Source organism: Manacus vitellinus, unplaced genomic scaffold (assembly GCF_001715985.3).
Source record: "Manacus vitellinus isolate BGI_N305 unplaced genomic scaffold, ASM171598v3 scaffold_3_pilon, whole genome shotgun sequence".
NCBI classification, from domain to species: Eukaryota; Metazoa; Chordata; class Aves; order Passeriformes; family Pipridae; genus Manacus; species Manacus vitellinus.
Genome location: NW_021940535.1, coordinates 39454195 through 39598373, shown reverse-complemented (window position 1 = coordinate 39598373; position 144179 = coordinate 39454195). Strand labels below are relative to the sequence as shown.

The following is a 144179-nucleotide window of genomic DNA, read 5'->3' as shown; positions in this document are numbered from 1 at the left end:
CAGTGTTATGGCAAACGAGGGGCCAGGAGACGGGAGGACATGGGTACCCGAGACCGGGCGGAGCGCGGCGCGTCCGGAGAAGCCTGGTCTGCCCACCTGCCCGTCCCGTCATGACGAGGGAGGGCTCCGGCCGCGCCCTTGACTGAAAACCGCGCGTTGCTTCCGCGGCTCGGGGGTGCAGAGGGCGGCTCTCCAGTCCTCTCCGTTCCTCTTTTTTTCCTCTACCACTCCGCTCCCTCTCTTCTCCTCCGGCGCCGGCAGAGGCCGACACCCGGCGGCCCCCGGCGTGGACGCGCCCGCGGCGAGGGAGCGGCCGCCGGCAGCCCGTGGCCCCGCCTCGGCCATGGCGGGCCGGGGACCCCGTCGGAGCGTGCTCCTGCCGCAACACCGACTGCCTGAGGCGGCCGCTGCGGCGGCTCTCTCGAAGGGCTGAGCGAGCGCGTGGCGCTGCCCTTGGGCCCCCCCCCTTCGTGCTGGTGCCGCTGCTGCTGTCGGGCGGGCTGGGCGCCGCTTTCTCTTCCTGCCCCAGCGGCAGCGCGAACGACATCGAGGAGCAGTTCACGCCGACGGGGGGGCCCGCCAAGGCCGAGCGCGACTTGGTGCGGCGGCACTTCCCCACCAACGACTCGCAGCGCTTCTCCGCCCCCCGCCTGCCCACCGAGGGCGCCTACGCCGCCCTCATCGCCGTGGCGACCAACGGCACCTCGGTGCTGGACCCGACGGCGTGGGAAGAGGTGCTGCGGCTGGACAAGACCGTGCGCGACCCCGACTACGAGCGGCTCTGCGCCCGCAGCGACGGCAGCTGCGCCACCCCCAACCCGCTGCTGTCGCCGAGGGTCGATGAGCGACCGCCCGTCTCGGGGAGCCTCCAGTTCCCCGTCAACGGCAGCGTCTTCCTGGGGGCCGCGCTGGGCGGCGTGGACGCGGACGGCGGGCGGCTGCTGTCGGCGCGGGCCCTGAAGCTGGTGTATTACCTGCGGGAGGACGGCCCCGAGGCGGAGGACAGCCGGCAGTGGCTGCGCAGCTTCCTGCGGAACATCTCGTCGAAGCTGAGGGAGTTGCACCTCAGCTCCATTCAGGTAACGCAGGGGCGGGTACGGCCGTGCGGAGCCGCCGAGCCCCGAAATGTCCGGGCAGCCCCGTCCTGGAAAGGAAAGGAGACGGTGCGGGGAGCAGGCGGGTGACCTGCGGCTTGCGAGGGCCACGGCAATGCTTTAGTGCCAACGTGATGTTTAGCCTTGCCTGTGCGTGTGTGCAAAGACCAAAGAGAAAAAAATGTGCTTCATCGTTTCTTTCCTTGTTCTTTTAATGGCAGGTGACTTACTTTACGTCGCTGTCCAGACAACAGGAGTTTGAAGGAAATACCAAGAGCGTGATCCCGCTCTTCTCCGTAACCTATTTCTTGACAATAAACTTTGCAATCTTCTCTTGCTTAAGGTAAAATGCCTTCGAAGCTATGGCTCAATGAGCAGTGACTTCTGCTCTTCTTTACCTGCCTCGGTTTCTGCTCTGGTTTCTGCTTCTGGTCCAGTGAAAGCGTTCTTGAAGCTGCAGACTGTGACATTTCATAACAGGCAAAATGTATTTCTTTGCTCTTTCTTGTCTACCTGGGCATGTTTCCCAACTGCTTAGATGGGGTTCATGATAAGTAGCAGATGAAGACCTGAACAAGCATTCAGAGCTTAGTTAAGGTTCAGGTGGATGAGCACTAGCCTCATTGATTACTGCAAATCTGGGTACAACTCTAAGTGTTCTGCTTGATAGTAGAGTCAGAGCCTTATCTGCTGTCCACAGAGAACTTCACCTGCCCTTTCTTTGTGGTGTTGGAAGGTGAGCTGTACAGCAGTGTTTGTGTACTGTATTGTGAAAAAATGTTCTGCTTGCAGGGTGGGCTGCCTGGTTTAGCACTTGCATCAAGCATTATGCCCATTAGAACATTTCTTGGGGAATCCTTGAGCCAGCCCTCAGGGGTGTCTTGGCAAAAAGCTGGTAGCCAGTCTGCCTGCAGAGAAAGTTTCTCTGTGTGGCATTACTGCCTGGGAGGTGCTTCTGTATTACACTGATGTGATACACCAAGAACCCACGTAAAAGCAAAGAGCTTCTAAAAATTCATCATTTTTTTGGGTCACCCTAAGTCTAGCCTCACTGGTAGAACTATTGTACCTTCATTTTGCATCTCTGTTGTTATTGATGCAAAGATCAGTACACATCTTTACTCTTCTGAATATAGCTGGCCAGTGGTAATAATGCATATAGCACCTCCTAGAGAAATTAACCTCCAATGCTGACACCTGGGAGCCCTCCTAGCAACTTTTGTAAGGAGTTCTCTTCAGACAGGGTATCATTGGTACCTGTGCACTTGTCATGCCAAACACCTTGGTGAAATATTTGACATGTAATGAAGATATTCCTTGAAATATTTTCAGACTCAGCTGTATAAGAAATAATGTCTGGCTTGCCTGCTGTGGAGTGGTTTCTGCCGGCTTAGCTGTGTTAAGCAGCTTTGGATTGATGCTCTTCTGTGGAGCGCCGTTTGTGGTCACTGTAGCAAACGCACCATTCCTGATTCTGGGTAAGTAGAAAAGTGAGTCTGAATCAAAGACTAAAGCAAAGTTAAAACAACCTAATGGTGTCAGTCTTTTATGATGTGAGCATCAAATCATACAACATTCTGTGCTGCAGCGAGGGGAGCAGATACCTGGAGGTGCAGCCTCCTTAGAGCTCCTACAGGCAGGTGAGGCCCTCAGCTCAGCTCAGCTGTGTTCTGGAGCAAGAGCAGCTTTTCCCAGAAAACAATGCCTGCTCTAGTTCCACTGCTATGGTGTGAAAATGAGAGAGTGGTAAGGTTAATACTTCTGGCACTGTTCTAGTGTCCCTGTAGCCATGATGATTAATCCTCTGCAGTATAATGACTGTGTACTAACCGGTCTCATTCAGCTACACAACTGAAGTGATGCACCATTTGTGCAAGCAGCTCCCCACAAAAACCCAAGAAAATTGGCATCATTACATCACTGTTGCACAGACTGCTTGACAGGCAGTGCTGAACTTTCCAAATGCCCTTTGATAATGTTGCTGCAAATAAATTACTTCTTTTAAAATCCTTATCTGCTCTCCTATGGGATAAATTCATGTGAGGTTTTCTTGGGCTTGGTCTCATGCTGAGGAAAGCTCGTGGAATTTCCAGATTGATAGAGGCTGTGCATCATCTTAGCTGTCTAATGCAGATGCTCCTTAGGGCACGCATCATTTCTTTGTTTCCTGCATAATTCCAATGCATTTTGTATTTGTTTTTGTTTGCTCATCAATTGCAACAGCTCTGAATAGGGTCAGAAAAACCCTTTTGTATACCTGGGAAAGGGCTGAAGCCCTTCAGGTCCTCAGAAATAACATGCAGACTTTTGTCCTCCTTGCATTAAAGCAGACAACTTCTCAGTACATCAGATGATTTGCTTTGTACTTGCCTGCTTTCTGGAAGCAGCATGGCTCACTGCCATCCACTAGTACCTTTTGACGTGCTGCTTACTTCACCTTTGCTTGTCTACTGGCAGCTGCCTGTTCAGGCAGCAGGGAGTGGTTTCATCTATTCTCTTACGCTTGGCTAAATCATTTGTGCTCCCTCCTCTACTCACCCAGTCTTGCTTTCCCTTTTTGTGTGGTTAATTTTTGGGGAATAGAAGAGCCCTTGACAACATTGGCAAAATATTGAAAGGTGTGTGATTAAAATCTTGAGAGTTGGCAGAGCTGAGAGAGGCACATTGGCTCTTCCTTTTCAAATTTCAGCTCACTTCCTCTGGTATCTTAGCAAACCCCCAAGCCCAGTATCCAGTCTTTCTGGCGGAGTTTAGGAGGATTCTGGTGGGTAATATTTTTGGGTGCATCAGTATAAATTTGAAGACAAATTAATAATAAATCATGAATAAGTGCTGAAAGATAAACTGGAGAGAAGTGGAGGGCAAAGAGCATAAAAAAGTGAGCCACTGGAAAACAGGGATTGCAACTGTTCTCCCTTTGCGCTGATGGCAGAGCAAGAAATTATTGGTCTAAGTTGCTGCAGTGATGAAGGAGATTCCAGGGATAATGGAGGACACTTCCAGTGGTAAGGATAGCTGAACTTCAGAATACATAATGCTTTGGGATGTGTGTTGTCTGCATCAGTGGACATGTGGACAGCAGATACAAGAACTTTTCAGAGATGGAGTAGGTGTGCTCAGGCTTTCAGCAGAGAAGGGTAAGGGATCAACAACCCATCAGGTCACCAGGAGTTTCTGAAAGGTACTACATTTAGCTACAGGATCTGTTTAGCACACAGGATCTGTTTTCCTGATTCTCTTGTAACTTGTATCACCACTAAAGCAATATTAATAGCCCAACTTTCTTTTTCAAAATTTTGTGCAGACTTAGATGTGATTAATGTTGTAGTTTTGTTGGGTGTTAGTGGAAGCTGCCATTTGCAATGCAGAGTTAACCTTTTCTCCTCTTGCAGGGGTTGGCGTTGATGACATGTTCATCATGATCGCTTCCTGGGAACAAAGTTCAAGGAAAAAAGAGAAATCCAATGTTAAAGCTCTGCTGGCTGAGACTTACTCAGAGGCAGCACTTTCTGTGACCATCACCACTCTCACGGATGTTTTGGCCTTCTTCATTGGCACCTGGACTGCTTTTCCATCCGTGAGAGCTTTCTGCCTCTATACAGGCACTGCTTTTGTCTTCTGCTATGTATATACCCTGACCTTCTTTGGGGCAGTTCTTGTATTAAATCATAAAAGGGAGCAAGGAAACCGACACTGGCTGACTTGTATGCGTGTGGGAGTAGATAAAGATCAGGCTGAGAACTCCTGCTTGTACAACGCTTGCTGTGTCGGCAGCTGTTCCAGGCAGTCCTCTGAGCCAGAAGGGGAACATCCAATGAGCATATTCTTTAAAGAGTATTACGGGCCTTTTTTTACAAACAAATGGGTCAAGCTACTCGTGGTGTTGCTGTACGGAGCGTATTTGGGTGGCAGTGTTTATGGGTGTACTCAGATCAGGGAAGGCATCGATCTTCGAAATCTGGCTAATGATGACTCTTACGTCATTCCATACTATGATGATGATGACAAATACTTCTCGACATATGGACCCAGGGTCATGGTTGTCATTCCTGAAAGGGTAGATTACTGGAATGAGGCGGTTCGTCGTGGCATTGAGAGCTGTGCACAGAATTTGGAGAACATTTCCTACGTTGATAAGAACCTCTCAGAGTCCTGGCTGAGAGTATACACAGTACTCGCTGAAAGCAGTTCGATAAATATAAACTATAAGACTCAGTTCTTTAATAACTTACCTGTACTGTTCAGCATTCGTTCCAGTTTTGCGTGGGACTTAAACAAGACTGGGGATGAAATAGAAGCTTCACGTTTCTTCCTCCAGACAGTGAACGTGACCTCAGCCGTTGATGAGAAGAATCTTCTCAATCAGTTAAGAGAGACAGCCAGGCAGTGCAGTATTCCACTGAAGGTGTATCACCCGGCATTCATCTACTACGACCAGTACCTGGTAATAGTGCAGAACACCGTTCAGAACGTTGTCGTTGCTGCCGGGGCAATGCTCGTTGTCTCCCTTCTGCTCATTCCCAACCCGTTGTGCTGCCTGTGGGTGACTTTTGCAATAGCTTCTGTTATAGTTGGTGTTGCGGGTTTCATGTCCTTCTGGAACGTCAATCTCGATTCCATATCCATGATCAACCTGGTCATTTGTATAGGGTTTTCGGTAGATTTTTCTGCTCATATTTCCTATGCCTTTGTTACGAGTGGAGAGTCATCAGCCAATAAAAGGGCAATTGAAGCGCTGTCCCTGCTCGGTTACCCGGTATTACAAGGTGCAGTTTCTACTATATTAGGAGTTGTTGTCCTGGCTGCAGCAAAAACCTACATCTTTAGGACCTTTTTCAAGATCATGTTTCTTGTCATTTTGTTTGGCGCTCTTCATGGTCTTGTTTTCATTCCAGTGTTTTTAACATTTTTTGGAAAATTTGTCGCATTACCTCACAATACCAAATCCAACAACAGATCACCTCACAATACCATGTCTGAAAAGCTAGAGAATAGGTTTAGAAATGATAAAGACTGTCCGTGAATAAATTAGACATAAAATATTATATATTTATTATATGCAAGTTCAAATGCAGTGACTGTCAGGGAATATATGACATGAAGAAAATAAAGGAGAGAAAAATAAATACATCAGGAAAAAAAAGGCTTCAGAAAAGCCAGGCAAGAAAAATAACAGAAGAAAATGCACAGGATGGATTTGCATTTTCTTATCTTTGTGTGTTCTTGACTACCACCTTAATGTTGTTAATTTTCTTTTTTGTGTTACTTGTTTAGTGAATGTATTAAAATTATTATAAACACTGACCAATGCATCAGCTTAATGGACTACATTACATGTTTGTCAGGATATGTTGACAGCAGGGAAGAGTAACTCCTACTGGTTTTCGTTGCCTGTCTGTTTCCCTTGAGGCTGTAACTCAGCCCAACACTGAACCAGAAGACAATTTTTGCCCTAGAGGCTCAAATCTGGATGTATTCCAGCAAAATTACAAGAGGTCACAACTGTCTCAGACTGCAGTGACCCCTAAGCCTTCAGGAGACAAAGTCTGCTTGGGCTCCTAATGCAGCACAAGAAACCCTTGGGGAAGACAAACTGGCTCACATTTTCTGTTCAAAGCCTTCTTTTCTTGGTGTCCTGTTTTCTAGCTAAGATTGAACATCTGGTACCTTTAAGAAGATTGTGTGTAGCTTCTGTTGGCTGCAGTTTGAAAAGGGATGTTCTGTAGGTTATTGAAGTTGTATGGATCTCCTGAGTAACCACCATGGAAGATGCTGTGCCGTGGCATGACAGGACAAGGGTTCACTAGGGAGAATCACGCCCTGATTCAAGGCAAAGTGAAAAAGCAATTCAGGTTTAAACAGGTCAGTCCTAAAACTGTAAACCTGTAAATTCCACCATATTCATCAGTGACAGCCCATCCTGTGACATGTTGATAGAGCAGAGGAGCTTTCACTGAATAATATGAGGTGGTCTTCTAATCGGTAGGTACAAGACAGTGGGTTAAAAGTTAATTCATAATTTGTTGCCAATATAAGGAACGACCAGTTGGAAATCAAATGAATGATGGTAACTGATGTTTGTAATTTTGGAAAAATTGGTCTAGTCCGAATCTGTTGCTGTGGAGATATTTTTTCTTAGAGATTGAACAAGTGGGATAAAGCCAGGGTCTACCTCTGTCCCCTGTGGATTTCTGGTCAGTTGCATGAGACCAGTAGACAGGGCAGGATCCTTCTATTTCATAGAGTCACAGAATAGTTTTGAGTTGGAAAGGACCTTTTAAAGGTCATCTAGTCCAACCCCCTGTGATGAGCAGGGACATCTTCAACTTGATCAGGTTGCTCAGATCCCCATCCAACCTGACCACTAACGTTTCCAGGGATGGGGTATCTACCAGCTCTCTGGCAACCTGTTCCAGGCTTTTACCACTCTAATTGTGAAAGTTCTTCCTTGTATTTAATCTGAATAAACTGTCTTTAATTTACAATCATTATGACTTGTCCTATTGCAACAGGCCCTGCTAAAACATTTGTCCCCATTACTCTTACTAGTCCCTTTCTCCCCAGAGTCATTTCTTCTCCAGACTGAACAACTCCATCTCTCACCATCTGTCTTCATAGGAGAGGTACTCAGCCCTCTGATCATCTTTGTGGCCCTCCTCTAGACTCACTGCAGCAGGTCCACATTCTTCCTATACTGGGGGTCCCAGAGCTGGGTGCAGTACTCCAGGTGGGGTCTCACAAGAGCAGAGGGGCAGAAATCCCCTCTCTCAGCCTGCTGGCTGCAATTGTTTTGATGCAGCCCACGACACAGTTGGCTTTCTGGGCTGCAAGCACACATTGCCAGCTCATGTCCAGCCTCTCATCCACCAGTACCCCCAAGCTGTTCTCAGCAGGGCTGCTCTCAGCCCTTCATCCTCCAGCCTGTATTGGTACCAGCGGTTGCCCCAACCCATGTGCAGGACTTCGCACTTGACCTTGTTGAACCTCATGAGGTTCCCACTTCTTGTGCTTGTCCAGCTCCTTCTGGATGGCAATCCCATCCCTCAGGCATGTCACCCACACCACTCAGCTTGGTCATCTGCAAACTCGACAAGGGTGCACTCAGTCCCTTTCTCTGTGTCATTGATGTGTCTGTGTCATTAAATAGCTCTGACCCCAGTATGAACCACTTATCACCATGGATGCAACCAATTCCTCATCCACCTAGTAGTCCACACATTAAACCCATCTCTCTGTAATTTAGAGAGAAGGATGCTTTGGGGGACAATGTCAAAGGCCTTGCAGAAGTCCAGATGATATCTGAAGCCCTTCCCATGTCCACTGATGTCATCACTCCATCGTAGAAGACCGCTAGGTTGGTCAGGCAGGACTTGTCCTTGGTGAAGCTGTGCTGGCTATCCCAAATCACCTCCCTGTCCTCCATAGGAGGATCCTCCTCTAGGAGGATCAGTTCCATGATATCTCAGGCACAGAGGTGAGGCTGACAGGTCGGTGCTTCCCAGGGTCCTCCTTTCTGCCCTTTTTAAAGATGGGGTGCAACGTTTTCCTTTTTCCAGCCACTTGGGACTTCACCTGACTGCCATGACTTTTCAAATGGCTGGAGAGTGGCTTGGCAACTACATCAACCAATTTCTTCAGGACTCTGGGATGTATCTCATCAGGTCCCATAGATAAATGTATGCTCAAGTTCCTCCGGTGGTCGTGAACCTGTTCTTCTCATACTGTGGCTCCCACAGTCCCCATCTTGCAGTCCACCCACTCAGGAGGTGTGGGAAAAGAGGTTGCCATTGAAGACTAGGCAAAAAGGTAGTTGAGTATCTCAGCCTTCTCATTGTCCATTGTTACCAGTTTGCCAGCCTTGCTTATCAGGGCAGGTACAGTTTTTTTGACCTTCCTTTTCTGGCTAAGATATCTGTAGAAGTCCTTCTTGTTATTCTTTGCATCCCTTGCCAAGTTCAGCTCCAGCTGTGCTTTCACTTTTCTGAACCCATCCCTACACAACCAGACTGCATCCCTATACTCTTCGCAGGATACCTGTCACTGCTTCCACTGCATTTGCTTTTTGCCCTTTATTTTGACCAGCAAGTCCCAACTCAGCCATGCCAGTCTCTTGCCTTCCTTACCTGATTTCTTTCACCTGGGGATCACTAGCTTTTGCAGGTATGATAGACATCCTTAAAGACCTGTCATCTCTGTTCTTCTCCCTTGTCCCTGAGGGCAGTTTCCTGGGAGGTCCTATTGACTAACTCCTTGAAGAGTTTGCTTTCCTGAAGTTCAGGGTCCTGACTTTACTCTTTGCCTGACTGATATCCCTCAGGACTGCAAACTCCACCCATGCATGATCACTGCAGCCCAGGTTGCTTATTACCTCACTTGGATTGGTAACCATCAGATCCAGTATTGCATCCCCTCTGATAGAGCTATCTATTGGCTGGCTCAAGAGATTATCCTCTATGTATTCCAGGAGTCTCCTGGATTGCTTACAGATCACCGTGCTACTTTCCCATCAGACATAGGGGTGGTCAAAGTGTCCCAGCAGAACAAGAGCCTGTGAGCACAATGCCTCCTGTAGCTGGAGCAAGAAGGTTTTTTTCATAGGCTCCCCTTGATCAAGTGGCCTGGAGTAGGCACCAGCCAGGAGGTTCCTTTTGTTACCTCAGTCTCTGATTCTTGTCCACAGACTTTCAACCTGCTCACGGCTGTTTTTCAGAGACAGCTCTTCACACTCAATCCAACTCTTGATGTTGAGGGCAACCCCTTCACCCCTCCTTCCTCTCCTGTCCCTTCTGAACAGTCTGTAGCCGTCGAAAGCGGCACTCTAGTCATAGGATTTGGCCCACCATGTTTCAATAATGGCAACTGGGTTGCTGCTTTCTAGCAGCACAGTGGCTGCCAGCTCCTCCTGTCAGTTGCCCACGCTGTGTGCAGTGGTCTAGAGGCACTTCATCTGGGCTGTTGGCCATGTCACCTTCTCAGAGGAGCACCCCTTAATTCCTTTGAGATGCTTCCCTGGTGGCATCTATTACCTCGGGAGCCCCTGGTTCATCTCCGTAAGATTTCAAGTGTGCTCCAGTGCGGTCAGCGCATCTCAGAGCCACCGCAGAGCTCCCTCACTAGCATCCCGTCCCTCTAGCCTGGGCATGTCATCCCACAGCTTGTCCAAGGGCAAGCCTGACATCGTCCCCCTCTGGTTTAGAGCTCCATCCATGAGGTCCCGAGCAGGGAACGCGGCGGGGTCCGCCCGGCCCGGCCCCAGCCTCTGCTGGCCCCGCGCAGCCACTGCCCCGCGGGGACCCGGCGGGACCCGCACAACCCACCACCGGCAGCGGCGAGGGCTGCGCGGGGTCCCGGAGACGGGATGGGGCTAAGGGCACCTGGGGAAGGGGATGGGAATGAAGGAGTCTTGGGAAAAAACAGGAGTGAAAGATAACACGGAAAGGTGAAGGAAGACAGAGACTTCTGGCCATGCAGCTGAGACACCAGCGCACAGATCTTTCCAGGCAATGGGCTGGTAGTTGGAAATGGCTTTAGCTGTGTTTAACGTGGCTCATAGTGCAAGCTGTTCTACTCATCCGTCTCTCTCCTCCTCTCTTACAGACCTGCTCTTCTATTGCATTCTGAACATTTCATTCTGCAAGGTTTGTCCTTTACAAAGAAAAGTCAGCCAAATACATTTTAGACAGATAACCAACAGATTTAAGCTTCAGACACAAATCAGGTTTTAAGAATTTGCTTTTCCTTACATGACAGTCCAGAACCATGCAAGAAGTAAAATCTTACTGTGCCACAGGGAATATGTGAGTTCCAGGGCTTCCAGAGACATTTTCCCTGGGTTTTTATGGGTGGTTCTACTGAGGACAGCTCAGCAGAAAATAGTTCACCAGCTGGTGTTCAGGAGAACAGCAGAAGCCTACAGAATTTCCCAGAGGTGGAAGGGAAAATGTGCATGGTTGAGTGCATCACATTATGCTCCTTTTATATTCAGTGAAAAGAAAGAAGAGTTTTCGTTTCAAGTCCTCTGCCTATCTGTGTACTTGGACTGGACTTTATGTGTGGGTGGTTGTTGTAGAAGTTGTTATCCCTCCCGTGCCCTGAAGGGAATCTGGAAGCTTGTTCCAGATGCAGTTCTTGGTCAAATGAGCCCTTCAGGCCCACGCAAAGCTTACTTTCGAATGAGAACAGTGGAGAGTAGGGAGGGGAGGGGGCACACAGGCTTTGGCTTAGAAACTTGTAAGGCAAGAAGCTTGGAAGAACTGCTGGCTGTGGTCGTGTCATGGACTAGAGTCGTGTCACTGTGCATGACTGCCTTTGTCAGACTGGCCTGTAGAAACCCTGAAGGGTTTCTTTATTACTTGTCACCAAGTAGTGAGTTAAGAATTAAGCTGCATGACTAAACAAGTTTATCTGAGGAGTTTGTCTTTGCCTCCTGCAGCCCATTGCTCAGCTCCCATGGAGAAAGAAAGAAAGAACAGCTGGGAAGAGTTAGGGGACAGGGTAAGCTTGAGGGCACTCATGGGGCCAAGGCTGAAGACTTTGAGGGTTCGAAGACTTTGAGCCACTGCAGTACTGCATGGACCTCCTGTGGTCAATGGAAACAAGACACTGTGCTCAGCCCTGGAGACAGAGCAGGATGGGCAGAGGGCTTCCTACAGTGCTTTGCCCTGCCCAGCTGCCCAGCACAGGGGTGTCAACCTTGGGTGCGGGAGGTACCATTTCTGAGAAATGGCTCTGGTACTGGGGGTTCCCCACTGAAAGGAATGGGGAAGCTTGATGCCTTTAGAGTACAAGCAAAACCACTTCCTTGTCCCACCCTTCTACAGAAATGTCACAAATAAAGATACAGGTCACAACTTGTTGTATGAACTGGAAGAGAAGTGATACTTCTATTGCTTTCAGCTTTGGTCCTGCATACAGCCCTATGCCATGACTAGCAAAGCTGGTCCCTCACAGTGCAAACCCTGGCACATGAAGTTAGCCCTTGGCCTAACTGGTTTGATTCTTGTCAGCCCTTTTTCATATTGTCATGTTTATCTGGTCTAGTTGCATTGTTATGTGAACACTATAAAAATTGCAGGGGGAAATAAAATTTTCAAGAGACAAATGTAGGTGATGCTACAATTACTGGCAGTAGGCACTGCTTTCAGGTTTCTGCTCTGTTCCATAAAAGCATCTCTAACTGTTTAATAAGTTTTATTTCAATGCTCAGCAGTTGGGCTGCTTTTGGCATGGATAGAGTTCATTTTCTTCACAGTAGCTGCACCTGTTTTTTCTCTTTGTTTGACAAATATAGTAATGGAATTTAAGTTGAGAAAAATGCCAGGTTTTATTTAGCTTTTGTATTCTTGTCGCTGCAGCCTCTGCCTTTGAAGTCCAGAACTAGCAATGAAAGAGCCTTTGACAGTTCTAGATTCAGAACTTCTCAGCAGCAGATATGTCCAGACAGGCCACGAGTTTCTTGTGATCACATGGGTACTGTGGAACGGGCTCTGGGACACTCAGATAAATGATTCAGGGAAAGAGCAAATGATGCACAGAGGGGCTGCCAGTCTGGATTACATCCCAGGTCAGACAGGCTTGTGATATCCAGTGTTAGTGTGCCAAGTGTCTACATATCACTTAACCTCTCTTTGAGGACCTGTTTCTGCAAATTCTTGAGTTTTTTTCTGCAATTTCTGTGCTATTTCTTGCCTAAAAACACACAACCTCAAGTTTATTGTTCATTGCTCATTGGTCTCCCCAGAAGCAGCAATCCCAGGCAGTGTTGAAGCCACTTCTGTTGGTTTAAATTCAATACTATTTTTCCTTGGTTTCTACCAGTGGATTTAAGATGTGAAACACAACTGGGACATTTAAAAGATGAAGATAGACATTCCTTCTTTTGTGTGCTGGTCCTGGTTTTGACTGAGATAGAGGTAATTTTCTTCTTAGTAGCTGGTACAGTTTTGGATGTGGTATGAGAATAGTTGATAACAAACTGATGGTTTTGTTGTTGCTTCTGGTCCTTACTCTAAATCAAGGGCTTGTCAGTTCCCCATGCTCTGCCAGTGAGCAGGTGCACAAGAAGATCATGGCCAGGAGAGCTGACCTGAAATAGTCAAAAGATTGTTCCATACCCTAGAATATGATGCTCAGTATACAAACTGGGAGGATTGGCCTGGAGCCACTGATTGCTGCTCAGGGATGGGACAGGTCAGAGAGTGGTGAGGAACTGTATTGTGTGTGACTTGCTTTTCTTGGATTTTATTCCTCTCTCTCTCTCTCCTCTTTTCATTACTATTAATTATATTATTATTACTATTACTATATTTTACTGTATTTCAATTATTAAACTCTTTTTATCTCAACGCATGAATTTTACCTTTTTCTGACTCTCATCCTCATCCCACCAAGGAAGTGGGGAGGATTTAGCAAGTGGCTATCTGGTAGTGGCCAGCTGGAGTTAAACCATGACAGTGCTAAAATCAATCATTTCTGAAAAGCACCAGCAAAGCTGACATTTCATGGGCAGGTAACGTGGCAAGTCCAGAGAGAGCAACTGACTTCTTTTATTCAGCTGCTCAGCTGTGTTTTCTATGGACAGTTTGAGGTATTCATTTCAAGTGGAGAAAAGAGGTGTAATTCCAGTCCTCCTCTACAGGGAGGAGCAGTCTGTATTTGCATAAGTCATTAGAGACTTTGTTTCTCCTAAACCTATCCCTCCTCTGCCCCATATGTTCCCAAATTCACCAGGTGCTTCTCATTTCCATAGAGATGATAAAAACAGGAGGTTTCACTTCTTCATAATTCTGCATATATTTAAGGAGCACAGATATCGAACAGTCTCTTTGCTGATGTGATGTAAACATCCTCTGAAGCAAATTTAATTAACCCCAATTGATTTTTAACCAAGTCAGTCTTCTGAGTAAGCATTCGTGAAGACTGCTCAACTGATGAATGATCAGCTTGGTAAATAGACCAAAAAACTGAGCTGGGTTTGCAACCAAAGTATGGACTATCTGTTCTGATTTACCACACTAGTATTTATAGCATATAATCTATGAAATATAGCCATAGTACTCACTCATAAATGTCAACAAGAGTTATCAAAACTGTTCCTATCATGGTACCTTTAACTCTAGTGTTCAGTAACTCTAGTGTTTCCATGTATTTTAAGTCCTTCTGTCTACCTGAGGAGATACATGTCTCAAGTTATGACAAACCGCTGTCCCTCACCCTGAGACTACTGACTTTATGACCCCCAAAATATTTGGATATGTGTGTTCTGCCCCCTTGTCACGAATTCCAAATGTGTTGTGGCTACATGAGAAAAATACACGACTTCCACAGTATCTTCTTCCCACCAGAGAGTGCCCTGGGAATTGCTGCATATTCATTTCTAGTATAAACACCAGCTAATGAGGAGCTTACCATTAAGCTCCTCCCTTTTTAAATCCCCCTTTTAAATCCCCTTCTTAAAAACATAACCTCATATTTGAAGACCTGAGCTATTTTATTTGCTGTTGTGCTGCTGTGAAAAAAATACCTTGTTGCTAATCACAGGCCATCTCTTGAGTTTTTAAACCTTGGGAGCTGTCCAGGGGAGTTTTCATTCACACCATTAGCTGTGAGTAAAAATCTTAGCTTCAGCAGGTCTAACCAGTTTAATTAAGGCCTTCAATTTGCTGGAATGCAGCTTCATGCAGCAAACTGTAAACAGGTTTTTCTCTAAATAACCTTTAAGGCAAGTGAAGTCCTTATTCATTGAAATTGTTGGGAACAAATTTTTTGGCAAAAAATATTTCTCATACACGTTCTAGTCCTATCTTGAAAACTTGTCTTTTCTCAAATAGGTCTCCCTTAAAACCATGCTGACACAGCAACTATGGTGCTGCTTAGTGGGTAGTGTCTTCATTTGGAAGTTCCACGTGGATTTGAGCAGTTTCCAAAGAAGCAGATTCATTCTGCTGAATTTGCTCAGTGTGATCTTGGCTACAAAGAGATTCCACACTGTCCCCATAACCACATCCAGCCTCAGTAGCCACTGCAGGAGGTGAAGGCACAGATAATGTTGCCCTGTACCCTTCTGCCTTTGTAGCAGAGCCTTTTATCAAATAACAGTTGACAGCTAAAGAACTGCTAATCCGAAAATGACAGTAAAAATAGACGAGGAAAGTTTCTACATGCAAACTTTACACGTGATTACATGGAAATAAAATCTAGTCATCACCACTGCTACCTATGGCACTTCCAGGATATAGAACCAAGAAGCTTTACAAGGCAAAACATGGGGTAAATTCCTGGAAACCAAAGGAACACCTGCATGCTCACTGGGCAGGCTTCCACAACTTACGAAAATCAATGTTATTTACTTCATGGAGAACAGGATTAGAATCTCCATGCTAGAAGTCTGATTTAAAGTTTCAGATTGCAGTAACATACTTACTCAACAGAAAGACTGCTCAGACTGTGCACCTTTTTCCCTGTATACATAATATTTTTATATCAAATCTTTCCAATAGTGTTTCCATCATATTAATTTTGTCCATTCCCAGAAATTATCAGTTCCACCACCTATTGGCTTCATTACTTAAAAAGCAGAAAATACAACTATTTCCTCCTCACTTCACCTATGGAAATAAAGGTACATTATGTCAATATGAAACATTGCATTCTCTGGCTTTCCTAATGGTTTGGCAATAAATTGTATCAATAACAAGAAATTGCATTTCTGCCCAGGAGCCTCTTCTTCATGTTCTGAGTATTGAAAAGAAACCCATCACCTGGATGAAGTCCTCCTTTACTCTTGTATTAAAGATGCAAGGGTGTATTTCTAAACCATCACTGTGGCTCAGGTGGTTTCTTCAGTTGTCATCTGTGGCACAAGCATAGACAAGCTACTCTTCTGCTGTGGCCTGATACTTATAGACTTGATGTAACACCATAATGAATTTTGTCTGACATTTCCCATACTCAGCCCTGTGTCCTGTGGCACAGACATCTGCCAAATACAGACCAGAAGGATACAAATTTTCCATCCATGCCTATGCAGATTGAATTGCTATGAATATTCAACAAAATCAGTTTGGTTGTCTCCAAGAGAGCATGATGTGAGCCAACTACCCTGGATTCCTCCTGCTGCCAGTGGTAAAGCAGGTATTTTAGAGAGGGGAGTCATCAGGCCTCATTCAAATTTATTGAATCTTTGTTTCTTGGATGGGATTTTTTTGTGTGTATGTGTGTGTGTGTGGAGTGTGTGTAATTAACTTTGCATTGAGGATGTCACACTCTACTAAATCCATCCTTGAAAATGATAGAAGAAAAAGTCAACTGCTTTCTTACTGTTTCACATGCTGTTATCAAAATAGTAAAACTAACACTGCAGCTGTAAAGAGCAGCCTGTCTGCTCTGTGAGGTATATCAGCTATTGTCATCTCTGCTAGGGATTTAATATAAAGTACTATTCTCACCCTAGACTAATCTATAATGATTTGATCTGAGCTGAAGAAACTAACTGAAGAGGGTCTGTGTTTGAAGTCGTAAAAAAGACGGTCATCTCCTAATGAACTCCAGGTGGTATATAAAGTCACAGGTAATGACTGCATGCATGGAAACTGTATTCTGTGTTTAACTGATGCATAGGATTCACTCTAAGTTTGCAATAGAAAATGCTTTCTTAAAAGTATAAAATGATGTCTTACACTCAGATGTGAAACTGAATATGATGTTCTCACTTTTAACCAAGATACTTTTAAAAGTACTCTGGAATTTCCAGAATTGCCTTTCTTATACATAAGTATCATTAAATTTGTCTCTCTGGGCACTTCTGTCAAAAGTTTAGGGTAGGTCTTCCCTTAGAGCATAAAGGGTGGTCAAAAGGAGTGTACAGGGGAAAGAGGGAGATAAGTCACAGGCTTCTGAACTGATCTTTTTTTTTTCCCAAGGCTCTATGCAATGTGGTGGTGTCAAACGTTGTCCAAGATTTGAACTGATGGAAATGGTCAAATCCATCTGCCAGTGGATCTCACAGAATCACAGCAGGCTGGGAGAGACCTCCAGGGGGCATCTGGACTAACTCCCTGCACAAGCCAGGACACTGAGTATCTGTTGCCCAGGACCATGTCCAAAGGGCTTTTGAATATCTCCAAGGATGGAGACTCCACAACCTCCCAGGGCAAACTGTGCCAATGCTTGGTCAACCTTATGATAAGGAAGTCTTTCCTGGCATTCAGAGGGAACCTCCCATGTTTCAGGCTGTGCCTGTTACCTCTGGTTTTGTCAATAGGCACCATAGAAAAGAGACTGGATCTGCCCCCTTTGCACCCTCCCCTCATGTATTTATATCCATTAATAAGATACCCCTGAGCCTTCTCTTCTCCAGGTTGAACAGTTCCCAGCTGCCTCAGCTTTCCTCATATGTGAGATGCTCCAGCCCCTTCATCATCCAAACAGCCTGAGGGGTCTGAAGAATGTTGCTGTAGCTTCCGAAGGATCCTGCAAAATGTATGTCTTGTTTTGTTATTAATGTCACCATTTCTTATAACTGCCTCTGAGATCACAGATGCAAACACGGAGCGGAGTCAGGACTAAATTCCACCAACACCACGGGAATACCCTATTAAGATGTGATTTAATCTGTTGACCACAGTAATTAAAACATTTACATGTATCGATTTAAGATACAGCATTTTTACTTTGCAGTGATAATCAATGTTTATAAGGTATGACTGAGGGAAGCCTTTATCAGCAACATTGACACTATCAACTGAATACCTACTTCTCTGGGATATTATCTAAAGAAGACAACAACTGTCTTCATAGGATCCTGCGATTTGGCTGCCTGGGCTCAAGACCAAGGTAACTCAGCTGGGACCATGGGGAGAGACTCCCAGAGGCACTGCAGGGAGGCCATGGCCACAGCCAACCCTGGTCTTGGGGAAATCACCTGGCCCCTGCCAGAGCTACGGCTACCACCGTGTCATGGTCCAGCCACAGGCTGCCTTTGGCCCCTGACCCGGGTGCAGAACACACCTGCGGGCAGACGTGGATGTTATCAGGCATTATGTGATCCAGGCAAAACAAGAAACAGGCATTGGTTTACTTGCAGGAAAGTGAATTTATTAGTTCAGCCTACAAGCTCCTATTATGCAACAGGAGGATGTTTTCATGAAGTGCCTGAGGAAAAAATCCATCCATGAGCACATTTAGCAAACAAACATTACAGCTCTTTGCCATTAATTCTGTATTTATGTTGCTTCTGTTTGGAACATATCTGACTAATTGCATTTATGATTGTACTCAGAGAAGAAGAGACAGGTGTTTTAGCAGTTTGTCTAAATGTTATATCACTTCAGGCTCTGACTGGAAAAATTAATAGTTTTCCAAGTCCTGTGCCAGAGTCATGACTATCTGATTAGTGAAAATGCATCCTGCTAATGGGATGCTTCCTCTGATAACAGTATTGAGAATTTGGAGCCTGAGGGCACAGAATCATTAAAAATATCCCTGTGTAGTTAACTATCTAAGATTAATTGCAAAGACCAAACATTGTCACTAAAAGCCTTCTGTAAAACACAGATATGGATTTTTTTTTACAAGTAATTTATCTAATTACAATTCAGATTTTGAGCAGAACATCATTTTTCAGAAGGCAATGACAGCTACAGCTCTCTTCAATCATGTTTGATAGCAGCTGATGAAGGAAGAAACACTTTTAAAACCACTTAAACTAAACTGGCTGAACACCAGATCCCAGAGGGTTGCATTCAGTGGCACAGGGTATAGTTGGAGGCCTGTCACTAGTGCTGTCCTCCAGGGTTCAATACAGGGCCCAGTATTTTTTAACTTATTCATCAATGACTTGGATGAAAGGGGCAGAGGCCTCCTCAGCAAGTTCTCTGAGCACACAAAGCTGGGAGGAGTGGCTGATACCCCAGAGTGCTGTGCAGTCCTTCAGAAGGACCCTGACAGGTTGGAGAGACAGGCAGAGAAGAACTTTCTGAAATTCAACAAGAGCAAATGCAGGGTCCTGCACCTGGGGAGGAATCACCCCATGCACTAGGACAGGCTGAGGGCCAACCTGCTGGAAAACTTTGTGGAATAGGACCTGGGGGTCCTGGTAGACAACAAGCTATCCAGGAGTCATCTGTATGCCCTTGTGGCCAGGAAGGCCAGCGGAATCCTGGGGAACATTAGGAGGAGCATTGCCAGCAGTTTGAGGGAGATGATCCTGTCCCCCTACTGAGCCCTGGTGAGGCCACATCTGGAGTGCTGTCCAGTTCCTGGCTCCACAGTACAAGAGTGACATGGAGCTCCTGGAGCAGGTCCAGCAGAGAGTGACAAAGATGATTAAGGGACTGGAGCATCTCTTACAAGGAAAGGCTGAGGGAATTGGGCTGTTCAACCTCAAGAAGAGTGAGAGGGGCCCTCATCAATGTCTATAAGTATCTGAAGGTGGGGTGCCAAGAGGATGGAGCCAGGCTCTTCTCAGTGGTGCCAAGCAATAGGACAAGAGATAATGGGCAGAAACTGATGCACAGGAAGTTCCACCTGAACATGAGGAAGAACTTCTCTACTGTGTAGGTGACCAAAAACTGGAAGAGGTTGCCCAGAGAGGTTGTGGACTCTCCCTCACTGGAGAGATTCTGGACACAATCCTGTGCCATGTGCTCTAGGATGACCCTGCTTGGGCAGGGAGGTTGGACCAGATGACCTACTGTGGCCCCTTCCAACCTGACCCATTCTGTGAGTCTGTGAAATCAGAGGCATAAGTAAGACCATAAGCAAGGTCCTGTTTATCTGTTCCATTTATGATGTTTGGTAGTACAGAATGGCATTCAGGACTTTGTCACTGCTCCTACAGCACTACATGTTGCTTCCATGTTTTTGCAGTCCATTCTGTTGCTTGTGGGTAACTTTACCTTCTCCTGCTGGTTGCTGCTTTCAGGATGTCAAGCATATCTCTGAGCTATTGTGTCATCTATGTATATTTTCCAGGCTATTTTTCTGGTCATATCTCCCATGTGTTTGTCAGACACAAATGAAAGAGTAGTCAGTGCTCTACCTTACCCTGCATTACAAACTGCTGCTGTCAGAACAGTCAATTCTAATTGCCTTTGGTGTAGATGAAAATCACTTTGCAGAGCATTTTTGAAGATCAGGTTTCTCACTATATTTCTGGGGAATGGCAATGATCTTGGTTTTGTTCAAATATTCTGACCTTTGGAACATTTATGGCAGATTCACAGAAGCAGTCCAAAGCAAAACACATAGAAGAGAGAAGGTCCTTCAGCAATACCTCAGAATACAAGTGGTTTCACAGTACTGGCTGAACAGGGATTGCTTTGGTAAGAGAAAGCCAAAAAGCAGCACTGGCTGCAGCCAGCCAAAATTGGTGCTTCAGTCTCACAGAATCAGACCCGTCTTTATCAAGACTAAAATCAATAGGTTCAGTCACTGCTGCGCAGTGTGGAGATGTATGAGAGATTCTCATACATGTAACATACATCTAACATACCTTTAATCTACTCCTGCTGTGCAAAGCAGCCCCATTATGCTACTGCTTTCCCCTTGACATCAGTGCTGCAAAGTTCCTGTGTTTTTGAACAGGGAACAGCACAGGCAACAAGGACAACAAATGTGTTTCTCTGCTTTGTGATTTGCCTGGCTATTGGTCAGGTTCTGCCACACCAGAACCACTCTGGATTTAAAATCCTCCCCGTGCCTTTCCACATATGTATATATGTATGTGTGTATATGTATACGTACACTGCTGCTTCTCACTTCATTACCATGCTTTCCTCCAAAATGTTTAGGCAAGGTCACAAGGATCTCTGCCCATACAAAACCATAAACTCAGAACAACTCAGGTAGTTGGGGACATGACTGAAGAAGTGGTTGGGGACCACCAGCATGGACTTTGCACAGACATATGCTGCCTGACCAGCCTGATTACTTTGAAGAATGAAAAGACTGAGACAAGAAAAAGAGAATTGTTATGCACCTTGATTCCATCAAGGCTTTCAGCACAGTGTCCCAGTGCATCATTGTAGCCAAATTGAAGCTACATAGATTGAAAAAGAGGACTATAAATTGGGTGAAGTATTCATGGGACTGAGAGGCCTAAAGGGTAATATTGGCAGTGCAAGTCCTTCTGGCAACAAGTCACTAGAAGCATCCCACAAGCTTTTTATTAACAGTCTAACCAACATCAGGTTAGGTGAGAGCATTTGACACATTGAAAGGGAGGGCCACTATTTGGAGCAACAAATACTCTACAGAATCTTCATTGTTTTCAACCATGGTGAATACAAGGCTTTGCACCTGGGGTGGATTAGCCCCCGCACTTGTTTGGCACATGAGACAGACTAAGCCCCAGCATTACAGGCTGAGGAATGACTAGTTGCAGGGCAGCCTGGATGAAAAAGACAGGGGGGTCCTGATGAGCAGTGTACTAAGCACGAGTTGACTGTGCACGCTGACCACGATGAAGGGTCACAGCCAGCTGGGCTGTATCAGCAGGAGCATAGCCCATAGATTGAAGGAACTCGTTGCATGTCTCTGGCGTAAGGTAAATCACCAGTACACACACCTTGTTCCCATATTAAGAAAATATAAACAAAATTTCCTTCAGTGTGTTTGAGGAAAAGTCTCCATTTTCTCACTGGAGCAAAAGCAGGGCAGATATTAGGGTTAGGAAAATTTAAACTAGGACAGAATATGAGGGACCGAAAATTAAAATAAGATAAAGACACACTTTAGGTTTGGATTTTTAAATTTTTTTAATATTCTTTTTTATTTGGGCTTTAATAAAAATCAGTTAATTCATAAAGAAAAACATTTGCTTTACTATATGCTTTGCATCTGGTAAATTGTTAATATTTTTGAAGACTTGAAGAAAACATTAGGTTTTTGAAACTCATAACATCATAAGTCTTTCAAAAACATGCTGTATTTATAAACATTTGATAATACTAAAAAAAGTGAAACGTTAAGAACACAGAATGACAAAAATGTTGATAATTTTATGCTGTTTTACTTGTATAGTCACCACGTAGAGATACAAACATACAAATATAATCATAACTTGAATAGTTTAAAAAATGCAATGTGCATTAAACATACGAATTCACCAAATGAAAATATGTAGCTATTACTCTACTTATTTCCAGCTAAAACTATTGAAAATCAAGGTTAAAAAAAATACTAAACATAACAAGGCAAACAATTGACTGAGATTAATACAGCTGGCACGATGACAGAAGAACCTGGTGTGGAGTCTCCTGAATCATTGTAAAAGAGTACATTCAGCATCACCAGATGTTCTACCCCATCTGCAACGATGTATTCTGAGATGCTACAAAAGTCTGGGTATCTTCAAAGTTACACAATTCCTGGAGGACAAGATTCCTACAGCCGGCTCTCATTTTCTACACTTTCGATCGCACCGTTCTTCTTCTCAACTACTCCATTTGCATTGCTTGTTTCTTCTAAAACAACTACTAAACTTGACAGAGTTGTGTGAGGATCAAGCAGTTTCAGAAGAGGTATGTCCACCTTTCTCTCTTGAAACACACGGTTCTGAATTGTCATAGCTAACATAGAGTCTATGCCCAAAGATGAAAGTGGTGTATTCATGGTTAGTTCCTTGGGGTTCAATCCAGTGAGGTCACTCACCAGGGAGGTGATGTAGTCTTCCGATTTGAGAAAGGCAGTATCTGGGACTTGAGTTTCCTCAGGGGTTTCAAGCTTGTTCCTGAAATCTTCTGACATAAGTGATATGAAGCGAGTTTTGAGTGAACTTATTCGAGTAAAAACATGATGATATAAAGCTTGAAAGTTCAATTTGACAACAGCTTGCTGTGGGTTATTCGTAAGTAAGCTTTTCCTGAGATACTCATGAATTTCATGCACTTGCAGAATGTCTATACCCTTGGATCTCAGAATGCTCTGGATGTGGTTCTGATTGAGCAGAATGCCAAGGTTCAAAGCACCCCAGTTAATGGATTGGCCTGAAAGCCCACGGTTCCTCCTGTAGAGGCAGAAGAGATCCAGGAAAGAGTTTGCAGCTGCATAGTTTGTCTGGGTCGCATTGCCCAGAAAGGAAGCAACAGAGGAGTAGCACACAAAGTAGTCAAGCTCCTGGCCTCTGGTAGCCCAATGAAGATTTAGAGTCCCTGCTACTTTTGGACTCAGCACTTTCTGAAAGTCAGCCAAGGTCAGAACTTCAAGGTGGCCATCGTGTAAAGCAACAGCACCTTGAAATACACCTTTGATCGGACTCCCCACAAAGGTGTTTGCAATGGACTTGAAAGCTTTCTCAACATCCCCGGTCAAAGTCACGTCACACTGCACAAACACTACTTTGCTCCCTTTGTACTGCTGCTGCAAAGCCTTCATCTCTTCTTGCTTCTCATTGCTCAGAATTCTCCTGGAGAGTATTGCAATACACCCTCCTCCATTCTCGGCTATGAATTTCACCGTTTCAAAGCCGAGTCCAGTGAGCCCTCCCACTACTACATAAACAGCATTCTGCTTAAACAGCTGCTTCTGGGGTTCGTACAACGGTATGTCTGATAGCATGCTGATGTCCTTCTGCCTTCTCAGTACAGCAAGGGGGACAGAAGTGCACGTGAAATAGGACATCACAGAGTTTAGCCTTTCAAAGTTCTCCGTCTGCTGAAAAACGGAACCTGAGAGACGTCTAAACCGTTTCATATCCATGGAACTGACCCAGACATGTACAGTCTTCTGCAATTCCTTCAGAGGTGCTTTCTGGAAAACGCTGGCAAGGGTAAGGATGTGGAAGCTGATGTTTTCATGACCAATTTCACTGACATTCTGGATACATTCAGACTGTCGATTGCCACACACGATCACCACATCTTTAAGAAAGTACATGTGGGCCAGATCCTCCCAAGACAGTCTGTTGACAGGAGGAAGAACAACAAGAGCATTGCACAGGTTTATATACTGGAACCTATCAGGGGTGGGCCTCGCAAGGACTGTTCTCCAACCCATCTCTTCTGCTGCTGCACAAAGAACATGGCACAAAACCGATAATGGCTCTGTAGTAATAATTCCCAATGTTCTGCCATGTTTCCCCTTGGGTAATCTCTGAGTGAAGATTTCCCAGGCAATGATGAAGTAGGACACACAAGGGACATTCTGGAACAATGGGAATTTCTTTACATTGAAACAAACTATTCCTGGAATCCGAACCCTGGATGATGCAGCAGTGGGATAACATGAAACCACGTGATCTCCCACTTTCACTTTTTTCACATCAGTTCCTGTTGCTGTTACTGTGCCACTGAAATCAAGAGCTAAAAGTCTGTGTTTGTCTCCTGCTTGCGAGTTCCAATACAGTGTATTACCAAAGTTGCAACTAGAAACACTAATGGGAAAATAATCTTCTGAGTGGACACAAATTTTATCCACTTGAATTTCAACACTCTGTTTGTCAAGCTGAGTAGCAGTGCTGGTGGATAGTTCACCAGACAAGTCTTTCGCTGTGTACGGATCAGACGTGTACAAAGTGAACGTCTGCGACTTCTGGAGAGATCTTACAGGTTGGATGTAATCTGCATCTATAAAAGGTGTGTGTCTGATTTCAGACACATAAATTCTTCCTTGGCTGATGCAAACTTCTGGATAATCCCCACCTCTGCATTTGACAAGGACATCTGCTAGCACTGAGATGTCCAGGGAACTGCAAGAGCTGAGGTCAATCAACTGAAATGTGATTTCTGGAACTTCAACAACACAAGTTCTGGTCATGCCATACAGTACAAACCCACAGTTAACGTGGTCTACGTATCTTTCTGTTGTTCTGTAAGTGATCACTCTGACTGAACAGGGGGACGTTTTCTCTCTTAATGCCACCACTACTTGGCGATAGGCTTCACAACACTTTGCCAACTGATCTACCACTTTGCTTGGGAAATCTTCATTTAACTTTTGAATTCCCCACAGGAAGAGAATTTCATCATAATCCTCAACCTCTGCTCTCATTTTATTCATTGTGCAGCCTTCCAAGAGCGCTTCCCAATCTTCATACATAACATATCTTGAAGCAGGATGCAAGTACTTTTTGAGCTGCTCGGCTATCCCAAATTTGTCTGCAAACACTAGGACTCTGGGCTTAACCCCCAGATGTCCAATTGTCTGTGAAAGAGAGACTTCCTTCCACTTGTTTTCAAACAGGAACTCGTTGTCTCTGGAAGATGCTTCTTTCATGAAAGTGATGGCAACGCGTTTGAGCTCAGCCAAAACAGAGCCATGTTTGTCCAAAAAGCATCCACAGACCTCTAGGCAGTTCCCAGTGGACTTGCTTGTTCTCATATATATCATCATTTCTTCCTCCAGCGGCCGGAGCACCACCAGGCTGCCTATCCCTGAAGGAAAACCTGCTCTGGACTGGAATGTCCTTGAGGTCAAGACAGCAGTCATCTGCAGAAAACAGTCCAGCAGCACTGGGTGGATACAGTAGCTGTACATCTCTCTGACAGTCTCCTTGTTCACCTTTACGCTTGTTATAGCTTCCTTTAGTTCCTGGCAATAATGCACATCACTGAGCTGCCTGAATATGGAGCCATACTGAAAGCCAACCTGAGACAGTGCTTCATAAACCTCCTCTCTGCTAATCACTGATCTGCACCTTTGATAGATGTCTTGGAAGGAGATGGTGCTTTCTTCCACCACAGCTTCAGGTCCTTTTGCCACTTGGCCGGCAGCATAAACTGCATTGGAGGAAGAGAGAATCTCAAAGGCTGTCACATCTTTTTGCAGACTCAGCTTGATACTCAACACTTGGGAACTCTGAGTGAGAACACAGGGGGCAGAAAAAACAATACTCAGCTGGCAAGTACTCAGAGGTACTTTAGGCCTTGAGCTGCTCATCACAGAGGCCAGACCAAGCTCTGCATAAAAAGCACCGGGGACTAAGGCCACCCCATTGTTCTTGTGCTCGTATAAGTATGGTGTTGTGTCCTGAGATAGCAGGCAGCCATACTCCATGTTGTCACTGTTTATGCCATAAATCAAAGGATGACTGGCGTTGACACCCCTTTGGTTTGCTTGTTGATGGGCATTCAGAAAAGCCATGAGTTTTTGGCGATCAAATTGATAGCGTGGAATGGCCACTGGAACACTTTGATACCCATTATAGAAGTGCTGCCACTTGGGATTATATCCCAGTTCAAACAGATTTCCTACCAGGGTGAGGAGCGTCTGATATTCTGCGTCAGTTTCCAAAGAGGAGAACACCTTTGTGCCTTTTCCTAGAGTTTCCTTTATGCTTCGCTGCAATGCTCGGTGAGGACTTATTTCCACAAACACCACGTTTTCCCTGTCTCTAGCTGCACTTTGGATGGCTTGACTGAAAGCAACAGGCTCACGAGTATGCCGGGCCCAGAATTTGCCACAAGCAAAGTCATTTTCAGATGCAGCCACCCCTGTCAGCGTTGAAATCACTTCAATTTCCCCCTTCTGCTTTCCTAAAGGCTCTATCTTCTCCTCCAGCTCCTCAAGTATCATATCCATGCTGGGGCTGTGGTACGCAGCTGGGACATTTAAAACATGAAGGAAGATGTTTCTCTGTCTGAAAGCTTGAGCTAACTCTCTCTGGACAGTTTCCACTGAGTCTACATTCCCAGACAAGGTGCAGGAAACTGGGCTGTTGAAAGCAGCAATGCAGACCTTTCCCGAGTAGGGATGCACACGTTCAGCAATCTCTTGAACGGGGATGTTTCCAACCACCAACATTCTGCCACTGGCAGTCTTTGCCTGCAGCCTGCTCCGGTGATAAATCACTTGGACTGCATCTGCCAGGGACAGGTACCCAGCAATATGAGCAGCGGCAACTTCCCCCACCGAGTGGCCAACAACAGCAACAGGCTTAATGCCCCAGTACTTCAGGAGGGAAGCTACGGCAACCTGCAGGGTAAAAAGCAAGGGCTGGGAGAGCTCTGGATTCAACAAATCCTGTGGGCTATGATCCCTTGCTGACAGGACGCTGACGGCAGTGTGTTGCCGAAAAAGGTCTTCTATTTCCTTACACTTGCCTCTGAACACTGGCTCTGAGCTCAGCAGAGCCTCGCTGAACTCCTTCAGCGTTACGCCGTTGCCACAGAACACGAACACCAGCTGTGGTTCCACCTTGGACATGGCAGGTTCAGTGCTGGCTGACTTAAGCTCTTGCTGCAAGTGTTGGAGGGAATTTGTGACAAACGCTTTCCGGTACCTATAGTTGGCATGGCTTCTTCTGCAGGCAGAGGTATAGGCCAGGCTTGGGAGAGTCACAGAGTTTCTTGTGCTCAGCTGCTCAGCTGTGTCAGCCATTGTCATCTGAAGGGACTTACTTGATGCTGCTGACAGCAGAAATAATTCAAGGGGCCTCTTAAACGCAGGAAGAGGCTCTGGCTGCTTGACCTGTCTGACTACAATGTGAGCATTGGTTCCTCCAAACCCAAAGCAGTTGATGCCAGCTACTCTTCCATACTCGCTGGATTCTTCCCAGGGCTCTACAGCTGTGGCAACAGCAAAGTTTAGTTTCTCTGTATCGATGCTGCTCATCTCCTTTGAGTAATGCAAGGATGGAACAATCTTTCCATGATGCATCATCAGAAGCACTTTGATTAACCCGGCTGCTCCGGCAGCTGATTCGGTGTGCCCAATATTTCCTTTCACTGAACCAATTTTCAGAATGGAAGCTTGGGAAGACCTGTTTTTACCAATGACACTTCCTAAGCTTTCAGCCTCAATAGGATCTCCAGCAGCAGTTCCTGTACCGTGCGCTTCAATGTACTGCACAACTGAGGGATCGACACGACTTCCGTAAATGCTGCGCAGTAACTTCTCTTGCTCTGTTGGAGACGGTCTTGTGATCGGAGTCGTGGACCTACCGTTCTGATTTACTGCACTGATGTTTATCACACCCCAGATTTTGCTGTAGTCTTCCTTTGCCTGTTTCATAAAAATTAAATTATTTTTAATTAACTCATGCTCTCTCTGTATAGGACAGAACAAAACAACACAACAAATCCAAGAACTGACAGAGTATGATGCTGACTTCTAACTGTGTGACCCCTGTCCCATGGTAGGGGAAGAACATAAATATTTAATGCTCAAGAAACCCTTCATTAATCTTAAACATGAATTGGAAAATCTTCTCTGGAAAAGTAATTATTAGAGCTGAAGATACAAGATAAAGGCAAGCAAACAGTCTTATTTTAGGCTGCTTCACAAGAAAGCTTACCTTTTTCAGTGGTTTGAGGAAAACAACACCGCAGCCTTCTCCCCTTCCATAGCCATCTGCTTTTTTGGAGAAGGGTTTGCTTATTCCCTCTGGAGAGATCATCTTTGCTTTACTGAGAGATACAAAGGTGCGGGGATCTATTATGCAGTTCACCCCACCACAGATTGCTGCCTCACAGTCTCCTGCAGTAAAACAGAAACATACTCATGTTGAGATGGCCCAGGTGATAGACAGAAACAGTAGCAATCCTAATTTCATTGTCCAGCATCTCTTCAGTCCCAGTACCTGATTTAATGGCTCGCAAGGCGTAGTGCAGAGCAAAAAGAAAAGATGAACAGGCAGTGTCAATAGTCAGGGACGGTCCAGTCAGATTAAATGTGAATGACACCCTGTTAGCAGCAATGCTCATGGCTGTTCCCGTACCATCATAATGATTTATTGCACTCACTGCTCTGCTTGTTACGATTTCATAGTCTCGATTCATAAGTCCTGTAAAATATAAGATATGTGTCAAGTTAACCCAGGCCAACAACAGGGACGTACAGCTCTAAACCTGATGGTGTGTTTTGGTTTTCAGTTTTAATAGTAAACCATGTGGCATCAGTGCTCCTGTGATGAACCTTTGCTTCAACACAAGTCAAAGGCAAAATTATACTGGAAAACAGTATATTGGAAAAAAGTGTAGGCCTGTGCAGAAGCCCAGAAGATAAGGGGCTAATATGTTCATCTCAAACACCGATAGCCAGAGAGCCATGGAGCCAAACAGGGACTGCTGGTAATAACCAAGAACTGTCGAAAGAACAAGATGTGACTGGAGAAGGGGGCCAGAAGGGGACAGAGGTAGAGCAGCACTTTTCTAGGATAAACATCCTTGTTCTAGTCTGTTGAGACACAGTCACAGATTCACAAAATCACTGAATCAATTAGGTTGGAAAAGACCTCTGAGATCATCAAGTCCAGCCTATGACCGAATACCACCACATCAACTAGACCGTAGCACTTAAGTGCCATGTCCAGTCTTTCCTTAAACATCTCCAGGGATGGTGACTCCACCACCTCTCCAGCCCATTCCAATATCCAATCACCTTTTTTGTGAAGAATTTCTTCTTAATGTCCAACCTAAACTTCCCCTGGTGCAGCTTAGGACTATGTCCTCTTGTTTTGTCTCTAGTTGCCTGGGAAAAGAGACCAACCCCCACCAGGCTAAACCCTCCTTTCAGGGTGTTGTAGAGAGCGATAAGATCACCCCTGAACCTCCTCTTCTTGAGACTAAACAACCTCAGCTCCCTCAGCCTCTCCTCATAGGACATGCCCTCGAGACCCTTCACCAGCTTTGCTGCCCTTCTCTGGATCTGCCTCAATGTACTTCCTGAATTGAGGGGCCCAGAACTGGACACAGTACTCAAGGTGTGGCCTCACCAGTGCCAAGTATAGGAGAAGAATCACTTTCCTAGTCCTGCTGGCCACACTATTGTTGATACAGGCCAGGATGCCATTGGCCTTCTTGGTCACCTGGACACAGCTGCTTCATGTTCAGCAACTTTGACCAGCACCTCCAAGGGCCTTTTCCACTGGGCCACTTTCCAACCACTCTGTCCCCATTAACAAACAAAAGACAGCATCAGCACAGAAGCGGGCACGAACTGTCGACCAAAGGTCAATCTAGTGCAGGGGGGGATCAAGACCACCCAAGACTCACAAACCCTCCAACCCATTTCCAGAAAGGTCTCAAAGAACGGACTGCTCATGATAACTACTTCACATGGAAAGCAAGAAACCTGTCTTCAGGGTGGGGAAACCTGTCTATAAAAAGGTACCCCCACCAAGCCTGGGGGGCACTCCCAGGAATCCGGATGCTGGAACCACGACTGGTGATCTCTTCATCTTTTCTTTTCTTTCTTTCTTTCTTTCTTTCTTTCTTTCTTTCTTTCTTTCTTTCTTTCTTCCTTTCTTTCTTCCTTCCTTTCATTCTTTCTTTCTTTTTCTCTCTTTCTCTCTCTCTTTCTCTCCCTCTTTCTCTCTTCCCCTCTTTAACTCATCTCTTCCTTTCTCTCTTCACTTTCACCCTACCCCTTTAACCAAAACCACTGCCATGTGCTTATATAGTAGGTCAGGGACTGACATACCAATTGCCATGCCAGCTTTGTAATTTACTAATAAAACTGTGATTTTTTGCAGACTGGAGCATTTATGAATCTTGGGTGTTCCCTTCCCCTTAAGGGTGGGACATCACAGCCTGGCTTGGGAGTATCATTCTTGGGAAGGGTTGGGGAGGCAGTTTAATTGTTTCCTGCTTGCACTTCAGTACTTGAAGACAAGAAGAGGAGCACCTAAAAGAGATACAGGAATTGTATCATGAACTTCTAGAGCCTAGTAATTCTCTCCAAAGATAACCAGGAGTACCATAGCACAGTAGCCTTAGATCTCCAGTGCTGGACATATCTGGAAAGTTTATGAAGGAGTGCTCCAGTCTTTGGGAGGCTCCAACACACTTTCTTTGACATGAAATTTTCATCTTACCAACAAAAACACCTGTTTTGGTGCCACTGACAGCTTCTACAGGGACTCCTGCATCCTCCAGGGCTTTGTATGTGCATTCTATCAGTAACTTCTGCTGAGGATCCATGCGTTCAGCTTCCATGTTATTAATCCCAAACAGGTGGTTGTCAAAGGAATTAAATCTAAAATGCACAGACCAGAAAATAGTACAATATATGTTTACTTCTAGACTCACAGTACACATTTTTCGCAATTTCACAAAAAGCAAAGCAACAACTGTTGTTTAGGCCACAATCCCCATTTATGAAATTTAGGAAAAAATGTGTCTAGGCCAAGGATGTTTGATGTCCCACCACAGAAGATGTGTTTTTATCAATGATTATGCATTGCAGAGGTAAGAGCCCACTCCTAGACATTTTTATTTGCATGGTTATTCCACTAGTACCAACAGGACTGCTCAGATTATGAAATGTGCAGAATGAGTCTCCCTCTCCTGTAATGTGGTCTTAGCCAAGGAGTTATAAACAAATATTGTCTTCTACCTTATTTTAAGCCAATACAGACCCATGCTTTACAGTTTACAACCAATAGCTAGAGCATCAGCTCAAGTGTTTCCAAGAGATACCCCTACTTCTCTAACAGCAAATTCCAAATACTTTGTGTGTATGTGTTTCTTTACAAACATCTTCAGAGTAGGCCCACGCTTACAAAAGACCAAGTCCAACCTTAATCTTGTACCCCAAGATCACATTTGTGTGGCCTTCTATCATCCCTTGATTTCAGTGCAGAATTCAATATCTAACATGGGACTAATCACTGAAGGAATTCTGTGCCCTACAATTCAACCCTACCGAGTGTTAATCCCAGAAGCCAATAAGATTTTTTTTGGGCATGTCAACTTCTCATTTCATTAAAGGTCTGCAGCCTGAGCATTTAATTTGAATGTAGAATTCAAATAAAAGACAAATCTGTTGACCATAATAATTTGCTATTCTTCACATCAGTCACAGCCTCCGAACAGCTGTACCCATAGTCTAAGTACAACAAAAATCAGTGGCACAGGGCAGCAGCAGACTCACTCATCGAGAAGAGCAGCTCGCGTTGTACATATTTTTCCTGGCTTGTTATCATCTGGATCATACCACTCTTTGGCATTAAATCTCTCAGGGGGGATTTCCACTGTGCAGTTTTTGCCTTCCTCCAGCACTTTCCAGAAACTATCAATTCCATCTCCTGTTGTACAAAGTTTTTAAAATAGATTAAATTATGGGCTCCCCCTCCCTCGCAGACTCAGAAATGCACAATCAGCTACAAGGAACTCCCACAGGTAAATCTGGTTGCTTACATAGAATTGCCAGAGAAAGAACAGATCATTCTTTAGTGAGAGGAAATTGAAAAGCATGACTGGTCCCTTCACTGTTTGTCTAAAAGCAAAGGAACCCCACAAAATCCTTAACCACCTTCTCTTCCCCATTTCCCTACTGTCTCACTGCACCCACAGTACATACTGCAACAAAGCAGGAAGTTTTCTTTTAGGAAAACCCAACCTATCCATATTACAGGCACAGCTGGTGATACTGTCTGGCCCTCGATCTGTCCTGTCCCTATGGATGCAGAGTCCTGCACCAATGCACAGGCCCCCAGACAGTGCCCCTGCAGAAAGTTCAAATCATCCCAGACCCATCCAGTTCCTTTGTAGGAGTTTTGTGTGCAGCTCAATGCCCCGCCCACTGCCAGCACTGCACATCGGTCGGTCGGTCTGTCTGTCTGTCTGTCAGCAGACTAATTTGAACCAACTAGTTTCCACCACAGCACGACCTTTTAAAAACATCCTACAAGTAGAAAAGCAACACATTCTACTAAGGGAGGAACATGTTGTTTTCCTCCATTTCAACACTAATAAATAACTCTGCTTTTCCATGTTCACTCACAGCCAGCTTTGCTTTTACCCCAAACTTACCTCCAGGAAAGTTGCATCCTATTCCAACAATAGCAACTTCGTCTGCAGTCTCAATCTCCATCTTCTGCGCTGCACAATATAGGTGCAGTGTCAGTCAGATCAAACAATTATGCATTTCCCATTACATAAATCTTAGCTTAAAAGGTGAACTTCTCACAAACACATATACCACTTACACTTGTTCAAAGCTTCATTCATCTTGAATGAGCTACTGTTGGTTGTGATGACAACGACACTCCCCACAGGGGTCCGGAGCTGTGCTGTATTTTTCTTGCTGTCCCTCCCCTCAGAGGAAAATCCCCGTTTAATTCCCCAAACTCCCTCATTGACAGACACTTCCTTTTTACTGTTTAACCTCTGCTACTCCTGCCAGTTGATCTGCTCTTGAGCCTTTCCTTAGATTAGTTCTGCATTTCTTCTTCTCTACAGAAGTGGACAGTGCATTGGCCAAGTCAGACTTTCAGCTCTATGGTCTCTATCCTATTCACAAAGCACATCTCCCACACAGACTCTGCAAATTACCACTTTAAACCAGACCATGTAAACAGGCAACCAACACCAAGCTGCTGAAGGAACAAAAGGTGCATCTTCCACGCTCCAGAAAAGTGCCTGGAAAGCAACACCTCATTCCCTGGATCCCAAGGTTGCCTAGCTTTTGTCTAAAGCAGCTTCATCTGCAGGCACAGGTTGACCCCCACAGACCACAGTGAGAGCCACATGATCTCACTGTTCCTGACAATGCACAGTCTCCAGGTAGCCTCACTACAGCCATACAAGTAACTGGCTTTCAGCTCATTTGCAGCTCCACAGGGAAAGATTTTTGTTGCAAAACGACTCACAATAATACATGAATTTTTTCAACCAATTAGATGGCAAAAAAAAATAATTCTTTGGGATCAAATTAAATACCTCAGTGTAGAATTGACAGATGATTATTTTTCCTTAATTCTGGGAAAGGAACTTGTCAGATAAAAATCAGCTCAACTGAACCAATTAGAACTCACTAGGATGCCCACCTCAGATGATACAAGTTTTCCTGGAGTTGCTTCAACTCACAAAGAGGAGAAGATGCCTTTTGAAAGGTTTTGGGGGGGATTCTTGGCAGTGGGATAGATTCTCACCTCAGTCATACCACAGAACATCCCAAAGAGCCCTTCTCAGTCACTGACTGACAGCAATGAAGCAAAGATGAGACTGTTTGACAGCCCCACGTATTATTCAGTTATCATTTCTTAGAGGTTTGTTTTGAAAGGTGAAATTAAGAATAACTGCTCAGATTCACACTTTGAAAAATTTACTTCCCAGATCCATTAACTAAGACTGAAAAAGACACCTAGCAAGAATAAGGAGACCAGAATCTGGTTCTCTAGGAGTAAATTCTATTTTACCAATAATACAAATTCTGAAATGCTATAACAATTGTTTCCTTTTGGTTCTTTCAAAATTGTCTATGATTTCTATGATTCTATTATTTCTTATTTTAATGTAATTGATAAGCTAAAGCTGCAAAGCCCAACAAAGATGCTTTTATCACAAAGGTACTTTTAAGCACTGTTCTTAAGTTAGCACTCAAATAGCAAATAATAGAAAAATAAGGACTTTCCAATCATAACATAAAACATGTCTTTGGCATCTAGAGAGTTATCCAGTGAGCCATGGAGCTCTTACCTTATAACATCCCAGCAGGGTGGAGTAATAGGCTGAGTCTCTGGAAGTAGTTTATATAGGATTCTGTGTGGTTTCTTATCCAAACATACATGCTAAATCATGACGAAATTGCTAACGCCTTTTAAAGAAATGAAAGCAAATGCGACTAGTCAGTGACCCTGACTAACGTTCAAAACTACTTCCCTGAAGCAATAAATTTGTAGGTTATCAGGTTTACACGAGGTCAGGAGTAATATCTCTGTCTTATCTAATGTTGTACAGTTAGTGCAACAATTACTTTGAGATACCTTGTTATGAACTATAGAATCACAGAACGGTTTGCAACCGTTTCCGTTGGAAAGAATCTTAAATATCTTTTAACTCCAAACCCCCTGCCATGGGTGAGGCACATTCCACTAGACCAGTTTGCTCAAAGCCCCATGCAGCCTTGAACACTTGAACATGCATCCCCATGCATCCCTTGAACACTTCCAGGGATAGGGCATCCACAGCTTCTCTGGGCAACTTGTAAAGAATTTCTTCTTAATACCTAATCTAAACCTACTCTGTTTGTGTTTAAAGCCATTGCCTCTTGTCCTATCACCCATGACCTTCCGAAAAGTCCCTCTCCAGCTTTCTTTTATACCTCCTTAGGTACTGGCAGGTTGCTATAAGATCTCTCCAGAGCCTTCTTTTTCCAGGCTGAATACCCACAGATTTCTCAACCAGTCTTCACAGGAGAGGTCCTCCAGCCCTCTGATCATCATCAAATAGCCCAGTAAAATTTTATGATCTTAAGAATATGATTTAAAAACTCTGTCTTTAAAATAACAACCAATATGGTTTGCTCTTAATATCAACAAATCTGAACTAATGTTTAAAGTTCATCTATTTGTTGGAGGCATCGTTTCTGAAAATTGAGCACAAACTCTCTTACAACCTGAGTTTCATGTTTGATTCCACAGCTGTATTCTTTCATCAAACAGGAGCATTTAAGTGTGCAAGCACAAAAAGCCTTGTCAAAAGACAAAAAGTCCCCAAAACATTTCTGACTACATCAGGACATTAAAAGCAATATTGAGCTTTCTTCCTAAAAATTGCCATCTTCTTAAAGGCCAGAGAAACAGTGGAATGTCCAAAAGTAACCTCTGAAAGGATCAAGTCCCGTAGTCTCTACTAGATGCCTTTTTCACTCTCCCTCATCTGATGTCACCTCAAACTCACCAAACTCATCTTTCCCTTCTTCTGACTTTGTTATGGAAACACAGTGTTGCATTCATATATGGTTAACGTTTTCCCTGGAGAGTAGCTTAGCAATTACATCTCCCAGCTCCCTCAGCACCCCTGAGTGCATCCCGTCAGGGCTCATGGATTTACGGGTGTTAAGTACATGATACATCAAAGGGATTTGAAATACTTCTTGTCAATTTGTCTCTCCCTAAAAACTTGTCCCTATAATCCTGTAACCTTAGAATGAGCCAGAAGAATCTGGACAGCTGAACTTTTGCTTTACTGTCAGAGAAGTCCCTTAGAACACAGTATTCTTCTAAACAGACTTTATGGAAATGGCAGATAGGCATGTGAACCACGAGAAGGGAGTTTGCTGTAGATTTAAGTACTAAATCTAGCATGCATAAATTGAAATCCCTTCAACTAGAACTGCCCACCCACACTAGATGGTGACAGTATAAGCATTTGCTTCCATGGCAGATGGGTGTCTAAGATCCTTTAACAGTTTATGAAGGTCTGGTCAACAAAGGCAATGGAGCACTGCAGAGAGCTGGCCAGTGCAGGTGGTCACTGTACTCCCACTCCAAGTGAAAGCAATGAACATTTGAGGAATGGCCTGGGAAAGGAAGGAAAAAGATTTTCAGTTAGAGGATAATTCCTATCCAAGAAAGCAAAATGGAAAGGAAGGCAGCCAGGATTACATTTGAATTTTACTGAAAGGGAGTGATTTCCCTGCACAATATTCCAGCAGGTGACCAGTGAGGAAAATGGAAAGGGTGAAGAAAGATGAAGGTACCAGAGGAAGACCAAGGTGGGATCAGGATGCACTCTGGTTCATTTATGAGGAACAATATCTAACATGGCTGTCAATACTCAAGGATCAACAAGGCCTTTTCCCAAGGACATGCAGTCTCTGTATGACATGCCAGCCTTCTACGGAATGCACTCCCAAGATGACAGGAATCCAAGAAGCTGAAATTCTCCACAGGTTTCTGGTATATTTTATGTAAAGCAGGTTACCCAGGTACTGACATCTCTGCAAACATTCTGGCTCCCCAAAAAAAGGTTGAAAGACGCATTTCAATAAAAATACATAGGCACAGATAGGGTCAGACAAGCAGACTTACATGCTTGCAGCAGCAACAGAAGATAATACTCTGATAGGTACATCCATAATAAACATAGATAAATGCCAGGAGAGCCTGGATTTCCTAAGAAGGAGATAACTTTTCTGATATCTTGTTGGCACAGAAACACCGGAGTAGACGGGCAATGATTACATGAGTTGGAAGAAAATTTCCCTCTCAAGGAAGTATAAGCCTCAACATGAATAAATATCTGCTAGTTCCGGGTCCTGGTGCCAGAACAGCTTCTGGGTTTTCTTTGGAAAACCCTGTTTTCTTCTAAACAGACAAGTCAACCTAGAGGAAACCAGGAATTCACCTCCCATCGGGCTGCCCTCATCACCACCTCACCCTCATTATTCCTTTGTGGACATTTTCCTGAAGGCCCCAGGTAACATGACTCTTTCTTGCACACCTGTTACTGAAGGCACACATATCTCACACCTGATAGCCCCCAGCTTCACAATTAGACTGCTCTCTTTGCATTCAGGGGTTTGAGGCACTGCATCTGCCAAGTCATCTGCAGTCAGGTAACCTCAGGGCCACCGGCTGTCACTGCCTCGCACAGGTAACAAGGTCCTATTGTTTCAGCCAGGCATGCAAACACAGGCAGTAGCTAAGCAGCCCACAGAGTACTCCTGCCTCATCCAAATACAGGAAAGAATAGGGTAGGATAGGATAGGATAGGATCAGAGACAACTTCCCTATCATTGTCAGGTACTATGATGGGCACTGTAAAGATCACGTTAGTCAAATTTCCTTCAGACATGGCACAGGCATACCCAATGCTGCATTATGGTGGAAAAAATGGGATAAAAGACTTCTTGATGCCACGGGTTTTTTTATTCCAGGGTCCACTGCATCTCACACAATTGACATAGCACTTTCCATGGGCAACCTGGATACAGAAATGCCCCTCTGTCCTGGCATTCCAAAGAGTGAGGCAGAAATGAGCCATCTTAGCTCTGACCGAGAACTTGAAAGTACAAGTATCCTTGTCCTGGGAAAGGATAAGGACCAACTGTCACAAATTGTAGCAAGAGAAATTCCAGGAAGATACTATCACAGACAAAACTTGTTTAGTCCTTCAGAGAATTTCCATGACTTTAATTTATTTGCCGATTAACAATCTCTTAGTTACAGATTCTGGTATCAAGGGAGACTGAAAAAGCCAACCAACCCTCAAGAAAAAAAAAATCTACTTCCCTTTCGACACCTCTTCCCCCCACTAACCTTTTTGCTCCTCAGTCCCCTCACCCCCAGGCCATGCTCAGCCCCTTTGCTGAGGCGGTGGCCAGTGCAAGAGACTGGGGACAGCACACGAGTGCTGGTTCCTTCACTGGCAGCAGCTCCTCCAGGCTGCATCTCTCAGCTCCTGCTCCAGCAGCACCTTGGCTCCAGCCCCTGCCCAGGTGTTCCCTTCTCTCTTCTCTCCTTCTGCTCCAGTGTGCACTTTTCCCATCCTTCTCTTCCCACCCTGGTCTTGTTTCTCCTTTTTCTTGGTGTTTACCACCCTCACTGGTTTATGTGGGCTTGAGTTGGACAGTGTACTTGTGCTACACACGTTCTGACACCACCTAGAGATGAGGCCACTGGGGATATTAGAAATTAATTGATTGTATTGCTGGGTCCCCACACAGCTTGCAAAGATGCAAGTACAACCTAGTAGCTATCCCTCGCAGCTCTCTTCTAGGCATGTCAGGTATATACCAGCTTTTCTTGTCACCATTTCTTTAGCATTGGGAAACACAAAATGTGCCACTCAACCTAAAGGCATTGACCTGTGTCCCATGTATTGGGTACCCTGACTGGGTAGCTCCTGCCTCTAGGACAGTTTTTGCCTGCTGACTATTACCAGAGCTTGTCTCCAGCTCCAGAGGAGCCAGAAAGAAACTGGATAGGACAAGTGGTCAGATTTTACTTCCTGCTCTTGTTGAGCTTAAAGAAGTTAATAACCCTTTATGAGAAGCCAGGAACCCTTTATTGCTGTTTTTTACAGTGAAAGCTTTTAACTGGACACCATCTCTTCATGTCTGCTGCAATGTCAGTGAATCATCCACAACATGATCCACTGCCAGGTTATCCTACAAGTCGTCTTGCTATGTGTGGCTATGGGGATAGGGCTGCCTCTATAGTTTATTCCCAGACACAGGTCTATTCTTCTCTGCAATTATCTCTATGTAAGAGAGGCTATCTTTTCCAGCTGGGCAAATCCTTGACACTAATACATCAAAGGTCTACATGGCATCAAGTAACTTACCCCTTTTTTCTGTTGACAGATTCCTCCTCTGTGAACAGCTCTTATCCTAACACGGTGCCAATCCACTCGAGGAAACTCAGACCTGAGCATGGGAGAATCTATTACTTTGGAGTCACACTAATTAAAACTTAGGTTTCAACAACTTAGAAGCTACAGGAAATAGCTTCTAAGGGCCCATCTCCCACACAGAAACTCAGAACTGACATACCTGTTGCAGAATACCTGTGCATGGAAAAGGGACTCACCAGGATCCAACCTGCCCTAAATGCTGAGCACAGTAGGAGACATATAATGCTGCTCAGAGCCTGGCTGGCTGCTTTATGCCCACAGCTGCCAAGCTTGTCTGCTCAGGTTGCAAGAGAAGAAATACCTACAAGTTTTCTTTACAAGTACTGGCAGGGAAGGAGAAAGTTCCTTCTTTCAAAGAAAGGCAAGGAGAAGAAGGGCCTGCCTGGGAGATATTAGCTCACTGGCTGGACACCTCTCCAGCACTCTCACATCTGAGCTTAATGTTCTTCTCAGCCAGAAGCCACTCAAATCAGTCACTTACCAGTGTCAAGAACTGAATTGGGAAGAATTATTCCTAAACCATGACACCAGTCTTCTCATATGTCTGAGGTCTGGGACTCCAGAGGGCCATCATCCGCAGTAAAGACTGAGGCAAAGAAGGCATTCAGTCTGCCTTCCCTATGTCCTCCAATACCAGGACAGCCATCTGATTCAGCACCAACCCAACATTTTTCCTTATCTCCCTTTTGCTGCTGCTGTACTTGTAGAACCCCTTCTCTTCTAGAGCCCTAACCCAGAGGATTCTTCCTCTAAGTAGGTCTTTGAAGAGGCCAAAGTTAGCTCTCTGAAAGTTTAGGGTTCTGCTTTGTGTCCTTCACACTGGTTTGTTAGTAAAAGGTCCAGCAACATATGTTCCTGATCAATTTAGGTCATCTGTCCCAGCTGTGTCCCATCCCTGCCTCTTGCCCACCCTGACACCACTCTGAAGGGTAGAGAGAGCAACACGAAGACCTGACTCTCTGAAAGCCTTGCTCAGTAATAACCAAGTCCAGTACAGCCTGACAGTGACATGCACCAGCACCCCACAGAGGTCTGCCACAGAGCATAAGGACTTCAGGACAGAAGCAAGATGGGTAAGTAAAAGCCTGCATGCAGCTTTGAGATAAACAGTGAAGGGGAAGATCCAGGTGCCTCCCTTTTGTTCATGTAGCTCAGCAGTCACCCTGAAGGAAGTGGTCAAGGGGTCTCAGGCAAAAGATGCAGCAATTCTGCAAGTTTGACTTTTGGCATTGCTTGTAACCATGAATCCTCTTACAGCTCAGATGTCATCTGATACCTGTACACTGGTTTTACTATACAATACACTACATAAAACAAAAGAGCCTATGGCTTCCCACAGTGTCAAAAGTTCACTGACTTATTTTCTCTCCCAGTCTGTGGAGGGGGCTTTTCTGGAGCAAGGCACGTTCATGGGTGTGACAGAGGCTGGGCTGAGGACTGAGGACAAGGACTCCCCCTGCTGCATTCAAAAATCACTAAGAAATCACATTATGATGCCTTGGAGATCTGGGCCTGCCCTATGTAAAAAAGTTTTTCCTTGAACGTAAAATACAAACATTCCTAACATTCAGTTGTGAATACACAGTTCATTTTAAAGTGAAAAATATTATAAACTCAAAACTGCCCATGACCATAACTACAGACTTTAGACTGGAAAGAGATAAAATAAAACTGCTTCCTGAAAAAATAATTGGTTAGTGCTTCCTTATGATATTGAAATATTGAGCAAAGTTCAAATGATTTATCATTTCTTCTGAAAGCTGTAGAAAAGCTTCAAAGTGTCAAGTGAAATGGCATTTTGTTACACCCTATGTCATGGAAAATTAACCTACAAGGAATCATAATCTAATCTTTGACACATGCATATTTTTCTGCATGATCTAAAAAAACACCAACAAAAAACCCAAGGAGAATCAGAACCACCCCTTAGAACCTTCAAAATCACAGAGAAAATCCCATTCAGAGACAGATATCATGTTGCTTCAAAAGAAAGCACAAAGAAGATGAGACACACTTGACGCAATATGCTCCTAAGGGAGAATTACCTCACTTATCCTTCAGCAGGGCACTCCCCACCATGGTTATGATATCTCACATGACAAGAACTCTCTGAGAGGGGAATCACAAAACAGAGAAAGGGAGACAGGTAATTACAGATGTTCAAGAAGACTTTGTGATAGAAACAGCAATATACTGCTGTAAACGTCTTCTGCACAGTTGGTCTGCCTGCCTTTTGAGGTTCTGTTCCACATCAAATAACAGTCCTCACTATTCACGAAGAATGGGTTGGTTTGTTGTTCTTCTGCTTATTGGCTCTTTTTTTTTTTTCAAACTTTGCCCATTCACAATAATACATGATACATCAAAGGGATTTGAAATACTTCTTGTCAATTTGTCTCTCCCTAAAAACTTGTCCCTATAATCCTGTAACCTTAGAATGAGCCAGAAGAATCTGGACAGCTGAACTTTTGCTTTACTGTCAGAGAAGTCCCTTAGAACACAGTATTCTTCTAAACAGACTTTATGGAAATGGCAGATAGGCATGTGAACCACGAGAAGGGAGTTTGCTGTAGATTTAAGTACTAAATCTAGCATGCATAAATTGAAATCCCTTCAACTAGAACTGCCCACCCACACTAGATGGTGACAGTATAAGCATTTGCTTCCATGGCAGATGAGTGTCTAAGATCCTTTAACAGTTTATGAAGGTCAACAAAAGTAATGGAGCACTGCAGAGAGCTGACCAGTGCAGGTGGTCACTGTACTCCCACTCCAAGTGAAAGCAATGAACATTTGAGGAATGGCCTGGGAAAGGAAGGAAAAAGACTTTCAGTTAGAGGATAATTCCTATCCAAGAAAGCAAAATGGAAAGGAAGGCAGCCAGGATTACATTTGAATTTTACTGAAAGGGAGTGATTTCCCTGCACAATATTCCAGCAGGTGACCAGTGAGGAAAATGGAAAGGGTGAAGAAAGATGAAGGTACCAGAGGAAGACCAAGGTGGGATCAGGATGCACTCTGGTTCCTCTATGAGGAGCAATATCTAACATGGCTGTAAATACTCAAGGATCAACAAGGCCTTTTCCCAAGGACATGCAGTCTCTGTATGACATGCCAGCCTTCAGGGAATGCACTCCCAAGATGACAGGAATCCAAGAAGCTGAAATTCTCCACAGGTTTCTGGTATATTTTATGTAAAGCAGGTTACCCAGGTACTGACATCTCTGCAAACATTCTGGCTCCCCAAAAAAAGGTTGAAAGACGCATTTCAATAAAAATACATAGGAACAGATAGGGCCAGACAAGCAGACTTACATGTTTGTAGCAGCAACAAAAGATAATACTCTGATAGGTACATCCATAATAAACATAGATAAATGCCAGGAGAGCCTGGATTTCCTAAGAAGGAGATAACTTTTCTGATATCTTGTTGGCACAGAAACACCGGAGTAGATGGGCAATGATTACATGAGTTGGAAGAAAATTTCCTTCTCAAGGAAGTATAAAATTTACCTTTCAGTAAATGAAATTAAAGGAAATGTCAAAGGTCATCCCTTCCACGGATAACTGAATAAATGCTTGCATTAATCCCTGCAAGATCCTTCTTGTGTATTTGAGCTCTAACAAATCAAAGTTCAGTTTGCGCTCAGATCAGTATTCTCTGACATGTAAATATTCAAAACAATAAGGTAGTGTTTAAAATAAGAACTAAAAAACCCACTATGAACAAAGCTCAAAACAGACATCGGCTGATCAAAGCAGGAGTGAGAGATAGATACTGTAGTTTTACTCTGTGGTTTTTCTCCATAAATAACGTGCACTTACAGTTCCTGAAGATTGTCGAGACCTGACTGACCAATTTATGAGGCAGCTTATAAACATGTACAGAGGAAATAAGCAGCCTATAAAGATAACAGACTCCCTATTAATATCACACTGATTAAAGAGGTAAACTTTTTGTGGTTCTATGGAAGTCAGTGGGGAAATCATTTATGTACCTTAAAGAAAGTGAAATGTTATGGACACTTTGGAAGGATGTACAAGTACAAAACTGATTAGGTTCTCCAGCAGCTTCACATTACATCAGAATCATTGCATTCCAGGGTATTATGTAGTCCTCATGGAAAACCTCATGGTTCTGAAATCACGGTGGAGACAGGAATTTTTCTTTACATCAGCTTGGAAAGAAATATTCCTGGAGCTAAAGTAACAAAAACTGACAGCTCACCTTCCCTTTCTACACGTATCCTACACTGATAAGATGAAACTCTGTCCATCGCAATAATGTACAGCCAGTTTCTATCCACAGTATCACCCAGACAGTGAAAAGACTTGGGCAACTTCATTCTTCCTAAAAATGAAAAAAATGAAAAATCAAATGAACACAGACACCAGGCTCATCATGCAGCAGAGAAGCAGCAGCCACTCATCCTGCCAGCACTGAGAAGGTGGCAGTTTCAGTGTCACTGTGTGCTCCCAAACAAAGGGAAAGCAGGCCCTCAACATGAATAAACATCTGCTAGTTCCGGGTCCTGGTGCCAGAACAGCTTCTGGGTTTTCTTTAGAATCTTATATTCTAAACAGACAAGTCAACCTAGAGGAAACCAGGAATTCACCTCCCATCGGGCTGCCCTCATCACCACCTCACCCTCATTATTCCTTTGTGGACATTTTCCTGAAGGCCCCAGGTAACATGACTCTTTCTTGCACACCTGTTACTGAAGGCACAGAGGGCACATATCTCACACCTGATAGCCCCCAGCTTCACAATTAGACTGCTCTCTTTGCATTCAGGGGTTTGAGGCACTGCATCTGCCAAGTCATCTGCAGTCAGGTAACCTCAGGGCCACCGGCTGTCACTGCCTCGCACAGGTAACAAGGTCCTATTGTTTCAGCCAGGCATGCAAACACAGGCAGTAGCTAAGCAGCCCACAGAGTACTCCTGCCTCATCCAAATACAGGAAAGAATAGGGTAGGATAGGATAGGATAGGATCAGAGACAACTTCCCTATCATTGTCAGGTACTATGATGGGCACTGTAAAGATCACGTTAGTCAAATTTCCTTCAGACATGGCACAGGCATACCCAATACTGCATTATGGTGGAAAAAAATGGGATAAAAGACTTCTTGATGCCACGGGTTTTTTTATTCCAGGGTCCACTGCATCTCACACAATTGACATAGCACTTTCCATGGGCAACCTGGATACAGAAATGCCCCTCTGTCCTGGCATTCCAAAGAGTGAGGCAGAAATGAGCCATCTTAGCTCTGACCGAGAACTTGAAAGTACAAGTATCCTTGTCCTGGGAAAGGATAAGGACCAACTGTCACAAATTGTAGCAAGAGAAATTCCAGGAAGATACTATCACAGACAAAACTTGTTTAGTCCTTCAGAGAATTTCCATGACTTTAATTTATTTGCCGATTAACAATCTCTTAGTTACAGATTCTGGTATCGAGGGAGACTGAAAAAGCCAACCAACCCTCAAGAAAAAAAATCTACTTCCCTTCGGACACCTCTTCCTCCCACTGACCTTTTTGCTCCTCAGTCCCCTTACCCCCAGGCCATGCTCAGCCCCTTTGCTGAGGCGGTGGCCAGTGCAAGAGACTGGGGACAGCACACGAGTGCTGGTTCCTTCACTGGCAGCAGCTCCTCCAGGCTGCATCTCTCAGCTCCTGCTCCAGCAGCACCTTGGCTCCAGCCCCTGCCCAGGTGTTCCCTTCTCTCTTCTCTCCTTCTGCTCCAGTGTGCACTTTTCCCATCCTTCTCTTCCCACCCTGGCCTTGTTTCTCCTTTTTCTTGGTGTTTACCACCCTCACTGGTTTATGTGGGCTTGAGTTGGACAGTGTACTTGTGCTACACACGTTCTGACACCACCTAGAGATGAGGCCACTGGGGATATTAGAAATTAATTGATTGTATTGCTGGGTCCCCACACAGCTTGCAAAGATGCAAGTACAACCTAGTAGCTATCCCTCGCAGCTCTCTTCTAGGCATGTCAGGTATATACCAGCTTTTCTTGTCACCATTTCTTTAGCATTGGGAAACACAAAATGTGCCACTCAACCTAAAGGCATTGACCTGTGTCCCATGTATTGGGTACCCTGACTGGGTAGCTCCTGCCTCTAGGACAGTTTTTGCCTGCTGACTATTACCAGAGCTTGTCTCCAGCTCCAGAGGAGCCAGAAAGAAACTGGATAGGACAAGTGGTCAGATTTTACTTCCTGCTCTTGTTGAGCTTAAAGAAGTTAATAACCCCTTATGAGAAGCCAGGAACCCTTTATTGCTGTTTTTTACAGTGAAAGCTTTTAACTGGACACCATCTCTTCATGTCTGCTGCAATGTCAGTGAATCATCCACAACATGATCCACTGCCAGGTTATCCTACAAGTCTTCTTGCTATGTGTGACTATGGGGATAGGGCTGCCTCTATAGTTTATTCCCAGACACAGGTCTATTCTTCTCTGCAATTATCTCTATGTAAGAGAGGCTATCTTTTCCAGCTGGGCAAATCCTTGACACTAATACATCAAAGGTCTACATGGCATCAAGTAACTTACCCCTTTTTTCTGTTGACAGATTCCTCCTCTGTGAACAGCTCTTATCCTAACACGGTGCCAATCCATTCGAGGAAACTCAGACCTGAGCATGGGAGAATCTATTACTTTGGAGTCACACTAATTAAAACTTAGGTTTCAACAACTTAGAAGCTACAGGAAATAGCTTCTAAGGGCCCATCTCCCACACAGAAACTCAGAACTGACATACCTGTCGCAGAACACCTGTGCATGGAAAAGGGACTCACCAGGATCCAACCTGCCCTAAATGCTGAGCACAGTAGGAGACATATAACGCTGCTCAGAGCCTGGCTGGCTGCTTTATGCCCACAGCTGCCAAGCTTGTCTGATCAGGTTGCAAGAGAAGAAATACCTACAAGTTTTCTTTGCAAGTACTGGCAGGGAAGGAGAAAGTTCCTTCTTTCAAAGAAAGGCAAGGAGAAGAAGGGCCTGCCTGGGACGTATTAGCTCACTGGCTGGACACCTCTCCAGCACTCCCACATCTGAGCTTAATGTTCTTCTCAGCCAGAAGCCACTCAAATCACTGTCACCAGTGTCAAGAACACCAGGCTGCAGGGTATTTTCTGGACTTGGAAGTATCCTTTCTATCATTGCTACTGCACAAAGCTCTGGTGTATCACACCAGTGATATTCTTGTGACTTGCCAATGGTAATCACTAACCCTTGTTTCAAAGTCTTTTAGTCCTTCAGCTCTCACTCCCCTGTTTTGTAAACCTGTTTACCAAGAGAGGAAACATGGCATGATGTACATCACCAATGTCTGTGTATTGCTCTTTGATGGAAGAACAGTCCTTAGTGGTGAAGTAATGACTGAAGGAGATTCGGGGGAGACAAGAAACAGAAGCCTAGGTTTTCTGATTGCTGGTACCAAGTGGAAGCTGCCTTGCAGGCTTCTCTGGTACCATAGGCTGGCTGAGGCTATCCTGTGGGCACAGACCGGTGTGAGGGCCACCGGTGCTGGGCACACAGTACAGCACACCTTCACTGCCATGTGATCTCCTTAACTCTTCAATGTGCAATGGTCTCCTGCTCAGGATCACTACCTACACCTCATCTCTCACCTTTTAATTCTGCAGCCTGTTTCTTACAACATTGAAGCTAGTTCTGTACTTAATACAGTAACATCAGTCTAATTAATTCCATTATATACTGTGGAAGTCCCTTCCCTAGGCCTTTCTCTGTTCATAAACCCAAGGATCACATTAATCCTGTTTATTATAGGGAGTTCAAGGCACTAGATCCCAAGAGGTAGCTCCAAATTTACTTGTAATCCCAGCTCTCCACTACTTGTGAGCTTTCATGAAACAACCGTGCATGACACAGCCTTGATGCCAGCTGCGTTCTATCCTCCTGCCGTAACTCACTCTTCCCCTTGCAACAAGCTCAACACTCACCTGACTCCCCAGAGTTTGTTCAGCTCATTATACACAGAAAATCACTTTCTTTTTGCAAGATTACAGTGTTATGGCAAACGAGGGGCCAGGAGACGGGAGGACATGGGTACCCGAGACCGGGCGGAGCGCGGCGCGTCCGGAGAAGCCTGGTCTGCCCACCTGCCCGTCCCGTCATGACGAGGGAGGGCTCCGGCCGCGCCCTTGACTGAAAACCGCGCGTTGCTTCCGCGGCTCGGGGGTGCAGAGGGCGGCTCTCCAGTCCTCTCCGTTCCTCTTTTTTTCCTCTACCACTCCGCTCCCTCTCTTCTCCTCCGGCGCCGGCAGAGCCCGCACCGGCGGCCCCCGGGTGGGACGCGCCCGCGGCGAGGAGCTGCGCCGGCAGCCCGTGCCCCCGCCTCGGCCATGGCGGGGCCGGGGGACCCCGCGGAGCGTGCTCCTGCCCGCAACACCGACTGCTGGAGCGGCCGCTGCGGCGGCTCTTCGAAGGGCTGGCGAGCGGCGTGGCCGCCTGCCCCTGGCCCTTCGTGCTGGTGCCCGCTGCTGCTGTCGGGCGGGCTGGGGCGCCGGCTTTTCTCTCCGCGCAGCGGCAGGCGAACGACATCGAGGAGCAGTTCACGCCGACGGGGGGGCCCGCCAAGGCCGAGCGCGACTTGGTGCGGCGGCACTTCCCCACCAACGACTCGCAGCGCTTCTCCGCCCCCCGCCTGCCCACCGAGGGCGCCTACGCCGCCCTCATCGCCGTGGCGACCAACGGCACCTCGGTGCTGGACCCGACGGCGTGGGAAGAGGTGCTGCGGCTGGACAAGACCGTGCGCGACCCCGACTACGAGCGGCTCTGCGCCCGCAGCGACGGCAGCTGCGCCACCCCCAACCCGCTGCTGTCGCCGAGGGTCGATGAGCGACCGCCCGTCTCGGGGAGCCTCCAGTTCCCCGTCAACGGCAGCGTCTTCCTGGGGGCCGCGCTGGGCGGCGTGGACGCGGACGGCGGGCGGCTGCTGTCGGCGCGGGCCCTGAAGCTGGTGTATTACCTGCGGGAGGACGGCCCCGAGGCGGAGGACAGCCGGCAGTGGCTGCGCAGCTTCCTGCGGAACATCTCGTCGAAGCTGAGGGAGTTGCACCTCAGCTCCATTCAGGTAACGCAGGGGCGGGTACGGCCGTGCGGAGCCGCCGAGCCCCGAAATGTCCGGGCAGCCCCGTCGTGGAAAGGAAAGGAGATGGTGCGGGGAGAAGGCGGGTGGCCTGCGGCTTGCGAGGGCCACGGCAATGCTTTAGTGCCAACGTGATGTTTAGCCTTGCCTGTGCGTGTGTACAAAGACCAAAGAGAAAAAAATGTGCTTCATCGTTTCTTTCCTTGTTCTTTTAATGGCAGGTGACTTACTTTACGTCGCTGTCCAGACAACAGGAGTTTGAAGGAAATACCAAGAGCGTGATCCCGCTCTTCTCCGTAACCTATTTCTTGACAATAAACTTTGCAATCTTCTCTTGCTTAAGGTAAAATGCCTTCGAAGCTATGGCTCAATGAGCAGTGACTTCTGCTCTTCTTTACCTGCCTCGGTTTCTGCTCTGGTTTCTGCTTCTGGTCCAGTGAAAGCGTTCTTGAAGCTGCAGACTGTGACATTTCATAACAGGCAAAATGTATTTCTTTGCTCTTTCTTGTCTACCTGGGCATGTTTCCCAACTGCTTAGATGGGGTTCATGATAAGTAGCAGATGAAGACCTGAACAAGCATTCAGAGCTTAGTTAAGGTTCAGGTGGATGAGCACTAGCCTCATTGATTACTGCAAATCTGGGTACAACTCTAAGTGTTCTGCTTGATAGTAGAGTCAGAGCTTTATCTGCTGTCCACAGAGAACTTCACCTGCCCTTTCTTTGTGGTGTTGGAAGGTGAGCTGTACAGCAGTGTTTGTGTACTGTATTGTGAAAAAATGTTCTGCTTGCAGGGTGGGCTGCCTGGTTTAGCACTTGCATCAAGCATTATGCCCATTAGAACATTTCTTGGGGAATCCTTGAGCCAGCCCTCAGGGGTGTCTTGGCAAAAAGCTGGTAGCCAGTCTGCCTGCAGAGAAAGTTTCTCTGTGTGGCATTACTGCCTGGGAGGTGCTTCTGTATTACACTGATGTGATACACCAAGAACCCACGTAAAAGCAAAGAGCTTCTAAAAATTCATCATTTTTTTGGGTCACCCTAAGTCTAGCCTCACTGGTAGAACTATTGTACCTTCATTTTGCATCTCTGTTGTTATTGATGCAAAGATCAGTACACATCTTTACTCTTCTGAATATAGCTGGCCAGTGGTAACAATGCATATAGCACCTCCTAGAGAAATTAACCTCCAATGCTGACACCTGGGAGCCCTCCTAGCAACTTTTGTAAGGAGTTCTCTTCAGACAGGGTATCATTGGTACCTGTGCACTTGTCATGCCAAACACCTTGGTGAAATATTTGACATGTAATGAAGATATTCCTTGAAATATTTTCAGACTCAGCTGTATAAGAAATAATGTCTGGCTTGCCTGCTGTGGAGTGGTTTCTGCCGGCTTAGCTGTGTTAAGCAGCTTTGGATTGATGCTCTTCTGTGGAGCGCCGTTTGTGGTCACTGTAGCAAACGCACCATTCCTGATTCTGGGTAAGTAGAAAAGTGAGTCTGAATCAAAGACTAAAGCAAAGTTAAAACAACCTAATGGTGTCAGTCTTTTATGATGTGAGCATCAAATCATACAACATTCTGTGCTGCAGCGAGGGGAGCAGATACCTGGAGGTGCAGCCTCCTTAGAGCTCCTACAGGCAGGTGAGGCCCTCAGCTCAGCTCAGCTGTGTTCTGGAGCAAGAGCAGCTTTTCCCAGAAAACAATGCCTGCTCTAGTTCCACTGCTATGGTGTGAAAATGAGAGAGTGGTAAGGTTAATACTTCTGGCACTGTTCTAGTGTCCCTGTAGCCATGATGATTAATCCTCTGCAGTATAATGACTGTGTACTAACCGGTCTCATTCAGCTACACAACTGAAGTGATGCACCATTTGTGCAAGCAGCTCCCCACAAAAACCCAAGAAAATTGGCATCATTACATCACTGTTGCACAGACTGCTTGACAGGCAGTGCTGAACTTTCCAAATGCCCTTTGATAATGTTGCTGCAAATAAATTACTTCTTTTAAAATCCTTATCTGCTCTCCTATGGGATAAATTCATGTGAGGTTTTCTTGGGCTTGGTCTCATGCTGAGGAAAGCTCGTGGAATTTCCAGATTGATAGAGGCTGTGCATCATCTTAGCTGTCTAATGCAGATGCTCCTTAGGGCACGCATCATTTCTTTGTTTCCTGCATAATTCCAATGCATTTTGTATTTGTTTTTGTTTGCTCATCAATTGCAACAGCTCTGAATAGGGTCAGAAAAACCCTTTTGTATACCTGGGAAAGGGCTGAAGCCCTTCAGGTCCTCAGAAATAACATGCAGACTTTTGTCCTCCTTGCATTAAAGCAGACAACTTCTCAGTACATCAGATGATTTGCTTTGTACTTGCCTGCTTTCTGGAAGCAGCATGGCTCACTGCCATCCACTAGTACCTTTTGACGTGCTGCTTACTTCACCTTTGCTTGTCTACTGGCAGCTGCCTGTTCAGGCAGCAGGGAGTGGTTTCATCTATTCTCTTACGCTTGGCTAAATCATTTGTGCTCCCTCCTCTACTCACCCAGTCTTGCTTTCCCTTTTTGTGTGGTTAATTTTTGGGGAATAGAAGAGCCCTTGACAACATTGGCAAAATATTGAAAGGTGTGTGATTAAAATCTTGAGAGTTGGCAGAGCTGAGAGAGGCACATTGGCTCTTCCTTTTCAAATTTCAGCTCACTTCCTCTGGTATCTTAGCAAACCCCCAAGCCCAGTATCCAGTCTTTCTGGCGGAGTTTAGGAGGATTCTGGTGGGTAATATTTTTGGGTGCATCAGTATAAATTTGAAGACAAATTAATAATAAATCATGAATAAGTGCTGAAAGATAAACTGGAGAGAAGTGGAGGGCAAAGAGCATAAAAAAGTGAGCCACTGGAAAACAGGGATTGCAACTGTTCTCCCTTTGCGCTGATGGCAGAGCAAGAAATTATTGGTCTAAGTTGCTGCAGTGATGAAGGAGATTCCAGGGATAATGGAGGACACTTCCAGTGGTAAGGATAGCTGAACTTCAGAATACATAATGCTTTGGGATGTGTGTTGTCTGCATCAGTGGACATGTGGACAGCAGATACAAGAACTTTTCAGAGATGGAGTAGGTGTGCTCAGGCTTTCAGCAGAGAAGGGTAAGGGATCAACAACCCATCAGGTCACCAGGAGTTTCTGAAAGGTACTACATTTAGCTACAGGATCTGTTTAGCACACAGGATCTGTTTTCCTGATTCTCTTGTAACTTGTATCACCACTAAAGCAATATTAATAGCCCAACTTTCTTTTTCAAAATTTTGTGCAGACTTAGATGTGATTAATGTTGTAGTTTTGTTGGGTGTTAGTGGAAGCTGCCATTTGCAATGCAGAGTTAACCTTTTCTCCTCTTGCAGGGGTTGGCGTTGATGACATGTTCATCATGATCGCTTCCTGGGAACAAAGTTCAAGGAAAAAAGAGAAATCCAATGTTAAAGCTCTGCTGGCTGAGACTTACTCAGAGGCAGCACTTTCTGTGACCATCACCACTCTCACGGATGTTTTGGCCTTCTTCATTGGCACCTGGACTGCTTTTCCATCCGTGAGAGCTTTCTGCCTCTATACAGGCACTGCTTTTGTCTTCTGCTATGTGTATACCCTGACCTTCTTTGGGGCAGTTCTTGTATTAAATCATAAAAGGGAGCAAGGAAACCGACACTGGCTGACTTGTATGCGTGTGGGAGTAGATAAAGATCAGGCTGAGAACTCCTGCTTGTACAACGCTTGCTGTGTCGGCAGCTGTTCCAGGCAGTCCTCTGAGCCAGAAGGGGAACATCCAATGAGCATATTCTTTAAAGAGTATTACGGGCCTTTTTTTACAAACAAATGGGTCAAGCTACTCGTGGTGTTGCTGTACGGAGCGTATTTGGGTGGCAGTGTTTATGGGTGTACTCAGATCAGGGAAGGCATCGATCTTCGAAATCTGGCTAATGATGACTCTTACGTCATTCCATACTATGATGATGATGACAAATACTTCTCAACATATGGACCCAGGGTCATGGTTGTCATTCCTGAAAGGGTAGATTACTGGAATGAGGCGGTTCGTCGTGGCATTGAGAGCTGTGCACAGAATTTGGAGAACATTTCCTACGTTGATAAGAACCTCTCAGAGTCCTGGCTGAGAGTATACACAGTACTCGCTGAAAGCAGTTCAATAAATATAAACGATAAGACTCAGTTCTTTAATAACTTACCTGTACTGTTCAGCATTCGTTCCAGTTTTGCGTGGGACTTAAACAAGACTGGGGATGAAATAGAAGCTTCACGTTTCTTCCTCCAGACAGTGAACGTGACCTCAGCCGTTGATGAGAAGAATCTTCTCAATCAGTTAAGAGAGACAGCCAGGCAGTGCAGTATTCCACTGAAGGTGTATCACCCGGCATTCATCTACTACGACCAGTACCTGGTAATAGTGCAGAACACCGTTCAGAACGTTGTCGTTGCTGCCGGGGCAATGCTCGTTGTCTCCCTTCTGCTCATTCCCAACCCGTTGTGCTGCCTGTGGGTGACTTTTGCAATAGCTTCTGTTATAGTTGGTGTTGCGGGTTTCATGTCCTTCTGGAACGTCAATCTCGATTCCATATCCATGATCAACCTGGTCATTTGTATAGGGTTTTCGGTAGATTTTTCTGCTCATATTTCCTATGCCTTTGTTACGAGTGGAGAGTCATCAGCCAATAAAAGGGCAATCGAAGCGCTGTCCCTGCTCGGTTACCCGGTATTACAAGGTGCAGTTTCTACTATATTAGGAGTTGTTGTCCTGGCTGCAGCAAAAACCTACATCTTTAGGACTTTTTTCAAGATCATGTTTCTTGTCATTTTGTTTGGCGCTCTTCATGGTCTTGTTTTCATTCCAGTGTTTTTAACATTTTTTGGGAAATTTGGCACATCACCCCACAATACCACATCTGAAAATCCAGAGCTTAGCTTAAGAAATTATAAAGATAGCTCATGACTACATTAAATGTATTCTGTTTTATATATATTATATATTGATTGAAATGCAGTGACTTTCAGGGAATGTAAGAAATGAAAAAAATGAAGGACAGAAAAATAAGTACATCAGGGAAGGAAGGCTTCAAAAAAGCCATGCAAGAAAAACAACAGAAGAAATGAAAACTTAGAGAGTGCATTTGCATTTCTCATTTTTGTGTGTGCTTGATTCAACATCTTAATGTTGTTAAATATTTTTTGTGTTTACTGAATCTATTAAAATGACTCCTAAGCCTGCAGGAGACAAAGTCTGCTTAGGCTCCTAATGCAGCACAAGAAACCGTTGGTAAAGACAAATGGACTCACATTTTCTGTTCAAAGCCTTATTGTCTTGGTGATCTGTTTTCTAGCTAAGATTAAACATTTGGTACCTTTAAGAAGATTGTGTGTAGCTTCTGTTGGCTGCAGTTTGCAAAGGGATGTGCTGTAGGTTATTGAAGTTATATGGATCTCCTGAGTAACCACCATGGAAGATGCTGTGCCATGGCATGACAGGACAAGGATTCACTAGGGAGAATCATGTCCTGATTGAGAGCAAAGTGGAAAAACAACTCAAGTTTGAGCAGGTCAGTCCTAAAACTGTAAACCCATAAATTCCACCGTGTTCACCAGTGACAGCCCATCCTTTGACATGTCAATAGAGCAGAGGAGCTCCCACTGAATAAGAGCTAAGAGTATATGAGGTCGTCTTCTGACCTGTAGGGACAAGACAATGGGTGAGAAGTCAATTCATAATTTGTTGCCAATATAAGGAGCAACCCATTGGAAATCAAATGATGGTAACTGATGTTTGTAATTTTTGGAAAAACTGGTATAGGACATACCATTCAGTCCAAATCTGCTGCTGTGGAGGGTTTCTGCTGAGAGATCAAGCAAGTGTGACAAAGCCAGGGTCTGCCCCTGTCCCTATGAGACCCAGTAAACAAGGCAGAATCCTATTTCTTTCATGATATCTCTGTTTATGGGGACCACAGGCTTGAAATCCAGTCATTCACAAACAGGACAAACAGGACAAAGAGGAAGTACTGATACTAATTTTCAGAGCAGTGAATCATAATCTACAGGTATTTCCATTTTGAGTCGCTATGAAAGCTACATAACAAAGCTGAAGATAAATCACTGACAGCCAAGAAAAAAATTGTGGGACCAGTTACTCAATATTCACTCTGGATCCCTTTCCCCCCCATGGCGTGGGGCGGCCCAGTTCTAGTTCCATTTCCATCTGAGGAACCATTTCCGACGGCTTAAGGTGGACGGGGAGGGGACTCCAGCGCCAGGGGTTTCTTCAAGTCCTGAGCCTGGAGGGGAGAGGTGCTCTCCCCTCCTCCCCCCACCCACGTGGTCCCATGGCAGGCACAGAGAGAGTTCATTGTTGGGGGGGTTACATTTATAGGGTTAGGAAGATTCACAGAGTAACGAATTACAGGTTGCAGGAAGGGGTTAACAACCAATAAGAAGGGGTTAAAAGGGGCCAATGAGAACACCTCAGGATATCTTCTCAGGACATTCCTGCATGGGATAACACTTGTCGTGGGGGGGGGTGTGGGGAAGAAGAAGTATGTGTTTGCAAAGAGACCACAAAAAGCCATTTTAAGACATGTTTAAACAACAGTTTTCCCACATAATGCAGGTTTACTGCTACAATTCACTAAATCTGGAATGCAACATGAAAGCATACCGGCAACTTTCTGTCCAAAAACCATTACTAACCAAGTTCCTATAGAAAAGGAAAGTAAAAATCAAATACTCACCACCTCCTCAAAATTTTTTGATCCTGTGCACACCTTCTCAAATTGGAAAAAAGTGCAGAGACCACGTGAAGTTTACTTGAAACTAATTTTATGTTAGTTGCTCAAATTTAGAGAGATACTGGTGAGGCCACACCTCAAATCCTGTGTTTGGTCTTGGACCCCTCACTGCAAAAAAGACATTGAAGTGCTGGAGCATGTCCAAAGAGCAATGAACCCAGTAAAGGGATTAGATCAAAAATCTTACGAGAAGCAGCTGAGGGAGCTGAGGCTGTTTAGCCTGGAGAAAAGGAGGCTCAGGGAAGACCTTATTGCTCTCTACAACTGGCTGAAAGGAGGTTGTAGGGAGGTGGGAGTCAGTCTCTTCTCCCAAGGAACAAGTGACACGACAAGAGGAAATGACCTCAAGCTGTGCCAGTGAAAGTTAGGTTGGATATTAGGAAAAATTTCTTCACTGAAAGGTGGTCAAGCATTGGAATAGGCTGCCCAAGGAAGTGGTAGAATCACCATCCCTGGAGATGTTAAAAAAAAAAAACGTGGATGTGGCACTTAGGAATGTGGGTTAGTGGTGAACATGGGGATGCCGGGTTAATGGTTGGACTTGATGCTCTTGGAGGTTTTTTCCAACCTTAATAATTCTATGGTCTGAAGAGTAATGATTACACTTATCATTAAGACATGTCCTAGATCACTTTCTAAAAGCAAAAATAAATTAAGCACAAAGCAGTTTTTTGGGGGAGTACTTAACATGCATGAAACCAGAAGTGCATTTCAGCTGATGCATCTTTCCAGGTCTACCTTTATCCCTAGGTGCTAGAGCTTTTTGGAGATTGATTTGGCTTTTTTGCTTTTTGGAAATTGACACAAATAAAACCACCAATCGCCCTACCACATCTCCCCTCTACCTATGACAGCCTGAGAATTTTTATACTAAATTCTTTATAAAAGGTATCCTGAACTTCACTGCCACTTTTCTTTACCTTCCCCCTACAGCGGCAAGGGGAGGGGCTGGGACAGGAAATGGGTACAGTCAGTTCATCACACATCTCTGCCACTCTTCCTTCCTCAGGGGGAGGAGGACTCACTCCTCTTCTGCTCCAGTATGGGGTCCCTCCCATGGGAGACAGTCCTCCACAAAATTCTCCAACGTGGATCCTTCCTACAGGCAGCAGGTCTTCACAAACTGCTCCAGCATGGGTCCCTTCCACAGGGTGCAGTCCTTCAGGAACAGCCTGCTCCAGCACGGGTCACAAGTCCTGCAGGCGAACCTGCTCCAGTGGGCTACTCTCCAGTGGTCCACAGGTCCTGCCAGGAGCCTGCTCCAGTGCACAGCCTCCTTTGGGCATCCACCTGCTCTGGTGTGGGGCCCTCCACAGGCTCCAGGTGGAGCTCCATGGGCTGCAAGGGGAGAGCTGCCTCACCGTGGTGTTCACTGCCAGCTGCAGGGGAATCTCTGCTCCAGTGCCTGGAGCTTCTCCTCCCCCTCCTCCTTCACAGACCTTGGTGGCTGCAGAGTTGTTTTTCTCTCATGTTCTCACTTTTCTCTCCTCTGGCTGCATTTGCTCTTGCACAGTAACTTCTTCCCCTTCTTAAGTGTGTTATCCCAAAGGCATTACCACTGTGGCTGATGGGCTCAGCCTTGGCCAGTCGTGGGTCCCTCTTGGAGCCTCTGGCTGTGCTCTATCAAACAGAGGGAAGCTTCTGGCATCTTCTCACAGATGCCCTCCATGTAGCATCCTCACTACAAAAACCCTGCCACACAAACCCAATCCAGTGGTCTCCTACCTCTGCCCAATGATTATGTGAGGAGAAATTCCAGCTCCTAGATGCACCCAAAGAACACCAGAGGTCAAACCCAATGCCTAAACAGGTAAGTTTCTTTGAAACTCCACAGATGTCACATGCACACAACCAACCAAGAATGTCAATAAACTCTTTAGTAATATTTGTGCTGTTAAGTTGGTCAGAAAGTAAAAGATCCCTTTCACACTTTATGGCTAATCTTGTAAAAATCTTTCATGATCCAATGAAATACCACTTCTCTACTTCTATGCATATAGCAAGAAGCTTTTGAATGAGAAGAAGATAAGTTGGACTTAAAGGACTTAACTCTCAAACAAGATCACTGAATATAGATTTTAGTGACTTCAAAAAAAAGTTTTTTTGCTTTTATTTCTAAGTGCAGATTCACATTATTTAGCAGGAAAAGTTCCCTTTCAAGTCCCACTACAGAAGCAGTAAAAAGGTCTGAATTTCTAGGGAGAACATTCCCTAGAAATCTCATTAGAGAGAGTGCAATTTTGCCATAATTCTCAAAATTTATTTACAACTTTAAATGTTATATACACCTCAATTTACATAGTAGGGAACTTGGTATTACATTTTATAGCAATTTACAATGAATAAAAAGAAAACCAATATGCATAATTAAAATTAACCTTTATTACTCCAAAACCAGATGCCAAATATGCAGTATATTTCTGTTTCTGTTGGCATATTTCTAAAATACATGTACAACTCTAACTAGTCAGCCTAGACATTTTGTATACTGTTTTATAACATTTGGAAGTTCTCCCACACAGAGATGGGATGTCACTATAGTAAGCTGACAAAAACAGGCAAAAAGAAAGTTACTCTGGTTTTGAAAGGAAAAAAAATGCATGTGCTCCTACTAAAAAACTAAGTTATAATCAAGCATTACTCAGAAAATTCTAAAATACTGTTACTTATAGTTTTAGGTGTAGCTACCAGTTTCCACTCACACTTATTGGCACCAGCCCAACTATTTTAATGTCCAAGTACGGTAACCTTCAACATTAATATGCTAAAACAGGCCCTCTCTGCAACACAAGCTTATAGTCCCACAAGGTTACAACTGATTGTGCAGAAAGATTATTATCAAGATGTGTTATTCATAAAAGCCAGTTCCATGAGATCAAAAGATTACTGGCATTTAATTGTTAGCAATCACTTCCACTTGATTGGAAACTGCTTTTGTTTTTGAAACTTTTTTCTTATTTTCTTAGAATTTCCAGAGGTTTCTGTACGGGTTGAAAGAAAAAGTTTTATTTCTTTACTTCTACTGTACAACAGAACTGGGAATGTTATTTGAAACAACACATGCTTCAAACATTTTCTGAACTACTCTTTAGTAAGCAACATTGCCTTCTTTGAAGAAATTATCTGTTGGATTATCAAACACCCATACATAGTATTAGTAGAAACTAATTCTGTAGAATCTTCAGCAGTGTAAAAGCACTGTCATCAAAGCACTGTCATCCATTTACTACAGTTATAAAAATTTTAAGAATCTTGTCAGCAGCACATCAGAGATCACAGGTATTTCTCTTATCCCTGCCATGGTTCTGCCCCAAACGTCGTCCAAAGAGGCTTAGACACATTTAGCCTGTTGGTTTTGCATTAAAATTTCTCTCCCAGCCATACACGTGTGTATTTTAATCCCAAGAGTACTGGAAACATGACCACTGATGTTTTTGCCTAACATGGAGCTCCCACAATGTAGCTACTTCATTCGTAGAGATGTCTTGTTACATTTCTAAATAAGAAGTCTTTAATAGTGGTCGCTAGCCTCAAATAGAGTATGAGCATTAGTTACACTACACACTACTGTTTTACATCTCTGTCATTCTCCATAACACATTCCATAGCACACACTGTGAGGTATCACTTCAAATGCACACATAGCAGCATGGCCCAGGATGCTGTGCCAAGACACACCAGTGTATCTGCACACTTTTCTTCTCAGCTTCAACACATTTGATTGAACCAAAATGCTGAATTCAACCCTGAGATTTAGCCGCCTGAATAACTTCTTGTGCGAAGAGTATAGGGAACAGAGGATGAGAAACTAGCTTTATTTTGTGTCTTTTTCTGATGAGACACAACAAATAGATGAGTTAACAGAAGCTCACAAGAGACAGACTAATATTAAGTGACACTAATGCCATACACACATCAGGAAGAGAAAAAAAGGCTATGTTGCGTAAGACTACTGCATTGCTAGATGTACATTCTTCAAATTATCAGTTACATATCCCAGAAGTTATCATCTTACTTCTAGTTTTTTCCCCTCTAGAACAATTTGGATTTCTTTGGCATCCAAAGTCTCATATTTCAATAAAGCTTCTGCTAAATTCTTGTGTTCTTTTGCATGAGTCTTCAGGATGTTCTTTGCTCGCTCATATGAGTCCTAATATTAAAAACAGGTAGAAGGAGATTTTAAGATTTTAGAACAAAAACAACAGCAAGATTGCACTTTAAAAACTGTTTCCAGGAAATACAGCTTGAAACAAACATTTAGAGTTGTGCCTTATATTTCATAGCTAGCACAGGTCCTGACTCATGAAGATTTAAAACTCAGTTGGCATAATTTTAATGAAAAACCACCAAAACACTTTATTTTGCATAAGTAGGACTAAAAATAAAATCCTGAGACAAACCTTAGTATTTTTATATATGACTTAGAAAAGACTTACTACATTTGAAAATTTCCTGATTTTTATAACAAGTATATTTAGTTTTGCATTATGAGTAGAGCTACAGCATTCACAGATTATTCCTTAAAGGCTAATAAAACTCTATTATTTTGCATTTTTAAAAAGCTGAAAGCTACCAGCTACTGAAAGTTACCAGTTGCTGCAGTAGATGCACGTTGCCAGCATTACCAGCTTCAACCTGTAGTCCTGCATCAGTAGTTCTCACATGACCAAGTCAGTTCAAAAACAACTACAGCAGAAGTTTGATCATTTAAATGTTACGATATAAGTAATTTTCCTACTTGTACCAAACTATTTCATAGTCAATTTATAGTCATACTTTTTTCCTTATTAATTGAATAGGCAAAATACAAATCCTGACCAAATGTAAGAGGAAGTGTTCAAGAGTGTACTAAAGGACCCAACACCACCAACTCGATTCACACTACTTGTGCATGGCAATCACCAAGTTTTGACATGCACAGATTCAACGTTGCAGCTACATTAAATACTTCGGAATACTTTCATCCACCTGTATCTTTTCACCAGTATACATCATAAAAATGAACAAGCAAGCAAGCAGATATTCAACACATCTCAAACTAAACGTATCAGAGTGGAGGGGGAGAGACTTACCCGTAGAAGCGTCCTTACTTCCTGTTCAATTGCAGACTGGGTTTCAGGGCTGACTTTCCCTGTATCAGTGTAGGTCATAACACCAAGCTAAACAACAACAAACACGTCTTTATCTTGCCACTGTTGCAAGATCCTGATTAAGCATTTTCTTCCAGAAAAACCAAACCAAAATCCCTAGACTACTAACACTTGATGGGTAATAAACATGACTAAAGGAGCTTCTAAAGAAAATTCAATGTTGTTACCGTCCTCACCCTCCCAAACCCAAGATTACCCTCAATTCCAAAATGTTTGGCTTTATAACTATTTCCTGAAGACATTAGTAACTTTCAAGGCCATTTTGAGGTGAAAATCCTGTAAGGTAGTTTTTAAACTGTCAAGTACATCAGTTTTCTAGTTGAGCTTTCTATAGCAGGTCAAAAGGTTTACTCTTTTTGTCAAAACTACTTACACTAGTCTCAGTGATCACTGACACCCACATAAGCTTTAATTATAATTGTCTTTGTTCCATATAAATATTAAAGGATTGATAACACTACCTTCTCACTCATTCCGAATCTAGTCACCATCAGTTTTGCAATTTTAGTAGCATTGTCAAAATCACTGGAAGCACCTAGAGAGCAAACAGATCTAAGTCACATTACTGAAACCAACTTAAACATGCCAATTCACACCCTTGATCCAAAACCTTTTTAAATACCAATCAGCTGACCTGTCGTGATGTGATCAGTTCCAAATATGAGCTCTTCTGCTACTCTTCCTCCCATACAGACATCCATCTGTGCAAGCAACTGGGATCTAGTTTCACTCCATCTGTCATTTTCCGGGAGCAAAGACACCTGTAAGATACAGAACTGTGGTCAGGTAACAAAAAAACCTGAAGAAATACTGATATAATCTCAAAAATATTCTGGTTTATATCCAAAGCAGATATAAAGGCTTTTACGCAACACTAAATGCTCTGGGCCTCCTCCATGTCTGTGCACTCATCAGGTTTGCTTGGAGGTTTTTAGTTTAACCACTGAAATAACTTCCAACAGACCATGAGCACCACATCAAATTGAGCAACTTACACCTATCACCAAAAAAACCCAAAACAATCTGTTCTCTTTATTACCTACACTGAGAACAAATCAGCTTGCCCAGAGGATTCAGGCCAATGGTTTTCATTAACTGAACACATCAACTTGGAAAAAGCTCAACAGAAATAGATACAATAGAAATATTTTTCTGTACAAATGCTTGGCAGCTAAGGGCAAAATAGAAAAACTTAGGGTTCTATGCTAGAAACAAGACAGGTAACCAGTTAAATTTAGAAAAGCCACACTGGACAAAGAGCAACTTGATAAAGGATGTTTGTGTTAGAAGTAAAGTTCAGCTGTGCTTCTACTTACCAGTCTTTTAGACATTCTTCAAAGTTTTGCTGTTGGGTGCTATTTTAACTACAGCAGAATCAAACTTATATTTCTTTCCTTGTACGTTTGAGTTGTTACACTAGTGTATGCCAATTTACTTTTAAATGAAGGAAGAAAGCTTTCTATCACACAGAAAAGATGACCAGTGGGTTTTCCAAGAAATTGCTCATAACTGAGTATTTCAACAGATTACAATATACAATAACATAAACACAACAAACAGCATTGTTGGCAAATTCCTCAACGCCACCAAACCAACAGAAAAATAAAACTAAAGAAATACTAATAAATAAAATAAATACTAATAGAACTAGATAGATTAAACACTCACGTGTCCCAGTGTTGTTCCTCGTGTCATGATTGTGGCCTTGTTGATTGGCATTGCATCCTTAGTATAATATGCAATGATGGCATGTCCAGACTCATGGTAAGCAGTGATGGTTTTGTTTTTCTCATCAATTTCTACACTTCTACGTTCGGGTCCTTAAACAGAGGAAAATTAAATTAACTTTTTTGTACAGTTGAACCTCCACAACCCACCCATTGCATATACTCAAACAGAACACAAAGTAGCTGAGGTACAGCATGCAAACAAAGGGAACTGACACTCATTAACTGCAAAATATTTACGAGTCAGATTTTAATGTCTAAAAATGGACCTGAACATACTCTACAAACAAGCTGCTTTTAAAGGAATAGATTTAAGATGCAATCTAAGTAACTGAAAAAATTCCATGTCTTTTCTCAAGCAGGAACAGATCAGATTGTTAGTTTTTATGTCTCAGATGTTTAAGCTTTGTGCTATCACAGGACGAGTTAGTTAAACAGAAGTTCCAGGTTTCTGGTCATTTATTTGCTCCTTTCCTTTACGAGTAAGTAGGGGAAGGATAAGAAATCAAGCCTGTGTCTCCCTCTGAGTTGAAGTACAAGATGCATTTTTGATTTTAAAAATAGTATCAAGTTTTAAAGAGTTTTACATATTGCTCTCTGGTCCCAAAAGCTTCTATACAGAAGTAACTAATAGAGATTTATTTGTTAAAAAAAAAACCAAAAAACCAAAACCAACAACAACAAAACAAAACCAAAAGAAAACAAAAAAAAAACCAAAACAAAAAAACAAACAAAAAAAACCAAAACCAAAAACCAAAACCAAAACAAAAAACAAAACAACCAAAACCAAACCCCCCCAAAAAACCATAATAAAAAACAAAAACCAAAAGAAAAAAACAAGAGAAAACAAAACAAAACAAAAACAAAACCAAAAGAAAAACAAAAACAAAACAAAAACCAAAATGAAAAACAAAAGAAAAAAAAACAAAACCAAAAACAAAATAAAAAAGGAAAACAAAACAAAAAACCAAAAACCAAACCAAAACAAACAAAACAAAAAACAAACAAAAAAACCAAAAATAAAATAAAATTAAAAAAAAACAAAGCAAAAAACCAAAGCCAACCCCAAAAAACAAAGCAACCTAATTCAAAAAGATAAAAGCAACCAAAAAAACCCCCGCAAAAAAATCAATCCAACAATCCAAAAAACAAGAGCATAAAAATTTCTGTCTTTCCCTATAAAAGTCTTAATCACACAAGAAAACCTCTGTGTACTGTAATATACATGTATGTCTTTTGTATAAATCCTACCCATTAGAATTTTGTCCTTGGAGAATTCTAGTTCCTTCATGGTTACCATATCTTTTCCATCAACAGCTGCCTTCAGGGCAGCTTGATTTACAAGATTTTCAAGCTCTGCTCCTGAAAATCCTACTGTGCCTCGTGCAATTATTTCTGGATCAACAGCTGTGGGGGAAAAAACAAACAAACAAACAAATTTGTCATTAAGAGTCCATATTGCTCCCGCAACTGTAAGCAAGAATCATGTTCTATTAAAACATATGCATTAAACAAAGAATTTTCAGTATTAGAAGAAATGAAGCCTAATTGTCAAGACACTTGGAACTGTTAGGGACTAGAAAGAAACACTGCCTCAGAAAATCGTTACAACACTACATATTAGGCAATTTTTGTGTTCTTTATTAAAGACACGTGGTAAAGCCGTAATTGCCAATGTAATAAAGGGCAAACACGAGGGGGCTGATACAGTATAAAAACCGTTACATAAAAAGACACTGTAGTATTTACTTACATGGATCATACTTGATTTTATTAAGGTACCACTTCAGAATTTCTGTACGACCTCTCACATCAGGCTTGGGAACAGTAACTTGCATATCAAAGCGACCAGGACGTATTAGAGCACTAAAGGAAATGGCAATTTAGTACACTGCCTGAAAAATGCTGCAGTAAACTTACTAACATATCAAGGAACAAAAATTCATTGCTATTTCTAAAAACACCTACAAAGATTATGTCTCATGCACAGATGCAAAGAATATGTTTTTCTTATCCGCTTATAAAAAGACCGATGAAAGATGTTTATTGACAACGTGTTTTAAAGGGCTTTTTGCATTTGAAAATTTTGCATTGTGAACAAGGAATTCAGCCAGTCAAATTTTAAATGCTAAGAAGCACATTACTTATTTCTTCAGTAACTCTGCAACATATTAAATACCAAAAACTGGTCATACACATCCTTTTTAAGAGGGAAAAACCCGAGCCGTAACACTGTAATACCTGAAGATTATCACAAGCAACTTTGTTGTTGTTGCAGGTGTTTTTTGTTTGCTTTTTAATATATGCTCTGTAAAAATGATCAATGCATTATACTCACTTATCTAATGCTTCAGGGAAGTTTGTTGCACCAATAATAACAACACCTTCATTCGGTTTAAATCTGTGTGGATAAAAGGTGAGAATTTTTTTTTGGATACAGAAATTACAATTTTGTCCATAAATATTTCTGTTACTTAGTTCAGTGACTTCACTGTCAAGTCAAAAACGACGTTGAACCCAACAACTGTTTAAAAACATGCTCTGATCTGACTTGAACTTCATCCTTTAGATATATAATCAGGCTAAAAAAATTGCAGCTACTGTGTGACTACAAGTCAGAAGCTTCTATATTCTTTACAACAAGACCATTAATGCAACTGCTGGCAGTACTAGAAAGTAGTCATAAAAGCATTTTAAATTTATATCCTTAAAATCGTTACAAAAACTTACGTAAAACTTCAAAGCTGTCAAGGAGAAAAAGTTCATCCAAACGTCCAGAATACCAGTTAGTCAAACACCTTCTGTGCCCTCAGAATCCATACACTTACCCATCCATTTCAGCCAGAAGTTGATTAATGGTCTGTCTTGAATAGGGGTGCATTGGAGATTCAATTCTCTTCCCACCAACAGAGTCCAATTCATCAATAAATATAACACAAGGTGCATTTGCTTTTGCTTCCCCTGACAAAAGGAAAATAGCAGAAGGGCGTTGAACACCACAAAGGAGCAAACAGTGTATCATGTAATTTAAGATTCTAGTATTTCTATTACTCTTGGGTTATAAAGTGTTCTATTAGAAATCATCAGAATTGTCTTGATTTTAGCTTTAAAAAAAAGGAAATGTATTTTTGAAATGGAGAGACACAAAGAGAAGCAAGGTTTTTAATCTCTTCATCAGTTATTCTTGTCATGCTACAAGAAATCACCAGTAAAATAGATTAGGAAATTGTTGTATTTTGTATGAACTCCCTACAACAGTTTCTTTCATAGGCTTGGGTAGAGAACATTTGCCTATTAAATAAAAACAATATGATATGTGATGATTCTCAACACTAACTTATTTTAATAGAACCTGCTTGTTATTTAACTGTGAAGGGCTCACACTCAAGTTTACAGGTATTAAAAACACAAAATAAAACTGCAGCCATAAACTTGGAAACCACTGGTTGGTACATGCATGCCAAGATGCAACTTATTCACCCAGCCAGACATATCTGTAATGCTATCAGTGTACAAGTCAGTCATCTAAACTTCTAAAGTCAACAGAAGGAAATGCATTTTTAAGGTACTACACATATTACATTTTGCATCCCTTCCACATGAAGCAAGTCATGTTTCTTCTACAAATGCAAACTACTTTGTACATTGCACATATTTGACACTACCAATTATCCATTTAAGTGAGAAGCTGGATATCCCCCTCCCCAATAATATTTGCATACTTAAAACAGAAAGCCTCTTTTGTGAAAGCTATAAACCTAACCATTAATTTTGAAAGTTTCATTATAATGCCCTTTATTTTGAGCCTGTTGATGGGTGTGAGAAAGGAAATGTCAGCTTATTGCTGTGCTGTGATACCATAAAGCTCTAATTCAGATTAACAAAAAATAAAAATATGAGGGAAGTAATTAAGAAGGTTAACACTATTTTTAACCTTAAATTTACAATTCAAAATTTACAAGAATTTATGTGTGACTAAGTTTATAATTTCAAATATTTCATTTAGTTTATAGGACATTTCATTTCTAATTAAATTACTTTTTCTTTCTTGGACTGTTACAACATCAGTTATAATCTTTGCTATAATTTCATCTGATGACTAGGAAGTTAAACAATGCTCACAGAATTCTAACATTTACCTACAGAAGTAAGCTTTATTTACTAGCCTTGTGCACTTTTACTTTCCAGTAACCAGAACTGGAACTAATCAAACCATATAAACACCACTGAATACTTAATCTCCCACATGAAAAGATTTCAAACCCACAAATATTTAACTTACTGAACAGGCTTCGGATGCGACTCGCTCCTACACCGACAAACATCTCATCAAACTCTGATCCAGACGCATAATAAAATGGAACATCAGCTTCACCAGCTACAGCTCGTGCAAGAAGCGTTTTACCGGTACCAGGTGGTCCAACTAACAGAATACCTAAAAGACAAACAAAAAACCCAAACAACAAACCCACCAAATCCACACAGTCTTATTATACCGGTAGTTTCTTTCGTAGATTAGAAGAAATAATTTACACTTGGCTTCAAAAAGCTGTTAACATCCCATTTCAGATACTGCTCATTGCATGCAGCCTGAAGGAGCTTCCTGTAACAAATCTAGATGCAATCTGATGCACATTTAAACGACACAAAGACAAATAGAAACAGAAACCTAAAGTATTCTACAAAATTACTACTGAGTTTAGCAGCTGAATCCCTAAGTGTTTTCTTCAAACTGACATTTTCCTGGCTGTTTCTGTGGAACTTTTTTTTTTTAATTAAATCATTCCAAGTAATTGTCTTTAAACAGGATAGAGCACTAACAAGAAACAGACTTATCAGGTTTATGTATTTCAGATTCACTTAGGACTTCCAATATGATCAATCTTAATCATCCTTTTAAATGAAAACATTTGTTTCTGAGCTGTCTAAGCAGTTAACGAGCACTAAAGGTGCTGCAAGCCATAAGGAAGAAATAAAGGCCTTTTAAGAGTTCAGTTACATAAATCCCCAGGGCACTGTTTATTAGTTTAATAAATAAAGAAGGCACAGTAAATTTTGTCTAACTCCAAAATTTTCATTTGCATACTACATGAAAAAAACAGTAAGAAACTAGGCTGTAAATAAGTCACTCAGTATAGAACAAGCTACACAGCCATGGCTAAATAGGTCTTTCACTTCTGCTGAGCAATGGTTCTTACCTTTTGGAAGTTTACCTCCTAATACAGTAAATTTATGTGGGTTTTTCAGAAATTCCACAACTTCTTGCAATTCCTGTTTTGCTTCTTCAACCTACACATTAAAAACATGACATAAATATAACTAAGCATTTATAAAATACTGCACGTTTTCTGTATACAAGTTTTGTAGTAGAGATTAAGTCCCTAATTGCGTATTGATCAAAAATACAAACAGAAAACAATAAAAGTGTACCACAAGATCTGTGTGGATACCAACTGTCCATGCATTTAATTCAACCTATCCTAGAACTGCTCACAGGAATAAGTAAACATTAAACTTAGTAACAATGAAGGAAAAACCCAACAGTTCAAGACCAGATCTGAACAACAACATAAATACAAAATCAAAGTTCTACATCAAGATATTAGTCTAATTAATTCATAAGATTCTATTTGTCCGAGGAGAAGGAAAGGGGAGGTCCTCATTTTGCCACTAACAGTCAAAGAACAACTGAACAGAAAAAATAAAGCTATCCCATAAGCAGTGACATGCCCACTTTTTTCTGGGATTCTCCGTATCTCCTGTCCTAATATCAGAAAGAGATGGCACTAAGAGAGAAAACAATCAAATGGCCTTATCATCTTCTTGTACCAATCAACTTCTGCATATAATAGATTAACATGGCTATTTATGGCCTGCCTTTTGCTATTCTAGCCTTTAAAAATGTCACTCAATAAGTAGAGAGTGCACCTTTTATAAGCTACTAAATGCCACAAAAATACAGAGTAGAACAAGAGTGGTTTAAGCCTTCCTTCATCTTGGAGTGGCCAACAAATACAAAGCTTCAGTTCATACAAAGAAATTTCTTGAACAGAGTAAGACATTCTTCAGACTCACAATGATTAGTTAAACAATCTTACCCCTTTCACATGTTCGAAGGTGACATTTTTCAACTGGATTGGATCAACTGCTGCATCAAAGATACTTGATGTTCGAAAGCGTACTAAGAGCAAACAGCAGATGACGAACAACAAATTTACACATAAAGTCACTTCATTCCAAGACTGGATTTTGCACTTGAACTCATAACAGTAAGACACCGACTTGACACCCACCCTTTTAAAAGGGCACATGTCCATTTACAAGTGTCCAGCAAGAATAAGATAAATTTTTTAAAAAATTCCTTAAAATATTGGCAATTCATTCAGTGATGTGCTTTTTAGTCATGTGTAGTACAGAAAACTCTGCATTCAGAAGCACGTACACAGCCAGAGCTTCTCCCCTCAGTGTTTCTGCATATACTCTTGACTTTCTTAACACCCAGGCGATACTTTAGCATCAAGCTGAATATCTCCAGTTAAATTAGCTCAGCCTTTGATCGTTCCACTGTTTCCAATGGATTTCTTGAGATGACAATTTGACAATGCAAGTTCCTAGTTGCTATAAACTAGGTTGTGATTGCAAATTCAAAAATCAAACCATTTTGCCTATAGCTGATCCAGGTAACACCATCTAAACTGAAAGACAAATACAAAATTGGTAAACAGGCTGACTTCCCAGGTTCCATATAACTGCTTCACCAAAAAAATAAAGCAATTATACCAACACACAACTTTTTTGTCTTCATAAACGCTTTGTCACATTGTCATCTGAAAGGCTGTAGCCAGAAGCAATAAATAACTCTTTCATTAGTACACTGAAACATTATCCTAAAACAATCATAATGTCAAAATATACTTCATTTATGCTAAACCTGCTGGAAGAAACAACACAAGTGCAACAGCATGGAAAAAAAGTTAACTAACCAGCATCGGAAAAGGAACCTTTCCCAGGTAAAAATGACGAGTATATAGCAAGATAAAAACAAAGAACAAAGAGAAAGAAAGAAAGCAAACGTGATCTTCTTAAGGAATCTGTAAAAGAAAAAAAAAAAACAACATATTTAACCTGGGCTGAAATAAACTACTTGTTGATTGCAAAGACAAAATACGAGAACTAAAACAACTTACCAAGTGTTTTTTGTAGGAATACCTGGGCTTTCAAAAAGCCTTCTGCAAAACCAGTTTTAAAAGCATCCTGGTGTGCCTCTGGGATGTTTTTTGTTTTCATTAGCGCATCCAAGTTTTCAAAGTCAATTCGTCGCTTTCTCAGGATAAAGCCCTGAAATATTTTCCAAAGCATTGTTAGTATACACTAAGCTTTGAGATACAGTTAACTTACCACGTAGCTAGCATGGGGGATGAAGAAAAAAATAAATCACAAAAGCAAATAATTCAGGTGCTATAGGGTTAGTTAGATGATACAGAGCAGTCGCTCAAGTGTGGAATCCCCATGGTTCGAGCAGGGGCACCATCATTTTTGCTGAGCAAATCAGTTTCAGAGTTCTCTCAGATCCCAGTTCCAAACAGAAAACAGCCTAAGCAGATCTGTACACAACCAGATTTGTTCATTGGATTTAGTGGGAGTTATTAGCTTAAGCTTTTTGCTTTATTTCCAATTGCAAGTATCTTTGTAAGTTTAGTTTCAATGGAGCTTAAACAAATATATTTCAAATGCCCTATCAAATTTACAAGCAGCACTGCATGGAGCTAGCTCTGGTTTATTGTCATCCACAGCATATCTAGTCCACAGATGAAATAAGCCACATGTGCCAAAAAGAAGGGAAGAGTTCAAAGATAATTTACACACGCAATAAGATCAAAGGCCTTAATTGGCCTGACTTCCGCACAACCAATCAGAAGCAAAGAGTACCTAGGTTAATTTGGTTTCATTATCTGCTGACTTGAAAACATACATTCTGGTATGTCAAACTAGCTGTACTTCTGTTCAAAGAAGTAATTAATTTGACTCAAAGCTATTTTTAACAAAGGCACAGAAACAGAATACAGAAAGTTTTATTTCTAGAGTTTAAAACCATATTTATACTCTGAAACTATTCAACTAAATATCCAAATAATCTTTGTATTGGTGATATATGAAGCAAATATGTGTATTAATAAGAAAAAAAACAGGTTGCAATTAGCTCAAGTTTTTGAATTAAAAAATTCTTTCATACTAATGAAAGAAAATACCCCTGGAAAATTATGAAGGCTCATTCAAGAGAAAGAGGTGGTCTGAATAAGCCCAAAAGAACTTCATAATGTTACTCATATTTACCTTCAAAAGTGAAGAAAGTGAACTTTTTGTTTCTGTGAATTGTTCAGATGTTGACTGTAGGCGTCTTGCTCTTGATCTCAAAGTCTTAAAGTTCCGTGACTGTATGTACACTTTAAGTAGTTAAAATAAATAAAAGTTAAAAATTACTCATTATTATCACTATCAAAAAAATAGTCTAAGAAATTTCAGAAACTCTTATATGAAAGAATACAGAATACAATCTTCCCAACATATCCACTGTACTGTAAATGGATACTTTGGTAACCACAAACCATACTTGTAATCTGAACTTGTACACTAGCTGCTTACTGTTTCACATAAAATTTTATGTTAAAATGATCAGGAGCTCATGTTGTGAATTACAGATTGGCCAACTCAGGGAATAGGAGACATGCAGCTGAATTAAATTCAGGCAGGCTGATAAACATGAAGCATTCAGAAGCAAATCCAGAAGGATGAGAATAAAGCCTTATCTACAAGCCCAGCTGATAAGGTGCCCTGAGGAGATCTGGAAGGGCTTAAGTGTGCTGTTACCTTAGGAACTGACAAAAGAAACGAAACCATTTAATCACAGTGATCTTATAGCACTGCACATCACATCAGAAACCTTGTGATGGAGATTTTACCACATAAATCCCAGAAGCCAAGAATATTTATCTTTTTTCACTACCTTTTAAAATAAACGCCAATGCCACTCAATTATATAGTTTTCACTAACTTTTTTGTTATACTATAACAGCACCAGATAAAAAGAACTTCTGCAGCTGATCTTTGACCCCTGCTCAAAAAAGGTCTAACTTCAACATTTGATCAGGCAGCTCTGCAGTACTTTAAAGCAACCACCAAAGCCCTCAGAAAGCTTAACTGGATGAGTACCGGATTCAACATATTTATTGATTCAAAAATAGTCACTTCATCTATGATCTTTAAGAATATGATCCACAAATACTGACATCTTGAAACAAGATTCTATGGCAACATGACGTTTACTAACTTAATCTTGAAACGTACTACTCAAATGCAAAAATAACTTCATGACCGAAAGTGTCAACATCACATAAAGTTCCTCCTGGAGCTTACTGTATTTCCTGAGTGATGCCTTTACAACAAATGTAAAAACACCTTCCCAGACTAGAAAAATACTATAGAGATTAAAAACAATGTAGTTTATTGCTTTATACCTGGCCAACATGGAACACCTGAACAGAAATTTTGGAGGGGATTGGGATGTTGTCTGAACAAACAAGATGAGCGTAAAACACTGAAAACATCCACAAAACCTGTAAAAAGATGCAGCAAAGTGTAAATACATCCTATTTTAAATGGCAACTCAATATTACTTCTAGCACAGTTTGGGTTTTTTTTTTGCTTTCTTAAACAATACAGTCCTTCAGGCATCTTTAATTAAACAAATTACCAGAACATCTATCAAAGCTTTGAAGCATTTGCAACTATTTTGTTCAGGCAATTGTCTCTAGGCTATTTTTTTTTAATATATCACAATGCAATTTAATACTTTTTCTCAAATAGCAGCCCTAGGGTATTACTCATAATACTCTTTCTCCCTATTGCTATACACTATAGGTAGTATCTCAAATGTCAGCTCTATGCTTCTTTTTCTAATACTTTCTTCAGCATATATTAGCATTCTGCAATGGCCTTACTTCCTGCATTTTAGACTAATTCCAACAAAAAAATCTTTAACTGTAAGGAACCATTCTTGGTTCATTTCAGACACAAAATACTCTACATGGACTGTTAGCAGTTTACCACACGAATTCCTTTCTAATTAATGTCTTTGCATAATGTTGCTTCAAGAAAAAGGGAACAACAATGTAAACTGGAGATGTCTGTGATCGTGTTACATTAGTAGATTAGCAAAATCTAACGTCTTGGTGAAACAAACTGGTGGAAAAATTCGCAGCTCAGGTTTGTCATTAAGACAAATGAACTTGTACTACCAGTTGAGTTCAGACAAGTTTAACAGCAGACAATTTCAGATCTGAAGCTGAATTTTTCTAAAATTCCCAAGTTTCAAAAACACCGCTCTAGAGACAATCTCTATACAATTAAAAATACATTAAATATGCTTTTTAACTATGAATTATCTACAGCACAAGAGATTAAACTAAAGAATAACTGTATTCACCTTAATAATTTAACTCTCACCAATTCTCATAAGTACTTCACTCAAACATACCATGCTTATTTTCAAAGAAGGACTGAGCAGAGACGTACGACGTGTGCCACTGCGAAGAGGCTTTGTTTTCTGCACAGTAGCCAGGAAGTAACCTGTTCACCAACTCTTTGAACTGGTTAGGTTTCAAATCAGACAATCCCAGGTCTCTTAAATTTTTAACTAAAGACTGAAAAATAGAAATAAACGTTCAAAATTCCTTTAAGACTACCTTAGGGAAAAAACCTCCCAGTAGCACCAGAAGCAAATACAGATTCATACACAGACAAAGAAAAAAACCAAAGAAACAACAATGGAATCACAACACAGCAATGAATAGTACAATCCATGCTGACTTCCGAAATTCTGCAGTTAATGAGAGACTCACTGTTTTTCCTCCAAAAATTTTCTTCATTTTAAAAATTGTTGAAAGAAATTAGTTAAAAGAGAAGTGGCAAGATCTGATACTACTTTGCACCTCCTGTGTTTTAATTTTTAATGTCAAGAACAAGGAATACCTAATAATAATAAACGACATTTTAATAGAAAAATAAAAAACTCATGCAAATATGCTATTTAGTCTATAAAAAAACCTTCAATGTATCTAAAATTACAGTCAATTTTCTCACAAGTAATAATGAAAAACCTTGCTAGAACTTAGAGTGAAAAGACAACATGTGGTTTGTTAAAAGTTATTGTTACTTTAGAGAAAAAAACTTAAGTTGAAAGTGAAAACAAATCCCGTCCTCATTTGCAAATTACTGAGACAAATACCAGCTTTGTTTCTTAATGAAATACTGCAATTTTTGTAGATTCCTGACTGATGAAGCACCGACTGACTGCAGTTCTGTCAAAAAGTTACATTCTACATGGTAACATTCTGTTTTAGCCACATTACATTATTTTATAAAACAGTCGAGTATTAAATTCACTTAAACTGGTATTATTCAGATTTAATTTAGTTCAAAGCAAAACATCACTTTTTCTAAAGCTTTTTAGTACCTCAGTCTTCTGAGCCTCATGCTCTGGGGAGGTGTCCCTCTGGACAGGCTGTATGGATGCTTTGCTGGCAGTAGTAGTGGAACTTTTTGGTGAATGAAAGGCATTGATAAGGTGACTCAGAGGAACAGTAGCCTGGGGAAAAAAAAATCAGATAATGATTTAACCTTGTTTAAACTATTTAAACATATTTCTATTCCAAACCCTGACTTATAATTGTGTATCTTGTACATTGCCTTTTAACTAAGGACTTCAGCTTCAAACCACAGTGTTAGCTGATACCTCTATTTAAAGGGGGGAAAAAAAAAACAACTTTAAGTGCACACAACAGATTAGAAGCTCATAAAGCTAGAAAGAGGAAAGAAAAAACAAAATGGGCTGTATTTTCATCTATAAAGTAATACTTCTATAGCTTGAAATATCTGTACTTTTCCTGCATTATACGAGTTATTCCCAAAAGCTGCCTTTATGTTTTCTTCCTTGGGAGCTTACTTTAGCAACACACGTAACATACACAGAGACAGTCAAATCTGCAGTTCAGCAGCTTTCAGCTGACTCCACCTCATGAATCAGAACAGAAGCCCAGGTGCACCACTTATCAGGGCTCCTCCTCTAGCACATGACCACATCTCTTGTGAATATATGGTACAAATAATTCCAACACTTCCAAAGTCTCAGCACCCATCACTAAAATGAGCTGAGGTGCAACTGTGGCTCCTGGAATGATATCTGACTGAAGCATAATCAGGTATGCCTGTGAATATTCTTCTACAAGAACTTCCATCTCTGTGTTGGCTAGAGAGACAATGCTGCAAGACATGAAAACTGCCTCATAATTAATTGTCCAAAGTTATAAACAAAGTCTGGGAGTTTACGGTAAAACCATAAAGTGTCCAGAGGTCAGAGCCAACATCCCAACCACTAACTTTCCTCCTGTATTTTCCACTGTGGTGAAATTACACACTGTTAGAAACATACAAATTCTTCCTCTTCGCTACACTAACAAAAGCTATTAACACATTCCCCACATCTGAAAAGAACAATCAAATCCTACTGTGGAATAAGACCATCACATACTAATCCCTCTAACAGAAAACATAAAAGTAAAACCATTGGTTCAGTTCAAAGTCAACAAACCCCACCAGTCCCATCAGACTCACTATCTAATAACAGATGCCTTCCCGACTGCATTCAGACTGTTCTATATAATAAATTATTGACGGGGTTTTTCTCCACTAACGCTTTTATGTCGTTTCTTTTCGGTTTTCACAACACCTGACAATTATCAGCACCGTTTAACTTCAGCTGTTGTAACACACACCACCACCCTTCGCTTCTAGTGCAACCATCTCCGGTTGTTTCGTCATTTCAGAAGGCTTTTACTCTTCACAAGCTTTTACTGTACCTCCCTCTCTCTCCTCCGTTTACTTTTTTCCAGGTGCGTATCCCAGGCCCCCACCCGCTCCTCTCCCCGCTGCTCCCCCGGCACCAAATCCCCCGGAACGTGGCTCCTCCAGCCGAGTCCCGCAGCCCCCGGGCCTTCCGAGCGCCGCCGCCCGGACACGCAACGAGCCCCGCCCGCCGGAGCGCGGCCCCGCACTGGGCCGGGGCCGCCCCGCAGCCCTTCACCTGCGGCTGCACGGTCGAGAAGGAGAACATCGTCCCGGTGGGGACGGCGGGCACCAGCGCCTCTCCCGCCGCCCAGCCGAGCCCGGGAACCGCCGCCGGGAGCAGGAGGCGGCCCGCTGCGGGAAATGTCCGCCCGCGGCCGCGCTGACCGGGCCCGCCCGCCCCGGAAGCGGCGCAGCGGGAACAGCTTCCGGGCCGCCGCTCGAAAGGCGTCCCTCACGGGCCCTGCTCAGCGTGCCTGCCTTCGGCACCCCAAACATTCTGCAGGGAGTTAAGGGTGTACCGCGCGCGTAGAAAAAATTTTACACATTAAAGTATGTATTGTTGCCGAACAAGTTGTGTTTCTTTAAAAAGAGAGCCTGGGCAGCGGCGGGGCGAAATACTAGGGCTTAATTAACAATAAGGGAGATTTAATCCGTGAAACAGATAGCGGCTAACAAGCAAGCTCTATGTCCATGTGTTAGAAGAAAGTTAGGGCTTGACATGCTTTGATGCGCTCAGACCTGGGGGAGGAAATTAGCGTGGCTTGGGAAGAGGGATGTACCACTGATAATGAACATGAAAGAACGCGGAAGTTATGGGCAACCAGTACATCTGGCAGGACTCCTAAGATAAGGAAGAAACTAATAAAACTAACTCAGTAATTGTGCTGAAATTCAGCTTCAAGTGGGTAAAAGGTAATTCTGGTAGGGGCATCCCCGACCACTGACCCACAGACCACTGACCCAAGTAAACCCCTCCCCAGACCCAAAAGAAAGAAACTGAGCATGGGGACTAATGAGCATGAGAAGTGAGAGAATCATTAATCAATAGAAGATAAAATACTAATTAATAAGAGAACTATGTAACCGATGAACACTAATTCCTTTGTTTGCTAAAATGTTTAAATAGTCAAAAGTTTTGATAACTGATGTACATGTTTTGTGGAGCTATCCCCATGTGCCTTCAGCACTGATTAATGTCAACTTTCTAACCTAACAAACTGGTTAAGAGTTTGTTTCCCATTTTTTCAGTGACAACATCAGTAACCCCAATACTGTTACTTGCATTCAATTAACAAGGACCTACATGTTAGGCAGAATTTGGTCTTTAATATTTATCCTTTTTCTATGCCTTGTGCATTTTTTTCCATGTGCTGTCCAATTATTTTGAGGGTTTATAACCATTTTGTTTCTTTCACCTGACCACTGTTCCTCACTGGAAGTGCTATCCCGCACCAGCTTACATTGATCTGGATGAGCACAGCCACAGTGCTGCTTCCCTCTGCCTTCCTGTACATCTCTGTTTTCCACTACCACCCTTGTGATCACAATCACGTGGCTCAGCTCGCTGATTTGGCAGAAACCTCACCTGGCAACAGCAAAAAAACCTAAAAGTTGATGAACCTGGATCCACCCCATGAAGTAGTTTGTCACACAGCTGTGCAATGAGTTGTGGTGCCTTGAGGGAAAGGAGAGAAGGCATAGGCCCTCTTTCCTTGGAGCTCAGGCTGTACCAGAATATGCGCTGCCCGATGCAGTTTCACAGCTGGCATAACCTCCTGTTGGCACAGGATACCAGCACAAGGAGTAATCCCTCCTGCTCTCAGCTGAGCTTCTCTGCTGGCATCAGGGGCAGTGAGACACAGCTAAACTAACATTAAGTGACAAACACAGACGATAGATTGTAGTTAATACCATTACAAAAAGCTAATTGAAAACATTTTCTACATTTGCTCATTAAATTGCATGTACTGCTGGAATCTGTGGGATAGCAGCTCTCCTTCACAAGTACATGGCCTCCCTGTGCAGTATCAGATTATAAGTGATGTGTCTTAGAGCAAAACAAGGGCCTGATGACTAATGTACTGTGTTAATAAAGACCCCCAGTTCTGCACTGACCTCTGCAGCAATAGCTCTTTGCTGCTGCACAGACTGCAACAGAACAATTAAGATCAGTGTGAATGAAACATAAACGGCAATGTATATGTGAAAGCAATATAAAGGTAGTAAGGCAAGAGTTAAAAAAATGACCAAGAACACAACTGAGTGCAGTAAAACTGGTAAACACCTACGGCTGTGCTGTGTAAACAGAACAGGCGGCCTATGCTCTGATAAAGCGCTATCACAGATGGTTTGTCAGAAGGCCTACGCTCTGGGAACAGGGGAATGGCAACAAGGTCAGAGCACACTGTAAATGCCATCCCTGCCCCTGCTGTCACAACAGGGAGGCAGAATGGTAGCCATGGAGATATCCAAAGTAAGGACTCAAATAAAATGCAGAGCAACCTTGCCTAAGATAAATAGCAGCTGAAGTAATCAGGAACTAGAGGGAAGCAACAGAACACATTAATCTAACTCCTGATCACAAAAGACCTGCCCAGAGAGAAGTCTGCCACCACCAACCCAGAGAACACCAGGAGACAAGTAAGGACAGGATGGGTCGAGTTCTCTGACACACAAGCCCTCCTGGTTGTGCCATCTGGACACAGCTTTTGGAGCTATCAAGTATGCAAGTGTGAGAAAATCATAGAATCGTAGAGTATCGTGAATTGGAAGGGACCCAACAGGATTGCTGAGTTTAACTGCTGGCCCAGCGCAGGACACCCCAAGAATCACACCATGTGCCTGAGTAAGTGTTGTGCGAATGCCTCTCGAACTCAGATGTGAGTGAAGCACACGAGAAAATGAGTACGTGGGACCAAATTCAGTTGCTTCTTTCTAAATAAATATTATCTTCCAGTTCTTTAATCTCTCACACCAAGTTCTGTTGAATTGCTACACTTTCAAGCTTCCCATGGAGAGCGGGCAGTCTACCTGCTCATGGCAAGTGGAGTTTCCAAACTGGAAACCGAGATGACAAACCGATGTCATTAGCCGGATGACAGCTCCGGCCCTGGGTCGCTGTTCCCTCCCCCCCGCGGGGCGGGTGCTGCGGGGCCGCTTTCACTCTCCGCGCACAACGCGCGGGTCTCGCGAGAGCGCCCGTGGGGCCGTTGGTGACGGCGCGGGCGGGGCGGGGCGGGGCCGGCGCCGCTTTGAATCGCGGCGGGCTCGGGGCCGGGGCGCGCTATGGGGACGGAGCGGCCCGAGGAGCCGGGGGGGCGACGCCGCCACCACCACAGCCGCCGGCCGAGGCGCGTCGAGGTCCCCCGGCCCCCATCCATCGAGGAGTTCACCATCGTGAAGCCTATCAGCCGCGGCGCCTTCGGGAAGGTGTACCTGGGCCGCAAGGCGGGCCGGCTCTATGCCGTGAAGGTGAGGGGTCGCCCGGGGTCGCGGCGTTGCCGGCTGCGCTCACGAGTAACCCCGCGTGGGAAGGGGGCGTCCCGGCGGGGCAGGAAGGCTCCGGGCCCCCTCAGCACGGGCCTCCCGCCTCTCGGGGGGAGCAGACGCCGTGGGAGCCCCCCCGGCTCTCGGGGAGCTGCTCTCGGGCACTGCCCGGTGCCGGGGTTCGCGCCGTCCGCAGGGCTGTGCTCAGCCCTCATCGCGGCCCCGGGGCTTCGGTCAGGGGGGCTCTGGTAATGACAGCTGCTTTTAGAGGTACCTTAAGAGTCGAAGGAACTGCGCGAAAAGCCCCGCCGAGCGCTTTGCTTCTCCCTTGTGAACAGCTGCCGTAACTGAGCACCCTCAGCCGCAGCTGCCCGAGGGTGAGAGCACCGCCTCTGAGATGCGTGAGGAGAACAAATCATGAAAAACACTGGTGCCGAGTGCGCATTAAAAAAACAAACAAACAAAAACCCTGTCGTGTTTTCTACGTTTATACACAAAGGGCTAAGATCTAAGTTTGTCAGCAGTAAGAACTTTACCAGTGATTTGTGCGAGCCTGACTTTGTGAGTAAAAGGACTATGACAAGCTGCGTAGTACACAAAGAAGAGGAAATGTAAAGCTAGTCATGCAAAATAGATGTTGCTCTTTAGAGCTGTATGTGTCTGTTTACACTATTTTGTTATGAGCATTTTGAGATCAACGCATTTGTGTAAATTCTTTATCATTACTGCAGTGAGGTCTATGACTAGTTCACAACTACAACATTTAACATGTGCTAAATGTTTATTAAGGCCAATAGTTATTAAAAGTGTAATTTTATGCATTCTGTGGATGTCTTGGAATTTTTTTTTTATCATCTTTGATAATAGTGATGATAGCTATGGAAAATAATTTTCTGTGGTTTAGGTGCTGCATATACAGTGGTTCAGTTGTGTTACTTTAGTATCATACTCTACTTTATTGAAAGTATTGTGACCTAAAAGCTTTTGTGGAAGTCCTCTACTCCTACTGCAGAGAGACTTATGGGTTATTCAAACTACTGAATTTAATATATGCTAAATATTCTTACACCTAAGGCCAACATTTACACAGAAAGTATCAAATTTGAGCAGACTCAAGTTTTTACAGTTATGTTGCATAGAGAATGGATAAATTAAACTTGCTTTATTATCACCATATATATCTATGAAAAAGATGGTGTGCATGGGCAAACTTCTAATGTATATGCCATGCTTGCCTAAATACTTGTCAGCTGTGCTATTGTGCATCTTTTGTTCAGGGTTAATATTGGCTGAACTTATCATAGAGTGGAGTAATTCAAAGCAGGAATTGGAGCCTAAATCACAATTAAGCTTGTTATTTCTTTGTGATAAGTTGCATACCTTCGAGGCTTCTTCCCAAAGAAACAAATATTTTTTGTGTGTGACTTAATTTTTTTTAATTTAAAATTTACAATTTTCTTGCTTTTTCTGCGAAGTTTAAGAATTAGAGGCTGGAATAGTTGCAGTCTTGCATTTGAGGATACCGAGATGGGATGGCTTACTGCTGCACTCTGTTTTCAGTTTCTGGTCTTATATCTCAGCTTCTGAAGAAAGACTTGGTCAGCAAGTGCCAATCTAAGTGTTGAACAGTTTCATGGTTCTGAGTTGTGTGCTGTGGGTTAATTCAGTGCAGCTTAATTTCACATGCAGCCTAAACACTTATTTTCCAGTGTATGCAATTGCAGTAAATCTTGGTAGTGTCATTTCCATTCAGGACTGAATTAGGAGAGCAGTGGAAATGGTTGTCTAATAACCTGTTGTTTAAAATTCTCTCTGTATATGAAGTCACAGGTCTGTTTCATATATGCAAGTTTTAAGTATATAGATAAATTAATTTGCTGAAGAACTGCGGGTTGAGCAAATAAAAGAATGTTTGTCTACTTGATTTTGTTTTGTTTTTCAGGTGATGAAAAAAGCAGACATGATCAACAAAAACATGGTTCACCAGGTCCAGGCAGAGAGGGATGCACTGGCTCTCAGTAAAAGTCCTTTCATTGTGCACTTATACTACTCACTTCAGTCAGCTAATAACATCTACTTAGTGAGTAAAAAAATTTCTGTGGTCTTTTATGATTGTCTTGAAAATGGAGTGTGAACTGTAGTGATATCTAGAAGCATATTTTTATGGTAACGAGTGGGTATTCCTTAGTCACTTCTACTTTCTTCTTTCTCAGAATGGTTCAACAAGTAAAATATTTCTCTTCCCCTGATACCTTTTCACCCACATTCCCCTTTTTTACAGGAGAAGCTTTTCTAATAGCTAGTATGTCTTAGAAATATGTAGAGATCTTAGGGAAAACAAGAAACCATTCTGTTCAAGCAGAATCCAAATGACTGAAAGACTCTCCATGGCTCACTTAAAGGAAATCTGTTTTACGTGTTACCTGTGCTCAAAATTCATTATGGTAGTTGGCCTACATGACAAGAGGATGACTGAGTGGCAAAACCAAGTGCCAGTCTACATGGAGCACTGTGGAGCACAGTAGGACTTGTGTATGACGACCTCCACATAAGGTCCTATGGATTCAGGCTATCTGCAAAAGGTCTGGCATAATTTGTCTCGATTGCTGTAAGCACACACAGCCAACAGTTTGATGATACTCTGAGGGGAGGTTGCTATGCACTCCTCCTACAATGCATTTGGAGTGTAAACAAAGGCTTCTTTTTCTGGAATCTCTGAACTGCTTCATGCAGTAGAGGACTTCAGGGTGAAGGACTTGTGAAGGAAATGCTAGTCATGTCTGACTGTGTGTATGTATATATATAAATATATGGTAGAGTATTATATATTGGAATCTAAGTACTGGTGAGATTTCCCAACCAAAACCCCATAAATGCATTCTTATCTTCAAAGAGTGAGTTTTTGAAGCCCTGCTGTCTTTTATCTTGAATATGACCTGAGCCATAATAATGTCTCTGTTTGCATAATGTTTTTTGGATGTGTGTGTTCTTTTTAGACACTGTCTTAAATGCACAGTAGCTATCACTGTATACATTTCTGACAATTTGTACTTATTTTGCAAGGCTCATGTCTGTATTTAGTATTGTGTATAAATACTTGCAAAATCAAATATTGAGATACTTTGATTTGTATAGAACAGGTTGTCAGTGGTCTTTGGCTTCAGGCCTTGAGTTTCACAGGAGTGCTCTGCATTTCATTTTCTATAATATAGAACTCTTTCTGTAGTCAACTCTCAAATAACTACTGTAGTCAACTTTTAAATTAACTTCTGAGAGTAGCCTAGGCAAGTAAAATAAGCAAATGATCTATTAAAAGAAAATGTTTCATGTTCTGTCATTTGAAGCCTTAATTATTTCATCAAACTGAAAAGTATTGTGTGGGTAATCAAGTTTGCACAAGCCAGCTTCTATCAGCTTCTGCTCCTTAAAATAATATTTTTGTATGGGTGAAAGCTATTTTGTATTTTGATACTTGCAAATTCGAAATGTATTTTAAATTTTAAATTTAAAATGGTTTAATGGCAGGTGATGGAGTACCTTATTGGTGGTGATGTCAAATCTCTTCTCCATATTTATGGATATTTTGATGAAGAAATGGCTGTTAAGTATATTTCTGAAGCAGCATTGGCCCTTGACTATCTTCACAGGCATGGGATAATCCACAGGTAAAATTTTTTTTTCCCCTTACAAATAAGTATTTGGTAGTTCGTGGTTTTAATTTCTTCACTCTATCACATAACCACACAGCTACCACAGCTGCCTCATTTGCATGTGTGTGCTGCAGCAATGTCATGAAACAACTCCTAAAATAAAATCTGTCTGTATGTGCTGAGCAGACAAATACACACTGCTCTCCCCTGCCTGCTCTTTCCCAGTCCAGAGGTGTATCAGCAGCTGTGTTAGTTCAGGAAACCTCTGGGTACTGCAAACATGTAACAAAGGGATGCTGACTACCCGAACGCTCCTCCTGTAGTGAGAGTTGTTTTTGCATTCAGCAGTGGTACTGAGAACACACCTGAAAACTGTCACTAGAGGTTTGCTTGTCACTTGTAGGAGCTCCACATTAGTAAGTTATGATAGTGGTACTCAGGAAAAACATTTATTAAATGTGCTGAAACACAAATGTGCAGCTCTTGGTGACATGCACAGAGGTTTTACAAAGCCTGAGATGTTCATACCGCGTTTAGTGCTAGATATGTTTAGTTGTTTTGGCGTATTCCTCTAATTGGAATCTTCTGCTGGGTAAGAGATGTCACTGAGAAACAGCTATAACCGATGTTTTGTATTGAGTGTTTCTGGTCACTTGACTTTCTTAATGTTGCTCAGTGGTCTTTTTGCTGACTTCAACTATATTCGTGTTTTCAGGGATCTGAAGCCAGACAACATGCTCATTTCTAATCAGGGCCATATAAAGTTGACAGACTTTGGGCTTTCCAGAGTTACTCTGAACAGAGGTAAGAGTTGTCTGTATACTTTTGGTTGTATTAGAAAGTATTTTTGGGTCACATTTCTGTATTCTTGAATGTTTGCATCCCTGTAGAGGGCAGCTTTCAATAATAAGTGCAAATTTTGCACAAATATCTCATTTCTAGCAGGCAAGTACCAATAAGCTACGTGCTAGTAAAGGGTCTGCTCTATACATTGCACTTCAGAAGGTAAATAATTTATTCTTTGCAACAAGTTTGTATGAAATATAATCTAGAGCCATTTCTCTTGAGGGGTATGGATTTAGAAGTTTTCTGAAGTTCACAGAGAGAAATCAGTGGGTAAATGAATAACTCTGGCTTTTTCTTGGTGTTTCTCTGACTACTTTTGTCCTTCAGTTTGTGTTTCTCAGTCCTTGTATATATGAATTTCCAATAAGTTAGCTGAGGCATTGCAGACATTAGTGTGAGGGACAGGGGTCCATAACAGAAGATTAAATCAGTGCTTTGACATGCTCCTTTCAAGTAGCAGTAAATATTGAATAGTCAAATGACTGCCTGGCACAGGTGATAGACTTCAGGTCTTTAATGTGAATAGCTGGTTTCTGAACTAGTTTGTAACTCCAACCCCTTGGCCAGATTGTCCAAACTTATGCTGCACAGCACCAGCTCTGGTTTTTTTGAGACAGTTGCTGGCGGGTACATCCTTTTTGAATATTTAAAGGAATGCCAAAATTCAGAGTTGTCTATGGTCTTTCTTCTTCATCGTTTTAAGAATATGAAGGAAAATTCTAAGTATGCTGTATTTTCTATAATGTACTGCTTTAAGTGGCGTTCTGATGGCAGAGATTTTTGTGTCTAATTGAACATGATATGGAATCCATAAGCCTACTTACTGCAAGTGAGCAAAAAAAAAAGGTTCTAAAGTTGAATTTTCACCTATGAAAAATTCTTCTGTAGCTTTTTTGAGATGTCTTTTGGAGAGATGGCAGGCTTTGAATCAAATTTACCATCTTCATCTGTGGGCTGTAGGCTGGAACTGATGCCTAAAAACCAAAGCTGGTATCAAGTTAGAAAATGTAACACTTCCAGCATAGTCTATTGGAAAAGAATTTGGACTTTTACAATTTCTCTATGTATAAACTATAACTTTATGGTGGATTTACAGGAAGAAACAGCTTGTGTTGAGTAAGAATGTATAGGTACATCTTCAGTTGGGTTTGGTGTCTTCTTTTGTGTATTTGTTGTGCATATGACTTTTTTTTTTCCTCTTGATAAAACTTAAGGAAATGTCTTCAACTTTGCCGTTTTTTAATAGCAAAATGAAAACCTGACCTGTTTGGGGTTGTTTTTTTGTCTGTTTGTAGAGATAAATATGATAGATATCCTTACTACACCATCAATGGCAAAGCCAAAACAGGACTATTCGCGTACTCCAGGACAATTGTTGTCTCTTATCAGTTCTCTGGGCTTTGTAAGTAGTTGTCACTGTCTTTGAAGTACTTAATTCTTTTAGTTTACTTACTATCTTAAATTTAATAATCAGCATGATAAGGCTATTTTTGCATCTCTTCTGCCAGGTGGTAGAATGACTTATTATACATTTCTAGTACTTTAAAGTTCTGAAGTGATTACGTTGGTCTATATTTTGAGTTGCTGACTATCAGTTGTGCTTCAAGGTCTGGTAAATGGGCATGGCCAAGCTCCAATGCAAACATCATAATGACTGTGTGAAGTTACATTCTCAGCTCTGGATTGAGTGTTTGTTCAGACTCCATTTATTTTTAACTATGTTTCTTCCTGCTTGTTAGTATTCTCCTGTTGGAATGAAAATGCCAGCGCACAATTCAAGTCAATCATCTGACAGTTTGCATGGAGTGGTTTCTCCCTTACCTATGGTCCAGAAGGAAAATACCCCTCTTTCAACTAAATTATTCAAAACATGTGAGTATACCAAGCCTTGTGCTGAGGGAATACTCTGGCTCTTTTAATTTTATGTTAGTAGTTTGGACCCACTTCATAAAAGGTGTGTTACTATCAGTGTCTACCATTCCTCCAGTGCTTTTCTTCTGACATGTTTTCACCTACACTACTTATGCCAACTTCTGATGGTTTTTCGTGTTTTTTTTTTCAAATCACAACCACTGAATTCAATACCACCACAGAAAGTGTCAGTTCTTTACATACTTTCATTGAAAATTATTTAATATAGCAATGAGTGCTTTCCTTTAAATTGTCTTTTCTTGCTGCTTTCTCATTTCTAACCTGAAATGAGAAAGAAGATGACTATGCTGGTAATATTGCTTTTACGTTCTTGGCAAGTCCCTAATTCAAAAAAGGTCTAAATTGACTATGTGGGAAAGATGACAAGAGAAATTATGTTGTCATGGAAAGCTTTCCATAACTTCCTTGGATGTGAAAGCTTGACATAGTGTGAAGCCGCTCAATTTGTATCAAATTTTATCAACATTTGAATTTTTTTTTCCTTCAAGATCTTGATAATTCTCAATTAACGCCTGTGATGCCAGCAAGAAGTTTGACTCCTACTCTACTTCAGTCAAGAAAGAGGTTTGGTCCTTGCAGTGTTAGTAGTGAGTCACACACACACCTGTCCAGTGTGGAATCAGAATGCTGCAGCAGCCCCAGGCGGGAGAAAGATGTAGAGGTCAGGACTGTTTCATCTTCCCACTAAAAATTAAAGTTAGTTTGTACTTGTGTATGCAAATCTCCTCTACTTACTTACACTTATTTTGAGCATAGAGAAAGGAGCAGGGGTTGTAGTTCTTGTTGAGTAGGATTTTGGATCAAAGTGATACAATTTTTTCTTCAAACAAATATTAGTCCTGTGTAACATAATAGGAAAAGCAGATGTTAGAGCCTGCTGCAAAGCAGTGAAAGGGAAGGCTTCTACTGACCATCACTGGTTTGTGCCCTGCACAGGCGGGCGATGCTGGGAGCAGTGGCTCATTTGGAAGTTGATCTTATCCCTAGAGCTTTATTTGCTCAGCATACAAAATCACTTCTTTAAAACACAGAACTTGGGAAAATAACAAAAAAATACACTTCAAACTTCTACTAGCTGTTAAAACGAAAGAGTTTAAAGTTTTTTATTACTGAAGAGTTTTGTATCAACTAACCTAACACCAGTAATTGTAGCTGATACAAAATACTTTCTCCTATTTTAAACTGTTAATGAAATTCTGTACAAATACAGACCTAAAAGAAAATGCTGCTTTGCTAGGTAGTCTTTTGCCATAATTCTTATTTAGATCATACAGAAAAACTTAGATTTAAAACCATATATATAATTCTTTATGTGTCTGTTTCTCAAGGCCTTGGTTTTATTATTGTGTTATCAAAATATTAGTAATATCAGATTTTCCTTTTGTCATCTCTGAAGTGTAATATGCCACAGGGCAGTATGATGGAGTTCTTTGCTTTGGGCTTTCTTGGAAACTGAAAACTTCTGTAGCTTAACTTCTTAGTGTAAAATGACAAATACAACTTCAATTGCTGTATTTTTTTCATCCTTAGGCATTTAAAAATACTGCATTTTCTACTATATTCTAGCAAGCTTATTTTATGTTCTTAAGAAAAGTCCAATTATCAAGTTATCCTTAATTTGGTTTTGACTTTTTTATTTTTAAATGTTATGTCATGTTTGTCACTAGTAGTGGTTAGAATAAGTAATGCTTGCAAATCTGCATTTCGTTATGGAAGTGAAAATCAAGAATTTCAAAGACACATTTCTATAGTGCTGTAATCCTATTTTTCTTGATTCTTAAAGCTTAATATGCTCATTTGCAGCACAGTGAAGATGAACCTAGTTCTGCAACGTGCAAAACAAATAACAGTGGGTCAGCTCTCCCTTCGAACATTGAGTTAACAAATAGCAAAAGTATTGAAGTTTTAAAGAAAAAAGAACTTGAGTCTGCTGTTTCTCCCATTGTCAGAAATGATTCTGGCTGTAGGCAGAAGTTGGGAAGTGAACATTCGAATATAACAGATACATTTTCTTACTGTGCCTTTCACATCCAGTGTGGTTATGGGAGTATTTCTGAAAAGACTTGTGAAGAAAACGTCTGTGTAAATAAAAAAAAGATAACTGATGAAACAGCAGAAACTTCCGGTCCACAACAGTCATCTTCAAGGCAGAATGAGCCTTTCAAAGAGCAAGAAATTTTTGAAAAGCCAGGTGTTAAAAGAGGCTTTGAATTAGTTGATACCAGTCCTTGTCAGGAACTTAACTATGTTAAAAAAAGCAATGCAGAATATAAGCGTGGCTGTCACATCTCAGAATTTTCAGCAAACAATAGGACGGGTTTGACAACAGACATTCAGTCCTTACTGCTCTGTAATGATGGATGCCCACGTGACACCTGCAAAAGCGAGGAGGAAGTTAAGTGTTCTATTAGCAACCAGCAAACAGAAAGATCACTTACTCCAACTATAGCCAAAAATCTTATGTGTGATCTGGATGCAGACTACAGAAAGGATGATGGAAAGGAGTACATGAACTCAAGTTTTCTAGACACTGACGATGAAAAACCTTTAGGAATCCTCAGTGCAGATTCTGATGTATTTACCGACATGTCTGTTACAGAAAGCCATTTAGAAAAGCAGCTTTTAGATTTGGACAAAAGTGTTAAAGACCTCTCCTTTGAGGAGCCAAAACCTGAAGGTGCGCTGATAACATCACCAAAGTCCCAAGATGCCTCACGAAGTGGAGAGGAAGCACATACAGTCCAGGACTGCAAGCTGTTACATCATGAGAAGGATAATGACCAGAAACACGGGGAAGGAGCTTACCTTAACACAGTATCTCCTCCTTCAGAAAAGATGATGGAAGCACTGAGTCTCTTAAAAAAAAATGCTGTTGTTTTTCGAAGTTATAATAGTCCGATTAATATGTCCAATGTATCTGAGCCGTGTAGCATGGCTTCTTTAGATATAATGGATCTTTCACCTGCTTGTAGTGGCTCTTACCCCACGGCTATCACTCCGTCACAGAAAGGAAGGCCATATCAGACCTATCAGGTAGGTAAGGAGACATGTGGAAACTTCATGCATGCGTTATAACATTAGCAACCTGAAATTATTTCAGTTGTAAATTTAGGGAAAACTCAAGTAGTTTGAGAGAGCCTGTCAACAAAAGTCACTTTGACAGACTTTCTCTTACTGCACTTACATGGCCAAATTTGTAATTTCTGTAAGAGTTTAGTAATAACTATTCATTGGCTTGCCTGTGGCTCAAAATGCGTTGACTGTTGACCTCTTTGAGAAATCCATTGCTGTTACAGTGAACTGATAAAAAAAGCTTGTGCTATTTTTATCTCATTCTACTTTTAGTACAGTGTGGTATTTCCTTTGAGCAGTTACAGGTTTTCTGATGATATGGGAAGTCTTTGATTATTTATTTTTTTTCTTTTTTAATCCTGCACCCCTCCCAAGACAGTTTGTAAATGCTGTTCAGCTGCTAGTAGCTGGCACTCTGCCCACTATTTTCCTTTTTTTGTCTTGGTAAAAGTGATGGTGTAATTATACTGTCAAGTGCCAGTTACAAGCCTATTACAAAGATTGATATAAAGAGTAATAGCTGCTGTGGACTTACACTGGAGGAAGAACTCAGGGATAAGTTTCTTGGAGAATAGGCATTTTAACTTTATGCTTCAAGATTGTTGAGATAAAGCAATGGAAGCACATTTTACGTGTACTTTTCAGGGAATATTTTGTGACATGTTCTTGACTTAAACTTGAGTAACAACTACTATATCCATTACTAAACCTGGAGATGGGAGTTTCTCAGCTGGTTTTGTTTGGCATCTGAAATCTTTGTTCCATCTTTTAAGACACCTCGTCAGGGGGATGCTGGCACACCATATCGGACTCCGAAGAGTGTAAGAAGAGGAGCTGCCCCAGTAGAAGGTGAACGCATCCTAGGGACCCCAGATTACCTGGCACCAGAGCTGCTTTTGACAAAGCCTCATGGTAAGACAAACCAGCCATTTGTCAGTACTCGAAAGGTGACATTTACATTCCTGAGTGTCTCTAGAACGGAAAACCCTTCAAGTAATAAGATACTGAATTTTTCAAAAATAGTTAGTGCTTAGCTTTTGCCATTACCCATTACCTTCTGTGAAGCTATGGTTTTCTGGCTTTGGAACTTCAAATTTTCCCTCACTAAACACTTCCTGTGTTGTTGAGTTGCTTGTAAATGTAGTTTTAATCCTAAATTAATCATGTTACAGAATTATTTTATTTCTGTTTCTAACTTAGATTTAACATTGCCATCTTCCTTTATTGTGGAGTTACTACCTTGAGAAAAAACCTGCATTCCAATGCTTTCAGAGAATCATACGTGATATTTGATGTTTATATTTGTTAGATTTTTTTTTTTGTAATAATTATAATATTCTTACTTCGTTGTCTTTTCATATGCAGGGACTGTGATCTCTGGTGAGTTTTCTATATTCTGTGCAGGAATGAGGTGTTCAGCATAACTGAACAGTCAAAGTATAATTAGATCACAATTTCCAAGAACATTGTTTGGGTGAACAATGTTCTTATATAGAAAGACATGTCCAATATGCACTCCACATAAAAATGTGTGATGCTCCCACACAGATTCAGGAAACATCAGTGTCAGTGTGACTAAGCTATCAGAAATCATACATGTAAGCATATACTTCAGAAGGAAAGTCAGCATTCTTAAAGAAATTGTGGAGGTAAGCCAGAGACACTTCTCCTCGTTCTTAGGTTATGTAGTCAGTCTGATTTACTTTATGGGTGAAGAAGGCTCAGATGCTCAAGACCTCATATTTCTACTTCTTGCTTCAAATCATAGAATATCCTGAGTTGGAAAGGACCCAAAAGGATCACCAAGTCCAACTCCTGGTCCTGCACCGGACACCCCAAGAATCACACCTTGTGCCTGAAAGCGTTGTCCAAACACTTCTTGAACTTTGTCTTGAACTTGGTGCTGTGACCACTTCCCTGGGGAGACTCTTCCAGTGCCCATCCACCCTCTGGGTGAAAAACTTTTTCCTAATATCCCATCTAAACCTCCCCTGACATAACTTCATGCTGTTCCTTGCATCACGTTTAGCAGGGATATGGTGGTAGTAAATCTAATCTTAGTTAAACTTCGTGTAGAAAAAAATCCCTGCTGAAACCTGTTACTACACTGTTCAGAGTTGTGATCTTATTAGACTTTGACTGGAGCTGGGAGTGTTTTAACTGAACATCCAAGTAGTCTAACAAGTGTGAGTGTGATCTCACTGCTGCGATGTGCTTGGCTTGGTGGGCCACTCTTACTGCTGTTACAAGTTGCTAGAAGTGCATTAGTTACTAGTTAAACATTTTGCTTTTCAGCATCTCGAAACTTAACAGTAGTCCTCGTGAAATGGCTCAAAACATTTGTTTTCTGAACTCAGAGGTGTCTTAATGTTTTTTATATGCAAAAAAAATCCAAGAGCAATTAGACTTACTGCCTTTCAAAGTTGATGTTTTACAGCATCTGTTCTGGCATCTGTTCTTTATACAGTGGAGCGGGCATGGCTCAAAGGTGCAGAAGGCTTAGAATGCATGCAGCGGTGCCTGGGACTGCTTTGCTGGGTTGTGTTTGTGTGGATTATTAAAATGAGATTGACAAAAAAACCTCCCTGCAATGTGGAAAACCGAAACTATTTCATAACTAAGAAGAGATAGCTAGGAACTACACATTACCCTAATCAATTCAATTAAATGAAAAGCAATTCCAGCATCTTGTGTGCTGCCTCATCTCTGTAAGTTGTCTTCAAGATATTCACATAAATTTAGGCAAATAAAAACTTATGTTCAATAGTTTGAATTCTTGGAATCTTCTCAAAGAACTGAGAGGAAGATACAGGCTACAACATGGAGCCAGGTCTAGAGCAGTCATTAGGCAGCTGTTTCTTGTCACCAAACAATCTCTTGGAGAAGTCAGCTCCTGGATTCTGACGGGAGTTCATAATTAGATTGTTAATAAGAGTCCCCTAGCTTTTATCAGTAAACCCAGTGTTATCTATAATGAATTAAGAAGCAGAGTGGCGTTAAAAAAACCTTTAATGTATTTTTAATCTGCGTGAATATTAAATACAACTTATTTTGTCTTTTCCTTCATTTTCAAGAAATTTGTAGAATTTAAACACTCTTCAATCTGCCATGGCTAATCTTCAAGTCTTTGCAAGTACTATTTGCGTAAGTGTAATGAGCTGGGTTTCTCTTATCAGGTTCTGCTGTAGACTGGTGGGCCCTCGGAGTTTGTCTGTTTGAGTTTCTAACTGGAATTCCACCTTTTAATGATGAAACACCAGCACAGGTTTTCCAAAATATTTTGAAAAGAGGTAATCTGTTTCAGTAATCAGGGTAACTATGTTTTTCCAATATTTGTTTTATAGTTTGAGTTACCAACTCATCTGCATCTTTGTCTGTAGATATTCCCTGGCCTGAGGGTGAAGAAAAGCTGTCTGATAATGCCCAAAATGCAATAGATATTCTTCTAACAATTGACACTACTAAAAGAGCTGGACTGAAAGGTTAGTATTAAAATTGTGTTCTTTGCAACTAATTGCAAATTTCAAAGCGGTGATGTCCTCCTCCTGAAACTTAGACTAATAAACTTCAATGCCTAATTAGGTTTAGTGCATGTTTAGTGTTTGACATTTGACGTACCAAAGTTCTCTCTTATCTAACTCTAACTTGGAGTTCTTAACCTAAATGATTTGGGGAACCTTGATTAAAAGCCTGTTTTGGCTCCAGTTTGGGAAAGGATCCTCCTACAACAGTTAATTCAAAGAAGTTTTTACTTAGGAATCAGCCTGTCTTTGAATGCATAGAGGAGTTGGACAATATATACTATACAAAGTCTACATATATTTTTCTTTTTCCTCTTTTAGAAGTACTTGAATGTTTGTCATTGTTAACAGTGACTATGTTATATAAAAAAACCTGATAACATGAAGGAAGCTTAGAGTGAGATGTTTTGGAAATAGATGAAGAAATCTTATGAGAGAACTGTGCAAGAAATCACTAGAGAAGGAAATGACTATGGAAATTCTTACTCATAAAGAGATTAAAACGCTAGAAGCTAAAACCAGGCCAGATCAAATTAGGAGAGGCACATGAGTGTAAATGAAGGTCATGATGTCAGCAGAAAATTCTGTGGCTTTAATGTCTCCCAAAAAGCAGTTTGAAGGTGTTATAGTCAAACACAAGTTATTGCCTTTATTCCTGGATTTTGGAGTGAAATCCAATTGCCTGTCAAGGAAAGAAATTTAAACTAAGTCACATAATGGTTTCTTCCAGTCTGAAATTCTTGGAAATTCATTCTTTGTCAAGCTTTATAACTGGATCTGATCTCTTTGTCCAGTTTATAGGCCACTGACGTGAAGTTGGCTGAGTAGTTTTCAGGACAACCATTAAGTTTCTCTCGTCGTACCTAAGTTTCAATTGCTGTCATCTTCTCTCCCCTCCCCAAAACACATGCTCTCCCTTTTTATTGCTGTAGCATGAAGCCTTACTTACTGAGAAACCCCAGTTATGTCATGTCCTACTGCTATGCTTCTATGAGTTCAATCTCTCCAGATAAGCAGCTTTAAAGCAGGTTTTGGTAGACAACACTGATATCTGGTGTTGGTTTGGTTTTTGCTCCTCTCTTCAGTCTTGTGAGCAGAAGTTGAGTGCCAGCTGTGGTACACATGAATATCTTGGGAAGAGACAAAGAAGTTTGGTTTTACCTTCTTGGCCAAAGGCAGCTTCTGGTGCATAAGAACTTTAAGAGCAGAACTACATACAGTTCTGAGGTAGTGGATCTGTGCAATGCCCTGCTGCTTGTGTGGCTGCTGAAGCCATTAGAAGGAGATAAAAGACTCACTCTGCCTTTTGTCTAAAATAAACTTTTAATGTTATGTTGTTGTATTTGTGCAGGAAATGCAGAAATAATAAATGTTAATGTCTTACTGTCTATCAGCTAAAAGCCTGTGGTATGTGCTTAGATGTAACATTTGTAATGAGTGTCTTGGTCAAACTTCCACCTCAAATGTGATGATTTTTTTTTTTCACGTGTCCTATTTCTGCTATTTGCTTTTGACTTTTGTGGTGCAGGTGATAAAAACATGGCTTTGTATCCCAGTTAGATGAAAAGGTGTTTTATTGGACTTAATCAAAGTAGCAAAGTCATTTTGATAAGGGACTGGTATTTCCATGTTATGCAGAATTCATATCAGAACCTGCGTGCCAGAAGGTCACCTTGTGGTCAGAATGGACAGGGCAGGGGAGTTCTCCTTGAGTCAGGAAGTCTGGCAGATTGGTTAGTCATCCCATCTTTGGGCTGGGAAAGTGAAGTCTGGTGGTCTGTGGTAACTTCACCATAAGGGCATTTAGGCTTCTGTGTCTGGTGTTTGGCCAAAGGGGACTGTGTTAAGCAGAGGAGGTAATGAAATCCATGAGATAGCAAAAGAAAGAGGACCTGGAGTGGTGACAGGTGGGAGTGATTCCCACATGTTTACTCAGCACAGAACTTTGGTAAAATTATAAACAGACTTTGAAGTGATGCTTAGAAATTGTCTGGTGCCCCAGCATGAGAAATGTCTCTGGGACATCTCTGATCCACTCTGTGTGGAACAGGTTCCCTGGATAGGGGAAGGCAGCTAGTTGGCAGGACAACAGTTTGATGCCACTGAGGTTGGGGCTAATCAAAGCCCAATTGCAATTTGCACTTATATGAATTTCTAAAAAGGAATATAGAGCAAATCTAGTGACAGTTATGCGTAAGGGAACAAAGTGCCTATGGGGCTTGGCCATGAGGAAGTTTATAATGCTTATGTGAACTTCTGTTCCAGAGCTGAAACATCACCCCCTCTTTCACAGTGTGGACTGGGATAATCTGCAGAATCAAACCATGCCGTTTATACCTCAGCCGGATGATGAAACTGATACCTCTTACTTTGAAGCAAGGAATAATGCTCAGCACCTGACTGTGTCTGGATTTAGCTTGTAGCATCAAGATAAGTGAACATTCTCCATGGTTTTGCACATTTACAGGTTATCTGGTAACACTAGTTTGGTCTTAACTAAGTTTCCTTGCCAAATTTAGTGTGTTTTACATGACCAGTCTTTTTATTATAGTCTCCTTTATTCTAAAGTGAAACTATTGTATGTAACTGGTATCAAGTGCCTTTAGTGGGCTCACTGCACCTTACTAAGAAGCCAGAGCATTGAATGTCTTGGAGCTGGTAACTCTTGACAATGATGGGGCTTTTGCATAGCAATGAGTAATTCCAGTTAGGAGGTGTGATGTTATTTCCCAGCTAAACATAATATGGAAAGGACAAAAATGCATACTAACTGTATCTATTGGCAGTTTGCTGTGATGACAGGCTGGGTTGGAAGCACTCCTTTAACTCTGTTAAATAAATCCTCTGCTCAAATTGTTGCATTGTAACCACTTGGGCTGTACGAAGCTGGACTCAACATACATTTTAGCAGTTACTAGTTTTACCTAGAAAATGCCCAGTGTGTGTGTGCTCACTGGTGTCAGATGTCAGCTAACAGGTGGTTTTGGTTTTTAACAAGTGAAGCAGTATTCATTCTGAAGCTGCTATATACTGAAGACTATTATGTACTGCAAACTCACAGATTGTTCTGCAAACTCACAACGACAGCTTAGATTTTTACTAGAACGTAAGATAGAAGTGTATATTCAGTATTATAAATCTGAATTAGATTAAAGTATACTTATCCCTATCTTTAAATGCAACACAAAACTTGTATCTGCTAGGTTTCAGAGGTTTATTTTTAGATAATCCTGTTTAAATAATCTTCAGTATTTTTGTTGCGTAGGTATCTTTCTCTGCTAACTGAATGAAGATTTTAATTTTTCAGGTTTGTACTTGTTAGATTAAGATCACTGGCGCTAAATAATGATGCCAGCCAAGGACCATGTGCCAGCTGAGCATTTTACTACTGATTTTTGCCAAGTGGCAAAAGTAGTTTCATGCACTGACCCCTTTTGTAGCAGTAGCTAGTTGTCCTTTCATTACCCTGCTTCCTGGAAGACAGGATTTATTGATGCAATTCTGAGCAAACAGTGTCTGCTAGGCTTCCTGCTGTCCCCTCAGGTTGCTGGGAAAAGAATGGGAAAGGTGAAGAAAATGGAAGTTTCCTAGAAAAACCTAAAGAGAAGCGATTCTTAAGAGCTCAAAATGACCAATCCCAGCTCTAGGTATGATAACTCAAACATGTTGTAAAACATACAGTGAGTCTCACTCCTTTTGCTAAGGATTGCAGTTTCAGAAAACTTCTAAATTGTTCAGTCTCTTACCCCTGTTACATGAAAAAGGTGCCAACAAATTAATGCACTACTGAAGCAATATCCATAAACAATGTTCTCTGAATGTGATGAGAAATTCTTTGGTGGTTTCTGCTGTACAGTTGAAATATATAAACTGGGGTAGGAGGGATACCTTAGGTTATGTAATCACTGGTGTTTTATAAAATTTATTCTTCCATTTCTAGTAATCTGATTTAAGAAAGTGAGTCTTACAAGAATGGACTCTGATTACATGTTCAGTAAATAATATAAACTGAACACCACACCAGCTCTTTATCTTCAGTGCTTTACAAATGGTTACACCTGTTCCCATTTTGCAGTATAACATGTTCCCATCAAGGTGGAAAAACTTGTTGCAGTGATATGGTCTTTTAAAGAAAACCTCTAACCCCTTGAAACAGTTCTGAATCAGTCACAAAGGTCAAGTAAGCTTCTGTAAAAACCTTATTCTAAAAGAAAATTGTTAGTTTTCTACCTGTTGATTAATGCAATACAAAAACATAGATTCTGTAAGAACAGTAAATAGACCAACAGACAAATCCAAATATTTAGTATAAAGTTACCATTACAGTGGTGTCCAAAACTTAAATTCTGCACCATCAGCACTGAAGATGTGCAATACCTCGTTCTCTTCAGTATCTTGCATTTATCTTGGTTATAGCAAACATGGAGTTGAGTGTAACATGTTGACTGTTGGGGTTTGTGGTGTGGTTTTGTTCGTGGTTGGTGGTTTTTTAGCTTTGTTGTTCAACATGGAATTCCTTGTCAACTCTTAACTCTTAGTTTTGCCTCACTTGTTGCATCACTTGAAATACTACAGGTAAAAGTGCAAAAAGCTATAATGTGGTAGCTGGAAGAGATTTAAGGTTCATTCTCATTAGTAATTATTTACAGATAATTAAGTAAGCTGGCAAAAGTTTCTGATCCTTAGAAGCTGTGGAACATATCACTTTGCAAGTACTCCAGCTGTTACATGGTGCTTCCTGAAGGCCTAAACTTGATGTGCATGACCTACATATAAACTGTAGCTTCCAGTTTATCTTGGGAGACAGTTTACCTGCCATTAGCACAGGCCTGTCCATCTAAGAACTACTGCAGAGATCAGTGTCACACTTTGTTATACAGAAATAGCAGTCTTGGACAGTTACTCCTACCCCTTACTTGCTGTTGGGCTCCCCTGCACAGTGCAATGTTCGGGGGCCAAGATGCTGAATGCCCTGTGTTATTGAGTTAGGAGATTCCAATTTCAGCATGATCTGGTTTACCAATGGTTACTCTTGCAATGAAATGCATTCTTTTCCTCTCAAAAAAATTTACTTTGCACGTTTTGTGTAAATATATTAAAAAAAAAATGTTGTATTAAATAAAATATTGTTGTTCTTTAAACTGGTATACTTTTGACCCTGCTGGGAAGTGGATTTCACACAAGGAAACTCCATTTCCTACTACCTCAGCAAGGAGAGATTTTGTGTAGGGGAAATAACAAATACTTTCTAGTACAGGTGTGTACGGCCTTCAGTTCATAACTTGCTAACCTGTGTCTGCAGTCTTTAGTAGAAGCTACATTTGTGTACTTAATGGCAGGAGAGCAAAGTCCTAAGCTGGCCTGGAATGCCTTCTGGGACCCTCCTCCTCCTCTGTGGTAACTAGAATGATTCAAAAAAAAGATGGTCATCTCCTCAGCACTTGCTGTGCTGCCACAGGAGCAGAGGAGGAGAAGAAACAAGGCCCTGAGCATGGAACAGCTGCACCATACACACACTTACATCTGGCTCTGTTTTGGTTCTATTATCAACATTTAGTGGGTGGAATGTCTCCAATCTGGTTTTATACAGAGCTAACCTCTGCTTTTTAAATGAAGCTTGACTCACTGCAGGAAACCAGCTTGACATTTGCTTCAGAAGTGCAATTTTGAGCTGGGCGAAGCTGTTTCAGTGCTGTGCAGAACTGCTTTGACTGCCAGCCCTCCTGAGGAGAGCACAGGCTTGAACAATATATACCAGTTCTGAGCTCCAGTGATCTGCTTATGCCACTTCCTCCACAGTAAAGCTGTGTCTCTTTGTACGGGAGAGGTGATTTAAAAAAAAAAAAAACAAACACTCAAGTTTTCCTTACCTTTAATCTGAAATACCAATTAACTAGGAATCTGTTCCAGTCCCAGTGAGTTTGAGATAACCCTAGAGGCTGAGGCCCAGTTCTGAGTTACAAGTAAATTGTTATAAAAGTGATGTTGTTTTGTATTACAACTTTTAAGGTTGAGACCGATTCTTCATGACGCAGCCAGCAGGCTCTTCTGTACAGTCCCAGCATCCAACGTACACCATTTAGTAAACATTAAGAAAGTTCAAGATAAAATACAAAATATTAAGGGATTGATTTATTGAAACATGAATAAATAACAAGGATAGTACAAGCCCACGTTTATTTCAGGGGGAAGTTAATGATTAAGTACCTTTGGGAAAGTTTGTCCCATCTCTAAGAGCTTGATATCTATGTGTAACACGGCTCTGAGCCAGGGAGGCTCTCCAGGGTGCTTTGTCCTGGCAGAAGACAGGACAGGGGGGTTATTTTTTCATGTGACCTTCAAGCTAGACTATCCTTCCTGTATGATTTATATCTTTTGTGGTAAAAAGTCAATCACTCTAGAAAGTTTAAGCTTGGGCACAAGGGCTTCAGGTCACAGCAGCACTTCCCTTCCAGGGTAAGCTTTGTTCAAACCTGAGTTTTCAGGGTATCTCATGCCAAAAACTCATCTCTGGCACACAAACCCATCTAATTGTTACAGCAGTCTTCAAAGAGATTACAACTATTTTATTTAATTTTTAATTCAGCTTTACAGTAAGAAAATCAGAAGAGGGGAAATGTAACTAAAAAAAACCCTGCATGTAACTAAAAAGATTAAAATTTCTCTGGTAAAACAAACATTAAATTCTCTGATTACATTTTTATACAGTATAGCTTGTATGAAAAATGTTTTCCAAACTATAAAAGATTTTCAGGAAGGACAAAAAAACTTTCCTTAAAAATTATCTGTAATATGTAGTCCACGTGGAGAATGAAAGTTCATCAATAATCATGAAGTTTCTGAAGATTCAGAGCTTAACCATGGATTATGTTGTGGTATAATTCTTTATAGCAATTATTAAGTTCTCTGTCAAATCTAATTTTAGTGCATTTGCCTTTTCCAGAGATTTAGACAACTTATATATTAATTTATTTTAAAATCAATTGTAAAGCATGCTTTAGTCAAGCAAACTTGACAGAATTGTAACTCTTATCTGTATATTGGTTAATAAATACTTGGGGGGGGAAATATCAGCACCAAAATTAGCTGAAAAGTCTTGTTTTGAAAGTAAGTAGAAGGATAAGAGAGAAATACCAGAATTGGTATTTTTCAAGATGTGACTTGAGAAAAGTCCACAATGGATTAAATCTTACTTCAATTTAACACAACCTGACAACAGAAAACTTAGAGTGCACTGAGCTTTTTAAAAGCTTAGAGATAGACTTACAGAGCTAGTTTTCATCTCATTTTAAAGCACCTTGTGCCTAAACTATGTATTTCAGTTAAAATAAGCTGTTGTCAACAAGAGTACAATTATCAAAGTTAAAAAGATAAGGTGCAGCCTCCTCTTTACATGGATCCCTTGTACCACACACTGTTTCCAGACTTGTATTTGACAGTCACCTGTTATTAATGGCTCTAACTTTCAGAACATATACAAATTCCCAAATTGCCTTTACAATTTTACAGGATAAGTAAAGGATTCAACTTCATTTATGACCAATTTACGTGGAAATTTGCCCCACACTTGTTTAGCAGCAAAAAATAACCAGTAGATTCCTCAGAGCTATGTTGCATATTTCCAACAGCTTGCAACGTATTGAATTCATACTTTATTAGAGCTTTCACCTGGTATTATGTAACCCTGTGGAAAAACAAGCAGGGAAGTTGGGATTGTAAAATTATTTCTATGTTAAAGTGATAGTTTTACATATTTTTAACTTATTCTTTTACAGAGATGTTATTCTCTTCCTCAGCTGACATCAGCAAGGCCAGTAATTACTGAAGGCCCATCCACAAGCACATTCCAAAATAATTAATGTTCGTATGGTTTTGAGGATGGAATTATTAAATTTATTTGCAACCTAGGAGCTGTGAATCATTCAAGTTTCAATAATATTAGTCCTTAAATGTTTAGCTCAAAGGTAGTACAAATTATTACTGTAACATAAGGAATATCATCCCAGATTCTGAGATTCTATGAGAATTCAGAATTCCTTTGCTTTCCAGGGCCATCTTCTCCTAGAAGTCCTTATGCAAAGCCATGAATTCTCAGTTCAGTTTTCTAGAAGAGGAACCAAATAGTTTAATGTACCTTCACATAGGAGACAATTTTTCATTTGTCTAAACAAACAAATTAACTGAAGTTACATGTAAATTATTTCTAATCAGATAAAACATTACATGGCTTCAAGTACAAAATTCACTAAGAACTCTGAACTGAAGATGGAATTCCTCAGAACAGTCCCTGACCACATCAGTCAGTGGCGTGCTGGCTCACAGCACAGCAACACTTTAGAGCTGTTTTGCCAGTGACTCCAGAAAACATACAATTAGAGGGTTCTAAAACCATGAGCTGAATTAAAAATATATTTCTATCTGTGATCTGGTTTTCAAGCCTTCTTCAGTGAAGGCTCCAATACAAGTACCCAAATTTTCAGCATTAAGTTCCCCATAAAGGAGCAGGAGACAGGTTAAGAGGTGCTGGGAGAGAGCTGAGCTACCCCTGCCCAGGGACACGAGCTAAACACAAAGCTGTTGGTTACAGAAAGCCGTCCCTCCACCAATTCCATAGAATTTGCTCCACTGTGCAAAAGAGTTCAGGAGTTATAGCTCCACAGCTGCAGGATGAGAAAACCTCAGCTCAGACTCCCAGCTTCTGCTCCAGGACAGTTTATGTACTTTAAAACCAGAAGTACACAGACATGATCAATACAGGCACAATACAGGTGTTGCCTAAGAGCTTGCACACCTTAACAGAGTACAAGATGAAACTGGCAATGGGACAACAAAGAAGGACTTGTTTTTGCAATTCCATTTTCTCACTGAGTGTACTTGATCAACTTCCCACACACTGCTAAAGGAGATGGAACTGCAGACGGAGAAGTGATGAAGAAGCAGATAGTCCTTAAATTCTGGCTATGGGCAGACTGTCAGAAACGGAGAGAAAGCTGAAGAACACAGAAAATTCTTTAGTTTCTGTTCTTGAAGTTCATCTCAGTACAATCCATGAATGAGTAAACAAAACGTGGGGCTGTGCTATATCTGTGTCTCATACTGTGGTACACAATGTGGTACGAATCCTGAACTCAAAAAGAATGTTGAAAAACTGAAACATTTCGGTAAGGACCACGAGAATCATCCCAAGACTGGAAAACAAACGGAGATTCCAGTTGCTCCATTTGTTTTAAGAAAGAGACCACAAGATGACTTGGTGATAGCAATAAAGTACTCATGGAAAACACACCATGGGCTCTTTGTCCCATAGATAAAGATCTAGGAAAATCCAATGAATGAAAACTGAAGTTAGACAAATCCAAACTAAAAGTAATGTACCGTTTTTTTACTCATCTAAGCTCTGAATCACTAGGACAATATATTAGAAAAATTGCTGGTAAGGGTGCTTTTCTAACAACTGATTTCTCACTGAACCTGTGAATGGATTGAGGGTGCTACAGAGGTGAGAACAGATATCAAAAAAGGTTTGCAAGAACAGCAACTGTTCAAAGAGAGAGCAAGAGAACATGGCCATGCAAGAGCAATTAGCAAAACATCATAAGTGTTTCACATAAGATACTAAAAAAAACTGTGTTGATTTAAAAAAACCAACTTTGTCCTTGCTGATGAAATGGAAATCTCCATTTAACAAGTAGAGAAAATGAGCAAAATGTGCGTAACTGCCCGAAAGCCTTAGTAGTGCAATCTCTTTCATCAGACAGAGCAGTAACACCAACGCTCCCAATGACAGCTCTGAGCCAAACTCCCTGGCAGACTTGCAGCCTTTGTGGGTGGTGTATTGTTTACAGTTCCATGGGCTGGGCCCAAAGAGTGATGATCAGTGACAGGAGTCTAACTGGAGGTCAGTAATTAGCGGTGATGCCAGGGGTTTGTGCTGGGGCCAGTCCTGTGAAACACCTTTAGCAATGGTCTGGATGATGGGGCAGAGTGCACCCTCAGCAATCTCTACATTACACACAATTGGGAGTGGCTGATATGCCAGAGGGTGGTGCTGCCATCCAGAGGGACCACAATTGGCTGGAAAAACAGGCTGACAAGAACCTCATGAAGTACAACAAGGGGAAATGCCAAGTCCAGCACCTGGGGAGAAACAATCCCAGCCACCAGTACATGCCGGGGCCTGCCCAGCTGGGAAGCAGCTTGGCAGAAAAGGATCTGGGCATCCAAGGGGACATCAAGTTAAACATGAGCTGGCAACCTGCCCTTGCAGCAAAGGCCAGTGGTATTGTGGGCTGCATTATCCTCCCAGCAGGTTGAGGGAGGTGATCCTTCCTCTCTACTGGGCATTGGAGAGGCCACACCTGGAGTGCTGTGTCCACTTCTGGGTACAAGGGAGTCATGGACAAACTGGAGAGAGACCAACAAAGGGCCATGAAGATGATTAAAGGACTGGAGCAGCACTGAGGAGAGATAAACACTAGCACAGGTTGCCCAGGGAGGTGGTGGTGTCTCTCTCCCTGGAGATATTCAAAAACTGCCTGTACACAGTCCTGGACAACTAGCTCCATCCAGGTGTCCCTAGTAGAGTAGGGGGGGTTGGACCAGATGGGCTGCAGAGCCCCCTTTCAACCTCAACCACTCTGTGTTTCTGTGATTTACTGTGTGAGAGAAAACTATACCATGAAAACTATCAAACATCAAAAAGCTAAATCAATTTTAGCTAATTCTCCTATGATCTACACACATACAAACTGTCTGCAGACTGACAGAAGAAAAAAACATAAAAGGTAAGAGCATATTGAGCCAACCAAGTCAGGTGTGAGGCTGAAGTAGACAGCCACTAGAGAACACTCAATCTTCTGATGCTTGGAGAGTTGAGAGAAAAGGCAAGATGAGAGTACAACTGTCCTTCAGCTGAAGGAAATCAAAGTAGATGATATAAAAATATCACAGTAAGGTACTGGTAGATGTTAAATAAGAAATAGGTGACAGGTGGCACTCCACAAAGGTCGTGATAGGAAAAAAACTTCTCATGGCACAAGGGGACTGGAAAGTCTAGAAACAGTGAAAATAGCTCAAGAGGATATCAGGAGTAAGGGGATCAAAGAATGTCATGGAGATGTTTCCAAGCTATCCAGCCTCACCCACTTGTGTATGCTCGCTGAAATTATTTACCCTGCATCACATTTCACAGATTTAGCCTAAGTTGCCACATGTAAAGCCTACCACATATAAAGTCAAATTAACCAATACTTTCAAGGCAGAGAATTTTATGCCCTGTCTAAGTAACACAGTATACCATATGTTGGTTTAAAACAGGTGAAACACAGTATATGGGTCCTATTGAATGCACATCTTTACCTTCGCTTTCTTTGAAGATACACATGTACCAACCACTGGGCAATAAATGGCCATACAATAGCAAAAGCTAAAATACCAGGAGAAATTTCAAAGGGCCACCATGATGGTTTCTAAGGAAAACAGAAAAAAATTCCAGTCAGCAATCTGTGTGCACATATTGAATACCACCTGTATAATTCTAAATCACTTCAAATGCTACAGTACCAAAGTAGAAAATAATACCAGAAGAAAAGATTAATCTATCAAGTAATTTCTTCAGACAGATTATTTTTTATTTCCTAGTCAAGGAAGAGACAATACAAAAAGCACATACCAAGAGCTAGAGATAAAATATTCAGCTCATCTTTTTTCACAGTTCACAATGCTTTTTACAAATAGTAAAAACAGTATTTTACCTTGACAGAGGAGGCGGGCTGGTAATTTGACTGTGGTGTTGCAGATTTTGCCTTTAAATACAAACAAAGGCTGGTAAGTATAAAAAAGGAAACTTCAATTAAAATTTTTCTGCTTCACAAAACAAGAATATGAGGGTTTTCATCTTGTGAAGGCTTTGCAATCTGTATATATCACAGTTTAATGCACAGAACGACTCCGATGCAACACCCCTTTCACCACATACCTCTGATGTTTCCACTACTCTTTACAGCATTTTTATCACATCTCTTGTGTCTTAGAAAATGAGTCAGTGCACTTACTGGACCTCTTTACAGTTTGTGAAGGCCCCCTTGTTCAACCTGTCATTGCAACTTCCTCAAATCTGGTCCAGTCCCAGTTCTGACCCAGAGCAGAAATCCCACCAGCTTAATTTGCATGATGACATGTTTCAACACTACTCTATACTGAGGTCAAAGCACTGTTTTAGTCTGCCCTGAGCTACAGCTACAGCCATGTCTAACACCAAGAGGAAAGAGATTCTAAAGAAAAGAGATTCAGATCTTCCATATCTTCCATACAATCCTGAAAATGAAAGTACCAGAAACTTTTCAAGACTATTCCCATACACTATTGTGGTGCTTCCACAAAAACAAAGCAGCTGGTTTTCTAGGTCTTTCTTAACTTATTTAAGTGTGAAACAGAAGCTGCTGTTTCTCCTTAGGTATGGGTAGCAAGCACAGCATGAACTGCTGGAGAACAATCTTTTACTATTTCTTCATATATTGCTCAGGCAAAAAAAGAAAATCAATCTGTATTCAAAACATTAGATTCTGGGATAGCTGTGATGCAGCAAAATCATGGTTTTAATAAATCCTTTTCCCTAGCTGCCTTAGATTTGGAATATGTGCATCCCATAGGATACTGCTTGTACAGCTCTCTCATCTCAGGTAGATCAGAATGTATCAGCAAGTCAAACAAAACCAAACATTTCCAGGTTTCTGAATCAACTATATTCACATGTTCTATTCTCCTGAAGACACAGTATTTCCATTGAAACAGAAGGAAAAAGAAACACTACATCAGTAAATATCTACAATTACTTAAGACTTCCTTTGCCTGTCTTGTGTACATAATGTGAAATTCCAAGAAAGCTGGATTACTTCATGAGGAAAGACAGCTGTGAAGAATCAGTCTTGCTAACTGAAAAATGGAATCAGAAGTTCTGCCTGCAAACATTCACCAGTCTGAAAGATTAAGATAATTTCTCACTTCCTTTGAAAATACTTTGAGATCTAGTGATGAAGAAATTCTCTGGGATCATGTATTACTAACATTAACTATGGAATCTCCATATATAGTGACTGTGTAATGTGTATCAATAACTATGGCTAAGATTAGTCTGATCAGAGATCAGTAAAATAATATATGGTTAATTTCTAAGTTGAAATACATGTTCTTGCTCACATGTAAAAGAGTCCTGAATTGTGTTCCTGAGAGTAGGTACCAATAGGAAATTTTAAGTTGGACTAAACTACAGAATGTAACTGACATGTCTTCACAGTTTAAGAAAATATCATCTGAAATTTCCATCTGAAAAAGCACACAAATGTCCAAGGACATTTCATAAAAAGTAACTGAATAACTACAAAGAACAGTACCTGTGATGCTGTAACTGCCTCCAGCATATGCAGCCTCTGGAGGACATTCTGCATGTCTTCTTGCAACCGCATCAGCACCACTGCAATCTGCTCATTGAGGCTTCCCCGGGGTCCCCTGTCGGATCCCCAGCGCTCGCCGTCCCCTCCACTACCCATCTGGCCACCCTGGGAACCGTCTCCTAAAGGCTGAAGTCTATGCCCTGTTTTGAGGGAGAAAAAAAACAGAAACATAAAACACAGAATGGGCTACCAACTCTATTGAAAATGTTTAACAGTTCACTTTCCTCCCTCAGTTTCCACTCAGGAGTGTGGTACTCCTCATCAGAGGTTGTATTCAGACAGTTCAGAAGCACTGGGAGGTCACTGAAATGTCATGAGATGTTTCCCTACTGCCTCAGTGTGACAGTATCATTCAAGTTCCTAGAACTGCAAAAATATTTAGGAAAAAACTATTAATTCGCATCCAGACAAGTTCAGCAGTAAATTCTGCGCTAGTGAAAAGAAAGTAAGATCTGTCTTATTATCAAGCATAGGTCTGTTCTAAATTTGGCAGTCTTCAGCTGGAAAACAAAGATCACTAGAATACGGTGACAAGGAAAGGTAATTATTTGAAACCTACAATACTCCCTTAAACTAGATACAACTACAACTAGCATATCATGTTTCTGCCTGCAAGTAACAAACTTCAGTAAAACAACAAAAGAGAGGAGATAGTTAAACTGTAGTATGTTCTTCATAATAGTTTTAAACATAAATGTTCTACTTGGATTTTCTTTTGAATTTTTGCATCTGATTACATATAGGTGCCATACAAAAGGCATGCTATATACAAATAAAATACTTTTTGCCTTTTTTTGTTTTGTACAAGAAAAAATAATTTTATCCTTGACTTTACAGATCATATCACTGGAATATGGTGCTGCTCCTAGGTGACGGTATTAGAAGTATTATGGAATTAAAAAGAGCAGAGGTCCAACATAAATTGAACATCTGGGCTATTATGTGATTAAGAATCATTAAGTTTTAAGAATCATAATGGATAGTATCAGGATCACTCAAAGGTGTGGCTAACATTCCAATAACATACAAAACAATGTGTCACTCACACCTTTCCAAGCCATTCCATGGTTTCAAATAAGCCACCACAGAGGTATAAATGCACATGTATTTATCAATAAATATGTAACTTCTAAAAAAACTCTTCTTAGGCACAGGCTGGTTTTGATGATTACATTTCTAAAAACCCAGGTGCCACAACAGCAGCTGGAATATAAGGTTACCCACTGTAATTAGCATTTTGTTATCTATTGTTACTGAGAAGGACAGAAGCACTATATAAATGACTCTCTTATTGGACAGTATTGGGAAGTTCTTGTCAGGCACCAGTAACTTATGGCAGTGAGGAGAGGGGGAACACAAACACAGTGTGCACAGTACCTCTCCCTCTTCTGATACTGTAGAAATTGGCTTTTTCTCCACCTTTTTTCTCCTTGTGAGGGCCCCCATTACCGGCTTTGCCATCTTCTCCTCCACATTTGACTTCACCTTGTTCTTCAGCTATTCCCTCTCCAGTATTTCCAGATTGGAGATTCCCGTAAGTCATGCAAGTGTGCCTTGGAAAATCCATATTTTCTAATAGAAGACTGTGATCTACATCCAAGAAATGGGATGAATGCTTTAAAGATCCTTTAGCTGATGTGATGATCTCCAAGGGCTACAAATTAACATTAGCAAGTAATTAAATTCTGTAAAATATGACAGTTTACCATCAAAAAGGAAGAAACATCATCTCTACTTTCACATTAAGAAAATATTTTGCCCATAATTAAGACTTTTCTATTAAGGGGAACAGTTGTTTTCCCATAGAATGTACTAACTATTGTCTAAATGTCATTTTCAGATTGAAAGGGCCTTTGAAGCAAATACTCTCAGAACAGTGATACCACTGGAATTTCTTTAGATATTTCTGACATACAGTAATACTTAATAATCACTAAATCATAACATTAAGATCTGAAAATGTTCAGTTTTTCCTTGTAAAATCTGCTTTGCTTCCTAGACAGTGAAACAGTCTCAACTCGAATTTGGGAGCCACACAGTCAAAAGTCACATGCCATTAGCAACCCTGAGTAGGCACTGTCTGCGCTCACGGCAAAGAGATCCCCTTGCTTATTATCAACCTGTTCAGAACAGCTTGGCTGCACCTGCACCTCTCACCAAACAAAAGGAAGGCAGAGTGTTCTATTGACTTCTCACTCAAAATCAGTGGTACCACAGGAAGACACTAAAAATGGATGACATAAGAGCTGTTCAGGCCACAATGACACATTCTGCAACAGCACAGCCTTACAGTGGCTCAAGCAACCCTTTGTTCAGGACCAGGACAAGCACCTGCACAAGCAAATGTTGAAGCAGACTGGGGATCTCAGCTGAAAAATAACTTCATGGAAAAGCCAAAATAACCAAAAGGAGGGACGCAGAAATGGAAACTGCTGCCCAAATTTGTCACACAGCAGTTCAAAAACCTGGATCACCAGAACTGAAGGGCAGAGTGCTTGCTACATCTGTTCCAAGTAAAAGCTGTATTTAATTATTTAAGTGAACCTCTTCTAGTTTGAATTGACTGATCTATAATTCTACTTTATATTTATTTACATATACCTGAATATTTGTTATTTTGTGCAGAACTAGAACTTTTCTCATGGAGGTTGGGAAACTGACAAATTATCCACCCACTTCAATTAATGAATCTCAAACAAGCTTGAACAATAAACAAGATGATTGGGAAATCACCTAGATAAGACAGCTTGCAGTACTTCTATCAAATTACCTTTCTCAACATTCTTCATTACCAGGTAAAATTTGTTAAAAAAAATTTTCTGCTTACTCAGGAAAGAGCTAGACAAGAGAATGATGAAATATTAGAGTGCCTACTGGTCCTTCTGATCCTGTGCATCATCCACAGATTCCTCTCCAGAATCAGGAAACAAAGTGTTTGAGTACGATTCATGAAGTCCACACTTAAACTGGAACTCTGAAGGAGGTCCAAGCCAGTAAGGCAGCTAAGACTGCAGTTTACACAATGAGCAGGAGCACAAATTCAGTCAAAACTATGGCAGCACAGTTGGTGCCCACCTTTTAGATGAAAGTCAGAGCTGTATATTACGACTGAAGAGAATACAAGAGAACACAGAAATCCTTGTTATCTCCCACTTCTTTAGACCTAGGCCACTTTTAGGCACTGGCCTACAGGCCACCTGCTAAGGCTTACTCTTTATTTATTCTAAGAAACAAACACAGGATTCATCAGGCCAGAAAAAGAGCAAGCAAAAAGGTCATTGTTACAAAGACACTTCCTGTTTCCTAGAAATAGCTGAATTCTGCTCCCTACATATGTTATGAGATCCTAAATTAATTTGTGGGCACAGATATTAGTTTCTTTGTACTGGTTTGTTTTGGGGTTTTTGACAATTGTTTCTTTGTACTGTTGTTTTTCATCCCTTCCCCTCAATTCTCTGAGGGCAAAAATTTCAAGGCTTTTAGATCAGCAGTAACCAAGTTGTAAAAGACTGACAAAAAAAAGAACATAATCCAATATTTCAAACAGAAAGACAGCATTTACCTCTCCATGTCTATGTTCACCTGATAAAGAGGAGCCTATTTAAAAATAAGCACAGCAGTTCCAAAATACACACAGGGACTACTAAATCCCATACCTCTTCTAGTCCAAGTTGCTCCATAGAGTCACAATAAACTTCACTGTCTGAATCACTGGTTAAGTGCTGAGTTGCTGAGATCTCTTCAGTGTTGTCTTCACTTGCACCTGTAGGGAAAGGGGATAGCACACATTCTTTGTAAATGTGAGTCAGTTGAGACAACCCTGGCAAAGAGTAAAGCAATGAGTTAAAATGTGAGCCTCAATTCACAGCCCTTTTATCTATGATTGTCATCCTAAACTTAAATTCTGAATAAAGAGGTCATATTAATATAGGAATTATATTTATTTTTCCATTTACTAGTGGGAAAACTATACCTCACACTGACATTTCTGTATTATAAATTTTAATTTTACCCTGTTCACTCCACTCTCCTTCCTTAGTTCAGTAAAAAGCAGTTTTGCCTGAAGTTATGTTAGTTTTAAAACTATATATTTAGACCTCAGTTTCAACAAACTGGCATTTATAACATGTTCAGCCTCTGAGAACGATAAATATGATATTAGTGATTTTTATTTTACTACAGATTCACTCTCAAAGGCCAACAGTATTCACTTCGGTAGCATAATGATATACAAGAAAACAATTCTATTTCTATGGGTTTGGGCCCCTCTGTTTCTCAATTCTTCTCTCTTTCTGTAGGAGATCCTAAGAGAAAGCCTTATTTTGAACTGGAATTAATTCCTTTTTTTTTTTGAGTTTTCTGTCTTGAGGTTTCTGCAACTGAGACACCACTGCTAGTCTCTGAATCCCAGGACTGAGCTTTCAAGAAAAGAGTATTTTCCATTAAAAACATGTGCAAATGAAAATGTGGTCTTGTAAGGACAATACCTTGGTGAGCACTGTTATTAGCTATTTCTAGGCTTGGCTCCTCTTTATTTGTTTCTTCCTCTGGGTTCAAGCCATTCAAGGCAGATTTGGTCTGGATGCCATTCTGCATATCTGTGATAAAGCTGTCCTTGTAACAGCCATTCCTAACAACACCTTCCAAATCCTTAGCAGCTGCTGATTCGGGTTTCGCATTCTTATAGTCTGTAAAAGAACAAGAGAACTTTGCAAAGAGAAAGCTATGCACCTAATAGCTCAAAATATATTTCTTCAAGTAGCTCACTTTCTAATGGACTGTATGTATAATGTATCTGCAGAACAAAACATGTAAATGCTCCTGGATTCACATTTGTGTGGATTGTTCTGTTCCTGTAAAAACCATAAATATAAAATTTAGTTTGCATAAAGAGCAGATGATACTTAAAACATAAGTAAGCAAATCCAAAGCAGGTCTCTCTGCTAAACTAAATAATAATCCTAATGTCCTTGGTTTTCACTAGATGGTGTTTCCAGCATCAAACTTTTTATGGACCCTCTAAATGAGTCACATTGAGAGTTCTGTTTTATTTTCTCTGAAGAAAAAAAGAAGTAATTTTCAATGCTACACTTACAGGCCATGTAGCCATTCACAGCTCTTACAAAAAGCACTGGCAACAAAACCCAAAACAATAAAGGGTACAGATGTTTATCTAACCTACCGACAGAACTTGCCACACAAGTGAAAAACTGTACAGCATAGCTCACAAAATCTGTACTAGTTTTAATTCTTATAACCTAGGCTGAGAGACAGACATTGTTCACACAGGCATACACATGTATTTGCACCTAATTCTCTTGAAAAACATCCATGGTTCTTTGGGATTTTTTGCCATTTAGGTGGTTAAGAATAACTTTGGCAGAGACAATGGTCCAGAAAACATACCCTTTCCATTTATCTGCAGTTCTTTTTCTTCCTCTTCACGAAGCCCCTCTTCTTCTGATTCCGCTCCACTGTCGCTACTTTCAGCTTTTCCATTTACAGCCTTTATATTTGAAGTGGAATTCATGACATTACTGAGGTCTAAGAAAAAAATCAAAGAAGAAAAAAAGATGTATTTTAAAAGAAACAAGCATGTAACCACTCCCCCCTCAAACTATCAGCCATAGTTCTACAAAACTACTTCCATATTAGAAGCTGTACCAAGTAACAGCAGCTCATTTCTGTAAACTCTTTCTTAAGTGATTTAGAGTTTCTCTTTTGTGGCCCATTACTGAGTGCCTGGCTGCTGGTGCAAAGATTCTCAGTGACTCTGAGAAAGCCCCCTGGGAACAGACAGGAGGCCACTTTCACTACCCAGTCTCAGACCAAGACTATTACTGTATTTAGGGTACAGCTGCAGTAACATTTTAGCTGGGACTGATGTGGCCATGTTATTTGAAACCAAGAAGTCAGTGTTTTAATAGAAGCTCCCTTCTGGGCTGAAATGCTTCAAAACTGTTCTCAATTCAAAGGCAAATTTCGAAACATTCTATTCAATTATGTGAACACAATTCTGAGTAAGGTAAAGATGGTGTTTCATGCATCTCTTGCTGTAATCTAGGCAGTCACAAAAAAGGGTAAGACTAAAGTTTATACAGATCTTTATCTAGCAAAGGGCATATGGAAATAAATTCTCTGATTGCAGTGCAAAAGTTGACAAAATTAATATATACACTGAGCATTCTTTCATAAATATTAAAAAAAATAAATCTTGAAATAGACAAAGTAACTGCTAAATCCTTGCTTTCTACATTTTTGATCACTCCAAGGATCACAAACAATTTACTCTGACTGTATGAGGAATTGCAAGGTAACAATTCTTTAAAAATATGGAGTATATAAAGGACAATTCTACCACCTCTGGTCAAACACATATGGTCAAACACATCCTGATGATCATTTAAACTCCCTATGTTAGGACAGAGTGATTAAGGTACAAAGAGGGGGCAGTTTCTGTAAGACACTCGCACAATTTACATTTTGACTCCAAGGCTGAAATCTGACTGTTTTAATTGTCACCACAGCATTCCATTTGCATAATTTCTACATTCCCTTGTCAGAACCTTGAGAGATTAATTCTTACATTTAGGCTTAACATTAAACAGCAAAATGATATCCAATTATACTGGAGTTGCCAAACCAGCTTCACTACTTTCTGTGCTGCATGGTAATTTAGAGCTAAGGGGTTTTTCTGCTTTAACCTCCCAGTGAAGAGCCTTCCCACATTCCTCTAGTTTCCAAGCTTATCCACAGCACTTCAAAAAAGTAAAAATGCAAAATAACTTACTGTATAGTAATAATGAATATGTTAAATATTATGTTCACCCTAGTTTTGTTGCAAGGTAAGGTTTCTGTGGACACCTTGCATCACTATTTTAGATTGATGTAATCCAACTCTTATCTGAAGATTAAAAAAACCCACTTCTTTATTATAAAAACAGAATTGGAAAAGCAACTGTCCATCCTCTCAACTACAAGAATATAAGCTATCACCTGCTCATTTTCTCCTCACTGAAGAACACTTGCTAATTTGCAATGAAATGTTTCACAAAATTGAAATCCAAAATATTCCCAGTTTATTTCTCACAATCATGTTTCATTAATTGTGAATCCCAGTTGTTGAGATGTTTTTGTGAGAAGCAGCAACATGAGAAGGATAAGGCAGCAATTCTGTCCTCACAGCATGAGCATTAGGCACAGACACAGCTCCCTTGGCATGGGAGGGCACAAATCACCCTTCCCTTTGAACAACGAGGGGGTGGGGACACAATAATCTGTGTGTCCTACCCAGCCGTGGGAGTAAACAGGAAAGACAAGACTAGGAGGAATGCTGGACTGTGAAGAATGGCAAATTAAAACTGCAAAGCTCCTCACCCTACCATAGATACTGTAAAAAACCACAGATATACCATAAGCTTTTTTCTAAGATTTATTTCTTTTCTTTTTGAAGAGAATGTCTTTGAACATTCAAGCATGTTCTTTCTTCACTTACTTTCAGTAAGAATATTATTCATTTGAGGAAACTTCTGATACATCACACACAAATAAAGAGGAGGAACTGAGAGAATGTATCAACAGATTTATATCACACCACAGGACACCTGAATAACTGAAATCCATCAGGATCATATTTCTTCCACAGAGATATTCTTAGCAGCAGTGTTCCTAAAGACCATAAAAAGACACCACTTTGATGCAGGCTCTGAAGAACACATCATTGTACAGAGTTTTGGCTACTGGAAATGCCACACAATGGTATGCTTTTCCTCAGAACCCTTGCACTCCTATCCTCATCCCATCCATCCCCAATTGCTTTTACTACATTGTAAAACCACAGTTTGCTGCCATCCTCCTTGTTGCTTTGAGCATCTGCTAAGAAACCAGATATGATGACTAATCCCAGGGGTGACAGAGTTAAAGACTAAACAGAGCCAACTAGTAGTGACTTCTGCTGGCCCTGTTGGTAGGTTAATGGCTGTCCCCTGGGCAATGTATCTTCTTAACTTGAATGACACAAGTTAAGTAACCTTTTAAAACCTTGGTTTGTGCTAATCCCACTCAGCCAGCCCCTTTATTCCGTTTACTCACTTCATCTGCAGGCAAAATGTTAGTAGCTTTTTCTGTTGCCCTAGTTTAGATACTATAGAATTCCTCTTGGTTTATTACTTTCATCTCACTGCCTACATCAAACTGTGAGATTTGTGACAGTTTTCTAAATCAAAGCTGTACCGCTCTGTAGCAATAGAAGGAGTTCTCTTCTGTAAAAGCCTGGAGCATGGGGTTTGAGGGTTTTTAATCCTATATACTAAGAGCTGTATAACAGTAACAACATGAAAACAGAAGAAAGAAGGATTTAACAAAAGAAAATGGCAGGATGGAAAGGATATGAAGAACAGACATGCAGCTTCTCTACAAGCTTTCACTAGATGTTTATTTTCTTGTATCAGCTCTATTAAGAGATTTCCTATGAACCATTCTAAATATATTTCTTTAAAGGCAGCACTACAGTTCTTCTGAATAATGAGGCCAAGTTTCTCAGAAATAAGTATGTGATTTCTAATTCTCCACATATTCAAAGGCGATTTTTGTTACCTAGATGGGAGTTTGGGATCTGTGGATCAGCCCCAGCTTGACGGTCATTTTATAGAGAAAACCTAGCCTAGCAGGTTTTTCTTAAATGCCTTGTATTTTTCTTTTCTGAACAGGCATATAATTCTTATACAAAATTAACATGCACTGCTGGAGCTGTACTGGTGGTTAGCTCAGTACACCACAGTATCATCTTCACACAAGTTCTACAGCCTCTCACATACTGTGAAAACACCAGTGACCAGGAGCCACACCAGTGACAGCAGATGAAAGACATGATAAAACGTTTAACTAGCTGTGTATGTCTTCAGTATCTAATAAAAATTATGTGCTTTTGTAAAATATCACAACTTCACTATCTGCTCAATAGCAGCAAAGTCTTAGCCACTAAGACTTTTTCCATGACCTATACTTACATCACCTTATACAGGGATCTCCCTGCACACCTGTGTTTGTCAAAATTTTTAAGTTTCAAAGAGACCTATGTGCTGTACAAAACTGTTTTGATAATCAGGTAACTGTAATTCTTTTCCTGCCATCACCACCTGGGGTTTCATGCCTGATACCAACCCAAGTAGGCTCCCTGCTTCAATTCCAGGTTTGCGCAACAGTGCTCTGCCCTTTCCAATACACTTGGTTACACAAATCTCCACCTCCTTTTTGAAACTGATGTATCAAAGCAGTGCAAGGAGTGATTGCAGTGAGAGAGGAGGGGCACATGGAAGCATCTGGGAGCAATAAGCTCTTCAGCCAGAACAAGGGTTTCTATACTCTCATTTCCTTCCATCCTTTTTAATATAGGACACTACAAAGAAAATTTCCAGAGGCCGAGCCTGCTCTGTAACATCTGTTCTACAGTACTCGAACAAGCTGCCATCACAAATAAAAAGAGATTTTAGAAGGGTCTGTCAGAAACACAGACAGAAAAATACTGAATTCCTTTAACTACTACAGTTTTATCTCTTTTAAGTGCATTAAGTGCAAGTTCTCTGAAAAAATGTACTGCGTAAGCACACAGATCATGGCAGCCAGCTCTTCCTAAGAAAAAGAAGCCTATCCTTCTTTTTATTTTCTTTTAATATACTCCAAAAGACTACAGCCTTGTTTTGTCAGCGCTCCTCTCTCTGCTTATGTGCTTTTCAAGCTGTTACTCTCGAAGAAATGCCAGTATATTTAATAATACAATTTAATCAACAATACTCATGTCTTTATTTACCATTAATAAACACAAAAACAACAGTTTGTGGGTAAGAACAAACACAGACAACAGCAACTTCTGAGACATTTATATGAACTTGCAATTACAGTATTTAGGATTACTGGCTAGTCATCCTAGACCTTGATACTTTTCAGTATCTAAGGAGTTTCTCATCTCCATCCATATCACCAGTACCTTTTCCCTTGAATTTTCAGAATACATTCCATATAAATAAAGTTACCAAGTTTGGGGGTTGACTTGGATACATTTCCTTCCTCCCTGACGATCCTGAGCCTTCTGCCAGTAGAGACAACCTGCCTGGGATTTCCTGACAGAGAAGCCCAGGGAGAAGAGCAGCTGCTCCACAGGCATTCCCAGCACCAGCAGTAGTTCCATGAAGGCCACTGGCTGTCCAGAGTACAGGGCCACCAAGCACACGCAGCTCGGTTACATGGTGCATGTGCAGCAAGACCAATGGATCCAGGCTTTGCCAGCTTAGTGTCAACACCTTAGTCAGCATGTGGGAATGGACATGAAAAACAGCTGCTTCTTAGATATTTATTGTAACTTGCAAGAATAGTAAGATGATTCCAGGATCCAGGATGTCCCCAAGTCTGGTACTACTTCCCTCTGGGAGAACAAGCAGAACTCGCTAAGCTCTCTTCTGTGTGGAAGAGATACAGTCATCATTTGGACCTTTCACTGTGCATGGCAAGTAGAGAGGAGCATTATTAGATTCTTCAGTTTTGTCCCAGAAAATAAAAAACATGAGCACAGTGAACTCGGAACCCCGTAAAGAAAACTGAATTATGCTTGAAAACAACACAAAGCCACATTGATGAGTTACATATTGTAGCCTGAATCAAAAATTGTTTTGCTCTATACTATACAAAAAAAAAAAAACCAAACAAAAAGGAAATAAGATTATATTCTCCTGCCATCTGCTTCAAGCCTACTGGCTGAACAGCTTTTACAAAGCCCATATCAAACCCAGCCTCACAGATAACAAAAATGGCTTTTCCATACATCTTAGAGGCTATGATTAATTATTTTTGCTAAACAAAGTTACACATGAAACACCAGCCTGTTTCCACTGGGAACTTTTCTGACAGCAATCAAGATACAACTACCCACATCTGTTCTTGCCCCGCCTCCCATACCTGAAGCTACTGCTTCTTTGTAGCTTGTCTTTGTGGAATAGAGCTATGAGAAATCTGCATTTCAGTTCTCTCATCACAAGAGCTTAACTATGAGACAGCTAAAATAGGCACCAGCATTTTATAGCAAGTGGGTACACATCTTCTAGATTCTCAAAACCTGAAGAGCTTTTGACACTTATTTTCCGTTTTGCAGTGAAATCTTGTCTGGCTGGAAGGAAAAAAATCCAAGTTCAACAATCAATTACGCACCAAAACTGTTACTGCTGACTCAACTCAGCATGAAATGCAATACAGACAGGCTTTTCTTTTCATGAAAGAAATCTTCTCGTAGCTCCCTCCACTTTGAAAGAAACAATTTTTAATCTCACATTTTCACATTTGGATATTCTGCTGCTCACCCTGTGGCGACAGATCACTGCATGAGAGAGGAGCTGTTGATATCCCCGGCTTAGAGCTATACTGATGCTCTGCCCTAATTTCGAACACAGTTAGACAGCACTGACATAAAGCCATCAGCTTGAAGTTGAGTCACAAAGTGGGCTCAGATTTGGTGTGTAAAGCCTGAATCAGACATATATTGCAACAGGACAAGCCACAGCTTGTTGAGACACTGATCCACATCTCATTGATACTCTCCACTGACTGGCACTTGCTGGCCCAGCCCTTAAATCTTATATAACAATCCCATCCTGCAGCAAACACTGAAGAGAATGTTTTAGATGCTTTTGAAGGTTACACTACTGAGATAGTATACTAATATTTTTGTTAATAAGTTTCACTCTAGCCTTCCTGAATATAATCTGTAACCTTGATTATGCCTACTAGCTTACCACTGGAAACTAGAAGAGGAGAAAAAGTTGAAAGGATGGAATTCTAAACACCTCACGTACCCATCAGCCCTCCTGCCCCACACTTACCCTGCCTTAATGCACCTCCTGGCTGTAGTGCAGCCACTAACATAACTTACTAAAGCACAGCAGTTTAAGAGCAACGGGAATTTTAGCTCTTTTTCCCCTTTTTACAAAGGACTAAGATTCACAGCCACTGAGTTCCTTAAAAATCCTACTGAAGAAAGGCAGAAGGAGAGGGAAAGAAATCTGTTTAGCAAGTATCTTTGAAGACAAACTGCCAAAAAAAAGTGAATTTATGAAGCAAAAGGAGGGTGTTTCAAGGTAAAGGCTCACACACAAGCAGGAAGAGCATGCCACTAAATGCTCCATTAGAAAGTAAAGATGCTGAAAATAACCTGAGGTGGTCCTTGAGAAAACAAAACTATTTGAAAAGATAAACTTGTTATATGCAATCTAAAGAAACACAGTTGGAAAATATACTGAATTTAAGAGTAAGAAAAGTATTTCTACCTGGAAAGTAATAATTAAGCTTTTAAAGCTGAACTATGTCCTTTACTAACTTTGAAATACAAATGTTTACATGTATTTGCTTGTTCTAAAAGCACACAGACCTCAGTGAGTATTGTCTTTTAAACCTAGCTCCCATATCCAGTGCAGGAAGACACCAACCAAATTGTTAAACAGCTGTAACTGCCTGTAAGCCAGGTCAGCTTCTGCCACTCCCACAAGCTGCTCCTGAAGCAGTGCCCTGTGTGGGCTCCTACCATGAGCAGTCTATACTGCAATCAGCACTGCCCAAAACCAGCATAAGCAGCAATACAAGTCACCTTGCTTCAAAAGGCCTTCATCTGGTGCAACTGCAACACAGCTGGGAGCAAAGCTTTCAGAAGAAAAACACTCATTAGGATGACAAAATTTAGGATTATTATAATGCTGAAACTTTCCACAGCCTCTGCAGTGCGTAACTTGTCATTACTTGAGGGAACATTTAGTCTTCACAGAGGCTTACTAACATTGCTACTGCTCAGCACACAGGCAAAGGGTCATCTTTATTAAGCAGGATTTTAAAACAGATTAAATGCCTTGTCACAAAGCAGAAAGAGTACACAGAAAAATTCTACTGAAAACCTTGTGAACAATTTCCAGATATTCTGCTTAGTTGTTCATACACCTTAACTCAGTGTAGGCCTGCCAGGTACAGATTTTCTTGCCCCACTTCGGATTTACTCACATCCAGAAAAAAGAAAACATCCACAAACATTTTCAGGGAAACATTCTGAAGGGTGAGTTGGCTCTGAAACTCTTGACATTTTTACCCACTATCAGTCCACTAGGGTAACAATTCTATCCCACCTTTGGTTTCCTCAGGTATAGCACCATAAGAAAGCTTAAGTGCCCATTCTGAAGATTTCAAATTTACTGAGCAATGGTACTTCAAAGCTTCTTTGCCTTTTTAGCATTGGCTTGGACATCAGATTTCTTGTGCATTTGTTAGCAAGTGCAAAAAGTTGTAAGACTGCTCTTCCAAAGCACCCATCCGCCTTACATGACAGTCCCTCTATTCTTCCAGCAGCTGCAATCAAAAGGGTCCCTCTGTAATACTGCAAGAGTTACCTCTTCTTTTCTGCAGTGCTGTGACAGCTAGGGGCCCATTTCTTTGATGTCCAGTATTTCATGCATCTGAAAATAATTTACCAATAATTTTCTCTTTACAGAAGTACTTCATGCCTGTCAGAAAGAGACTACTGACACAACTTTACAGAGAACTCAAGCTCCTCACACAGTTGCAGGATGACATTTCCAAACACCACCCAAGTCACATGCTCTCGAAATAACCCTCAGATTTTTGGAGGGAATTCTCTATTTTCCGTTCTTTACCAACTCATTCAAGTCTGGATCTGGTAAATTTGTCCTTGTTTTCTAGTAGATGTTACAAGTCGCTTTAATTCTGGCACATCAGGCTTTAGTGATCTTTAATAAAGAGGCATGAGCTCTATTGATTCAGGGAGACAGCATTTCAATGGTTTCTATTTAACATTTTAAATGAAACCACAAGGAGTAGAAATTCAACTTTAAAAGGCTACATTTTTCTGTTGAGGCCACTCTGCTAGAGATGATACACATCCATAGCAGATACACACAGAACTTCAAGACAATCTCTTTCACTAATTCAAGAAACTGTTGATTTTGAAGTAGTGGCATGCAATTCTTAAATAATGAGGTAATGATCTGCATACAGATTAAAGTTTGATGGAAGAATGGAAAGCAAACTCAAAACAGAATGGACCAGAAGATGGAGGTGCAATATGAAGCAAGATAGTGAAGAGTCCCAAGTTTCCACACCACACTAATTGGCTGCCTGTGAAAAAACGCCTTCCACAACAGAACTTACAGAGCGCAGGGGCGTGGGAGGAGGGGAAGAAACAGGACTAAAGGAACTCACACAATCAAAACATAACCATGTGTCAATTTTTATCAGTACTGTCACCAGGGTCTACACCATCTCAAATAAAAACTTGGGTACATTGGTTCTATCTTTAGGGTCTATCTGGAAGACTGAAGGTACTCATGCTTCCATACTTCTGTGAAATATTTTTATGTACTGTAAAAAATAATAATTATTTCCAGCTTCACTTTTAATCAGGGAAGTTGCAGGAGCACCAAAGAAATGCAATGGTGCAGTTATAACATACAAAGAACTCTGTGAAAATTCTCTCAATTCATTGTGGCATCATCAGATGTTGTTGATTATACCGTTTAAACCTGCAATGTATCACCAGACTTATTGCAACAATGACTGAACAAGGAAGAGCTGAAATTTGCTATTCTGTTTAACTTGCACTGCCTTATATTTAAGCTTCTTCTTTAAAAGACAATCATGCTAGATTTGTTATGGAAATGGGTACAGTTTAACTTTCATGATTCTCTATGTGCCTAGACAAGCCACTTTTTTTAAGATGTGACTTCTGGCACTGTGCCATAAGACACCAAGTCTAAGTAAATCCTTATTACACAGATCACTGACCTGAATCTACTGATACTCTTACAATCTGCCCATCAATCCAGCTGTCAGGTAAACTTATTACATCCCACACATGAAATATACACAATTTTAAATCGAGGAAAAAGTTACACCACTTTCAAAATGGCCATTTAAAAACTTCTACCATTACCTTTCCCCCAAAACAATGAAAAACTATTTCTGCTTCTCTGAGACTTGATACCAAAACTATGTTCCTTCAAGGTAGGAGGAAAAAAGCTATATACAAAAGGCAACTTAACTAGTTGACTCCTACTTCTTAAACACATTAAAATAATTTATTTGTGCAATGGTTTGTTTTTTATAAACTGTTTCAAGTTTCACTGTGTTGCAATTCAGTTTTCAAATGTAATTTTAAGCCAGATTTAAACAACTGTAAGCCTTATATGACAACCTTATGAACACATTACCTGTAACATAATAATTATTATAATCAAAACATTCTCACAATGGTATTGCTAAATAAAAATCACCACATTGATTTGTATGCAGTTATGACACCACTAGGTTTGCCACTTGTCAGAATTTAAAATGTTTAAATATTCCCTTCATGAACTTGAGCCTCAGAAAATTTGTATATATTTGAAAAGTCATGATTAAAAAAGCATGGGTTTTGATTGTGGATTTCTTTAAATTTTAAATCAGATGACAAAACTTTATTACCAGAACCGCATTTAGTTTGATAATCCATAGCAACATCAGAATGTAGCAGTACACATTATTTGTTCCTTTTATTAATGGAAAGGCAGAAACCAAATTTGGTCGTGTGGTGGGGGGAGTTACTTTGTTTTAAATATTCTCCTTTTTTCAGGAAGAGGCTTCCTTCAGCAGCTCAAAAAGCCTGTAGACAAGGACTAAACATGCAGCTTCCTGGGTCTAATCACCTCAAAAGTAAAATAAAACAAAGCCCAGCCTAATGAGATGGCAAGCCCAGAAGTCACAAGTGTTAGCAGGGAGTTACTACAGCACCAAAACAATGGAAATGATGGATTTACACATAATTTATTATTCCTACCTTCCAAATACTTAGAGACTTTCTCCATTTGAACTGCCATATGGTAAAGCAAATGAACAGAAAGATGCAACATTTAGCTTTAAAATCATTTACAGAAAACAAGCCCCCAAAACCACTGAGTTATGATTATTAGTAGTACAAAGGAAGTTATTTGTCCGAACCTGAGGTTAGGTCAGATCCTCTGTTCTTTTTATCTTCTACTATTTCATAGAATGGGCCTATTACTTGAAGTAATTCTTCAACTTTTTCCGTCATTGGCATACTTTCAAGAATCTGCACAAATCCAAAATATGAAGCATCTTATGAAAAAGCATTTCAATGACTCATTGATTTCAACTGATTCTAGAAACTGCTGGTCATTGTAAAGCTCAGCAATGTTTCAGTAAGTCATTAAACATGTTATTCTGATTTCTTTACCTTTTTTTAATTAGAGGAAAAAAACATAAAAGTAAATTACTAGACAAGACTCTTCTAGTTGTATTAACTTCTTTTAGGTGAAGAAGAGATGACAGAGCAAATGCAATTGCCAACACTAAAAGACAGCCTTGGCACAGTATTTATTAGTAGACTTGGGAATCCATTACTTCAGCAATTTCAAACTAAACCATCTCAAAGTTCAACAGGCTGCTCTTATCTGATATAACTATTTTATAAACAAGTCTTTCCACAGAGAAAATAAAACTTAAAGACTTGTTTTGTCTTAGAGCATTCTTCATATTGTCAAACCCTGACATCTTCAGTGCAATGCAAGGAGCAGATCAAAAGTATGCTACTGGGTCCACCTAAACCCAAACAAAAATGGACACAATACAGCAAAACTGGGACAGGACAAAGAAACACTTAAAGGAAGAACAAACTAAACCCAAGTTCTGCTCTTGAAGTAATTTGGAGCATTTCTTCATTTTAAGTTAATAAAAAATAATACCTCTGATCATCTGATAGGAATGTAAAATCTTAAATCTAAAATAGATTAAACAGAAGAGATTCAATAATTGAATACTATTTTAAAAGCACACAATATTTTTGTCTAGTTTAAGTCCTTTCAACCAAGCTTTTTGTCAATAGCTTTGTTTATCTTTTACCCTCTACTTTTTTAGTTATTATATTTTAAAAGCTTTAATAGCTATAGGAAAAAAACTCATGTTGAAGCAAACTAACAGCTACGGGGCACCTCCTCCTCCAGAGGAGCATCAAGAAAGCAACAGATGAAGGTACAAGTTGCCACAGAACATGCTGCTCGAAAGCACCAAGCACACCACCAAGCAGCAGGAGCAAAAGCTACGGCATTATTCCACAAAGCAGGAGCACCAGGCAGGCAATCATGTAACAAGTCATCACTTGCAAACCAATCAAGAATACCAAGAGACAACAGTCCTACCAAACTGCTGTTTCATTGCCACTTCTCTGATCTATTCAGTGTATATAATTCATTTCGTGTTTGTTAGAGAGCAATACTCCAATACTGAGCTGGATATGAAGCAGAGATTGAACAGTTTTGTGATTACTTTTTTTTTACTTCAATAACATTGAGAGAAACCAGAAGCCTATTCTAGAATAAAAGACTTGTGTTTGTTATGTGTTTACTTCTAGAGCCAGCTCTCTAAACTCTTTCACACATGCATTTCTACAATGTCTGCACATAACTGCTCTCCAGCTATTCTAAACAGACCTCAATATCCTCTGTGCTACTTGGAGCAGTTCTTAGAATCTTTTCTAACTGATAGCTTTTATGTGAGCATGAAAAGAGCAAGTACTTTCACAAACAAAACCAAATGCTTGCTTATATAGCCACTAGGCATAATAAGCAATCTCAAAATTTGAAAGCGCAAAATAAGTTTTTATGTATCCTGAATTACTGTTTTCTTTCTATATCAGACAACTCATATATAAAGACTCAAGTTTTAAATTAGAAGCACCATATAGTTAATAATTCCTCATGCTAGGATATCATTTATTTCTAATATATAACAAAACAATATATCTGAAGTGTAAATAAGTTAGTTTCAGCAGTATTGCAATATAAAATTTCAGAAATGCTACTTGAAACATAAATTAACCTTGAATCTGAGCTCAGGTGCATTTTGTTTACTTTAGCTAGAAGTAAGACATTTGGTCATCTCTCACCAGCACTGCAGAACCTCATCCAGACACATTCCTGAACATCTGCAATTTTCAAGGCTACCACATTAAGTGTGTGTGGGGGGAAAGAACAAACAAGTTTAGAATAAAAGCCTCTTGTGACAGGGTCATCTGACTTATGTATAGCCCAAACACAATGCTCTAATGCTAGGGACATGCTCCAGGGGCTGGGGGGAATATGGCAATCTTATACACCCTTAAACACAGTCCTGTGACACCAGTGTACAAGTGGTTTTTTGCCCCCCTTAGACATGGATACCTATGCTGCAACAGCAGACTGCCCACAGTAAGACCACAAGGATTAGTGCAGTATGTGCTGATAGAACAACCCAGTGGATCCATTTGAAATGCACTTCCACTGACATTTCAAGTAGAATCAATTGGGTTGGAAAAGCTGAAGCTAGTATTTCAAATGTGAGAGCTGAAACAGCATCAAAGCAGGGTAAACAGATTCCCCAGTTTCAAAGCTGAGCAAGGCAAGAAGTCATTTGCTCTCCAATCCCTACATGTAAATCATAGAGACAGAATATTTGTGCTTCATTAGGGCCAAGTAAGCAGATCTCCTCAGAGGAGGGTCACTAGAGGTTTTTTTTAGAACAAACATTGCAATTTCACTTAGTTTTAGAGTCCTGACCAAAGCAGTTACTATGCTGAAAAAAAAAAAAGGTAGTCTACTGAAGTATGACCACATTTTGAATCCAAGATCTGATACGAAGCACTAAACCTTGTGGCACACATTCAAAAAGTATTATTAAAATTTAGTAAGATCTTTTATCAAACAAACAGCATTTGGCCTTCTGTGTTTTCTGGAGTTGCTTATTTTTCATGTTAAAGCAGATACAGTAATACCAGCAGGAACTAAATTACCAAAATTACGGACAGGAAAAAGATCGGTAAATCAGACTCCAGCTCCTTGCCTAATAAAGGTTTTTGTTGTATCAACCATTAAACAGGTTAAGAGTTCGAGGTAGACATAGTGGCATTGGAAAAAAGCAACTGTATTCAGAGCAGAACTTAGATTTTCCCCCCTTGATGCTCATGTCATTATAATAATAGATTACAATTACACTTTTATCCAGATTGACAGCAAATAATCTTTAAATGGGAAAAGCCACCTAGAAAAGCTTCAGTGAATAGACTGCAGTGAAAACGGTTAGTTAATAAGACAAGAAACTTAAACTCTGTTTACTTCAGTTAATGCTGCAATTCCTGCTTAATATAGTAACTATGACTGTTTACAGGTTACACCTCTATTCCAAAACAGAGTGCATTACTCAATGCCGACTGTTTGACTGCAACTACAATATACAGGGAATATTTTCATGACAAGTACAGAAAATTCAGGTTCATGAATTCTTTCTGAAAAACCAAAGATAATTAAGTTTATATATTTGATTATAATCACGCCTCCAGTCATGACAGTGAGACTTTTGCTCCTGAAGACCTTCTGGAGAGTTGTTTTAATCTCTTTTTCAGGATAAGGATCTTCCAACTCTAAGAACTGAGGCAGTTTGCAGTACAGCTTTTCTTCTGCTGTACTTTAGGTTTCACTGTTTTCCCCACTGCCTCCTTTACCATAATTTCAATAATTCACTGTCTTCACATCTGTCATTTAAGTTCCATATCAGCTAGAGCTCTCCTGTTTCTCTGAAAACAACACAAATTTTGTAGCTTTAGAATGAACTACATAATTTTCTTCTCCCTATGGGCCAAACAGCACTGTACTGAAATGAACAGTTCACACAGGGGATAACTCATTTGAAGCTTTGACAACAGTAGTCAGCAAGAACCACTTCACATTCCTTAATTTATTTCTGGAACATTTTAGGAGATCCCTTCTACTCATCAGTAAACTTACCTTTTTCATTTCTTCAACATAGGCTATCATGGCTTCTTCTTTGGACATGTTTCCCAAGGCACTCCAAGCATCCCTAGGAAAGAAAGTCACATACACCTTCAGTATCTTCAGGATGTACTGGATTTTTTTTCAACCCGGCCTTAAGTAGGTCAGTTATGTAATGTCCAAAGTTTCTCTGATACAAATAAAATGCAAGAACAATTCAGAATTTTTTTTAAAGTACAAATATATAAGTTGCTAGGATAGTCACACAGTGGTACATCAATAAAGAAACAAACTGAACAGACTGGGGACCAAAGAGTTCCTCACTGACTAGCTATGATCTTGTACACAGAAAGTTATCGAGCCCAGATATGAGACACACACATTTCCCTTTTGACTTAGTCTAAGACTCTCTGCTGTATAAAAATAACAGGCACAGACACTTCAGCCAGCATTTATAAACAGCTGTTACCAAGTTAGAACAGGCTACGGGAAAAATCTTTCCTTTCTGAGTTTAGCAATTAGGGAAATACACATCAGCCTAGGAGGCAAATAGTGTAACTATCACCTTCAGTTACCACAGCAGCTACTTACGACCTAAATAAAATCTTCCCCTCTCCAACTCTGCAAGACAGAAAACTGCAACCAAATTTATCAGTATTGCACAAGGAATCTGTCAGACTGCAATAAAACATTTCCTTAGTCTTGCATGTGATTTGACATCCCAGAGTAGTTGTCCCACTTACAGAAAAACACCAAGGTTGGTGGCTTACATTCCAGCTGCAACCAGCCATGTGGGTGGAAGCTTACCACCCTAGTCCTCTGCAAAGATATCCCTGCACCCTAACCTGGGGAGCCCGAGGAGGAAGGAAGGAACAAAAAAAAAAAAAAGGTCAGAGGAATCATTTCACAGATCCCAAGTTCACCATGACCATAAAGACAGCAATAAGACTTGTTCTTCAGGACAAATCATCATTAAAATATAATAAACAAAACATTCACACTGGCTTTTCAAAAGAGAACTTAGCAATTTGGTGAATCAGAAGTCTTCCCAGGACAAGGAGAATACAGATAGTGGGAAGCCCTGCCACTGAGCGGACAAACCAGAAAGACACATAAATGTAACCTCTCCCCAAGAGCTTGAAGCTGTATCAGTGGCTACCAATGAGCACTTATTTACTTCAGGCTCACATCATACATGAAAACTCGAGAAGGAATAACTCCAGACACTCATCCACATCACTCATTCTGCAGAGCACCTACAATTTCATTTTACACCATGAGATAAATGCTGCTGAGATACCATGATGGTGGTTGCCCGAGAAAAACCTGTCCATCTGCAGCATCCAAGCGACTGTTTCCACCTGCAACTCTGAGAAGTTATAAATTATCTGAGCTAGAAAGTCAGAATACAACAGAAAACTAATTCAAGCATCACATGTTGTAAACGTTCTTTCTTTTAAGAAAGAAACTAACTAAACTCTTCCTCCAGGTGCCACTCATCTAAACACCTCCACTCCATGCATTAAAAAACCCAAAACAACAACTCATGAAAAGTTACCATTTATATCTACCAATGGGATCCCAAAATCCAGGTCGTGGAATGTTACAGGGTCCTTGGGTTGCTTGCTTATAAAAGCTATAGAACTTGAGCATCATTTCATTCGTTGGCTGGAATGAACCTAGTGAAAGCATTTTAAAACACAATTAAATTGCCATCAAGAATATTAACAAGTATTTTACAAGCTTAGTATTTCTGTGAGGAAACAGCCTGCAGTTTGTTACAGTCTGATTCACAGTAGTATAATTTAAGTCAACACAGAACATCTTCACCTCATCTACCATGAACCAGCACCACTGAAAATATTTACTTCACAAAGAGGGAGTTTCAGACTGAGTTTAAGGGACCTTTACTACTCCTAAGGTCAGACTCCATGATTAGAATAAAAAAATTAGATAATAAGTAACTTAAAGTAGTGTCCTTTCACTCAGTTTAAAAGGACAGTTTGCCGTTACAGACTAATTGAGAAACTCCAGAACTTAAAATAAAAAATAGTAAAAAAAAATAACCAAACCAAACACAATGAACCCAAAACACACCCTTCCCTAGCATTTTTGTTTACTTTGGATATTTGACAGCGCTTTCAGTAACAGTTTCACCATACCTCCTGACTTTGTTTTCTTTTCTTTCTCTGCGAGCACACTTTTTTAGAGGTAGAAAATGTAAATATAAAACTCTAACAGCTGGCAGGGAAAATTCTTAACCAACCCATCAAATACTTTGAGGTTCTATTCTAATCACTAGGAGAAGTTTACAGTGGCCTTTATCTTAGTACCTAAAAAAAATTCCAGTTTTACTTACACCATAATGATGTATACAATAACCAACTTTTTTTTTTTAATTATTATCACTACTCATAAGAAAGATATGTTATGGGTTGGGGGGGGGGGTTGGTGTTGGTTTTGTTTGGGGTTTGTGTTTTTGGTTGGGTTTTTTTTGGTTTTTTTTTGCTTTTCCGTTCTGTTAACTCTTTCAGCAGAGGGAACTCACGGTAACAGCTTCGTCAAACCAACTTCAGGATTTCAGGAGGGCTGAAATCGCGGAGAGCTGACAGACATCGTGTCCATGCACCCAGCTGAGGAGCTCGGAAGCCCGAGCCGGCGTGTCCCCGGCAGAGGCGGAGCACGGCACTAACGCCGAGGTTCTCCAGCGGTTCTCCACTCGCCGGCTCCGGCACCGCCCAGCCCGGCGCCCCGCAGGCCGCGGGCACAGCAGGGTCGCTCGGCCGGCCCCCGGGCCTTGCCGATCCGTGCCCGCCCGCGCCCGATGGCGCCCTGTTCGCCGGGCCCCCCCGCCGCACTCACCACTTTTTGGCAGGCTCTGGACCCCACCTTCACGGCCGCCTCGAACTTGGCGTGCACGGCAGCTGGTCTCCGCCATGGCCGCCGCCGCCGCCTCCTGCTCGGGCCTGCCGGCGCGTCCAGCGGGCCGGCTGCAGCTCAGCTCCTTCGCCCGCACCCGCCTGCACGGGAGCGGTCCGGGAAGCCGCCACGGTCGTTAAGCCACTCGGCCCCGGCTCCGCCCCGCCCCCTCCCTCCGGCGGGGCCGGCACAGCCCGTGCCCAGCACCTCGGACCGGCCTCACCTCGCCCGCCAGCCCCGTCCGGCCCCGCACCACAACCCCCCCGCCCGCCCCGACCTCAGGCGCCCATGTTATGTCTCCCACAGCGGCTCCCTGCCCTGCCCTCTTCCCGCACCGCCCCGGGGCCGCGGGGGTACGCCGGGAAACGTAGTTTCTTTGTCTCTACCTCTTCTTCCTCTTCCTCCCCGTTCTCCCTTGTGCTTCTGTAGCCACAAGACATGAGAATTTCAATTCATGCCATATCCCAGCCGTTTTACGGACCTCAGTTATCCTCAGGAGCTCCACTGCCCACCACCCTGTCAGTTTGCTATGCTGCTGCCTCCCCTCTTCACAGCCATCCTCATACCCACACCTATTCACACAATTCACCTAAATTACCGCTATTTTTAAAATCGTTTTAATGACTCCCATTTAAATTAAAATTTTAGGCATGAGAGCTTAAAAGCCTAGAACCCAGGGAGCACCTATTTCCATGGTATCCAGAGAAGGGGGTGAATACCAGCTCAGTATCACCAGCTAGCTCGGCAGCTAATAAATGAATGGCCTTATTCAAAAGTGCTGCCCATCCAGCACTCTGCAAAGTCAAACAAAAGTATGCTAAACCAACTGCTTTTGTAGCAAGTGGAATAATTTACCCAGTGAGCAACAGGATGAATTAATAGCCCCATTGAATGGAATCGAGTACAAAATCTTGGCATTCAAGTCAGTTCATTTATCTAGTACACAATATGTATTTTAAATTCCTCTGCAGGCATTTGTGTGCTCACAGGGTATGCCCTCTGGTGGGACAGAAAAGCTCCAGAGAGAGGGAATTAGAGCAGATCAGCCCTGGCTCTGCTGAGCTAGTACATTCCATAAGGTCAGCAGCCAGCTGGCCTGGGGAGAGCTTTGCTGGAGAGCAGCTGATGCTTCCATAGGTGTTCAAGTAGGATTCCCCACACTGGGCAAATGATGAACCCACGTTATGAGCACAGCTCAACTCATGAATATTACAGAATCATTTATCTGCATTTTTTGATTCAAGTGCTAGATTTCTAAAGTTCTTGTGAGCTTCATACTAAGATCTATCATTTTTTTTATCCATGAAGGTAGGAATGACAGAAACCCAGATCAAAGGGAAGTGGGCTTTTTGAAGATAAATGGGTATCTGTATTCTTTGAGCATGCAAGGAGTTAATTTCAAAAAAGTAATACAAAGATTAGGGGCCTTTTGTGAGGCTAGCTGATGTGTAAATTCTATTTACCTGAGATATTCTATAATGATGTTTTGCCCTTTTACTTGATTTAAGAGAAATGCAGTCTGCATTTTTATAATGAATGTTCCCAGACTTTCACTGGAAGTAGGATTTAAAAGAGATGCAAATGGGAACCTATTTAATGGTTGTGTGCAGAAACAGAAGCTGCCCTTTGAACTGAAGATGTGTGAGAGTGTAAGATCTGCAGGTCCGGAATGAGGCACTTGAAGTAACCCAAAATAATCAGTACCATCATGCTCTGAGACAAGGATGAAATATTAAATGAGAGGCAAATTTTCACCACTGGTGAACATATTATGAGAACGTATCACAAATGACTAGTTGATTTTAATGCTCGTATATAATACTAATTTGCATTGTTATTAGATGTCCTTATGTATGTTTTGCATTCTCATTGCAGTGACTTCTATGAAGAGTTAACAATAACCAAATGTTGAGAACAGGTAATAAAGGAGACCTTCTCATCTCTTGCAGACAGCCAGGAGTGGATCTGCAGCTTTATCTCAAGGAGGACTCCATTCTTTGGGGAACAAAATTATATGACGTTTCACTATTGTCTGTTGAGTACCTATTGAGAATAACCATATGCTTGTAAAATCTAATTATAATCTATGTGTTAACCGGGCTGTGTTTCCATTGTTCCACAAGAGCAGTCTCCAAAACAACCGTATGACTTGCTCTTATTCTTTTTTGTGATCCAGCGTATAAGGAGCCAAACTTCAGGAACGGTGATACAAAGACTGACCAGTGATGCCCATCAGCTGACATGTGAGAGAGGACAGACCATGAAACTCTGCTACCAGTGAGATTTGGCAGTGTCACGTGTGACACTTCATATGTCTGAGTGATTTGCTGTCCTCACACTTCCCTTCACTCTGTGTTTCACAAACTACTTATGGAGAGCCTGCAAATCACTGAAATGAGGCATTCCTGGCAGCATTGAGACAAAAACCTTGTGTGGATTTGCTGTTGTAGTTGCTGAAGAAGTATACTTAGGGTATGTCTGAGGAAAAGGCATGATCCTGAGTGTAACCTTGGACCTATCCTTCACAGATGGATTAGGGATTGTTATTGAGTTCAGTGGTATTACAGCGCAGGATAGTTTATCAAAGTCTGATGTGTGGACCTACCTTACAATCCTCATTTTGTGCTGTGTGTAAGCTGCCACAGTCCATTCAAATTGTTCTCATTTGTATCCCAGGTCTTCCTTAGTTTTCTAGCAGTTGCTTCCAGAACCGAGCTACTCCCCAGCCCAGCTTGAAGAGCACCTTCATTTTACTTGAGGGACAAAGGAGTCAGTTAAATTATGCAAGTGAAAAGCTGAAACTGGAACCAATTACGCCTAATGCTCCCTCAAGGGTCTAAAGCATAGCAATATATTTTACAGAATATTTTTAAACGGTTCTTAAGAAAGTGGACCATATTCTCATATGCATTATGAGCAAGTTCTGTAAGCTACCAGATCCAAGAGCATGTAATTTTAGCAAAGCTTACTTTTTGAAGTATATAATCCAGCGGGGAGGAAGAATGAATTATTTAAAACCTAATAGTCATAATTGTGAAGAACTAAATTAGCATTACAATTTCTAAGTCAAATCTACATACTGATGAAGAATGAAATGATGTTGTCTAAGAACGGAGGAACTTTTTATAAGGAGCAGCTTTCTAAATTGTTTGCAGTAGAAAGGCTGATATATCAAATAACATTTACTTAGAGAATTTTTTAATGAAATCATTAAGGATATTCGTGTCAAAACCAACAGCTCTGAAGAAAGAGAACTATTTGCCTACCATAAATATGGCAAAAACATCAGCTGAAATTTGCTCACTTATATAGGCCAATCCCTGTTCCTCAGGAAAAGCCCTTTGGGCAAAGGACAAGTTTGACACAAACAAGAATGCTTTTGGGGATGGAAGTTTTCTCGTGAGGTTCAGATACACCCCTTAATAACTCGACTAGAAATACCAATTCATTTCACAGTTGGGGATTAAGTAATGGAATTATTTTTAACTATTTTAACCATTATTAATGGCAGCTTCTTTGCTTAAGGATTAGCCTCCTTGTTGTCAAAGGCATTAAAGGTAATAGATCCCATTTCAAACCTCTTTTGAGATATTCAATTCGGGGTCTTTCAGTGATCAATATTTCAACCCGCGTTTTTGTTTTCCCCCATTTCTCACATATTTCACAAAAGTAGATGCAGTAACAATGTATAAGCTAAGATCCGTTTCATAAAATGCTCTTTGAAGAACAAAGTATGATCATACTTCCGAAGACGTTCAGCACATTTGACTTTGCATTGAACCATACATCACTTATGAAGTCAAAACCCTTTACAGGTTTATATCTTTGTAGGTCTAAAGTATAATGCAGTGCCATATAGTGTCTTAAGCCCCTCTTTTTTTCTCCAGGCCTACTATTCATTTCTTTGATGAAATTTTTAATAAAGTTCAGTTTTCCTTACTGCCTCAAGGTATTATTCTTCCAGAGCCAGCAGATATTTATAAGAGAGTTGTTCAGATTTTGCATATTGTAGAAAGAACATTTTAAAAATCCTGTTCCATTACAGAGCCACGAACTAAGCTTTGAAAAGTATGTAGTTTCATCATTCAGCAGCAATGACAAACTGTGTCTTATAATAAACAACACCAGCAGACTGCTCATAATAAATACTTATTCCTTTCCCTTCAGTAAAATATACAATATCTGGGGGTCAATTTGTGCTGTCATTTACAGTGGTATAAATTTGGAATTACTTGATCGATTTGGAAATATTTATGGTATTACACATTTTCATAATGCAAATGAGTAAGAATTTGACTCTGAAAAACCTGGCATATTATTTCTGTTTTGACATTTGTGCTTCTTGTCTTCACAGCTACTGTTGCTAAAGTTTTAGAAGCCTATCCTTGTGTAATTTGCCTCTTGGGAATAGCAAACAAAATACTGTGACTGTATCATATTAATGTGCTTACGCAATGGCATATTTATAGCCAGACAGCACTTGTGACATTTTTTTTTCAGTATCTGGAAGGGAAAAAAACGAAACACCCTTAGTTTATGTATGTTCTTTAAAAATTCTAACAAATGAATTTTATTATTCTTTCTAGCAAATCTCAAAAATGACTTTGTGAAAACGTATTCATCACACACGTTTACCAGTGTGCAAAGCCTGGGATATAACTGGCAACTCAACTGAAAACTCAGGCATTTTCAGGCCTATGTTTATCATTTTGGATATTTACCCAGGCAGAAAACATACCACTATGGTTTTGGTCAATGGGTTTCAACAACCTAATCTAACAGACTGGGATTGAATTACTGGAGTGAGTCCTCCAACAAGCTCTCAGAAGGATTTAAGACTGAGTTTAATTGGGTGTCTCAGCACAGGACCACCACTTCAATGCAATCTCCATAAGCACCCAGTTCTGTTGCTGTAGGAGTCATAGTAAAAAATCAGACTTCCATAGAAATCAGTGCCAGCTAGACTCTTTTTCCAGTTATAAACCACAGATTTTTCATTCTCATATTCAGATATAGGACATTATTCAGCAAAGTTTATCTAGGAAGCTTTATTTGGAAAGAAGTTTGAATTCAGGAACTGTTTAAATTTATATTATTAGATAATTTCTGCTCAGTTGAAATAAAAAAGTAATCTCTGCTTAAGTTTTGGGGTGACAAGGCCTATCCACTTCACTGAGGTGGGGAAGACAGGTGAACTACAGCAACATACAGCGTCTCAAGATGAGAACCTCATGGGTTTTGCCATTTAAAACAGAGAGTTAATTCTCAGACTGAGTATTCTTAAGTAGAAAAATATTGTATGAATAAATTGGATGGATGAAAAATTGGAAAATCAAGTATCTTAAGTGGGTTTTTACTTTTCTTTGCGCTAAAATATTCTGGTTATTATAACATATGTTCAGCATGAGAAGCTTAATATCAAAGCTTCTGTAAATGAAGGAAAGGTTAATGAGGAAAGATAGCTGTCAGTTCTTGTTCCCCCAAAAGTAGAAAAAAATAATCAAAGAACCTGCTGAACAGATTTCTGAGTAAATTACTGTTGATTTCTAAAAAACCCCAAGAAATTGAGCTGCAAAAAATAAAAATTTTCTTTGAATCCACAGTGAGTCTTTGAATGCACCTAGCAGAGGTATTTAAAGGTCTGCTGCAGGTAAAGACAGAAATGCAGCCCTAAAGTAAGTGGGAAGCTGGGCAGCCACGTCACTGTGACAACAGTTACATTGGAATCTGTCACACTGAGTTATCTAACCGAGGGCAGAGAGCAGTTTCAGGAGCCATTATAAGTCTTTAACCAAAGATGTACCCATTAAAGAGCCCAAGCCTTCAGTGTCATACAGATCACTTGAACACATCCTGAAATCAAACGTTAGTACTACATTTTGCCAAGCAAAAGGAACAGAACAGCAAAGTATGCCCTATTTCTTCTATTTGTTTGCCTAGCTTTTATCATCAGTTTTTAATCCTTCTGTAGCTGCATCTCCTAGTTTACAGAGCTCACTATTATCTTCCTGAAGGGTTCTCCAACAATCCTACAAATCTTTGTAGAAATTAAGCAACTCCTGGATTTCTTTTATTTAGAATTTAATTCACTGATGTTTTCACTCCATTGAATTCATTCTTTCATTGTTATGTCTTTCCAATATTTTAACATCTTTTGTGAGTCACTGATACTACTGCTAGGTACAGTGCTTCAGGAATACTTGTATTAATGTCAGAGGCAAGAGAAGACTGAGGTATTGCCTTCCCCAAACTTAGTATTCTCATTCATATGTCCAGAATTCATTGACTCTTTGGATGTACAAGTGGGTGAAGGCCTCAAAGGACAGGATCCTCTTGCCCTACTTGTAGCTCAGGACCCACATTATAAGTGTGCATTCTTAACACTTCTGTTTGGAGTGATGGGAACAATATTTGGTTGCACTCAGTTATGCTGGTTTTGAAACTTACTTATCAGATTGTTTTATCAATCTGTTCTTTTAATTATTTGTCACTCTCCTAACCACTGCACTCTGCAAATTTTATCAGCAGTGATTTTAATGTTTTCTTGTAAGCCATTCAAAATAAGTTAACCAACAAGGAGTCAAGATCGATATACTCTTCATGATGACATTTGAAGTCTGTCAGCCATTATTTTATTTAATATGCACCATAATGATTTTCTATTACAATAATTATTTATTTTAAAAATTTTTATTCTAGTTTCTCAAAGTTTTATTAAGTTACTTTACAGAAGTACCAGTACATTTCTACAACACAGTTATGTTCTCACAGAAAAGCATATTGAGTTATTCTGAAAAGATGTATATTTCTTCAGACATTCCTATAGATTTGCATTAACTAAATTATCTTTCTTTAGTTCTTTCTTAATGGAATCTCCTATTAGTCATTCTGTCATATACTCGGGATCGATATTAAGTTGATAAGACTACAATACTTATATATCTTTTTTCAATATTGGCACAACCTTTGCTTTCTTTTGGTGCTCTGGAACTTCTCCAATGTTCTAAAACTGACTAGGAATGAATATTAACAGTCCATAATGCTCTTTGCTGGCTGATTTAAAACTCTTGGATGTGATTAATCTGTGCATGCTGATTTAAGAAATCTAAATTTAGAAGCTGCAGATAACTAGATCTCCCTCGTTTTTTTCCTTTTAATGTGAATCAAAAATATGTGTTTTAAACAGTGTGATTAAAGATCTCTTTTTGTTGATCTGTTCAGTCTCCTGGTATTACACTGTCTGTTTGAAAATTTGTGGGTGGACAAATCTCTGAAATTCTAAAGATTTTCTTTTAAAAGGGAGCTGCACATTTCTTTGCAGATTACCTTTGACTTACTATGAACCCTTCTGATAAATGTCTGTCAGTTACTTTAGCAATTCATGCCTTATAAGCAGCTCAGTCCTTTTTCTAACCTTCGCAGGAGGTGGTTCTTGTTTGTTTTTCACTTAATAACTTTCTGTGTGCTTTCTCATTCATTTGCAAGGTAGTTCTGAAAAAAAAAAGTCTTAAAAACTAAACCTTTTGATTAGTAAGGTTCTCTATTCCAGAGTCTATATCATGATAAATGTACTGCAGACACTATTTACTGACTCCCTTTTTCAAAAAGTTTTTAAGATATTTAAATCTTTGGAGAAAGTACAGGAAAGAATTTCTGTTTTATAGTGGAGGAAACAATGCAATGACCAACTACATACATGTATATTTGTACATACGTAATGTATAAAATAGTGACAAAATCATAGAATAGTTTGTGTTGGAAGGGACTATTAAAGGTCATCTAGTCCAAACCCACTGCAATGAGCAGAGACACCTGATTTAAACCTGTGATTATGCACATGTTCAAGCTCAACATCCTGAGCATCCCACTGATTTTGCAATAATAAAACTCAGTCTTCAAACATTTACAAGGTGGAGCCCTTGGCTTCCAGGAATTCTGGCCTTGTGGTTTTTTACTCTACCACCTGCCATTCACCTTATTTCTTGACTCAGATTTGCATTCACAGTAGGAGTCATAGGTGGGTATTTCCTAAATCATTGTGAAAGAGCTTCATAGTTGCTGTCATCTGCATCACTAAAGCATCATTGTAATATATTTCATTAAAGAATCTCTGTGGCATAACTGGTATAGGAAATCAATGATAACAGAATAAATATGCACAGAAATTATAAAATGACTACATTTTTGACCTGAGATATTTAAAATATGAAGTCTTACATGTCTTGAAATGGGAAATTTGAAGGTACAAAGAAGCAAGTTAAGCTTCCAAATCAATGGATCTGGATATTTCACATTATTTAAAAGAGGTATAGAAAAGGGATTGGGAATGACTTGAGAAAACACATTTAAAATAGTTGTATTAAAAGCGAATGAAGGCTCATGCTCATCCTACAATGCAGCTCTGTGGTGCCTGTTCAGTTATTCCAAATGGACCTTCTTTACTTCCTCAGGTCTGCATCTCCTTCTCTTGTGCCTTGAATTTTGTGCTTTCTATTGAGACCCACCATACTCAGAGCAGTTTGTCAGCACACTGAAGCTCTTTAAAATGCATGCCACGTGTGCACAAAATATCTTCATTTATCAGATTAGCTCACAGATCAGGCACTATTCAATAGAGCAGAATGGTGCCTGAAAAAGGATGTCACCTCACCCTGTAGTGTAACTGAATTTCCCCTTCAATCAAATGCTGGGAATTAAAACCAAAATAGACACAAATTACTAATTTTCAACTTTTACCCCCTTTTAACTGACAGAGTTAAATTACATTTTAATAAAGTAGATGCTTTTTAAAACCTCTTTCCACACATTCAGGCTGTATTCACACATTCCCTGCCAGCTACTTCCAAGGCAGCTGAGAGATGACCATCTCCTGCTCATCCACAGCTGCTGATTGCTGCCCCTCCAATCTGCCTCTGGAACTGCTCTTGTAAATGCTCCTCTACTTATTCCAGCCAGAGCAAACCAGGTTCAGTTAAACAGTTTAAAGGTGCTGACCAAGTCCTTGCTACAGATTTGTCCTGATGGGGCTGTGTGACGATGGCCAAGCCTTGCCTACAAAACCATTCCAAGCACAAGTCTCTTGCAGGGATGCAGATGTTTTAGCAAACCTCCATGGTCATGGCATACTTGGTATTGTGCCTGGGGTTAGTTACACACTCCTGAAGAACCAGGCTCCCACTGCTGAGCTGAAGCACTTTGGGAATATAGTGACATGTATTTCTATCCTACTGGAGCAGGACAGAAAGAATAAAACTTTTGCTTTGTTGGTGCTTTTGTATTTATGAGGTAGACACACTTATCCATTCACTCTTGCACAAAAGTCGAGTGTGTCCTAAACATCTGTATTAAGTAGGTAGATAGGATCAGTTCTTTCATCATGTAGTGTGGCCCTCCCTGTATAACAAATGTAGCAGTATATTTTATAGTAATCAAATTTTTGTCCTTTCCTTTCTACAAGTATGATGTTGAGAAATGGTGGAGCAAAGGCAAATAACTTTAATTGGTAGGAGATGTGCTAAATTATCATGGATTAATTATTGAGTAATATAATCAAATATCAAACCTGATTTATAAATGTCAGGAATAGCGAGAAGGAAGAAATGCTATTGATGCGAACCATCCAATTAAAATCAGAGACTTATGCTTTTGTGTCCTGAATTTAGCTTTCAGATTATAGATTTATATGAAAACACATCCTTTGTGACTAAATCTCTTCCTACTAACCAACAGAGAAGGATAAGAAATATGAGCTATATCAAATACAGTTTGCACTATTATGTAAAACAACTGGTGTATTGCTTTCACATATAAATGCATGTCAGCTGAGGGCAAAATATGTTCTTTCATTAATTTGAAGTTTCCCTACACAAATACAGAAGACAAATGATAGGAGAAATCTGCTTGGTGGGGGGGAGAGTAGAAGAACACACAAAACCCCACCTGCTATTGTGAGATTTCTGACATAAATTAAAGCATGAATTTGAAATTGATATAATAGTTTTGGTATTACTCTGCATATGAATACAAAATACTTAGAATCCTAGAATCATCAGGGGTGGAAAAGACCTCTAATATGATCAAGTCCAACCGTTAACCCAGCACCATCATGTTTTCTCAACACTTTCAGAGATGGTGACTCCACCACTTCCCTGGGCAGCCTGTTTCAAAGTTCAACCTTTCAGTGAAGATATTTTTTTCTAATAACCAGTCTACACCTCCCCTGGTGCAACCTGAGGCCATTTCCTCTCACCCTGTCACTTGTTACTTGGGAGAAGAGACCAACCCCCACCTTGCTACAACCTCCTTTGATAGTTGCAGAAAGCGATAAGGTCTCTCCTCAGCCTCCTTTTCTCCAGGCTAAACAACCCCTCAGCTGCTCCTTATAAGACTTGTTCTCTAGTCCTTTCATTAGCTTCATTGTCTTTCTCTGGACAATTCCTCTTATTTGATTAAAAATTTTCATACAAAAATGGTTATGCGTTAGACAGCATAATTTATACAACCTGTTTTGTGAATAAGCGCTAGCAATGGATTCTACATGACTTGTTAGATTGTTGCTCTGACCCTTATTCCTAGGCACTTATAAATAAATATATTGCCCTGTGGCTTCACTAAACCTTTGAAAAATACATTTCTATGCAAATCTGTGAAAAGTTATATAGTAGTGTCACCCTTAGCATTGCACAAGATGTACAGTACCTTAGCAGACTGGGGAACAGCCTGACAGCTGATGTATTTGAGGCTCCAGGCCCTTTTCAGTAGGGACATTAGAATTAGAGGGCATAAAAAGCTGGACTATGAAGTACAGAGGACAATTTTGCCATATTCAAGAGATGGACTGGATGACCTGCTAGCTCCTCCTATTGATATCTTAGTTTGTACTGATAATACACAATATTCACATATTCATTTGCTAACTCTTACTAATATTGCTTAAGGGGTCAAATAAGTGATACTCTGATCCAGAAAATGCACCAAGGGAATGCTTGGCAGCTACCAGCCTCCAGACTAATGCTGGTGTGTAATGGCCAGCAGTGACCATGCTGGAAGGTGACAAGGCTGTGACTGACCCGCTGCTTCTTTAACCAACACCACCCAGCTTTCAGGTGAACCATAGCAACAGAATAAGTTAAGCTATAGGCTTATGTTACGGGGTGATGTAGTGTATATCCATCACAGGACTGTAATGAAAAATCACTTTATAGCAATTTTATTGTTCTAATAGACTATTAGAGCAGGAGGTTATTGTAAATAACAGTTAAAGAGGTTACTGAAATGAGGTTTTTTCAGTTATGAAGACATAATATCTTCAAATGAGGTACTGTATGTCAGATTTTCTGCTCTTTTGCTAATGCAGAACAAGAAAGCATTTGAATACTGAATTTTTTAATCTGAAATGAGATAAGGAACCTTTCAGGCCCCATAATACAAATAATTAAAAATTGAGTGTATTAGCCACTTGAGAAAAGATGTTCAACCCATTTTTTTTTTACAAAACCTTTTTTCTTTAACTGGAAACCAAAGAGTTTTCAAAAGAGAGCCTGTTTCAGCAAAATTCTTGGATAAAAAGGACCTGCCCCCTTTATTAGCCTGTATGATGACACCCAGACAAGTATCACGTTGTCTGTGAGATTATAAGATGATGGTACTCCCTAGGGAATTAACTGGTCAATATATTGACCAGTTTAAACTTTCTAAGAGTTTGGTTTGTGGTCAACATAAGTATCAACATCAAGATTTGATTTTTCAGATCTACAGCAAATGACCTTTACATAGCAGGAGTAATTGGCAATGATTGTAGACTGTAGTCCACAGATTCCTGTTTTTGGCTATTGTGAGAAAACAAGAGAAAATAAGTCCAAGTCTATCATGTGTGGAAAGTGTCTGTAGCTTTTAGTGCTCTCCTCACCCCACCTGTTCTCCATCATGATGAACCCATCCAGTTACACCACATACCTAAACAATCTGCATCTCAACATAGTTCCTCTTGACATTTTCTTCTACTCTTCCTCTTTCACATCTGCAGGTGCCCCTTCTTTCTGGGCCCTGCAAACTTCTCCATCGTCTCTCATCCCAGAATTCATCCTACTGTTACATTCCAGGTGCCAGGGGATACAATCCCTTTATGCTATTATCCACCACAGTGATATTGTATGAACAACAACAACCAAAAAAAAAAAAAAGCAGAGAAAATACCTTGGCCCTTGCAGGGCACACTGAAACATTATCAGCATAGCCCAGTTCCTCAGTGTATAAATCTTAACTCTTATAAACTCTACTGAGAGTATACAAATATATTGCTTTTAGAAATTTAGGAATTAACCAAATGTTATCAGGTTTTTCAGGAAGAACAGGAGGTATAGCCCTGAAACTACCTTCTGCTAAATTTGAAAGTCCTCATTCAAATTACAGAGCTGCTGGGCGTGTAACCTTTTGGCTGAAATATTTGTAATGATGCTATAGAAAGCATTTCTTCTTGTTTCTGTCTCACAAATTCCTTGAAGGGGAAAAATGAAGTCTGAAATAGAAGTATGTGCTCCTAGGGCTAAATTAAGACTGACAAAGGTATAAGCAACTGAGAACAAAGCATAACAAGGGGAGACAACTACAAATTTCACATACAGTACAGTGAGGGGTCTATTATACATCTTCCATGTAAAACAATATCTTGATCCCCTTTTTAGTCAGAACAGTATTAAATTAGTCTTTTCTTAGCATATAAGGAAAGATACCTAGTTACAAGACATCTTTCAGTTGATGTAAAAACCTAGATAGGCTCCACCTTATACACTGAAGACATTTTGAGAAAACAAACATGTCAGATACAGAATGAAGAGTCAGACATTTAAAGGGAAATGATGGCAAGCATAATTACCCAATTCAAATTCAGAATTATTTTAAAGAACATTAGACATATTTTTAATACTGAGTAAGTATGTATTTATTACATGACACTGTTTAAAAGTCCCCAACCCTTTAGGAACACACTGGCCAGAAAGATACTGTGGGACTATTATGGTTATGACCAAATAAATTGAAACATTCATAGCTAATGGTGGCAGCAAATAGTTGAGCATTGCAGGAAGCTGCCATTGGTAATTTACATATTCACTACTAATTGTGCCTGTGCATCACAGAGTTTGTTCATATTTGCATTTGCTGCCCTCTGAACCAAGTTATTTTCCAGTGGCATATATTCACTTTCACTGCAGGTAACTTTCATTAGTGGTAATTAAAGGACAATTTTTACCACATTATGCTACAGGAAACAAGAAGTGGTTGCTAAGATTGATTAATATCTAAACTAAGTTCGAGACATGTAATCAATCTCATAGGCACAAGAGATTGTTCCTGTTATATAATGAAAAGTAACAGGAAAGAAGAATCCTATTTATTCTGAATAGCCAATGCTTATCCTTTAAATTCTGTTGGATTGCACTAAATGGCCTGATTTATTTTTAAATGTTGCCAACAGAGAATAGCCTCAGTCTATGTGTAATGACTTTTTACCCTCATTATCTGCACAGTCTGTGTCTGGGCTCTGACTGGGACAATACCAAGGAGGAGGTCAATGTTATCTTAGTGTGGAAGTGATTTTCTAGTAGGCGACTGCATCTGAGGGTTGCTGTGCATCCAATCCCATTCCTTTTGCCCTCGGTGCTATTGAAGATAGTCCTTTTCAAACACTGCTCAACCACACTCGGTATCGCTTCCAGTGGAAGCTTTACTGTTTCACTGGGAGCTGGAACAGACCCAAGAACTGTAATGTGTTTTTACTTGCTGAAAAAAGTACTATTATGTTGTGCCTTATTTTGCCATCCAAATATTGTGCTGGGTAATACTATCACTGCTGAATTGCTGTCAAATATTTATTTTTATTGGGGAAATAGCACTCCTTCTGTAGTAGCATGATGTTATCATTTAATTATTTTTTCTTTCCTGCTTTGTGATGGAAAGCTGCAATTCAATGAAGTATATATTTAAATGCAAAAGAGGCACACCAATTAATCAGCACAGAATACGAATGCTTTTAATCTGCATCAAAAAAACTGGCGGTGCTTAGAAAAACACCAATCTTTTAAATAGAAAGTACATAAAAGTAATTCCTATTCATGCTCAGATTTCCTCAAATACAATGAAAAATTGCAATTGTGTGATTAAATACCTTCACAATAATATATTCTTTTAAAGCTTCGCATTATGCTAAGCACATTTTGATGAGTCTTTAATTTCTTTTTATTAAGAATAAAAATGGACTTATATAAATAATTTTAACAGTTAAAAAAGTAAAAAATCCACAGAGATAGCTCAGATAGTGGCTCTGAAACACATATGTTTATTGCTTTCTGGTTTTTATTCATCCACTGTACCAAATACAGAAACTTAGTACTGAAGATAGGAATAAATTAGTCTAGGTATACATAGGCTTGGTTAGATACAGCCATCAGCGTGAAGTAATCAATTTTGAGGTGTGAATAAATAAGATGACTGTTATTACAATCAACTCTGCATTTTCTGGGATCACAGGAGACTGGGAATTGAAGGAGAGCAGAAAAACCTGGACATTGGAGATGCTCCCAGGAACACCAGAGACACTTCAGTTCTGTGTATGGTAAATGTAGTCCAAAAGAGTTCATTAATTCTTTGTTCAGCACTACTAAGCAGTCTCAAGGCAGTGTTTGCAGTGTTGCATGAATTTGCAAAGCCATCTTAGGCTCTGCTTCTCAAGGAAGCAGTTATAGATCTGCAAACAGTGTTTGAGCCAATAAGTCCCACTAAGCCTGGGGTGGCTCTATATGCATTCACTCTGGAACACTTTTGTTTGTGCTATTCTCATACCTTTATCAAGCTGAGCAAAACAGAACAGAAATTGTGCTAAAGGTGTTTTCTGACTTCAAAACATTTCTCAAGAATTTAAGCAGTATTTTTTTTCCTGCTTGGGATGCTCACTCCATAGAGCTGAGTGAGTAGGACACTGCTGATGTGGGCCATCCACCCTTTCAAATCAGGGACACAGGATACCTGTCTTTGGGTCTGCTATATTCCCTTTCACTGCTAATTATGCAAATATTATTTTTCCTGAGCAAGATGTCTCTCTGTCTGCTTTAGACCAGGAGCTCTATGCAAGGTGAAAAACCTTTCCCAGGGAAATTTTTATTTCATATATACACATCAAAGAAAGCCTTCCATTTTAAAGGATAGGCATCCTCCAACAAACAGCTATTAAATCAGGAAATCCCAACCTACCCTCTAGCGAGTGGGCCAAACCTGCATGGGTCTATTCAGAAAGCTGACTTTACTCCATGCCTACCTCTTGCAATAGAATGACTCTTTTCATATTTTAATTACCCTTCCAAAGCCATAAAATAAAGGAAGGAAAAAACCTCATTCGCTAATATAAAGGATTACTCCCAAAAATCCACCTTCTGCTTTAAGTGGTTTCTTTAAAGTCAGTCCTTCCTCAAAATGTTTATATAACAAAATAGTTTAGCCTCATTTGTTACTGGTGTAAGAAGCAAATCTTGTCATTTGTCACAAATAGCCATCTTCCCTGGTGTAGGTCCAGGAAGAAAGAAATAGACTTTCTTGATGTTCTGAATAGGTATGGTTGCATCACCAGGGTCTAGATCTTCCACTTTTCCCATGCTTCCCAGTGGATGCCTTCTCTGCCTTGGCAGTATTTTGAGGGATTAAGAAGATAAACCTACCTTGTGATGGGCAGCTGGAGACAACAGCACAATGGACCCAGATTGGGATCTGCGAATGGAAGATATGGGAGGAATTCTTTGATGCAGTGAAAGTGGAAATAAAAAGTCAGGAGGCAACCTGATGGCCAGAGGCTGAGCTGAGAAAGACGAAAGAATGGAGACCAAAATTAAATAGGTCAAAGGAACAGGAGATCCAGTGGAATATGGGAGGAGAGCTGAGATGACAGATCGAGAAAAAGGTAGTGGAGGTGACAGAAAAGGAGGACAGTTGACACCAGAGCACTGCTGAGGAGCAAAGATAAGCATGCAGGAGGGATGAAGAGGAGAGAGTTTTGTGAAAAATGAGGTTGAGACGGAAGGCAAATCCCGCAAGTGAAAATATATTGGAGGAGAAAGGTCATGTCAAAATACAGTAAAACTATTTATTTTTTATGCCACTCTTATCCTGTGCATTCCTGAAGCCACAATTTTGAATCTTATTATTTGTGTGCTCCCAGCAGCTTGGGCTGCCTAGCAATGCCTGGCTGGCTGTGCCGGCTCTGCCGCACAGAGCTCGCCGGCTGCCTAGCAACTGGCATGAGGGTGCACTGGGGTCCCCGGACCAGGCTCAGGGATGCAGTCCTGCCCTAAACCCCCCTGCTCCTGTGGCAAGGCATGAGGGAGCATCTCTGGTTGTTAACAGCTGTGACAAAAATCTTAAAAATATTAATTGGAAAAAAGGGCATGTGGAGGTGACCATAAGAGCGCAGAAAGCATGACAAATTGTCACCAAGAAGCAGGAACAGCCCCATTCATCTCTGCAATACTGAGACACCCTGTGATGATAACTGAAATATCAATATGGGTAATTATTCTCGTTCTTCAGTAAGGCTCTGTGGGCTGGATCTAAAGCACAGGAAA

The 144179-nt window shown here is 41.0% G+C and overlaps 6 protein-coding genes across 9 annotated transcripts in view; 3 read left to right on the top strand and 3 right to left on the bottom strand.

The window, feature by feature from the left end:
- The window catches only part of LOC103763356 (patched domain-containing protein 3), a 7427-nt gene extending 714 nt beyond the window's left edge, over positions 1–6713 (top strand). Inside the window, exons 2-5 of the mRNA XM_018088243.3 lie at positions 262–1079; positions 1316–1437; positions 2427–2572; positions 4487–6713. Of these exons, the coding sequence (XP_017943732.3) occupies positions 262–1079; positions 1316–1437; positions 2427–2572; positions 4487–6117 (2717 nt within the window). The 3' untranslated portion in view covers positions 6118–6713. The remainder of the gene's footprint in view (positions 1–261; positions 1080–1315; positions 1438–2426; positions 2573–4486) is intronic.
- A 15165-nt stretch (positions 6714–21878) lies between these two features.
- On the bottom strand, positions 21879–34468 carry LOC108643958 (phthioceranic/hydroxyphthioceranic acid synthase-like). The gene is made up of 7 exons (XM_029961981.1): positions 34454–34468; positions 32786–32854; positions 31905–32058; positions 30847–31007; positions 28612–28815; positions 28327–28508; positions 21879–28034 (listed from the first exon to the last, which is right to left on the bottom strand). Exons 2-7 carry the CDS (start codon positions 32844–32846, stop codon positions 22479–22481), a joined length of 6318 nt encoding a protein of 2105 aa, XP_029817841.1. The 5' UTR covers positions 32847–32854; positions 34454–34468; the 3' UTR covers positions 21879–22478.
- An 11971-nt stretch (positions 34469–46439) lies between these two features.
- LOC103763357 (patched domain-containing protein 3) lies at positions 46440–53646 on the top strand. The gene is made up of 5 exons (XM_029961899.1): positions 46440–46560; positions 47415–48223; positions 48460–48581; positions 49571–49716; positions 51631–53646. The coding sequence occupies exons 1-5, from the start codon at positions 46440–46442 to the stop codon at positions 53229–53231; spliced, it is 2799 nt and encodes a 932-aa protein (XP_029817759.1). The 3' UTR covers positions 53232–53646.
- A 3793-nt stretch (positions 53647–57439) lies between these two features.
- YME1L1 (YME1 like 1 ATPase) lies at positions 57440–77958 on the bottom strand. 2 transcript variants are annotated; one of them, XM_018075518.1, is made up of 19 exons: positions 77888–77958; positions 73467–73598; positions 72489–72654; positions 71470–71568; positions 70289–70398; positions 69142–69292; positions 68938–69045; positions 68053–68135; positions 67153–67243; positions 66237–66389; positions 64783–64915; positions 64293–64355; positions 63708–63820; positions 63206–63361; positions 61896–62047; positions 60862–60988; positions 60689–60762; positions 60150–60236; positions 57440–59227 (listed from the first exon to the last, which is right to left on the bottom strand). In XM_018075518.1, exons 1-19 carry the CDS (start codon positions 77942–77944, stop codon positions 59084–59086), a joined length of 2199 nt encoding a protein of 732 aa, XP_017931007.1. In that variant the 5' UTR covers positions 77945–77958; the 3' UTR covers positions 57440–59083. The 2 variants fall into 2 exon arrangements, with proteins under 2 accessions (XP_017931007.1, XP_017931008.1); XM_018075519.2 differs by lacking the exon at positions 77888–77958 and adding an exon at positions 75093–75230.
- Positions 77959–78142: 184 nt separating this feature from the next.
- On the top strand, positions 78143–94685 carry MASTL (microtubule associated serine/threonine kinase like). Its single transcript, XM_018075173.3, has 12 exons — positions 78143–78328; positions 80286–80423; positions 81869–82008; positions 82709–82797; positions 84135–84241; positions 84579–84711; positions 85260–85432; positions 86575–87804; positions 88617–88755; positions 91020–91133; positions 91224–91325; positions 93630–94685. Exons 1-12 carry the CDS (start codon positions 78143–78145, stop codon positions 93785–93787), a joined length of 2709 nt encoding a protein of 902 aa, XP_017930662.3. The 3' UTR covers positions 93788–94685.
- A 2534-nt stretch (positions 94686–97219) lies between these two features.
- On the bottom strand, positions 97220–126343 carry ACBD5 (acyl-CoA binding domain containing 5). Of its 3 annotated transcripts, XM_029961919.1 has the most exons (12): positions 126212–126343; positions 124669–124741; positions 120833–120944; positions 120672–120704; positions 110222–110359; positions 109303–109503; positions 108472–108578; positions 106193–106469; positions 104756–104955; positions 103118–103168; positions 102723–102832; positions 97220–99468 (listed from the first exon to the last, which is right to left on the bottom strand). In XM_029961919.1, the coding sequence occupies exons 1-12, from the start codon at positions 126307–126309 to the stop codon at positions 99456–99458; spliced, it is 1413 nt and encodes a 470-aa protein (XP_029817779.1). In that variant the 5' UTR covers positions 126310–126343; the 3' UTR covers positions 97220–99455. The 3 variants fall into 3 exon arrangements, with proteins under 3 accessions (XP_029817779.1, XP_029817780.1, XP_029817781.1); XM_029961920.1 differs by lacking the exon at positions 120672–120704 and having other exon boundaries at positions 126212–126332; XM_029961921.1 differs by lacking the exons at positions 97220–99468; positions 120672–120704 and having other exon boundaries at positions 102719–102832; positions 126212–126332.
- Positions 126344–144179: the final 17836 nt, after the last annotated feature.

Coding starts and splice junctions, on each gene's coding strand:
- LOC108643958 (XM_029961981.1), bottom strand. CDS start 32,846: ATGGAGATTGAGACTGCAGACGAAGTTGCTATTGTTGGAATAGGATGC. Junction 28,816..30,846: donor CAAAACAGGTGTTTTTGTTG/GTAAGATGAAAA, acceptor TATATTTTACAG/GACTTATGAATCGAGACTAT. Junction 28,509..28,611: donor CTTGCGAGCCATTAAATCAG/GTACTGGGACTG, acceptor GTTTTACTGCAG/GAGACTGTGAGGCAGCAATC.
- LOC103763357 (XM_029961899.1), top strand. CDS start 46,440: ATGTACATCACCAATGTCTGTGTATTGCTCTTTGATGGAAGAACAGTC. Junction 48,224..48,459: donor TGCACCTCAGCTCCATTCAG/GTAACGCAGGGG, acceptor TTTTAATGGCAG/GTGACTTACTTTACGTCGCT. Junction 49,717..51,630: donor CGCACCATTCCTGATTCTGG/GTAAGTAGAAAA, acceptor CTCCTCTTGCAG/GGGTTGGCGTTGATGACATG.
- YME1L1 (XM_018075518.1), bottom strand. CDS start 77,944: ATGACATCGGTTTGTCATCTCGGTTTCCAGTTTGGAAACTCCACTTGC. Junction 70,399..71,469: donor AGGTGTTCCATGTTGGCCAG/GTATAAAGCAAT, acceptor AACTACTTAAAG/TGTACATACAGTCACGGAAC. Junction 69,046..69,141: donor ATTCCTACAAAAAACACTTG/GTAAGTTGTTTT, acceptor TTTCTTTTACAG/ATTCCTTAAGAAGATCACGT.
- MASTL (XM_018075173.3), top strand. CDS start 78,143: ATGGGGACGGAGCGGCCCGAGGAGCCGGGGGGGCGACGCCGCCACCAC. Junction 80,424..81,868: donor CAGCTAATAACATCTACTTA/GTGAGTAAAAAA, acceptor GTTTAATGGCAG/GTGATGGAGTACCTTATTGG. Junction 87,805..88,616: donor GGCCATATCAGACCTATCAG/GTAGGTAAGGAG, acceptor CCATCTTTTAAG/ACACCTCGTCAGGGGGATGC.
- ACBD5 (XM_029961919.1), bottom strand. CDS start 126,309: ATGATGCTCAAGTTCTATAGCTTTTATAAGCAAGCAACCCAAGGACCC. Junction 124,742..126,211: donor CCCATTGGTAGATATAAATG/GTAACTTTTCAT, acceptor TTTCTTTCCTAG/GGATGCTTGGAGTGCCTTGG. Junction 120,945..124,668: donor ATGTTGAAGAAATGAAAAAG/GTAAGTTTACTG, acceptor GGATTTGTGCAG/ATTCTTGAAAGTATGCCAAT.